Source organism: Mustela lutreola, chromosome 12 (assembly GCF_030435805.1).
Source record: "Mustela lutreola isolate mMusLut2 chromosome 12, mMusLut2.pri, whole genome shotgun sequence".
NCBI lineage: Eukaryota > Metazoa > Chordata > Mammalia > Carnivora > Mustelidae > Mustela > Mustela lutreola.
The window spans coordinates 31904718-32047034 of record NC_081301.1 but is presented as its reverse complement, the minus strand read 5'-3'; the positions used below and the strand labels follow the sequence as shown (position 1 = coordinate 32047034).

The 142317-nt window shown below is 50.4% G+C and overlaps 1 protein-coding gene across 1 annotated transcript; it reads left to right on the top strand.

Moving 5' to 3' along the window:
• Positions 1-35576: 35576 nt before the first annotated feature.
• COL15A1 (collagen type XV alpha 1 chain) lies at positions 35577-136267 on the top strand. The gene is made up of 41 exons (XM_059142411.1): positions 35577-35972; positions 36060-36145; positions 71956-72503; positions 73685-73759; positions 75254-75334; positions 80056-80203; positions 84278-84423; positions 86183-86338; positions 87501-87650; positions 89044-89193; positions 89678-89821; positions 92785-92844; positions 94003-94095; positions 95151-95276; positions 95864-95926; positions 101799-101834; positions 102223-102363; positions 102561-102629; positions 103399-103434; positions 103539-103622; positions 104901-104966; positions 106886-106921; positions 108754-108816; positions 111269-111337; positions 111448-111483; positions 114125-114178; positions 114280-114339; positions 115626-115694; positions 115808-115849; positions 118439-118484; positions 120543-120623; positions 121234-121283; positions 121386-121487; positions 122388-122532; positions 125625-125689; positions 127320-127448; positions 127598-127657; positions 128390-128443; positions 132110-132295; positions 133898-134013; positions 135178-136267. Exons 1-41 carry the CDS (start codon positions 35962-35964, stop codon positions 135389-135391), a joined length of 4146 nt encoding a protein of 1381 aa, XP_058998394.1. The 5' UTR covers positions 35577-35961; the 3' UTR covers positions 135392-136267.
• The last annotated feature ends 6050 nt before the right edge of the window (positions 136268-142317 follow it).

Below are 142317 nucleotides of genomic sequence, written 5' to 3'. Positions count from 1 at the left end.
CACTTCCAGGTTAACACTCCAACTACACAATTTTCTTGTTAGCCGCTTTCCTTCTTTTGAAGCTGACAGGCAACCCATTAACATTTTTAGGACAAAAAAAAAAAAAGCTTTCCTTAAAACTCTATCCAACATTAATAAAACTGTGTAATAAAACCAGAAATGATAATTCGTAACAGTTATTCCATGGATGCTCTTTGTCTGATATTTACTTCAGAACACATGGCCGAGGTTTCCGAGAGGTCTTGGAACTTTGACTAGCAGTTTCATGTAGGCTGCATCAGTAAATAACAGCATAAATGTAGACACTTCCAGCTGCAAGGAGCTTTGCTGGTCATCTAGCCCAGGCCCCTCAGACGGTGCCTGAGTAGCGGCAGCATGGCCCCTGGTCTCTGCCCATATACCTCCTGAACAGGGAGCCTTAGGAGACAACCCGATATGTCTATGAGCCAATCTGACACAATTTTTCCTAGTATGATGCCACACTTGGTTCTCTTAGTCTCAGAGAACATCAGATCCCTTTTCTTGTTTGCTGTCCACAAGCTTTTTCTCCCACAAGTTAAATGTCTTTAGTTGCTCAAAACATGCCTCCTAGGATTTGGATTTCTCTGCACTCAACCAGCCTGTTTTCACTCTCTTATAAGTCCTGGTCTAATTCCATTCAAATCCAACACAGTCCATTTGCATCCATGTTGCTGGAACACCTTCTCAGTGCCAGGCTCTAGACTTAAGTGCTTTGGGGAAGAGAAAGTCAGGACTCGCTTTGTGAATGAGAGAAGGCTTGTCCCCAAAAGCCCTACAAGGCAGCTTGTGGTATGGGGCCAGAGAGAGGGATGGCATCCTATTCCCCAACACACCCCACTCCTGTCCCCGGTTCCCAGGCTCTCAACTTGCATTGCAACACATTAGCTAAAATATACAGCTGTGCAGGCTGAGGGCATGGTTAGAGGAGACTGGTCTTCAATGTTTGATGAAGGCATGTCAGTTGACTAGGTCTCTGTAGTCCAAATTCCTGGGAGGGATATCTGATTGGCCCAGCTTAAGTTGGAGCTCCATCAGCTGTCTGCAGAAAGGACTGGGTCACCTGGCACAAGAGGTCACGTTTTCTGGGCTAGGGACAAGGAAAATTCTATGAAACATGAGTGTGGATGGGGAGAAAATAATAAGTGTCTTAGAGATATATATAGATATAATTCCATAACCTATAACATCCATAGGTATATATAAGCAGTATATAATATCCATAAGCATTAATCCTGAAAGATGGGTGTTTTCTCCAATTCATATCTGGGGAAATGGATCCAGAGAGATGAAGTGACTTACCCAAAGTTACTGCTTATTAATGGCAAAGTCGTGGTTTGAATTCAGGGCTGCCACATTGCCTCTTGGAGTTCCCTCAATAATTCTTTCTGGAACTTGTTTAGTCACTCACTTATCTCTTCATTTATTCATTCAACTAGAATTTTTCCTGCATGGACTATGGGTCTGGCATTATGTGAGGACTGGGATTCAGCAATTAGCCACAGACAGGCCTGGAGGGACAGCCATCAAGAGCATGAGAGATGGTTCCTACCCTTCTGGTTTTGTTGGAGAGATGAGACCTATGGACACCATAAATTCAGGCATTGTTGCTGGAGTGAACCAAGATGGTAAGGGCTTCAGGATGTCAGAGCAGAGAGATCTCCAAGATGTGGAGTAGCTGAGGAAGCCTCCTGGAGGCAGAACTCTGATTAGTGCCCAAGGATAGAGAGAGAGGGAGGGAAAACACCGCATTGCGGAGGGAGTTGTGCTGACTCTACTTCCTGAGTACTGTTCATTGACATCCACTTCTCTCCATCCCCTGTGGGCCCTCCCCTGATCTGGCTCACTGGCATCCCTTCCCTGGACACAGCCCAAGCCCCCCAGCAGATCTGTCCCCTCCTTGTCTTGTTCTCTGCCAATCCATTGTCAATTTAATTGGACAAAACAAAACAGAACACTTCAAACACATAAAAAATTTAGCAAATAGTAAATTTTGATCCAATAGATAATATTTCACCATATTTACTTTAGTTCTGTCTTTTATAGAAGTGGAACATCGTAACCTCAGCTACATTCCCACCCTATCCCTTAATACTCCGTCACAGAGTAAACATTATTCTAAAATGGATGTGATTTATTCCCACATGTGTTTTTCTACCAATGACCCACAAACCATATGGTATCAGCTTCATGTTCTTTTGCAAGTTGCCTTTTTCCCCTACCCTGCTCATTGCATTTTCAGATTTGTCCTGGCTGCATGGAGACCTAGTTCATTCATTTAACCCTCATGTAGATTCTCTTGTAGGAATTAATCATAGTTTACAGAGTTGCTCCTCTACAAGACCCTGGGTTAGGTCTTTCTATTTTCACTATGAAAAATGGCACTGCGGTGACTATCCTCACACATGTCTCCCAAGAACCAGAGTTGCTGGATCAAGAGCAAACATGTTGACTTTACCAGGTGTTGTAGACAGTTCTTTACAGGATGAGGCAGGTTACATGTGCATTTCTCCGTGTGTCTGAGGATGGGTCTTCCAATGGCTCCACATCCTCAGAGATGCTTGCTATTATCAATCTTTTCTTTTCTTTTTTTTTTTTTTTAAGATTTTGTTTATTTATTTGACAGAGATTATAAGTAGGCAGAGAGGCAGGCAGAGAGGGGTGGGAAGGAGGCTTCCTACCAAGCAGAAAGCCCGATGCGGGGCTCAATCCCAGGACCCTGGGAGCGCAACCTGAGCTGAAGGCAGAGGCTTTAACCCACTGAGCCACCTAGGCGCCCCAATCTTTTCTTTTCTCAATCAGGTCCCCCTTTGCCCATAGCAGACAGGTGGATCTTTTTAAAATACACTCCTGACCACGTCCCTTCCCTATCTAAAATCCCTCCAATGGGCCCCATTGCTCTTGGTATAATACCTAGTGTCTTATTCTGCTTGAGCCAGTGTGTGCCCCCCTTTCCAGGCTCACCTCTCTGTCCTCTTCTGTTCCACCTTGTATGCATATGCACACACAGGCACACACCCACACGCCTCCCCCTCCACATGCATATATTCTGTGGTCCAACCAAATCAAATCACACTCATATCCCCTATCCTGCCCACCCTCTGTTGTCTTTGAGTCTTAGTGAAGCTGTTGCCTCTGTCTAGAATACTCTTTCTCTCCTTCAGAGAGCTGATTGCTCCCAGCCCTCTGCTCCCAGCTTGATGTCTCCTCCTCTGGGATGCCTCTGCAGGCATCGAAGACTTGAGTTAGACACCTCTCATCCCCTTGCCTCAGCTCTCTCGCCTCTGACATCACAATTTTCTGGACATTGTCTTGTAATCACCTGTTTTTTGTCTCCCTATCCCACTAGACTGTGGACACCTTGATACCAGGGCCTATGGTCAGTGTGCCCGGACTATCTACTGGGTGAATCTATTAGATAATCCACGGGCAAGAGATAGGTGAGCGTGGAGCAGAGGCAGCGACGTGGGAGTAGTTGAAATCAAACTGGAGAGAATGTACGACCCCATCGCTCTCATAGCCCCAACTTCCATTAGGGAAATCGAGGCTCAGCTGGGTGGCTTGTCCTGTCCAGAGTCATGTGTTTGATAAAGGGCAGGGCTGGATTTGATTCCATCTTCAGACTCCGTGCCTGGGCTTTCTCTGCCGCACTTCAGCTGCAGTGAGAGGAAGGAGCCAGCCCAAGAGACGGAGGGTGGGAGAGGGGTGGCGGGTGGTGAGTTGTCAGAAAGGGGAGGCTGTGCAGGAGAGGGTAGTCCTGAGATCTAGGACATAGGTGGAGGGCTGAGCCCAGCAGACATGACCCTGGATACTGTGGGCCAGCAAGGAAGGAAGAACATACGGCCAAGTTTCTAGAACAGACACTTGTCAGGCTGCCATGGGAGCCAGCCCTCCTCTTGGGGGGAGCAGACCTACGGAAGGCAGTTCAGCATCTCCCTCAGCACCCAGCCCACCCGAGTGGCCTCTTCCTGTTGCACCAGAAGAATGATTTCTCAAGACTGTCCTCTGGTAGGAGGGAGACCAGAGCCAAGTACAGCTGGGTGGAAATATGGGCCCAAGGCAAAGAGGCGGGAGCTGGCCCAGGGACGAGAGCTCCAGTGGAGAGGGCGCAGGTCAGGCTCAGAGGCTCCAGGACCACGGGCATCTAGAGGAGTCCTGTGGGCGGGCTCACGTGTGGCAGGGCGAGGGGACATCAGTAAAATAGGGACAATGGTAGCTATCCTTCCCAGCTTGGTGAGGATTAAGTAAGATGAAATACGGAAAGGGCCGAGAATACTGCTTGGCAGGGAAGATCAATCAGCCACAGCTACCTACGGTTATTTTGTCATGGGGCCATCGGGAGCCACGAACAGGACAACATGGTGGACGTACTCTGCATACCTGTGTCAGTGTTGGTGCGCAGCCTTCTTTTGTTAGGAGCTCAGTAAACAAGCATGGATGCTGATGGAAAATCCAGCAGACGGAGAGGAAGGGTGTGGAATTCAATGACCAGTCACCCTCCTCCAGGCCTGGAGTTTCTTCACCAGTCATCAGAGACACACAACTCCATTTGGGAAGGATGCCGAGAGATGACACAGTCCTGTCCTCCAGCTACACACAAGGGGAAACCGAGGCTTGCAGGGTAGAAGGGACTTGTCCGGGGCCAGACACAAGGCATCAGGGGCGAGCTTCCCAGCTTCAGATCCAACACTTTTCCTTCTGTCCCCTCAGTTCAGGCCAAGCTCAGGACGGGGCTCTGTCAGGAGGTTTGGGGGTGGCGTGTCTCCCTGCAGGTGTCCCCTCCCCCACCAACATCAGTGGGGCTCCCACCAGCTCTGAGAACCTCGACCTATGAGCTCTCCCTGTTTTGAATGCTGTCTTCCTGTTTTTCCAAGGCCCACAGTTGAAAAAGAATTGAAAGCCACTTCCAGCTCTGGTTTCCCCTCCAGAGCTTTCCTTCCCTGGGCCGCCCTGAGAGGTCGGGAGCCGGTCAGCAGCATGTATGTACCTGCTACCTTCACCAAGTTCTCTTCAGCCTTGGGCAAGTGTGAGCATTTCCCTTCCCCTCAGAGCTCCCTCCTTCCTCCCTCCTGCCTTTTCCTAAAACCACCCACACCTTGCCATTGGACTACCAACCACCCACACCTTGCCATTGGACTTGCCCATCTGGCATGAGCAGAAGCTTATTCTGAAGGACCTTGGGTGTGCATCCTTGTTGCTCAGGTGGGATTTCTCTGCTGAAAAACAGTTGCCGGAGTACACAGGTACAAAATGCCAGGCCTGCTAAGAGCTCATTTGTGAGGTAAATGTTGACCAGCGAGCCCAGCAATTATAGGCATGCCAACAGCGGGAAATGAAGATTTAGCATTTTTCTTGTAGCTATCTGCCCGTGTGGGGAAGCTATTGGATCAGTCCATGGGATGGTTTGCTGCTGTGACAAATCTCTCCTAGGGGCAGACCGGCTGCCCTTTCATGAAGTAGCCTCACACACATTTCTTTGTCTGAACCCTGCAACTGGTCTGGATGGGATTATTTTCTCTGCTTCCCTGATGAGCAAATTGAGGTTTACAGTGGTCAGAGTCACTTCTAAAGATTAAGAGATGCACGGCTTCCCCCAGGGGCTTCTGATTCCACACCCAGCTCTCCCTTACCAGCTATTCTTCTGAAGGAAATCCAGAGTTTTTAACTTAGGACACAATTCTACCTTGAATTTATAGTTCAGAGGCAAATAAGTGAATTAGAAGACGGCCACAAAAAGGACAAATTATGGTGAAGTTAGGTGACCATTGAATCAAGGAGAAGTGGGCCATCCCAGTCTGGTGTCCTGCTCCGCTTTTAAACTAGTCAGACCACACTTCTCCCCAGAGCTCCCTTCCCACACCTTGGGGTAGAGTGTGTTTTCCTCGTCTAAGACGACCTTTCCATGCCCTGTGCTTCTCCACTGCAATTCTCACACCACATTGTCATTTGCTTGTTCCTAAAGCTCTCTTGTCCTTTAAATGCCAATAGAGTATTACCCCCACCTTAAAAGACCACCAGAGACGTGAGTCAAAGCCAATCAGCAAGGGTCGTTTATTGCAGGTTCAATCAGCAAGGGTCGTTTATTGCAGGTTCGAACCTGGACCTCTGCGCCGCTCGTTGCCGATAACGCCGAGAGGTCCGGAGCTGGGTCGGTGCAGGATTTTTATAGACAGATACAAACAAGTTTTGGGTGGGGCTGAGCTGATTGATTGACAGTTTGAACAGGCATACTTGGCGTCACTGGATTGGGTCAGGGGACCCGCCTGCGAAAGCAGACAAAGCAATCTTACAGAAGCAGAACTGGCTGGTTAGCCCACGCATGCGAAAAAAGCACTATCAGGATATTGAAGGACTGGTTACTATCAAGTAAAGACAATTGGGAGTCTGGTGGAATGTTACATTCCTGCTATCAAGCATCCTTGTTAATGAGATTTAGGTTTAGAAGAAATTTAACTTTATTTACTTTTCCTTCTATTTCCACCTCCTTCGGTTTTTTATGGAAGGGAGAGTGACATTAGGCTTGAGGAACTGAGTTCTGTGTCTTTGGAAATTGGGCTATTGATAAGGTAACTTCTTTGTTGTAATCTCAAGGACATTTGCAAACCAAGGGAGACTCCTGTCTTGCAGGATTGTGATCTCAGCAAGTTAACTATTTATCATTTTATGGCAGTCAGGGCTGCCTGAGGAATGCTACACATATGGAGGGGAGTGGATGAAGTGGGGGGGGGGGGTGCAAGGCGCCAGCCTTTGCTTTGTCCTCAGCCAGCCTCCTGCTTCTTCATCCTGTGCACAATGGGTTCCTCAGGTAAGGAAGGACCACTGGGGCACCATAGCCATGTTCAGTGAGATGCCACTGCTGCCAAGCTGGTGCGGGACAGCGTAGCTGCACAGCACAGGGCTCCGTGTGGGGCTGGGCTGGAAGCAATGGTGTCTGGAGGTCCAGAGAGAGGCCTGCAGCAGCTGGAGCAGTGACAGGGGCTGAGGAGTGGCCACTATGGAGGTTCTAGGGAAGTGGGTAGCTTCTGAGGAATTCTGGGAGCCATAGGCCTGGGGCTTGGGGTTGGGATTCAAGTTGGGACTCCAGTGATCCTGAGGAAACAGGCTGCGAGGCCCAGACTGGTATCAGGAGGGAGTCCAAAGCCCTTCCGGCCCAGTTGCTAGGCCCACCCGAGTTGAGACCTCTGCGCACCCGAGGGAAGGCAGTGCTGCCGATCTGGGGCCGCCATGGCTGCAGGGAGAAGAAAGGGCTGGGACTGGGGAGCCAGGCAAGGCATTTCAGGAATCCCCATCTCTCTTACCACCAAATGGCAGAAGCGAAGAGTTCTGACAGTTTAAGATATAAACAGTGAAAACCAATGTTTGGTTTAGAAATTGCCATAACCGGGCTTTTTAGGTCACGGCCTGCCCCATTTTCACACAGAGTTTTTTGTGATTCCTACAGTAGAGGAGACGTATCTTCCCCTCCCGTAGAATGACCAGTTTCCTTCCTGGGTCCATCCCTCTGATCCCCACGGACAGGCTGACGTCCAGAAGGCATATTGAGCAACGGAGCTCACATCTTGCCAAACAATTTGAATTCGATTTTCTGGGTGAAGAGTTATCACCCAGTTACTCTGAAGAAATGGACTGTTCTTACCGCATTTGGAAGGGAAGTCCTCAGTCCCTGCATCCTGTCCCCCACAGTGAGGACCACCAGCTCTTCTGCTTATCTGGGAAGCAGTGGGGCAGAAAGGCCAGGGCCAGGGCGTCGTATCATTGAAGAGATGAAAGAAGGGAACTCTTGGTATTTGCTGAGAACTTGCTGTGTACAAACATGGTCTTGGGCCTTTTACTTATATCATTATATGTCTATCCACTTGTATGCTACAGCCCAGGGACATAAAGCTTTACCGTCCCCAACCCCCTGGATGAGAAAGTGGAGGCCCAGGCTCCATACAGCGAGAGTAATGGGCCTCTCTGGGATCTTCACATTCTGCCTCTCTGGAGAGGCCCAGAAAGGGGTGACCCGGCCTTTTCAGAGCTAGGATGGCTGCTGGAGCTGGTCTGGCCACCAGGAGGTTTCCGATCTCTCAAAGCCTCTCTCATGCCAGTCTCTCCGGTTGACATTGGCTGGGACAATGGCGGGCTGGCCCAGGCACCCAGAGGCAAAGGCCCCATCCCGGCCCAGCGCCCTTCCTTGGTTAGGGGAGAGTGCGGCTGGGCTGCGGCTTCTCTGCCAGGGGACCATGAACCCGGCAGAGAGGACGCGCTGGCCGCGCAGGTTTGCCTGTGAAGGAAGCCAGCGCAGTGGGTTGTAGGGAATCTGATGAAAATAATCAGCTGCAAAGTCCTAAAAAACAAACAGTCCACGATCCAGAGGTTTGAACAACAGCCCCCTCAGCCAGATGGCCGCAGGAGGCGTGCCAGGGAGAGAAAATGATCTCCCGCCCTGAATTTCCTCTTTGTTCTGGATGTCATGGGCCTCCACCCCTCTCGTGCGCCAGCCACCCAGACAGAGTCTTGTGTTCGGGGAGCTTAAGGCAGCTTTCCCCAGATTAGGATTTGGGGACAGGGAATCCAGGAAAGAAGCGGCTTTCTTGTCCCAGCATGAGTCACCCGAGGCTGCAGGAAGCGCACAGCTGTCTACATCTGGACCTGGAATGCTGCTGCTTCCTCAGAGGACACTCCCAAGAAGCGTGGGACCCTTGTGGGTGCTGAGTAGGAGGTCATAAGCACGGCTTCCCTGTGTGGGGCTGACCCTCTGGACATCTTGGTCCCCTCTGTTAGACCTTCACATCTGAGCTGTTGGGAAGCTGAACGTTAGCCTGGTGCCATGGCCGGTGCCAGACTCAGCCTTCCTATGGCTCCAAGAAGAGCATCTGTGTCAGAGCAAGGCCAACATGGGTTTGAAGCCTTCCTCCACCACTGTGTGACGTCCAACAACTTATTTGACTTCTTCGAGCCTCAGTTTCTGCTTCATTGAGCCTTAGTGATACTAGGAAGTAAAGAAATGATATTTTCACTGCATGTAACCCACTATTTGGCACCCAGCAGGCATTAGGAAACATGGCCCCCTCCCAGCCCTCTGGCCCAGAGCCTTTTGGTACTAATTTCTTCTATTACCCTTGCCTAAATGCTTTCACTGATCCATGATACAATATTTTATTCCTGCCTTCTGGCAAAGCTTCTTGGAGCAATCCTCTCCCATTTTCTCTGAATGGATTCCCATCTCTCTCCTCCATCATTATGTAATCTGTTTGCCAATATATATTTTGACTTGCCGAGCTGCCTCAGATGCTTTCCGGAAGGAGCATGGGCAGTGCGTTAAGTGCAGTGACATTGTACCAGACTCACCAAACTTACAAACTGACTTAGAACTTTCCTCCCCCGTGAGATGGAAAGCCACTTTAAAAAAAAAAAAAATCTTCACAACAACAAACAAATCTGTTTACATGTATTAGGAAGATGAAGCACATTAGTCAGGTTAAGCTGGGTTTTGCTGCAGGAACACCCAGCTCCCAAATACGAATAGCTTAAAACAGCTGGTGGTCATTTCTCACACATGCTTCACATCCACTGTGGGTTGGTGGGGTCTCCGCTCCACACTGGCCTCTCTCGGATACTCAGGTTCACCATCTGGAATGTTGTTGGTCGCTGCAGCTGGGGGAGGAGATGATGAAGAGTTATTACCACACTCTAATGCTTCTGCCCCCTAATAACACATTTCATTGGCCCAAGCAGGTCCCCTGGTCCCCTGAGCTCAAGGAAGCAGCGACGTCCAATTCCATTGTGTTCACAGGTGGAAAAAAAATCAGAAATATTGCTGGACCATGCTAATGTCGACCATATAGAAACAATGTTTTCAAAAGAACAGAGGGGAGGCAAAAATATTAATAATAATAAAGAATAGAGAGGAGGCAAGCAGAAATTCTGAAATTCTCCACTCCCACCATTCATTGGAGATTTGCTAGTCATTTTAAGAGCAGAAAGTGCCCAAACATTTGCATATAGAAGCTCCTTTCATCCCCACCTTCATTTTATTTCAGGTGTTCTCACTTCTAGTGTGCGTAAGAATTACTACTTGACATTGGACGACATCGTATATGCAATCCTAAATGGTTTCAAAGTGTTTTGAAGATACCCAGTTCTTTCCCCACATGTGCTAAATTTAGAAACTAACCTACTTATGATGTGACTATATAGTAATTAATTCATAGTATTGCCTGACTTCATGATTTTGTAAAACCACTTTTTTGATGTGTGACTGACATACAAAAAGCTGTCTGTGTGTAATGTATACAATCTGATGAGTTTAGAGACAGGTATACATCCATGAAAATATTACCGCTTTCTATGCCATAAACATATCCTTCACCCCCAAAAGTTTCCTCCCACTCTCTTTAATTGCCTGAATTTAATTGTTCCAACATTTTAGCCCCTTTCCTCTCCCATGCTTCCCTTCAACCTGAGGACCCACTCTATCCCTGAATCCGAACACACTTAGCATTTGTTTGATTTTTGTGCCTTGACTATAAGAGTTGACAAATTCTAATTTTTATCCCAAACTCTAAAAAAGTCTTTCATACACATTATGTCATTTAGTGATTTTCACCCTAACCCTAAGGAGTTGGTTTACTGGGAGGAACATTTCCATTGTACTGATGAGCTCATAGAGGCTAAGAGAGGTTAATTGATTTGCCCAAAGACACACAGTACAGATGTGTTGAAGTCAGGTTTAGAGGTTCAGGTCCCACAGACCCCTCTCCCCACTGTTATCCCTACAGCCCCAGGGCATCGTACTCAATGGAAGCCCGACTTCCACAGGGATCACTCCGGGCCATGAAATTCCTGGAGCTCGATGTCCCGGAATTCCTGTCAATTAGGCATTTATTCATGGAACGACACTTCCCTGAAGAGCTCTCCACAGCCGCCAATGTGGTGGCCCTGCTGTGATTCAGGCTCAGGTGCGGACAGGCCCATTGGTCATGGAGGCGTGACTGTGAGGTACACACTCACACATGAACTGAACTCTAAGTGTGTCATATGTGTCCAGTGCGTAAGCCGTGTTCTGTGTGGGGTTGATGTTTCTGTAAGTCTTTTTCAATTTAGAGGGTCACCGAGTACCATAGAGGATGCCTGGTTAAATTTGAATTTCAGGTGAAAAGCAAATTATTTCTTAGCCTACGTATATCCCAGATACGTGAAAAAAATAATCTGTTGTTCCATTGGGCAAACAAACAACCTTGTATTTTTATTGGCCAAGTCTGACAGCTACATTGATATGTGTGCACACAAGGATAGACTTGCTTGTTCATGTCTCGGGATGCACATGAGTGCGTGTGCGTGTCTATACCTGTGGGTCTCTGTGTGTGTGCGGGGTCTGTGTGTCCATGTGTCCTGGCTGATAAGGGGTCAGCAAGTCGTTGGGAATAAATCACCTCACCATCCGTAGCTCACTTCCTGCTTCCGGCCAACCCTGTTGGAGCAAGATAGGTAAGGATGGGCCTTGAATGCCAGGCCAGGGAGTGTGGACCCTTTTGAGGGCAGTGGGGAGCCATGGAAGTCTGTAAGCTAAGGAGAAGGCAGATTTGGATGTAGGCTAGAAATGCCCTCTGGCTGTTTGCAGAGAACTGGAGAGTGCCTCGCAGGAGGGTGGATGGGGGCGCTGGTGGGCACCTGGATGAGAGAGGTGACGATCCGGGCTTGGGCTTTGTTAGTGAAGATGGAGGAAAAGAGGCAAACTATGGGACTTGTTTCATATTCCCACAGGGGTGAGGGAAGGAGGAGTTAGAGGTGATGCGCGGGTTTCTAGCTGGGGCACCAGAGGGACTGCAGGCTCCTTGAAGGTTTATCTTGGTTCCTGCCTTGTATGCACTGTCAGGCACCATGTCTGGCACGTTGTGAGGCTCTGTGGAAGTTTCTGACATGAATACGTGCCTGTGTGAATGAGAGAAACAGAGAATGCTGCAGGATTTGGGGGAGGAGAGGTCTGGGAGAGAAGCTGACCTCAGTTATTAGGGGAGACCTTGGGCACGAGGTGGCAGTGGGACTTCCCGGGGACGATAGCCAGGAGGCAGTTGGCCATAGGGCCAGCTCAGGAGAGAGGTTCAGACCGGAGAAACAAAATCCGGGTTTGTGAGTAGGCAGGAGACTGGATCACTGGAGCCAGATCACTAGAGGACACGGCGAGGAATAAGAAGGCAGTGGAAGTGGAAGGAAGCTTGGGGACATGACATTTGAGGAGCTGGAAGGAGTCTGAGAGGGCCAAAGTTCCCCCTCACAGGGCTGCTAGGGGTTAAGTGAGATCCCCACTGGCTTGAGGAGATCCACGAGAGCCAGGCCAGGGGTGCTAAGCTGAACCTTTAACAGACACTGGACAATCAGATCAGGCTGGGCTACCGAGGGAAGCCAGGACTTCCAGGCTCCCAGTTGTGCTAGAGAGAACTCCTGAGTAGCTGCGTCACAGGGAAGGCAGGGGCAGGATGGGAAGAGGGCCTGGGGCAGCTGGGGCAGGGAGTGGGGCACCCAGGGGCTGGGGCAACTGCTCTGTACCGGCTAGAACATGTAAATACTTTAATAAGTGGGACAGTTACAGAGGGACATCCTGGCTGCCTGTCAGCCCTGGAGACGGGCAGTATCGATTTCATTCATTCCTGGCTCTGGCCTCACATTAGAATAGCACCCAGCAGTGAGGAAACAATGGTGTCCATCAGGCTAGCACCATGCCTGGCCTCGAATAGGTGCTCAATACATGTAATTTTTTTCATCTTCTTTTCAGGGAGTAAAGATGCCTCCGTAGTTCCAGGGAGTTTTCTTCCCTGAGCACAGTTTTTCTATTTTAGGAAATCAAATTTACTTTCACTTGCGAAGACCTGTCTTTTCTGCTATTGAAGTCCTGGGAATTTCAAAGGCCCTGGCTGGCAAGCTTGCTGCGGATCATGGGACAGTAGGAGCCCCAGTGAACAATGGTCCAATCTAGAGGGATGGCTCCGGTCAGGGTGACCCCCCCATCATGGCCTCCTCTTCCTTCCAACACAGCCTCGTCATCTTTCGGGAACCAGGGGCTTCTCCCGGGCCTGACACACAGTCTGTGTTGTGTAAGTGTTCGTGGTGATTATTTTTGTTATTACTGTCCCTCAGCCTGCTGTTTCCTCAAATTGAATTATTTCTGTGACTCTAAAGCTTAGTTTATTTTTTTTCCCCCCCTCGAGCCTCCGACTAATACCTCCAGGCTTTGGGCCCCACAGGCTGGGTCCTCTTGCAAAGACTAATTCCAACACAATCTCTTTCCGGTGATTTTTAAACACTCACATTGAAAAGGAATGTAGGCTTCCTTCACAAGCTCACTTAGTTTAGATAAATATGTGGCCCGTGGCTATATGAATAGTCCTAAAATGTGTCTTTTTCTAGGTGTAGGATCTCAAAAGGAGTTTTCATGACTCAGTGCCTATTGCTTTAGTCATTGATTTGTCCATCTCGTAGCTGCCCCTAGAACATCAGTGAGGGCGGGCTCCGGGCCTGTTTTGTTTGCTGGTATAAACCCACAGGCAGAACAGTTCCTGCCACATCCTTGGTGTTCAGTGAGTGCTTGTTGGATGAGTGAGCGGAAGAGTGTCTTCTCTGTGTCGGATTCCTGGCCTTGGATCCCTGCTGTCCATGGGCTTGTGGTCTTGGGCAGGAACTCACCATCCCCACAGCATCTACTGGAAATTCAGAGTAGGTCAGCATGGCTACCCATGAGGGCCACAAGAGCCTTGCAGTGGTCTGGGAGCCTGGTAGGAATGGCACCCCTGTGGGGAAGACCAGGACAGGCGTCTGAGTTGAGTTGAGTTTCAGCATGAGGTGTGGGTGACAGGGAAGTAGAATGAGCCAAGGTCCAGAGTGGGAAATCTTGGTTTCATAGAGGAAGTTCCAGAAAGGCCACTGGGTTGTGTGGGTACCTGGGCAGAAGCTCCAGGAGGGCAGGGGCTGTGTCTGTCTGGTCTGTCTTCTGTGACCCAGTGTCTGGCACATAGGAGGCTCTAAGGAAATCGTAGCACAGGAGAGTGAATGAATGACACGAGATGGAAAGGAAAAATGGGATCTGGAAGTTGGTTTTGGAGGTTTGCTTAGCAACTTCAGTGATTGTTTCCTTCCAGCCTGGAACGTAGATGCTCGTGTCTGGGAAGAAGCTTAGGTCCCACCCCATTAACCCATTACCTCCATAACATCCCCCCACTCCACCCCAAATGATCATGTAGTTTGGGCTAGGATGCCCCTCAGTGATGGAGAGCTCCTTCCCTCCCACACAGCCGGTCCTTGATTTCGGTATAGATCCGATGGCTAGAATAGCCCCTCCTGATGTTGACCACAGAGGAGGGGCAGGGATGTAGCCCTGAACTTGGCTTGGCTCTTGGCCCTTCCACTGACTCCCATGGTCCTTGGGCAGGGCTGACATAGCCAGTGATCACACAAGTGTGGGCTCTGCTGTTGGACAAAACAGAAGTTACTTGGCATCTCTGTGCCTTACTTTCTTTATTTGTCATTGGATTTAGTAATAATAGTACCTCCCTCGTAGGATTCTTATGGGGATCAAATACATCCTCATATGTGCAAGGTTCTTAGTACCTACTGGCAAATGAGTAAGTGCTCGATGAAAGTGAGCTCTGATTTTAGTGTTTTTGCCTCCTTTCCAGCTCTTGGTTTCTCCTTTCTTGCAAAGGAAATAAGAGGTCCCAATATGGCTCTCCTGGGAGTGGTGGGAGCACCCAGAGAGACAAGAATGTGAAGGCATCACAGACGGGAGGGTTGTGCAGCATTCTCATCAGCTGTGGCCTTTGCCCTGGACGATCTCACTGGCATGCCTGACCCCCCCAACCCCCTTCAACAATCCCCCCCGGCCCAGCTCCCGCGTTTTCTCTCTATCTTCGGTGGCTAGTTCCTGTTCCTTGCCATCCTTTATCTTGACCTCTAAGATATATATTTAGAACAAGCCTGCAGGGAGAGGAAAAGGGACACGAAGAGAAGGAAACAGGCAAAGTTTTCTCTTTCAGCAGTTCCTTGGGGGGACTCGAGTCTCAGGCTTTCTGATCCTTTTGTGAAGGGGGCTCAGCCAGCCTTTGAAATAACCACTTCCTCTCTCCTGGCCTTTTCAGATCAGAGAGGTGGGAGGGGGTGTGGAGATTCAGTTCCTGGAGGAGCTGGACAGGAGGCTGCAAGCTTCCCTCTGATGTGTGACACTTCTCCAGGGGCCCCGGGCCTGGAGACATTCTCTGGGGTGTGGCGGCTCCTCTTGGGGTCCGCCCTGGACTCACCACTGCCCAGCTGCTTTTAAGAGGTTTGGCTGACTTTCCGTACAACTGAGATGCTGTCGGAGCTGGAAGAAGCGTTCATACTCTTTTAGGTCAGTAGTTCCCAGACTAGAGGCCTTGTGTGCTCAGGGCCTCAGACTATTTCCAGCTTTTCCATGAGCCCAAAAGATGCAGTAGACCACCCCTGTGTGTGTGTGTGTGTGTGTGTGTGTGTGTGCTCACAGGCTTCCGACAGTATTAGGTTTCTCTGTGTTTTCCTGGCATCAGCTCAGGGTGGTCCTCTCTATGCTGGTGCTGCTGGATGCCATAACAGCTTCTCACTGAGCTGATCTTCTGCCAGGAGCTGGGCAGAGCCCTTGATGCACATCATCTCACTGATCCCCAACTCAGTAAGGTGGGAATGCTTTATGATCTTTGTTTTACAGATGGAGAAACTGAGGGTCCCAGTTTCCTGCAGCCACACACACAAAATCAGCCAGGATTCCAATTCAGGCAGCCCTATTCCCTAGCTCAGAGACAACCCTCAGCCGCTCAGAGACAATCTTCTGGAGCTCCATGATGTGCTTGTCAGAATTGCAAAGGGGCAAACACATTCAGCCTTACTCAGGGAAGGCTATTGACCGAGAAAACTTTCATGTACTAGATGTAGGAGGCATAATCAGAGGGGAGGCGGGATGGTTGAGAACCAGATGGTTGTGTTGTAGAACTGAGGCTGAAGAAATGAGGGTCTTGCCCAGGGTTTTCTTGTGAACTGGCAGCTGGGACAAGAGCTTGTTTCACTTCTGGGGATCCCAAAGCACCTTGAGCCAGTCAGCAAGCAGGGCAGCAGAGGGGTTCCTCGAGCTGATGGCTCCCGCCTGTGGGCACATATGCCCGTGGCTCTGCCTGGCAGGATCTCTGAGCTCCCTCTGCCCCGCAGGCCACTCCCCAGCAAGGGTCAGACCACACACCCTGAGAATTCTCCCCCAGTCCCCACCTACCTCCCACCAGCTGCACAGGGCTTTGGCTTTGCCAGACCACAGGGCTGTTGAGTGCTGGGCGGGTGGGGTGGCCGTATCTGTCTTCAGCAAACTCTTCCTTTATTACCTCTGCAGCTTCTGATTCCATGCTTGTCCATGCACTGTATAGTCTGCAAAGTCCTTCCACATGTACCATTTCACCTGACACCTAAGGCTGTTCTGGGAGCTGGGCAGGGGGGGATAATACCCCCTTTTGCAGAAGAGGAGAAGGAAGTTCTAAGAAGCAAGCTGCCTTGTTCAGGGTCACATGCTCAGCTAGGAGATGGTGGAGGCAGAAGGTGGGGTGGAGTAGGCCCGTTCCACCACATGGGACAGCATCTCCCCTTTCAGGAGTGAAGACTCTTGGGGAGTGGTGAGTGAGGTGCTAGGCTGGATCCTGCAAAGAACTTTATTTATTTTTTTAAAAAGATTTTATTGTTTTATTTGAAAGAGAGAGAGAGAGTGCACAAGCAGAGGGGAACAGCAGAGGGAGAGGGAGAAGCAGGCTCCCCACTGAACAGAGAGCCCAATGTGGGACTTGATCCCAGGACCCTGGGATCATGACCTGAGCCGAAGGCAGAGGCTTCAACCCACTGAGCCACCCAGGCGCCCCTGCAAATAACTGTATATATGACAAACTGCATCACCTTAACCACATCTTTCTTCCTACAAGGGATAAATAGAGGCAGCTAATTAAAACAGTTAAAACTGTGTCACCTGTGATTTCAGGCCTGCTCTCTGAGAACTTGTGATGTGACAAAAGACACAGATGTTCCAGCGGGAAGTGGCTTACCTCTCAGATCCATGACTTCGTTACTGTGACCCTAGAAAGACAGTTCAGCATCTGGGCCTCCATTCTACATGCAATGAGGGTGATGACAGTACCCACTTTGCTTCTTAGAAACACGAGGCCATCACACGAATTTCTTTGAGAGATCTTAAGAAGTGTTATGTGATGATTATATGCGACAATGAATTTCCAGAAACAGCGAAGGCAAGAGAGATTCAATTTATAAGCTAGTGATGATTAACTGCTTCCTGAGTAGTTTACACAGATTGTTCCATTAACGTGAACAGGAGCCTCCAGGGACCTGGTATGATATTATCATCCTCACTGCACAGATGGGGGTACTGGGCCCCAGAGATTTTAAGTAATGGGTTGCAAATGGCAGAAGCAGCATTTGAAATCTGGTAATTTAGTGCCTAGCGGATAAGCACTTCAACTCCCAGGGGCATCCCATCCACCTGAAGGGCTGGATAAAACATGGAATGCTGAGAGCCAAGCTGCAAGAGGAGCTGAGATGCCCTTCAGCAGATGAATGGATAACGATGTGGCTCATATATACACTGGAGTATTACTCAGCCATCAGAAAGGATGAATACTTAACCATTTGCATCGGGATGGATGGAACTGGAGGGGGGAGTATGTTAAGTGAAATAAGTCAATCCAAGAAAGGCAATTATCATATGGTTTCACTCCTATGTGGAATATAAGAAATAGCACGGAGGATGGTAGGGGAAGGGAGGGAAAACTGAATGGGAAGAAACCAGAGAGGGAGACAAACCATGATGGGCTCTTGACTCCGGGAAACAAACTGAAGGTTGCTGGAGGGGAGGTGGGTCGGGGGATGGGGGACTGGGATGATGGATATAGTAAGGAGGGCACGTGTTGTGATGAGCACTGGGTGTTACATGCAACTAATGAAATCATTGAACCCTATATCAAACACTAAAGATGTACTATCTATTACTATAATGATATACACTAATAGTACACTAATGATGTACTATTCAATTGTTGGCCAATTGAATTAAAATAAATTTAAAAAAAAGAATAGGGGCACATAAAACAAAACAAAATAAACAAACAAACACACTTCACCCCAGAATTTCTGACTCAATAGACTTGGGATGGGGTCTGAGAATTTGATTTCTAAGAAGGCGATTCTTCAATTTGTTTCTCAGGTGAGACAGATGCTGCTGGTAGATGGTGGCAGGTCAGGGGGTACACCGTGAGAAATCTGTGCTACACAGAACTCTCCTGGTACCTCCTGCTCCACTGATGGCCAGATCTGGGCCTTCTGAGGCCTGTTTGCACAGCTTAGCTGGACATGATGTGCACCAAATTCTCAATCTATGTCACACAGACACACATTATGCTAATGGACAAAGTGGCTGAGGAGGTCTTTACTCCTTCAGAAGCCAAGTGAGAGCAGTTGCCCCATCCCCGCTAGTCCTGCAGGTGCCCGAGTCCTGTAGCTGTGGTTGCTCTGGCCCTTCCCTGGACCAGCCAGGGGAGGGAGGGCCATTTGTCTAGGGAAGGCACCAAGGACAGATTCACAGGCTGCCCACCCCCCACTCCCAGCAGTCTTTCTCTTTAAGCTGCTCATGCTCCCAGATTTCCAAAATAATCTATGAATGGGGAGATCAGTCACAGCCTGCAAAAAAGAGAAAGCACAGACTAAGAAGACTTTAACTGAATTAAACTTAATTAAATTTTATGTTTTTGAAAAGACGTAAGCAAACGACTTCTGGAAGAATAGAAGCATTTCAGAAAATGGGGGTTGAGCCAAAAGCAAGGGTAGCAGGAAGGAGAGAGTAAAAACCAAGGGCATATGTGTGTCTTATTGTTCCGGAACGCTATCTGTTGGAAAGACTGTGCTTTCTCCCCTGAACTACTTTGATATCTTTGTCAAAGATCAGTTGTCCAAATGCAGAAAAGCTGAAATAATCTTGAAAAAGAGTAACATCACAATTTCAAAACTTACTAAATCTACAGCCATCAAGATGGTGTAGTACTGTCCTAAAGGTAGACATCCATGTACTGGAACAGAATTTGAGAGTCCAGAAAGAAACCCTCACTTTCATGATCAATTGATTTTCTGCATTGGTGCCAAGACCATTGAAATGGGGTTGGTGGGAATAGGGTCTTCAACAAATGGTAGTGGGACAAGTGGATATCCATACACAAAAGAATGAAGTTGGTCCTCTCCCTCATGCTATATGTAAAAACTAACTCAAGGGGCAGCTGGGTGGCTCAGTCAGTCAAGTATCTGACTCTTGGTTTCAGCTCAGGTCATGATCTCAGGATGGTGAGATTGAGCTCCAGGCTCAGCAGGAGTCTGCTCGGATATTCTCGCCCTCTGCACATCCCCTGCTTGCTTGTGCTCTCTCTCAAATAAATCTCAAAAAACAAAAAGCAAAACAAAACAAAACAAACCTAACTCAATGAATCAAAGACTCAAATGTAAAAGCTGAAACTAGAAGACTGAGAAGAAAACAGAGGTGTAAGTCTTGGTGACCTTGGATGAGGTCAGAGGCTCTCTCTCCACTGATGTGGGTCTTCATTTAATCAGCAGTGTTCTATAGTTTACAGGCCTTTCACATCTTCTGCTAGATTTGTACCTATTCATTTTGTACAGTTTATGCTATTGTAAGTAATATTGTTTTTTAATTTCACAATCCAATTTTTTGTCACTAGTACGTAGAAATACAATTGCTTTTGTGCAGTGATCTGGTATCCTGCAACCTTGCTGGGAACACTCTTTAGTTCCAGTAGCTTTGCAGAAGATTCCATCAGATTCTCTACAGACAATCATGGCATCAGTGCATAAATTTGGGCAATTTTACTTCTTCTTTTCCAATATGGATGCCTTTCATTTCTTTTTCTTGCTTTAAGGCACTAACTAGAACCTCTGGTACCTCAGCAGCAGTGAGACATGCTCACCTCGTTCTTGATCCAAGGTGGGGAGGGGCCAGTTTTGAGCATTAAAGAAGATGTTACCAGTGGGTCCTTCTGTGGGTACCCTTGAACAGATAAAGGAGACCTTCTATTATCCTTCTATCCCTAATTTGCTGAGACTTTCAATCAGGAATGGATCTTGGATGTTGTCAGTGTCTATGGATAGAGAAAATCCAGCGATTATGGATGGGAGAGTCCAAACTCAAGAGTGGGCTCTGTCTTCTCTCAGGAAGGAGAGAGGAAGAAAGAGCTCCGCCCAATGGGAGGAGCCCTTTGTGGGCCACTAGGCTTGCTCCTCTTCTGCTGCTGGTCTACACCTCACTGCGTGGTTGATGTTCCTAGAGTTTGGACCTGTGAACTCCAAAGCCAGGGCTCTTTCCTCTACACCAAACTGTTCAAAGACTTGACTCTGGAACTCTGCCTGAACAAGATCCCGAAAATGGATGAAACCTCAGATTCCTCAGTAATATAATACTAGCGGCCACTTACTGAGCACTTTTGGAAAATCAAGAACCAGGGCTGGTACTAGGGTGAGTTAAGTGAACCCCTCATGGGGGCAGAATTTACAGAGGTACCCCCAGCACGGCAGGTGCCTCACCTGTCTCACCCTCATCCTGGCCCTGCAAAGAGCAGTGTTCTATCATCTGCTTGCATGCACTCCTTAAATCCTCAAATAACCCTACAGCGGGACTTGCTAGTATTCTGAGTTTACAGATGAGGAACTAGGATGAGGAAGGTGGAGTGACTTACCCAAGAAGTAAGCGAGAGCTGGCATTTGAAGCCCAGTCTGTTTATGTTCTGTCTTGTGCTTAATCAGTGGTTCCTGGCTCTAGTGGGCCAGAATCTCCTGGAAGGTTGGTTAACACACTGATGACTGGGCCCCACCCCAGGATTACTGATTTAGTAGGTCTGCTGTGTGCATAGGGGAGTTTGCATTTCTTATGAGCTCCCTGGAGGGAGGGGGCGCGCGGATGCTGCTGGTCCAGGGACCTTACTCAGAGAACCATTGCACTATTTGTCAAGCCTCTTCCTTTGCAACCCTTGCTCATCAGACCCTGGGGGCGTGAAGATTCAGAGAGTGAAAAAGAGAAATCTGAGCAAACACCATTGGGTTTGTGAAAGGAAAGAAAGCATCAGTTTCCCAGGACTGGATCACGAGTTTCCACGTCATCCAGGGGTGTGTTGGAGCGCCAACCCCATTCCAGAAGGCCTCGCACAGAATCAATGAGCAGTTATGAGTCGAATTGGAGGATGAACTGACTGGTCGCCATGGGACCTCTGTAGGGACTTATTCATCCTAAAAGAATGCCTGACATTTATTCTGAAAGGCGTCTTTCTATAGACCCTCAATCCTTGTAGTACAAAATGGTATTTTTTTTCTAAATATATTTCAAATGTTTTCTAATTTATTCTTAGACATCTATATCAAGGGGACACGGTGCATTCAGTTTTTCAAGTCTTTGAGCATGGGCCATTGCAAAATAATAAGGGGAAGGGGGAATCAACACAGAGCTATTCACCATGTGATTTAAAAAAAAAAAAAAGGCAAACTTAAATCTGTCTTGGCAAAATCTCTAAGCTCTGAACATGTGACAACATTCCAGGGTTGACCCTAGTGTCCGAGGAGTTAAATTTTTCTTTACGCTCCCAAATCTTTGGACCTTAAGACCCTATCCAGTGGCATCTGACCTTAAAGTGCAATAAGAAAAAAGCTTGTTTTATTCATTCACTTCATTTTTATGAGGAGTATCACAAGCCCCCGTGGCAGGAATTCATAGTCTTGGCCACACGCTAGAGTCACTTGGGGAAGCTTCTAGGAATCCCTTTGCCTCTGGCCGTGCCTCAGACCATGCACATCAGAATGTCTGGGAGTGGGATCAGGCAGGAGTGTTTTTGAAAGCCCCCAGGTGAAGCCAGTGGCAGCCAGCACTGGGAAAGCCCAGCTCTAGGGCAAGTGAATTCTTGGTGAATCCCCATAGCCTTCCTCTGATTTTATACATTCTGTACATATTGACAAGGTGTCTTCTCTAAGTGTGGTACCCATATGCACCTTCACCATGCATATGCGCATGAACTCCATCCCTGTGCGTTGGTCCGCTTGCTCTCTGCAGTTTCCCTCCTGGTCTCGTTCACGTGGAATGATGTTGCAGTAGACCAGGGATGAACACAGATTCTTCGCTATTCCAGGGATGAACACAGATTCTTCGCTATCTCTCCCATTGAGAGATGGGGTCCAATTCCCTGCCTTTGAACCTGGGCTGACCTTAATGATGTGTTGACAAACTTCAGTTTGTGACAGAAGTGATGTTCTGGAACTTCTGAGCCAAGTTGCAAAAAGCCTTGCAGCTTTTGGCTAGGTATCTTTGAGCGCTTGCTCCAGGAGATGCCACCTACCACGTAAGAGCCCCAACCTTGCCCAAGAGACTGCCATACCAGAGAGGCTCAGTGTAGGAGCTGTGGCTGACACCTGCAGCCGAGCCCATTCTGCCAGCCACCCCAGGCATCAGGCACATGAGGGGATGCTTGGAGCCTCTGGATTCATTTTCCAGCCAAGTACCAGTGGGTGCCTTCAGAGGCCATGAAGAGCAAAAGCGTTTCCCAGCTGAACCCTGCCTAAATTCTTGACCCATAAAATCATGAAATACTATAAATTGGTGCTTGTTTCAAGCTGCTAGATTTTAGGATCGTCTGTTGTGCGACAATGGATAACTGGAGCAGGTGTCTTTATGTTTCCTTTTTTAAAAAAATATTGTTAAGAACTGTGTTCCTTTGATTTGCATTTCCAGTTTGTATTTTCCTAGGGATTTGGATTCGGATTTGCAGTTTGTTTTCACCTTTGCACACGGGCCTTGTCTTGTCCCCAGGTAGGACTTTGACTTCGGGTTCACACTTCCGTGGCACTCCCAGGTTGCTGAATGTCCAACGCCCAACCCACATGGCTATGACATGGGCTTCTACCCAGGAGATTTATACACAGATGAACTTGAATTCCTTTCAATTCTTCCATTATTCTAAGTGTCCTGGATGGTGGAGGGAGAAAATGAGTTTTGTTTTCTGAGTCCAACACTCACATCTATGGCATACTGAGTCCTACAGAAGAAATAAAAATGTAGAGAGATATGAAGCATCATTTCCAGGCTCCTTGACAAGAAGCCCCTTGTAAGTGGATCCTAGCAACCTAAAAACACAGAAATAAGAGACTCCGTAAACCCTGAATGCTTTCTGCAGTAATATAATTTGGGTGGTTTGAGCCTTGAACAAAACTGCCTTTTGCATGTATTATATATTTATTTTCTAAAACATGAAAGCATCCTAAAAGTAATAATTTGGGCACTGAGATGGGTAGTTTCCACATCTTAATTACTCCTGACTTCTACTAATGTTTCTTCCTACTTAAAGCATGGACAGCTTTTACTATCCCCACAGCCCATCACACTTTTTTTTTTTAAGGATTGAATTTTCGAAAAAGTAGAGATATAATAATGTTAGAACTATTCGAAAACAAGGGAAAATCTATATGCCTACCACTTTGACACAGTGACAACTATATTTTTATGTTCCTTTCCTGTTTTTGCAAGTCATATGTGTGCAAATATTGTTCAAGACTTTCCATACCCAGTGCTTTATCGTATTTTCTGTGATCCTTCATAAAGTCTATACCCATCATTTTTAATGGTTATAGAACATTTCTTCAAGGCTTATACCATAATTTACTTTACCATCCTCTCTTTCCTTTTTTGAATATTTGGGCTGCTTCCAGTTTTTCACTAAACAACTCTTTGATGAATATTTTTCTGCATATGGCTTTTTCCATATTTCAGGGTATTTTCTTAGGCTAGCTTCCCAGAAGGGGATTATTGAGTCGAAGTGTATGAACATTTTTATGGCTTCAAAGTATCTTTTGAAGAAGGTAGGTGTTCCATTTCATGAGGTTCACAAACATCAAAAAAAGGAAATTTGGCTTCAAGAAAATCCCTTGTAACACATGTATGTAAAACTTTGGGCAAAGGGCGGTTCTGATCATTTTTTAAGTCATTGAAAGCTTGCCCTTTTAAAGGAAAACAATTTAAAAGTTGTTTCTTATTTTATTTGTTTGTGATGAGAGTCTCTTCTGAGATGTTTTACACTGCTGAGCCTTTCTACAAAGAGCCCACACAGCACTGTCCAATGTTTTTCTCGAAGGCTCATGCGATCAGCATACCCATCAGCTATTTTCTCTGGGCGGATTACCTGAATTCTTCCAGGAATTTCTGCGGTGGAGAAGCTACTTGCTTCTTCACGAAATGGACCCAGATGAGGGGCTCTTGTTTTCTCGGTTCAGGGCCCGGCCTCCCTGTTATGGGCTACCTCTAGCATGCTGCCATCTCCTTGGGCTGAAGACACCAATGCCACCTCAGATTCCTCCTCCTAACCCGAAGACCACAGGCAGCTCTTGGAATTGGAGGTCCCATGGGCCCACCCCAAGCAAACAGCGAGGTACCTACATCAGCCATAGTCCCTCTTGGCACACGTTACTTGTGAAGTGCCATGTTGACGTGGTGAACAAGGCCTGTCGGGATTTCCTTGGACGCATGTGGTGATGAGAAGCTCCCATTGCCCGTGGATGTTCTGTGAGGCTCCTGCAGCGTCTCCTGGGAAGGTGAGAATCTCTCAGCTGTCTTGCCAGAGAGGTAGAGGGGCTGGTGTCCAGGCTTCGGAGGAAAGCCTGGCCGCCTTGCTGAGGGGATGGAGTGAAGAGAGAAGTGAGGCCAGGAGACCCAGGCTCTAATGTCAACTCTGCTCTTTCTTGACCCCCTGACCTTGAGAGAGTGAGTTGCTTACCGTGCTGAATTTCAGTCTTCTCCTCTCTGAGGTGAGGGTAAGAAGAGGTGCTTTGACACCTCCAAGGTTCCCGTGAGGCTTGTGTGAAAGAAGCGGCGAGGGAGCCATGAAGGCCCATACCTCGGTGGGTCGTCATAGTCTTGTTTAGATTGTGAGAACACAGACCAGCTCAGGCAGGTGCCAGCCAGCATTTTGTGTTATCTACTTTTTGGTGGCGAAACCTGAAATCTCACAGGTCCTTTGGAATGGGAGGCCTGGAAGGGTCGTGACCCCCCCAGGGACCGGAGCGGTGCAGGAAGCCAGGGGAGCGACGGGGCGTCCAGACCTGGTCAGCACAGGGGCCTGCGAGGTGAGTGTGTGGTCTTTATGCAATGACTGTACGTGCGAGAACACTGAGTCACTAAATCCAGGAAGCAGGGAAAACATAAACCAAGATAAGAAGGGACTGTCCACAAGAGGCAGGGGGAGGCCACTGTTTCTGAAGATGGCGTCTTTTCAACCACTTTAAAGTAATACGTCAATATGATGATAGGTAAGAGTGTGTTAAGAATTTTAGAGGGCGCGGCGGGAGGGAAGGGTCTGATTATTTAGTTTGTGAGGGTTGTCCGTGGTCAGCGGGTGGTTAAAGGGTAGTTGGTGGCCCTGCCTACCAGTGTCACAGGCCCCACTCCGGGAGCCTGGCCCTGCCCTTGGCCTTATGATTGGCGTCTATCCTTGCCCTTCTTCCCGCATGTTAGAACCTGGCCTGCTTGCAGGGCAGGGAAGTGAGGAACTGATTCGGAGAACCAGGCTGTTCATCTGATGGGGGCAACAGGCTCTGGTTCAGGAAAGTGAGAAACAGTCCGTTAAGCCCCCTTTGGCTTGATTCACAGCACTCACCCCACTCCACTGCCCCCCGGGCTGGTTCTGTGGGCCACTGGGAGGTAAAACCTTTGAATGGCTAGGTTCCCTCCATTCTCCCAGCCCGGGGAGAGATGCAAAACACATGGGCCGTGAGCCTCAGAGCGGGGCCTTCTGAAAACCTCAGAGCAGGGCCCTATGAAAACCACAGGCCTTGGTAATGGACAGTTGTTTGCATCTGGCTTTGGGAGACAGAGCAAGACTAGTTTGGCTCATCAGAAGTCCCTGGGGCTTTCACTTTAGTCCTGAGAGTTTGTAAGTCAAGTAGTGGGGGTGAGAGCAGATGACTCATGCTTACAGAGGGGTTCCTTCCATGTTTCATATTTCCACTCACTGGTGCTGATGAAGAATTTGGAAATGGGGGCGCCCAGGTGATTCGGTTGGCTCAGGTCATGCTCCCAGGCCTGGGATCGAGCCCTATGTCGGGCTCCCTGCTTCTCCCTCTGGCTGCAGCTCCCCACTCTGTCAGAGCTAGATATGGCAAATCCATCATTGTATGGGGCTATATTTCAACTGGAAAGTGTCCTAATGCACATAGTGCCAAGTTAAAGTTCAGGAAGCACATGTTAGGAGAAACAGAGATATTGAAACTTCAGGCCAATGGCAATGAAACTTTAGTGTGCAGAAGGTGGGTCAGAGAAACTTCTTAAAATTCCAGTTCCCAGGGTCTGCCTACAAACATTCTGATTTGGAAGGTTTCAGGTAGAGACTCAGAAGTTGCATTTCTAGCATTCTCCCACAAAATAATTCTGATGCGTGTAGGCCACAGGTTAAAAAACTCTGGTCTGGACCAAGGCTGACTAATGCAGAGTAGCAGAGCGAAATGCTCTAGGGTGGCCCTTAGAAAAGTGGGCATCTTACAAGAGTGAAACATTCATTTATTATTATCTTTCTGATTTGTAATGGTCTTGAGTCTGGGTATATGGGGGAACTTGGTAGGAGCCCCACAAGGCAGAGAGCTCACTGGACAGGGGTTAAGGGCACTTGGCCCTGGCTTAGCCCTAGGTTACTGGGGCCCTGGGCAAGCCCCTTTCTCTGTCTGGGCAGGAGGAAAGACTAGCTTGACAGTCTCTGAGAACTCTTCTAGATCTGATATTCTATTTTTTTTTAAAGATTTTATTTATTTATTTGACAGAAAGAGTACAAGAACAGGGAGCAGCAAGGAGAAGGCAAGAAGCAGGCTCCCGCTGAGCAGAGAGACTGATGTGGGGCTCGATCCCAGGACCTGGGATCATCACCTGAGCTGAAGGCAGAGGCTGAACCAACTGAGCCACCTAGGTGCCCCTTCTAGGTCCGATATTCTATGACAGTAAGTATGGGCTTTTATTTATATTGAAAAGACAAAGGCACTAAATAATAAAAAAACAGAAAATTGCTTAGTGACTGCCATGTGCCCACTCTATGTTACTATAGCAATTTTTTTCTTTTTTAAATATTTTATTTATTTATTAGAGAGAGAGAGAGAAAGAGAAATAGAGCACAAGTGGTGGGGAGGGGCAGAGGGAGAGGAAGAAACAGACTCCCTGTTAAATGGGGAGCTCGACATGGGACTTGATCCCAGGACCCTGAGCCAAAGGCAGATGCTTAACCAACTGAGCCACCCAGGCACCCCACTGTAACTATTTTTGAGGCATAGAGACGTTAAGTGACTTTCCTAAGGCCACACACTCAGTAAGAGACAATCCACGAATTTAAAGCTATACAGTCTGATTTTAGATAATCTCTGCTACTCACATGTCAGATGTTGGATGGAGTCCTTCTGTCCCTTGAAAGTGACCTTTGCCTCTGCCATTCTGTGGCAGAGCTTCTTTTGGAAGCTCAGAGTCACCCTCAGTATCTAAACAAGTTCTCAGAAAGCTGAAGTTCTTAGGCTTACCTCTGATGCCGAACTCCTGTTCCTGCTAAGTTCCAGTGATGGCTTATCAAGACATCCCATGTGGGCAGCCTTTGTTCTGTTCTGTTGACCAAGATATGGTATTCATCTCTCAGTCGATGTCCTTAAAATCCCGTTTTCACGAGGCGTTTATGTACTTGGCAAACTTGATGGAAGGCTTCTGTTCTTGTGGCTTCAGGAAGGGGACAGTCAGGAGGAGTTTCCATTGCTGGAATGCAAACAGCTACAAGCTGTACCTTAGCTTCAGAGTTTCTCCAAGGATCTGCGGCCAAGCCGGCTACAAATGTTTCACCGGCTGCGTCATCTACAGACTTTCTGGCCTCTGTGTGGGTACTGGTTAAAAGCTCTTATTCTCAGTTCTTAACCTGGGTTTCGGAACTCAAGTTCAAGGCAAAGACTTCTGTGCTAATTCGTTACAGAGTACAATCCCTGGAAGGAGGGGAGTGGGAAAGAATCAAGGAACAACAAAGATACTAAAGAGGTACCAAGTGGAAACGATTTCTTTCTCTTGAGGGACATTCTTTTAAGAAGCTGATCTGTAGGGTGGTTCATCTGGAAGAGGGAGGGAAAAATATCTATTCACTGGTTTCTATCTCCCATTGTTCAAAAGTCAGCCACACAGTATTTTCTTTGCATTTCCAAGTTGCTTGGGCACTAAGTGAATCCTGCGGCATCTCAGGCTTCTGCACGGAAGGAGAGGTCCCAAAGCAGAAGGGCGATACCCAGTCTGGGTAAAAGGCTGCCAGGCTGCATGCACGGTTGGCTGGAATCCTTGCAGAGGTGATGGCCGCAGTGAAGGCTGTGACTGGAGCACACGGCCACCTGGAGACAGGGGACACGGGAGGATTTGAAGTGGTGTGCTAGGGCTGCCGAATCTGGTCCACGCCTGTGCTTCTTAGGTTTGCACGTGCCCTCCCAGCAGATCCGGCTCTCATGCTAGGATTTGGGGCACCGATGTTGTGAGAACAAGATGTTCTCTTCAAGTGCAAGCCCAGCTAGTCAGAGAGTTTCTTTCAAGATCTCAGCCTTGATTGTTTCATTTGTCATCAGTATGGAATATGGAGGGGCCAGGAAATCCCCATGAAATCACTTGAGTTCCTCCCTACCCTCATAAGATAGCTGCTGTCACACTTATGGAGCCTGGTGGCAAGGACCAAGTGGAAGTCCTTAAAACTTCTGCCCTTTCTCCATCTCCAAGAGTAAATAAGAAGCAATTCCACCTCCCAAGAAGCATGGCAGAGATTAGACCCTCGATTAACATTTAAGTAGTGCAGACGTGGTGAGTCCCATTATACTTCCACTAATTCACCTCCCTGGCTCTTGCAAAAGGCAAATAGGTTGTGATGGGTAATAGTGGATTGCCATAAACTGGCCCAGGTGGCAGCTTCACTTGAGCTGTCATGCCAGATGCAGTGTCTTTACTGGAATATATCAACACAACCTTTGGCACTTGGGGCGCACCATGGTCTGGCAGGGGTAGGCATGATCCCCATCAGTAGGGAAAGCTGAAAGCAGTTTTCTTTCATATGGCAAGGAGAGTACTAGGTGTCTACTTCCCCCACCACCACCCAGGGCAGTGTTAACTCTCCTGGTCTCTATTATAATATAGCCCACAGGGACTCTGTCCTCCGGACATGCAACAGGTCGTGATGCTAGTCCCCTCTGTCGATGGCATTGTGCTGATTGGACCTGGTGGGAGGGAAATGACAACCACTTAGAGACTCTGTTTCGACACACGAGGGTGAGAGAGCGAGAGGTAAGCTCTGCCCCTGCCTTACCCTAGGCTCTCAGGCGGAAGTTTTGGGTGTCAGTCTGGCATTTGGGAATACATTCGCAGGAAGCAGGGGTGAAGGAAAGGGGAGTGAGGCACGGAAGGACAAGGGGCCCATAAGACGCATTAGATGAGAGACATCTGTCTTGGAAGACCACCTTCTGAGACACCTTACACACGGCTCTCTTGGGACAGGGCATCTGGGAGAAGTAGGGAGAGACACATATCTGTTGGCTTCCACTAGCAGAAAGTTCGCTTCCCAGGGAGTTATTTGCACATCATTTCCAGGTGGCCCATGCTGAGTAGCTCACACGTGTGGCAGCATCCATAGGGAACCCTGGGGCAAGGAGCCAGAGGTGTTCCATGGGAGCAAGGGGTATGGGGCACAGGGGACTCTTGGTGTCTCTATGCATTCCCACCGAGTGGGAAAGGGAGCTGGCTGCCAGTCATTGGCTGAGAGCTGCTCGGTCCGCGGCAGCTCCCAGCACCTCAGGTCCAGGCGGCCAGAGCAGGCTCCAGCAGCCAGAGAGATCGCTCAGGGAAAGGGAAGCAGGCCCAATAGTTGGGAGCCTTTGCCTATAATACACACAAATGTCAAAGGCAGAGGGTTCAAGGACCAGACACTGACGGTGGCTCTGAAGAACACCCGACACCCTGTCCCTCCTGGTCCACTTCCCTTCAGGATTGTCAGATTTTCAAATTCACCATTGTTGGGTTTTTTTGGTTGTTGTTGTTTATGGAGCCCTCTGTTCCCCCTTTGCACAACAGAACACATCAGAGGGGTCATCAGAGCCAGGCTCCTCGCTGGAAAGCAACTGGAGCCTTAAATAAGAGTCATTGCTTTCTCTTGATCACCCAAAAGGCTGCCCTCCTTGGTTATTCTAGCAAATTTTTTTCTAGTCAGCTAGGTAAGTTTATTCCCCTTTCTCTGCCCATGGAATCAGATGAGGATGCAAGCTTTGGGTGCCAGCAGGAACTCTGTCACCACCACTCCACAAGGGACGTATTATCCCTGCGTCCTGAAGAAGCAGGCTCGGGAAGACGTGTGCTATGAGCTTGGTAACTTCTTCCCAAACCCAAACTTGGGATGCTTCTCTCTGATTTTTGTACCCCTTCCAGCTTCTAGAGACAGTCTGGAGAATGTTTTTGGAAACTGTGTTTTCTGGGACACTTGGGTAGATCATGGGAAAATGGAACAACACATTAATTTTGCTGAGTCCTAGAAGAGCCAGGGACATAAGATCCCCACGTATCTACATGTCTTAATCTCTCAGGTTGTACTGAAGCCGTGGTAAACAATTTAAGACCCGCTTGGGTTTGACATGAAGCTTCCCCCTTGGCTATTTCTACCACTTCATCCTGAATGGAAGGAAATGGCTGAAACCCTCAAAACACAGTCTGGCAGGAGGCGAATGGCCTGGCTTGGCGTCCTACCCCCATCCCTCCCACACCTGCAGCTAGGACCATTTGGGTGCCCTGCACCTTCCCCTGAGCTCACAGTTCCCACTTCTAGGCCTAACTCCAAAACGAGAGCCCTACCACAGCCCTCTAGGACCTGGCTTCTTGGGTGAAGTAGGTACAAAATTAACAATATTCACATGCATTCAGTTCCAGGCATTTGTGCAGAAGAAATGCGCTTTGGAGATGTTCATCTTTAGGTTCCAGTGAACTGGATATTATCCAATATGTACGCAGAAGTTGCAAAATGTGAAATGTGCACACAAGACGCCCCTGCCAGAGTAGTAAAGGAATCTGCCACCTTACGCCTGCAGATCTTTCTCTACTTCCAACGTGGTTAAGTCCTGATAAGCCCAAGGTCCGTTGAAAATATCCTGAGTTGAAAATGCATTTAACGCATCTAACCTACAGAACACTGTAGCTTAGCTTAGTCTCCCTTAAATGTGCTCAGAAGACTTACATTAGCCTATAGTTGGGCGGAATCTTCTAACACAGAGCACGTTTTATAATAAGGCATTGAATATTGCATGTAACTTACCAAATACTTACTGAAAGTGAAAAAGAGGGTGGTTGCATGGGTCTGAATGATTATAAGTGTATGGGTTGTTCACCCCCGCATCGGGTGGCTGATGAGGAGCCACAGTTTGCTGCCATTGCCCAGCATCACGAGAGAGTATCAACCCCCATACATCTAGCCCGGAAAAGATCAAAATGCACAATTTGAAGTGTGGTTTCTATTGTACTGACTGCATATTGCTTTCATACCACTGTAGAGTCAAAAAACCCTAAGTCAAATTATTGTACGTCTGAGGCCATCTGTATGTACCTTGAGTTATGAATGAGACCACCGTTAAAGTCCACCAGGCAAAATGCAGCCGTGCCTTCATCCTTCCAGTAGCAACATAACAGGGGGACAAGGCTTGTTTCAAAACAGCATCTTAGTTTTCTTTTTTTTTCCCCCAAGGTAGATATTAAACATGCAGAAATATGTTCTTCCATGTCTTTCTTGAAATCTGACTGTATATTTATACATCTTTTTATTTTACCCATTTTTTATAGAGACATAAGCACTCAGTTCATTCTACTTTTTTCTTTTTCTTTTTCTTTTTTTTTTAGAAGAGGAGGGGTCCAGATGGGCAGTGGGAGAAGGAGAGGAAGAATCTTAAGCAGACTCCATGCCCAGCATGTAGCCTGATGTGGGACTCCATCTCACAATGCTGAGGTCATGACCTGAGTTGAAATCAAGAGTTGAGTGCTTAACCAACTGAGCCACCCAGGCACTCCCCACTTCTCTCTTTTTTATGAGAAAGGCAACGTGGATGTAATGGCAAATGATTCATAGCCTTGGTGTTGAGGAACAATAGGGAATAGTGGGGACTATGGCAAAGTGGAGAAGACAGCCTTACCTGAAGGCAACAGCCCCTTTTTAATATAGTCAACTGTTGGCACAGGGAATGCAGGCCCCATGTTGCCAGGTTTTCCAAAAATTTAAAAAGAAGCCAGAAATCTAGACTTTAATATAAAATCACATAATTACCCAATATTGTTAATTCAATTTTGATCCTGTCACCAGATAAGTCAAACAAAACATACCTGTAGGCCAAATTGAGCCAATGGCCACCAGTTCACAACACCTGGTTTTAAGTCAAATAGAACCACTGACCTAGCAGTAAATTGTGACTGATAGGGCTATTTCTAAGCAATGTAGAAATGTATTCTAAGTTTGAGTTCTAAGGAGGTCAATTCTATGTCCAGTTGATGTGATACTTTGTAAGCAATAGAGAAATAGAGAACTAAGAAAGCAAATTCCCTATGGTTGGTAATTCATACTAAAGTAAGGTATTCCCACACACAATGGCTGCAAGCGGGAGAGAATTCATATTCACAGAGAGTACGAACAGATGAAGAAAGAAGCCTGAAGCAGATGATTATGTTAGAATGTACTCTGCCTTGTGTGTTAGTTCTGCATGGGGCCATCCTAGCTCTACAGCTGCTTTGGAGGCTGGTGCCTTAGCCTCTTGAAGGCTGGGCTGGGGTTGGGGGGTGTCGTCTCTCTTCCAGCTACACCCCTTCCCAGAATCTCACCACCATCAATCACAGAAGCTACCACCCAAATGAGCATTATCTTGTGCCAGACACTCCGATAAATGCTGTGTATGTCAGAAACCTCTCCATCCTCCCAACAACTGATAGGAAGAATGCTTCATCATCTTTGTTTTACCAATTTGCCCACATTTCATATAGCTCCTTAGTAACAGAGCCAGGATTCACCGGGAGGCATGATCCCAGAACCCCAGTTCATAATTCCTGCCTTCTCTGGGACCTCTTATTTGTTAAGGGGTGTGTCTCTCTTGTGGCTGGGAATTCACCACCTTTAAGGATCTTCTGCAACACTTGAGGACCTTACCCCTGCTCTCCTTTTACGAATCTTCCTCCTCAGTTCTGGGACTTATCAATCTGTCACTTACTGGAGAGTTAACTTGTAAATTACTTGGCCTTTCTGAGCCTCGGTTTTCCCATCAATAAAATAGGGACAGGAGGGAGGTGGCTGGATCAGATTTCTCAGGGCTCTATGTAATGTTCCAGGATTCCAAATGTGTAGGGAATGCCAATGATTTCAAGGCCACCTTCAAACATATCAGTTGGCATGTCATAGAAGGTCTTGGCTCTGTAGCATTGCCTTGCCTACCATTCTGCTCTCCAATCCAGGATGTGTTTAGCCATTTGCTGCCTGCCCCCTCCTCGGACCCAGAGGCTGGTTGAACTTCACTTTCATCTTGAAACCTCTCCTGCCTTCTCCAGGCCATGTTGCTCTCTTCCCGTTCTGAAGGCCATTCACACGAATCCTAGCTGTGTACAGGTCCCAGATATGCAGCCCTTTATGGGGGAAAGAGCATCTTCCCGCATTTTTTTTTATCAACAGACCCACAGCCACTTGCCCACATCAGGACCATCGTGTCCACTATACAGATAAAGAAATTTAAAAACCAGAAAATGGCAGGATTTGCCCAACTTTATTCTGTAGCCCAGGCCAGAACTGGACTGGAAACCCAGCTCCTGATGGCCTCACTTCAGAGCCCTCACTGGCTGTGCAGGCATTAACCCTTTCATGCTGGGGTGCTGCATGTCTCCAGTGTGTCTAACCCTATTGTCATAGGTCCATAGTGTGATTTGAGTGGTGAAGAGCATGGGTGCCTGTCCCTGTCCTTCATACACTGGGCATGTTTTAAGCCTCGGCTTCCTCAGGTATGAAATGAGGATCATTGCAATCCTGCCTTTCCAGGGCTGGATTAAGCGAGATAACCCAGATATAGGCATCCCCTGCTTTACAAACGTTCACACTTTGCCACTTTGCTTTTATGAAAGACCTACAGGGGTACTTGTTTTCTGTAACTAAAAGAAATCCGAAGCATATTTTCACTTTTGGGGAGAAAAAGGGCAAAATGAAAATAGTGCTCTGTGTTTCGCAGGCAAGCATTACAGATGCAGCAGGGACCCCAAGCAGTGGGATGCCTCCCCTACCCCAACAAGCATCTCAGCATCAAGCTGCTGCTGCTTTGGACTGTATCTGTGAGCATCTGTGCTTTATCTCAATTTATTTTGGGCATCATTAGCATGATGGATGTGTCCTAAGGTGTCACAAAAGCCTAAGAGGGGTTATTTCTGGGGTCTGGGAACTCTCAAACATTTTTCTAGATAAATTAGTGGTAATTGCTTCTTCACCTTACACCATTTTGGCTCAGCAAAGATTTCATAGGCTCACTCTATGTTCTGATGGTGGGGGGGAACCTGTAAAGAATTTATTTAGTAAGGGTCTGGGAAATAATCAGCACTCCATAAATGTTAGCTACCATGTCTATCCCCCATCCCATCTCTGGGAGCTAACGCAAATTACTGGAAGTGAAAACCGGGAACTGACCACAGTGCCTTAGCCTGCTGTGGCTATTTGGTGCTTCAAGAAGAGAGGCCCCTGGGGCTTGCATGGCTTCAGAACTATGCAGGTCTCCACGGACCTCCATGATGCCTCCTTGTACCCCCAAATCTTGCTCTACTGTGCTCGCTGGTAATCATAATAAAAAGTCACCATTTGAGGGTTTAGCCAGTGCCAGGCCCTGTGCTAAGCTCTGTTCACCTGGGGCAGTCGCACACACCAGGGATAGATTTTGGAGGCTGAGCCTGGTTCCCCTGTCTCACATCATCACAGTGCCTGGAGTGGTCTCACCTGAGACCGCGCTCCTTCATTCACCCAATGTTTATTGGTATTTCCTACCACCAGGTACTGCTTTAACCAGATAACAAATAGAAATTCTCGCTGTCCTGAAACTTACATTCCCTGGCAGGGGGTGGAGGAGACAGGCAAGCTGTAGAGAGGAAAACCTTGGAAATTGTCAACATTTAAATTTTTTATTAGGATCATCTTTGCTGCATGAGTTTGTATGTAGCACCGAACCCCTAGAAACGGGGCCACTTCTGTGGGGTTCATGGGTCAGGCGTTCAGGGCCGGCACAGCTGTCAGAACTCGGTCCCGCTGTGTGATCTTGGTTGGACGTTCGCTCCATCTCTCTCAGCCTCAGTTTCTTCGTCCGTCATTGAAGAAAATCACAATGACTCCAGCCTCCCTGGGCGGTGGAGAGAATTCCATTGGCCCATGAAAGGAGAGCGCGTCGCCTGCGGGGCAGCCCCCACTGGGACAGACGTTAGAGCGGAAGGGAGGCAGAGCCCCGCGTACCCAGAGGAGCGCGGCTGTGGGGCTTTTCTTGAAGGTTACATAAGGCCGTCCCCGTGGTGGCCACGGCCGGGAGCGCGCGTCCGTCGAAGTGGGGAGAGGGGCGTGGGGACCGCGGCGGCGGCGGCGGGGACCCCCGGGGCGTGAGTGCGGCGCTGCTGGCCGAGGTGGGCGCGGCACGGCGCGCGGGGGAGCGCAGGGCGCGGCGGAGTCGGGTTTCAGAGCGCGGGTGACTCAGGGGAGCGACGAGGCTGCCCGCCGCCGCCGCTGCCCAGCGCCGCCTTTGTTCGCCGCAGGAAGGGCGAGCGGCGGCCAGCGCGCAGCCGGGCGCACGGTGCCTTCGGGGGCTCGGCAGGCCTGCGAGATGGCGCCAAGGTAAGACTCGCTTCCCCGCGCCCCGGTCGCTCGGCCCCTCGGCCCTCCCGCCCGCCTCACCTTCTCGCCCCCCGCCACCTTTTGCAGGAGGAACGCGCGCTGCTGGCGCCTGCTCTTGCTGCTTTCGATCTCCGCGCTTCTCCCCGCTGTCTCCCGGACCCGCTCCGCGACAGGTAAGCGACCCGGCCCGAGGGTGGCACCGTCTGCCTCCGCGCCCTCCGGGGAAGTTGGTTTTGGCGGCGGGCGTGCCTGCGGTGCGCTCTTCATTCCTGGACATAAAAGGGAGTCCTCGCCGCGCGGTGCGCACTGGCGGCCCCGCAGCTTCCCCGGGCGGTGCAGAGGATGCGAGGGGCCAGCGGGAGTCCCTCACCCGCAGGGCGGGTGGCGAGCCGTCCCGCCACTGTGGAGCTAATCGCGGCCCCCCGGATCGTAAGCACAGAGGGACATTGGAAGCACAGTGACAGCGCCAGCGGCTCCGCGGGGACAGTTAGCTCCAGCTCACCCAGCGCCCGCGTGCAGGTCGTGCGTGCTGGCTGGTTCATTGTAAGGGCAGGTCTGGTGCCCTCTCTGGACACAGGTGCGGGAGCGTGACCACCAGCAGGGACACCTGGCACCTTTGCCGCGCAACAAATAACGGGACCAAATTACCTCGATGTTTAACTTAGTCTTGAATTACCTAAGGGAGTCCCCCATCCGTCTCAGGCAGTGGTGCCATGGGTGATGAGAAGAGCTGGGGGTGGAGGTTCGGTTCCCCGAACCTCAGTTTCCCCACCAGAACCCAGAGGCGGGTGGATGACTGGTAGGGTCTGAGTTAAAAGATTTTTTTTTTTGGGGGGGGGGGGGTGCCTGGGTGGCTCAGTGGGTTAAGCCTCTGACTTTAGCTAAGGTCATGATCCCAGGGTCCTGGGATCGAGCCCCACATCGGGCTCTCTGCTCAGCAGGGAGCCTGCTCCCCCCACCCCCTCCTCTCTGCCTACTTGTGATGTGATGTGTGTGCCTGCGTGTGTGTGTCAGACAAATAAAATCTTTTTTAAAAAATGTAATACAACAAACTGAGGATTAAAATAAATAAATAAATAAATAAAATTGATTTTGGTTAAAGTGTGTTTTCAGGCTGTCTGGGCTTGAATTGTGGCTGAGTTAGGTGAACCAGCTCAGGACAATGAATTTCACGTCTCTGTGCCTCCGTTTACAGTAAAGGGCAATAATTAGACCACCTGTCCTCCTAGGGATGCTGCAAAGATTAAAAGAGGTATTAGAAATAATATGCTTTCCATACTGTGACCCATACTAGGCACAAAGTAAGTGATAGAACTTTTTTGATCCTTGAAACAGTTGTGTGAGCAAGCAATGAAGTCTGAGAGAGGCTTAGAAGTGGCCTGTTCCAAAGGCGGGATTTGTCCCAAAAAGCCCTGGGCTCCGGTCCTTGCTCCCTCAGCTCTTCTCCTTGCTGTGTTGTTGCGGAACTATGTTGGCCCAGCGGTAGCCTCCCACCCCTTTTGAATTTAGAAAATCAGTACTTAGCCTCAAGAGAAGAAATGTGTGAGAAGGGGAATCAACCTCCTTCCCTTTGCAGGAAACTATGGAGGGTGGCCTGGGTTAACTCTTTGTGTGCCAGAGGAAGCCTCAGACAGCCTAGACCATTGTCTACTTGGGAGCAAGACCTAAATTCAAAGACCACTTTTTCCTGCCCGAGCCTCCAGCCTGGCATTTCTTGCAGATCAAAGGGCAGCTGGAGCACAGCTTTGGCTTCTCAGCACCATGGCCCATGTCGAAACATTGCAATTTTCACGTGCTAGAGGATACTGCTGGCTCAGCGGCAGAGGGCAGCTTTATGTTGCGTGGTCTTTGTGAATTTTGCTATAACCCCACTTCCAAAAAGGAAGGAGATTCTAGGAAAAGAGACTTTGGTGTTTTTATTTCTTCTCCTGTGTTTGGAGGCTGGACTCCTTGATGCCAAGTCTGTTGTTAGAAACAACACAGAGGAAGTCCTGTTCCCATCCATAACGTAAAAAGGAAGTGCCAGGAAACCCTCAGGAGCCAAAAAAGGTCAACGAAAGGGCCATTTGCAACTGATGGGTACTAGGCGTCCCTCGGAGCCTCTGCAGAGACTCTTCCCAGACACATGAAATATCCTCCTGCAAACCAGATTTTGCATGCACTTTAATCAGGCCAACACTTAAACCGCTTTATACTTTCAGGCAGAGTTGTGAGCAGGTCTGAGTTACCTTCATCCAGTCCTCAGAATCACTGCAGAAGGCAGGGACCAGGACTGTTATTATCTTTGTGCTTTAATAAGGAAACCAAGGCCCAAAGTCTCAAGGCTTCCTAGCTCCTGAGGGTTTCCTGGCCTGCCCTGTTTAAAGGGACGCTTGTCAATGGGACCCTGTCCCCCACACCAATCCTTGTGCCCCAAACACATCATAGCCGAGCCAATAAAGTTACAGTGCCATCGGGATACCTCTCTTTTAGCAGATAGGGAAGTGGTTTGGGGGACAGGGGCAGTGGTTCCATAGGTAATTTGTTCCTGCTAATAAAATCCTGATAGATGCAACTTACTTAGATTTCTTTAAACTGTTTTACCATGAGATTTAACACCCATGCAGGAAAGTGCTCACAGAAAGTATAGCCCAATGATTTATCATAGATCACACATCCATATAACCCAGGTCAGGAAATAGGATAGGGGGCGCCTGTGTGGCTCAGTGGGTTAAAGCCTCTCCCTTCAGCTCAGGTCATGATCCCAGGGTCCTGGGATTGAGCCCTGAGCCCCACATTGGGCTCTCTGCTCAGCAGGGAGCCTGCTTCCCCACCACCCTTGCCCACCTCTCTGCCTACTTATGATTTCTGTCAAATAAATAAATAAATTCTTAAAAAAAAAAAAAAAAGGGAAAGAAATAAGATAGCCCTAGAAGTTCTCTTGCACCCCTTGGATGTGATTATTCCCTCCCTGCCCTCGAGGTCACCATCACCTTGACTTTTATGGTGATTGCTTCCTTACTTTTTAAAAATAACTGTAGTACCTAAGCATGTATCCCCAAAGTCTGCAGTTCCATTTGACTTGAGTTTGAACTTTACACATGGTATCTTTCACTGAATATTAAGTTTTTTTTTTTTAATATTAAGTTTTGAGATTCATTTACGCTGTTGTATGTGGCTGTAGTGAATTCATCTTTGTCGCTGTATCATTTCCCACTGGATTAATATGCTGTACATTATCTGTCCATTTTTCTCCAACAGGCTTTGGGGCATTTCCATGTTGGCAGATAGAGTGATGTGTTTCTGAACATTCTCGTACATGTGTCTCGGTGCACAGGGGCACATATACCTGTTGGTTCTGTGTCTAGGGGCCAAGTGCTGGGTTACGGGGTGTGCCGCTGAGGCCGAACAGACAATGCTAGCCCCGAGGTACATGGTCGCCAGCCTGTTGTAAGAGCCCCCACTTTTTCAAATCTCTAACAGCACTTGGTCTTGTCGCTGGGCTGAATTTTGGCCCTTCTAATAAGTACATTGTAGAATCTTACTGTAGTGCTCGCTTCGGCAGCACATATACTAGAATCTTACTGTAGTCTTCTCTTCTTCCTCAAGATTTTATGTATTTATTTGACAGAGAGAGAGAGAGACAGTGAGAGAGGGAACACAAGCAGAGGGAGTGGGAGAGGGAGAAACAGGCTTCCTACTGAGCAGGGAGGCCAATGCAGGGCTCAGTCCTAGGACCCTGGGATCATGACCTGAGCCAAAGGCAGGTGCTTAATGACTGAGCCGCCCAGGGACCCCTAGAATCTTACTGTAGTCTTAATTTATGTTTTCCTGATTATCAAGTTGATTGCCTTTCCATGTATTTTTTTTTGATCTCTGGTTATCTTCTCTGACTTTTTTTTACTAAGGTGAAATTCACATAACATGAAACTAGCCACTTTCGTGTGTACAGTTTGGTGGCAGTCTGTACATTCATATTGTGGTACAGCTTTTTCCTGTCTAGTTGCAAAATGTTTTCATCACTCCAAAGAGTGAAAAGTCTAATTTCTATTAAGTGGTCCCTGGCCATTTTCCCTAGGCTCACCCCACCAGTGCTAAGCAACCACTGATTTGCTTTGTGTCTCTATGGATATGCCTGTTCTATTTCATATAAATGGCATCAAATAACTTGGGTCTTTTGTGTCTGGCTTCTTTCACATAACATGATATCATTGAGAGATATCCATGTGTAGCGTGTGTCGGGACTTCATTGCTTTTTATGGCTGCGTAATATTCCACTGAATGGATATACCACTTTCATTTATCCATTCTTCTTTCAATGGGGACATTTGTGTTGTCTCCTCCTTTTAGCTATCATGGATAGTGCTGTTAGAAACATTTGTGTACAAGAATTTGAGTACTTGTTTTAATTATTTTGGGTATATACCTAGTAGAACTGCTGGGTGATGTGGTCATTCCATGCTTGGGTTTTGTAAAGATTCCCAGATCCTTCCGCAGTGGCTGCACCATTCCATAGTTCTCCCAGCAGCATACGAGGTTCTGATTTTTCCACATCTTTGCCAACACTTATTTTTTTTTCCATTTTTAAATTACGGTTATCTTAGTGGGTGTGAAGTGGCCCCTTCTTGTTGTTTTGATTTGCGTTTCTGTAATGACTAGTGATGTCGAGCATCTTCTCACAGGCTTGTTGGCCATCTGCAGATCTTGGAGGCAAATCTGAATGCTAATCAGAGCCAGTTTGGGATTTTCCTCTAACCACCTCACTCTCACTCATGGCCATCTGATGTGCTTTCTTGAAGGAGAGAGGAGTGGGGAAGGGTCCCACCTGAGATGTCCTGTCCTTGGCCTCCTGCCTCCCCAGGGTCATGGCCTGTAGTGAGCTACTGTTGCTTACACACCATTGGAAGTTGGGATGAAGATAAATGATGGTAGTGTTTTAATTACTGGCTAAACTTTTCGGGTTTATAGAAAGTGGGGAATGCCCCTGGGGGCCTCCTGTGCCGCCTGTGTATTTTTATGACAGACCTCAGATTGAGAACTGGCCGCAGAGCTACTCATAGCTTCCCATGTCATCTTAGGGTTTTATAGTCTCTTTGACTTAGCACAAGATGTGACTTCCTCTCTCTATCTAGAGACTGCCTTGCACTCTGTTTCTCTTGAAGGCCTAATGCTACTTACCAGTTTACATGGTACCCTGGTAGAGGCATCTTGCCAGATAAGCTTTCTCATCGTGGAATTCCCCACGACCTTCATCTGTCTCTCCTGGCGCCCCCCACTGTTCCCCCCTGCCCCCGCCAGTGTCAGTATGTTTGTCTCCCTTTTCCGTGGGAGCCCTTTGATGGTGTGGGTCATGCCTCGTTTGTCCAGAGTTGGCCACTTGGACTTCAGCTGTTTTGTCATTATTATGAACAGTGTTGCTGGGACCATCTTCTCATGAATGGCCTTTGTTTTCCTTTTGGATTTTTTTTTTTTTTTTGACTAGATTATCCTAAACAGAAGTGCCCATCAATGAACAGAAGTGGTTGGATAGTTCTTCTGTATTTAGATGGATCGGTCTTAGATACAAATTCAGTCATTCTCCTTTTAACTTTAATTGCTCTCACTGGGTTCTTACAGTACCTCAGAGGGGCTCATGTTCCTTGCTGCAGAGGGCCCTTTGTGGCCTTCCAGTCTCTCCAGTCGCACAGAGCTCCTACTGAGTTGGGCTCACATCAAACCACTTCTAGCTGGTGGAATAAGATATGCAATGATTCATCTTTGTGTCTCTGCCCAGGCTGGTTGCTCTTTGAGACTACCTTTCACCTCGTGCTCCTGACAGCCCAGCATTCATCCTTACCCATTCTCTTTGGGAAGCCCTCCTCCACCAAGCAGGTTGGGTGTCGTTCCTCTGGGCTGGCACTATTAACACTATTAACCCATTCCTCAGTCACAGGGCTTCTCAGATGGATGGTGACCACTGATGAAATCACTGATGAAGTCTGCCTTCCCTACTACACAGGAATCTCCAAGAGGCAGGGACTGGGCCTTTCCAGCTCTGAATCCTAAAACCTAGCCCAGGGTCTGGAATGAGGGTATATTATTGGGACTTTTAGTGTTTTTTCCTTTGGTAACTTTAATAACTAGTTATAAATTTATGCTAATGTCATTTTGCTCTTTATCTTTTTTTCATTATATGTAATTGCATAACAATTTGCTGTCTAGCTTATCCCCATTCATCGTATTCCTGATGGCCTCCATTTTGTCAGAAGTTGTACATTTATCTTTTCTTTGCTTGCTAAATATTGAGTTTATTTTCAAGGTTTCTTTGAATGTCTACAGCTTGATCTGCTTAAAATGGACTGTAAATTAGGTTAATCGCATAGATTTTGGAGTGTGTAATCTGAAGTCAGTTTTTTTCCAAAGTGGTACCCAGGATTCCCCAAAATACTAATTAAAATGTGAGTGATTTACCCATCATCGTGTTGCTTCTGGTTGCCATGTGATTTTTTTTTCTTAAATGATAGAAATTTTTTCTCAAATCTCTACTGTTGATCCCTTCTTGTGCGTATGTGTGTGCATGTTTTTAAAATCTCACTTGGTCTTGATAATTACTGCATTATAATATGTTTTAAAATCTGGTAAGGGAAGTCACCCCTGTCTCATTTATTAAGCCATACACTTTTTTAGTTCAAACTGGTGTATCACAGAATTTTCTCATGATATGATTTAGTAGTGGGAATGTCGAAGTGGTGATGGGTGGGTGAGGGTTATGAAAAGGGAGGAAGTCTTACAATAAGATTCAGCCGAAGACACTAATGTGCAATAAGGAGAATGGATGAGCAAATAAGGTTTCAAAGCCAGAGCAGCAGATCATGGGGCTTGAGATACTACTGTTGGCACAGAGCCCAGGGGAGCAGAGATGCATCAGAGGTGTTGGGAGGAGCGGGTTTGCTGACTGACCACCTTCTTCTGCCCCACCCCAATTCAAGAGAGAGAAAGTCTAGGGTTAGAGCAGAACCTGGAAGAAGATCCAGACCAATTATTGGGAAAGCTTTAATGAGGGAGATATGAGAATGGGGTTATTTAATGAGTGCATCCCACCTGTTATCCCCATCAGAACTCAACTCAGCCCAACCTAATCTAATACAACCCAACCCAACCCAACCCAACCCAGCCTGACCCAACCCAGCCTGACCCAACCCAACCCAACCCTACCCAACCCAAACGAAACCAATTTTATCCAATCCAATTCACTTTGCACTTGTTGCATGACATGGATGACTTGAAGGATTAGACAGAGAAGAAAACTCTTCTAGGGATCTTGGTATCTCCCTCAAATGAGCAGAACACCTGACTTCAGATATTAGGAGAGCCTCTTCCTGGGCTTGAGGGAGCTTGGCTAGAGTCTGATTTGCAGGGGGCAACTTTGCCCTAAACGTCTCCAGGAGTCACCCTTCCATCACTGAAGACTTGCATGAGGCCCAGCTTTAAATCCCCTCTACCGCCAGGAGGGCTTTTTCAATGAGTCTTTCTACAAAGTGAACATCTGTTGATGTCTTTGAAAAACTGCCATGTTCTGTGTTCATGCTACTATATAGATATATTTGTATCTATATCTATATCTATATAATATTTATATGTATAACATTTATATGTAATTATATTTATAGATATATAGATTTCTGTCTTCTCCCCATATTTCCTAACTGCCTGATCTCACAGAGGCCCTCTGGGATGTGTGATTGGTGTCAAAGAAGATGCACTGGTCCGAGTGATCATATCCTAGAGCGCCTCAGAGCTCAGTAGTAGTAGAGACCAGTGGGCAGCAGCTGACTTAACTGCTAGGGAGCCTATCCTGTGTGTCCTAATGCAGGTGCAGGCGAGCCTCTGCCTTACCAGAGTAGGGAATGTCCATTTCCACCAGCAGATGGGGTGGCAGGGAGAGGGAAACGGGTTTTGAAAGCTTTATTTTTTCAATTACACTAAAATAATGATAGTCAAAGTAATAGTCAGTGTAAAGATCTGGAGGATGGAGGAGTTTACAAAGGCCACATATTGTCTCATGACTCAGAGATAAATGCTGCCAACATTTAGTGGACAATTTTTCACAGTTATTTGCCTTAATGTGCGTATATGTTATAAAGAGAATAGCTCATTCTGTACATTGTGTTTCGTTGCTTGGCATTTTTTCCCCTTAATAATCATCTAAACCCTTCCTCTGGAGCATTAAATATTGTCTCTAACATCCTTTGTAATTGAAATAGTATTTCATTGTATGTACGTCCCATAATTACACTAGACCCCTTTTATGCCTTTAGACGGTTTCTGGTTGTTCGCTACTGTAAAAACTATTGTGATGACCCCATTCTTGTAGTTCTGTATTTGACCCTTTCCACAGTTATTCCCTAGCACAAATTCCTGAAGCAAATTGTTGGCTCTAGTGCATGCCCATTTTTAAAGCTTCTGTTGCATTCTTTGGAAAGGCAGTAGTGATTTCTCCTTCTCTCCAAAGCAGCACACAAGAGGAGCTCAGCTGGTCTTTATCCGCTGCTGCTACTTCTCTAATCCAAAGGGAGATGGGGCGTCTGGGTGGCTCAGTCCATTAAGCCTCTGCCTTCAGCTTAGGTCTCAATCTCAGGGTCCTAGGATCGAGCCCTGTGTGTTAGGCTCCCTGCTCAGCAGGGAGTCTGCCTCTCCTTCTCTGCCCTCTTCCTCTGTCTTCCCCTACCCCCACCCTGTGCGCGCTCTCTCTCTCTCTCTCTCTCTCGCTCTCTCTGTCTCAAATAAGTAAATAAAATCTTAAACAAAAGCAAAACAAAGGAGAAACGTGACAGCAGGGGGAGGGACAGTGCTGCATGACTGCATGTCTGCCGCATATTTCCCTTAGTTGAATGGAGTCGGCACTCCTTCCTCCCTTCCTGCTTTGTTCATTCATTTTGCACATGTCCTGTAAGGGCTGGGCGAGAAGAGGGTCTTTCTGGAAATTGGAATTCCAGGAATCAGGTCGTAAGGACCTTGGTGGTTCTCAACCTTGGCTGTACCTTAGAATCACGTGGAGATTCAGAACGAACACGATGCCCAGCCTTCCCCCATTCCAGGATGTTAGACCCATCCAGGGTAAGTTCGAGCCACTGGCAGGTTTTAAAAGCTCCTGGTGTGATTCTGGGATTCCAGGATTGAGAACAACTGGGGCAGCCCAAAGGCCTCCTTTCTGATGTGGCAATCCCGAGTCCCAGAGAAGAAAGTACTGGCCCGTGGTTGCAACACAGAGGAGGCTGGGCACTGGATCCCAGAGAAAGCCTCAGGGGGCATAGTTCAGGCAGATGAGCTCTGGGAGCCTGGGTCTTGGGTTCAGATCTCAGCTCTGCCGCTTCGCACTGAGTGACCTCTCTCTGCCTTACCTTCCTTAGCTATACATTGGGCTAAGAATTCCTACTCAGAAGAGTAAGGGGGTAAGCATCGGGCCTGTAATTGTTGATCCTTTCAGTACCTCCTTCCTTCCCTGTTCCCACATCACTGCGGGTTCCCCGAAGGCAGGAAACCTATTTTATTTATCCATGTTTCCTCAGCATCTGACATGGCACCAAACGGACACAATGAGCACTTGAGTCCATTAATGAATGAATCATTCAAAGCCTGAGACTGTGGAGATCTGAGTGAAAACCCAGCATTATGAACCCTTGACCTTAGCAAAATCTGTGTGTGTCCGCTGCCCTGTTGGGAGACCACCCGCAGCCATCTGCTGTGACAGAGGGTGCGGGGACCAGAGTAGGAGCTGTGGCAGGGACCCGGATAGAACAGATAGGTCAGGATAGAGTACGTGTCACCAGAAGAAAATGAAGGTAGGCTTTTCGGGTGCTGGGAAGTTATAACGATTATAGACTAGAAGTCCAAAGAGCCTAAACACTGGCGGACAAACTGAACTTCAATTCATGCCATTTCTACAGCATCACACCCAGAACTACATCTTAGCAATAGGCTTCTTCCATCTTTATTTTCAGCACATAGGTCTGTCTCCGCTACCCTTCGGTGTATCCTCCAGCTGTGGTCCACAGGAATCTTCTAGCTTCTCGCGGCTCAGATGTGGTCCCAGGACCAGCCGCAGCAGCAGCAGCAGCATCTCCGGTCCCAGCCACAGACCCAGTAAATCAGAATGTGCATTGTAACAGGCTCCCTGACGATGTGTGTGCACGTTAGAGCTTGAACAATGCTGTAACACCAACTCTAATCCTGTCACCCCGGCTTCAAACCCTTTGTCATGGGGCGCCTGGGTGGCTCAGTGGGTTAAGCCTCTGCCTTCAGCTCAGGTCATGATCCCAGGATCCTGAATCGAGTTCCACATCGGGCTCTCTGCTCGGCAGGGAGCCTGCTTCTTCCTCTCTCTCTTTCAGCCTGCCTCTCTGCCTACTTGTGATCTCTGTCTGTCAAATAAGTAAATAAAATCTTAAAAAAAAAAAATTAAAAAAAAAAACCAAACCCTCTGTCATCTTCCCATGACCACCTCCCATGGCCCTCCAAAGATGTCCATGTCTTAATCTCCAGAGCCAGTGAATATGTTTGGTTGCATGGTGTAGGAGAAGTAAGGTTGTAGATGGAATTCGGGTTGTTGATCAGCTGACCTTAAAAGAAGTTCCTGGAAAAAAGAGGGTCCTGGAAGATGCTCGTGGGCCCAGCATAATCACAAGAGTCCTTAAGTGTAGAATCAGGGGCAGTAGAGGAGGTCAGTAAGATGCAACATGGGAAGAACTTGACCGGCCTTCTGTGCTGATGCTGATGACGCCGGAAGGGACCACGAGCCAAGGAACACAGGTGGCCTCTAGAAGCTGAAAAGGCAGAAATGGATTTTCCCCTCAAGCTTCTGGAAGAGAGCCCAGTCTGTTGATATCTTATTTTTTTTTTTTAAGATTTTTTATTCATGTGTCAGAGAGAGAGTGTGTGCACACAAGCAGAGGGAGTGGGAGACAGAGGGAGAGGGAGAGGGAGAAGCAGGCTCCCCGCTGAGCAGAGAGCCTGGTGTGGGACTCGATCCCAGGATCCTGGGATCATGACCTGAGCTGAAGGCAGATGCTTAACCAACTGAGCCACCCAGTTGTCCTGAGACCTTACTTTTTATCCAGGTAAGACCTGGGTTGGGCTTCTGACCTAAAGAACTGTAAGATTATAAAATTTTATTTTTCTTTTCTGATATAAGTCACTAAATTTGTGGTGACTGGTTACAGTAGCTCTAGACAACAATGACAACTACCTAGCATGGCATTTGAGACCCCTGACATCCCACCAAAGTGCTGTTCTGGCCTTGTGTCCCAGAATATCCCTCCTCACAGCCTGAGCTCTAACTGCATATTGAAAACTGGGGGAAAGCCACCTCGAGCATCTAAACTGGGGACATTTTACATACCCCAGCCCCTGGTAGGTACTCAGGCAATGCTTCTGAAATGAACAACCCGGTAGAAACCTGGTACATTCAGGTGACCAGCAGCCATGGAAGAGCTCCCCTATCTTCAGGAGGCACAGATGGCAATGATGGGGGGAGGTGTGGTAGACACCTGCCCAGAGGCTCAGCTTTGATGTTCCCCTGTTCTTCCTTTGTCCACGTCTTAATCTCCAGAGCCAGTGAATATGTTTGGTTGCATGGTGTAAGAGAAGTAAGGTTGTATGGATCTCTGCTTCTTTGGGGGCCTCAGTTTCCCATCTGAGAAGTGAAGGGATTGGGCAAGGTGAACCCTAAAAGCACTGTTAGCAGGAACATTCTAGCATGCCCTAGTTCAGTCTGCCCAGACACTGTGGCACTCGGGGGGCAGTGACTGAACTCAGTAGCTCTTAGCCCTGTCCATCCAGTTGCCAGGCAGATGCCTCACTGCACCCCTGTCCACAAGGCAGGATACAAAACTGTCCTCGACAACCGTGCATTTGGCACAAAACAGAGACCACAGCTGCCCTCTCCCTCATCTAGTTAAAATGCCAAATTACTCAGTCTCCCACGGAAAGAAGAAAAAAAGGGGGGGGTGGGTAGAAACTCTTTCTCATTGCGCAGTTTTTCCATGTGACACATTTTCTAATTTTACTTCAGGTTTAACTGTCTAGAGTAGATGGCTCCGTTTCAGGGTCTCCCCCCGCTTCTTTTAGAATGTAAACTAACAGTTGAAGAAATGGAATGTTTTTGCTTGTTTCATATTTGCAAGTGCGGGCTGATACCAAATTATAGCTGAATGTCTTCATTTTCTCCGCCGGGGAAATTCTCTGAAATGCCCAGCACTAGCCTAGCCGTCCAGTTCCTCGATGCTGGGCCTGGCTGTGGGAGCTTGACCAAGTCACTGTCACTATGGGACTCAGATGCTGGAGCAAGGCAAGACAAGGCAGCCCTTTGGAGAGCTCCCCATGGAGACTGCGTGGCTGGACTGGAAGGAGCGGTTGGTGGGCCCCGTTTCTAAGAGTCGTTCTGTTTGGGACTCCTTCGGAACGGTGTACGCCTGACTTTAATTCCGCTGCTGGCTCTGGCTCTGCATTGTGGCCCCAGTGCTCGGAGGGGCTGAGAAATTGTTAGTACGTGGAAAGAGCACTGCTCTTACCCTTGCAATGTCTGTTGCATCCAATGTCCCGCTTCTGTTCCTCTGCCCACCCACCACCCCAGCGTCAATGCTGTGTCTTGTCCTTCTAATGGACTGTAGTAGCAGTTCCCTTGATGGCGGGACCTCCGTGTCTCTGTTCCCAAACATGCCCTGCAGCTCGTGGAAACACAGGTCCCATCACATCACGCCTTCTCTTAGAACACTTCTATGCTTTCCATTACACCTTAAATTCCACTCTCTGTGGGCCAGAGCTCAAGGCTGCTTGTTGCCTCCCATCCCTCCTTCAGGCCCTGGCTCTAGCCACTCCAAACTGCTTGCTGGGCTCTGACACTGTTCCCTTCACCTGGCCTTCGCTCGTGCATGCCTCCCTGCAGGCTGGGATACTCTCCCTGCCCTACTGAAATCTTCGTTTGCCTTTCTTCCTCTATAGACTTACTATTCAAACTGGTCCCTGTACCAGCCCATGGGCATCAGCTGGGAGCTTGCTAGAAATGCAGAGTCCCAGGTCGGCATCACCCACGCCCCTTGGGGATGCAGATGTTCGTGCTTGACCTTTGTAGCATGGGTGGTTAAGGATCTGAGCTGTGGGGGCTCACAGAACTGGTTCAGTTCCAGGCTCTGCACGTACTGGCTGGTGATTTTGGGTGGCTTACTAATCCTTTTCTATCTCAGTTTCCTCATTTGTAGAATGGGAGATAATAATCGTGCCCATCTCAGAGTTCTTGTGATAAGGCCATGGGCTCACGTCCCCATAGCTCTTAGCACAATGATTGTACCTGCTTCAGTCTATCAGGCTCAGAATTCCTCTGCAGGTCCATCTCGCCAAGGATGAGGAGGACTGCAACAAGGTCATTCAGCTTTGGAATCATTGACCTTCTAGTTGGGGGGAACATAAAAAGCCATACTCTGTTGTGGAAAAAGTGAAATACAGCTAAAGGAGGACTTTGAGAGGCAGGTAGGTGGGGGGGATAGAATTAATCCCAAAGTTTCTGACCTCAGTAGACTTTGCCATCCTGCCCGTCATACCTGGTAGGTCTGTCTTTCTTTAGAGAAAGAAAGAGAGGGAGAGGGGCAGAGAGAGAGAGAGAGAGAGAGAATCCCAAGCAGGTTCCAAGCCCAGCACAGAGCCCAACTCAGGGCTCCATCCCACAAACTTGAGATCATGACCTGAGCCCAGAACAAGAGTTGAACACTTAACCGATGGAGCCACACCCCAAAACGAGTTGAACACTTAACCGATGGAGCCACACAGGTGCCTCAGGCTTTTCGTTCATTCACTTGTTCACTCATGGTTACCAAATAAATATTCATTAACTGCCTGCTTGGTACAAGGCAGTGTGGTATGTCTGGGCAGCAAATAATGAACAAGAGAGACATGGTTCCCTCCCTTGAAGGAGTCTACAATCTATGGGGGACATAGACACTAAATAAATAAATAGTTTTTAAAAAAAGAACCTTAAATAATTGTATGTGGTGAGCAAATGTTAGGAAGAGGTACAGGGAGTTCTGAAAGCACAGCCCTGTCCATTTTGATCTGCACTGGGTGGGGGGGGGGGTCAGAAAAGTCTCCAAGAGGAATGACATTGAAGGTGAGATGTGAGGAGTGAATCGATTTGGCCAGGAAAGGGGATGGGTCTAGGGGGTTGGAAGAGAAATGGAATTTTCCAGATCAAGGGAGTAGAATAAAGAGAGGGTGGAAACAACAGCGTGTAGGTGTGGGAGGGGAGGCTGCGGGGAGTCTCAGGTCAAAAACAGAACCTCCATCCAGGAGCTGCTTTCCCAAGCCTGGCCCTGGATAAGCATCCTGGCTTCTTTCTGTCCCATGGGTCCCTTGCAGTGCTCATAGCCCAGAATCCATGGGCTGGGGGCCTCCAGGTCCTTCCTCCCGCCCTGCTTGTGCCTCTACTTGTGAAGAGTGAATTGCTTCAGGGAGAAAGAACAGGGTCTCCGCCTCTGTGTTGCTCAGGAGAAGTGCATTGGAGAGGTAGCAGCAATTTGGTAGTACCAAAAATGGTAGGAGAGCAGGGCTCAGTGAGAGCCACCCAGGCCACAGGCCACCCTGTGACCCCTGCATCACCAAGAGGCCATGAATGTCCCAGGGGGAAAAGATTCTAAGACTCACCCTCTGCAGTGAGACTGTAATTGGTCTTGGCTTTGAAAAGCTTCTTCTTGTCTATGAAACGAAGGGGTTAGACCAGCTCTCAGGCCCATCCAGATCTGAAACTCTTATTTTGACTTTTGTCTCTCTCTGGATCTCAGTATTCAGAAGGTGTGTCCATAAACACAAGGCAGAAATCTCTTGCCAGGGAACAGAAGCAGGATCCGGGGGCTCATAACTCTGGCGGGAAGTTTTTAGATGGGTTTACACAGGAGAACAACTTCTTTAGAAATGGTGGGGTAGGGATGATGCTTTACCTCCTCCCGTCCGGGCCGTCCCTTTGGAGACCTCACCTTGGCTGTGCTCCCGGCTCCTGGCTGGGTGACCGTGGCACACAGAGTCACGTGGTTTATTTCCCGCATCCATGTTCCTCAGAAGCTGGTAACTTGGCTGGGGGTGGGGAGTCCAGTGATGACTGGGGAACAATTAAGAACAGTTTATACTAAAAGGAACAGCATACATATATTACAGAGCAGGATGCAAAAGTTGAGTGCTTTTAGAGTTAAAGCAGGAGGCTTTCGTTAAGTCTCTGAGCTCTCGGGGTTCTTCATCTAGACCCAGATCCTCAGGCACAGGGTCCCCTCTCCCTGATGGTAGGATGCATAAGTGGAGATGATGTTATATATAGATTTGAGGTCCCCAACGTGTAGGAGAGGTTCAGAATCATGGCAATGGATGCCAGAACCCACTCTTGTATAAACATTTTCTCCAGCTGCAGATACCTAATGCGCTTGTGTGTGGAAGGGATTCAGTCTTTGTTGTTGTTGACAAGATGGAGATCATTGCTTTCTATAGCTCTTGTACTAGAACCGTCCATGCCCTAAGGGGAGGAACTTGTCTGTCACTGCTGGATCCCCAGCACCTCTAACAGGCAGACAGCAGGTGCTCTGCAAAGGCTGGTTGAGTGAGTAGATGTGTGTGTGTGTTCATGGCTACAAGAAGCTTTCCCCTCTCAATCTGCATTTACCTTTCCAGGAATGAGCGTGTGGGGCTGCATTAGCATGGCGAGGTTGAGTGGAATGTGAGAAATGCTGCCCATGTGTGTGCAGGCAGAGCACTGGCCAGTCCCACTCAAGTTCAGGGTTTCTAAGAACTGACCTTTGGAGGCAGCCTCCTCCCCATGTGGTCCGTGCCACGGTGGCTCCTGTGGGAGAAGGCACAGAACCACTGTTTGTGCACCTTGGAGAGCTGGGTTCCTAGGGCACCCTTTGCAAAGGGCCTGGAGGTCCCCCAAACACTTTGCCTCCATCAAAACCCCCTGGGAACCTTGGGGACCCCGAACATGTGGGGCTTTCAGGATCATCTGTTCTAGTTCTAAATTATAGACAAAAAGATGGGAGCCACATAGCTGAGCTACAAGAAGCCTGGATCTGGGTCTTCTGATGTCCAGGTGGGGGCATTGCCCCACCCAGAACTCCCCCAGCGCCGCGTGACTGTAAATGCATGGTTGGTCTGTCCCACCCCTGGCGACGTGGGAAGAGAGCCAAGGGCAGGCATTCACAGACGCTGAGGTCCCTTTTGTGTTATGGCAGCCTGTGGTTAGAACTGAGCTTTGGAAACATCAAATGGACTTCAAATCCCAGTTCTTTCTTTTCGGAGCGATGTGTCTCAGGCAGATCACTCAGAAGGAGGGATGGTTTCCTCTCCTGGATGTGGGACTGGGGTGGGCAGAGGTCCCACCTCTGCGGCTCTGTGAGGCATTCAGCAAGTGATGCTAGGGGAGTGCTTGGAGAGAGCCAGAAGCAACAGGCCTTCGGTGGATGGATGGGAGGTTTCCCTACACCAGAAACCTCACGCTGCTGCACCAGCGGCATCGTTGGCCTCATCCTTGCATATTCTGACCAGGGTGGCTGCCAGGCATCAGTGTTCAAAAGCCCGCAGTGGTGGTACTGCCAGGGATGCTCCGTCCTAGACCACACAGACCACGAAGACCGGCGCCTCTCCAAGACTAGCAGTGCCAGGCGCGTGGTGGTTGGTGCTTGATACTATTTGTGAGTGAGTGCATGGGTGGGCGGATGAATGAGTGAACGAATAGAGGGAGGGTGTGGTTGGCACCTGACGTTGCCCTACGCCACCCCCCAGAGAGCTGGCTCTGGCCATGTGTGTGCCCACATAAGGAAACTCATGCTCAGAAATGTCAGAGGGCTGGCCCAAGGTCACCGGTTGGTAAGTGGTGGAGCAAAGACTTGCACACGGGTCTGTCTGGCGCTGAATCCCTCATCCTTTCTCCTGCACCCGCGGGGTGATGCTGGCCCTCCTGGGATTCCCTCGACGTCACCCTCAGTTTCAGGGTTCCAGGTAGGGGCATTTCCAGGGTAGTCATCGTGGAAGTTCTGCCCGCCCCCCCCGCCCCCCCACCCCCCGCTCTGGTCACCACCCTGCTCTCCCTCCGGCGAACATGTGGGGACTGTTGAGCTGTACTTTCATCTAGATTAAACAAGAGTCAGCCTGTTGCAAAATATGACTTTAGGGTCACCATCTGTTCCAGCTGTTTACTGAGACTCAAATCCCACTGCAGAGCCCAACAGGCTCCAGAGTCCATCAGGGAGCCAGTCTCTGTGCCATTGAGCAGGCCAGTCTGTAGGAAGAAGCAGTGTGTTTGGTGACCGCTGTCAGCAGGTGACTTAGGGGTTTTTTTCCCCACCTGCCCATCAGCACCCAAGTCATTGCATGTGTGGACCACAGGCCCCCACCACAGGTACGAGGGCATTCATGCCCACATTGGGCCCCTACTGTGTGCCGAGCCCCGGCTGAGGCGCTTTCCCACACCGCGCCTTCTCTAGGGTTTCGGGGGAACTGGAGACTAGATGGCCATGGGAACATGCCATCTTGGGTGACTCACTTCATCAGTCTGGGCCCTGGTTTTCCCGTCCTGGGGACATGGGACTGGTGTTTCCCCAAGGTCCTCCCCAGCTCTGAAGGCCTCCATTGGGCTTGCTCTGCGTGGGTGAGATTTCACGGGCCTGCCGAAGCCGTGAGCTCACTCTGCCCGGCGGCTTCTCCGCCCTGGCTCAGTTCACACCAGTTCCTCTGCTGGGACGCCCCGGGCTGCTCCCACGGCAGCTTGGTTTGCCCGAGGCAGAGCTACATGCCAAGTGCCCTCCCTGAGAGGCTGCAGGAAAGTATGTCTCCGGCTGTTGCCAGCCTGCCGCCTTCGCTCCGCATTCCAGTTCCCCAGTTCCACCCTCTCCTTGGCAGGGGAAGGAAGGGGACCTGGCTGCCAGGGGCAGCCACTCGGGGTGAGGTGGGGATGCCTCCTAAAATGGTCAGCAGTGGCCTTCCTCAGAAGCCTGCTGAGGCTCCCCGTGGTCTGTTGGATACACTTCGGTCTCCTTGGCTCTCAAGACTTTCTGCGATCTGGTTCCTGTCTCCTATGTGCAAAAGTGGTGCGACTAGAAAGAGCTGGGGAGGGCCTCAGGTGACCCTCTGCGAGTCCCAGCGACCTGCTCACCATCCCTGGGGCTTTCATCTGCAAAATGAGATAGCGGCAGTCCCCACCTGGCCAAATTGTCCTGGGATTAATGAGCTACTGCATACTCACTTCAACACTTATACGTCTGTATTTCCCCGGATTTGTAATTCTCTCCTTGCTGCTCTAATGCAGGAGGTTATCTAAGGGGCCTGGGTGCCATTCCCCCAGAACCATGCACATAGCCCTCATTTTCCTTACGGTGGGGTCACCTGTGCTCTGCTCACTCTACCACGTTCACCTGTGCAAAGGCTTCCAGTTCAGGCCACCAGGAGCGGGGCCCTGCATTGATGTCTTGTCCCCTCTACTAAGATGAGAGCTACTTGGGGACCAGACACTGCATCCTCTCCATCTCCCAGAGTCTACCCCAGAGCCAGGTTTGGACCAGGTCAGCCATGGGACGTTGGTTGTAGGCAAGGCCGGAACCCTTGACGGGGACCAGGTTAGAGTAAAGGAAAGATCCCTCCGGGATCTGTTCTCCCCTTGTGGCTGCATTGGAGCTGGGGTAATGTAAGTGATGGCTGAATCGAGGCAGGTGATAGCAACTCTTTGAGAGATTTGACTGACCAGGTAGTGTCACCCATGCCAAAAAATTCAAGAAACACCCGAGGATATCACTTAGAGAGAGACTTAGACAGCTCCAGAATTGTGAAGGCTTCCAAGCTCCTCCCACCACTTGATGCCTCTCCCCCCGTTGTTTCTTGGGTGAGGGTGGGGGATGCAGCCAGGAGCAGGAATCTTTCCCTTCTCTCCCTAGGACCTGGAGGGCTGGCCTGTCCCATCCTCTCCCACTTGTCCAGGGGCCCCAGCTCATGTCTGATACCCAGACAGGCTATGAACAACTTCCCCAGGGACTTCAGCCAAACTTCAGGACTCTAACCCTATGTCAGGGAGAAGGGCAGTTGCTCACATCTTCCTTGTTTCAGGGAGGGGGGACATGGGGGCGGCTGGAATCTAGTCTGAAGTCTGAGAGGCCAGTGTGTTTAAGGGAGGCACTCCCAACTCAGTCAGTGGGGGAGAGCCAAGGGCTGGAATTTTGCAGAAGATTGGTCATTCAAAGCCATCTTGCTGAAGGGTCAGCCAAAAAGGATGGAAGACTGCAGCCCTCACAAAAGTTAACATCAAGCCTTTGTAATATTGTAATAATAATATTCTATTACATCTCGATAGCGGGGATCCGATGAGAGCTGGGCTATTAGGTGCAAATTGAGCTAATGGTGCCGGTGGGATTACAGTGACAACAGTTGACATTCATTAGAATTCTTGTGACTGATGACAATAAATAGGAACTATTAGGGCAGGTCTGCAGTCACTCTTGTCCAGAATCTACCGAGCTCGTTCATTCACTCACATGTGCGTTATTTGTCCGTCCATCCATCTGTCCATCCACCCATGCTCAGTTTTCACTTACCCCAGGCGAGGTCCCACGCTAGAGGGGTGGGTGAAGTTGGAAGATACAGAAATGAAGCCAGAACATGATGTCTGGACCCTGAAAGGCTCATAAACCAGTGGGATACACAGGCAAGTAAACAGATAATAACAGAGTAGTGAGAAATTGGAGCTTCCTGGGAAACTCACCCAGGGAGGATTTCTTGGCAAGATGGAGTGACTCATTTGCAGTCATCTAGAGCAAGTGGGCCCTGAGGCCCAGCTTCCCAGTGTGGCTGAAGTGGACTTCCCTGGATGTCTTCAGGACCCCTAAGCCAAGTGTAGGGCAAGGGCAAGCTGGAGGAGGCAAGGGAAGTAGCTATGGCCATCCCCTCTGGAAGGCTTGGGCTCCTTCTGCTCAAGACAGGCTTTCCTTGGGGAATAGCTCCTTCGGAGGCCATCAGCTTACTCCTGGCTGCAGAACCCTCAGCCGACAAGCTCAGGCCCTTGGGCTGGGGCTCCCAAGCTTCCCTATATCTGCTTATCTCCAGCCTGGGCCCCCTTGGCCACCTCACTACAGGCCCTGAGGCCCTCCTGTTGTCAATCATTGGGATCTAGTCACTCAGGGGACTCAACATTCCATTGTCCTGTCTAGGAAGTCACTAATTTGTAGCTCATCACTGCCGGCTGGATTCCTGCCCAATCCTATGCCTGGGTCCCAGCCCTGCAACAGACTTCTCCATTGCTGGGTATCTGCTCACATCTCCTTCTGCCTGGTTCTCCACCCCTGGCCTCTGTTCTGGCCTTGCGCCACAACCTCAGCCTCCACCAGCACTGTGTATGACAGGTATCACCAACCTGAGGGGGACGGTCCCTGGGAAGACTAGTCCAAACACACCTGCTGGCCTTTGCTGCAGAGTTTCTGATTCATTAGGTCTGGAGGAGAGCCTGAGGATTTGTAGCTCTGGGTTCCCAGGTGATGCTGCTGCTGCTGGCCCAGGAACCACACTTTGAGAACCTTTAGGGCCATGGGGGAGCAGATGGTCTGTGGAGCTTGAACCCAGGCTCTCTGGGTTCAGATCTTGTCTCTGTCACTTACCATCTGTGCGAACCCATGCCTCTACACTTCAGTCTCCTCATCTATAGTCCAGGCTACCGTGAGCACCGAATGACCCAGTCCAGGTGCTACCTGGCCCACAGTAAGCATTCAGTGAATGTGTTCGTTTCCCTGGCCCATATACTACAGTTGGGTTGCTTCAAACAACAGAAATTTATTCTTGTAAAGTTCTGGAGGCAAGAAGTCCAAAATCAAAGTGTTGGTAGGGCCACTCCCCGTCTGGAGGCCCAAGGGGAGGGTCCTTCCTGGCCTCCTCCAGCTTCTGCTGGCTGCTAGCATTCCTTGACTTGCGGCAGCCTCCCTCCAGGCTCTGCCTCCACGGTCACAGTGTCTCCCTTTCGTCTGTCCGACCTTCCCCCGTGTGTCTCTTTTAAGGACACTTGTCATTGGATTTAAGGCACACCTGGATAATCTAGAATGATCTCTTCATCTCAAGATCCTTAAATACATCTGCCAATAAATTTAAATATATCTGCAAAAGACCTTTCTTCCAAATAAGGTCCCATTCACAGGTTTTGGGAACTAGGACGTGGACGAGCGTGTGCAGATATGTCTTTGGAGAGCCATCATACCACCCACTGCAGTGAACGTGGTCATTATTATTATTATTATTATTATTATTTAGTTGTTGTTTCTTCCAACACCTGCAGTTAGGCCTGACCCCAGCTTCTTGCCCTGGGGTGTGTGGCGTGGGTATTGAGTGGTGTGCTAAGCCAGTTTCCAGGTTCCAGCTCCTCTGTGCTGGCCCGTGGTACTCAAGTCACTCCCAGCCCCGGGCAGGGATTCTGCTTCTGAACTGACGCTGGCCGCGTCCATCGGATGGATTCAGAGCTGAGCACTCTCAGCAACCAGTACCTGTTTGGAGCCATCTGTCCTTAATAAATTGTTCCCTGCACCAGAGTAGGCCGTGCTTGACAAAACATTTTCCCATTCAGAGCCACCGTGGCCCTCTCTGCAGCCTAAGGAAGGAAGCAGTATCGTCCTACCTGCAGGTGAGAAGACTGAGACCCAGAGGAAGGAAAGCTTATGTCATTGATGATAATAGCAATCGCCCCAGCCAACGTGCTCGGCTAAATGTCTGCATTTGCTAGGCCCTCAGCTCAGCATTCTATATCTATTATCTACCTCAGGTCGTTCTCAAAATTCTTTCCTGCAGTAGGTGACATTATTCCTATATTATGGATTCAGAGCCCAAGACTCGGACAGGGGAAGTGTTTTGTCCAAAGTGGCACAGCTCTTAAATGCAAAGCTGAGATTTGAAGCCAGAGCTATCTTTCTCCCCAACACCGCTCTGCTTGGAGCTCCTTCTCGCAGCTCTGAAAATATGCCTGGTCAGCCAAGATAAGAGATGGGCTACCCAGTGGCCAGCAGGACCGGAGTCTCCACCCTCCCGGATCTGCTCAGAAAATGAAGCCCAGGAGAGACCGTCGCTGGCTGGCAGCAAAGCCCTCTTCCTCGTAGCTGGTAGGGAGAGGTGTGCTGATCCTAAGAGCAATGAGGAGGGGCTGTCAGGGCAATTCGGATAAGAGGCAGATGGGCCCAAGATCCCTGAGGGCTAAACAGGGGGTGCTCCCTGGAGAGGGGCAGCCTTGGATTAAAGTGACATTCCTGGAAAGGAGGGGGTAGAAGAGACTCAGCTCTTCACATCTGACAGATGAAGGATTAAAGTCGCCAGTTCTGGGACCTGATAGCTGTGTGCCCTTGGGCAAGTGATTTAACTGCTCTGTGCCTCTGTTCCCACATCTGTGTATTGGGAACCATAAGAGTGGGGGGTTTGGGAAGAACTCAGGGGCTATGTTGGGGTACTGGGGTGACTCGGTGAAGTGTCTGAGTCTTGATTTTGGCTCAGATCATGATTTCAGGGTCTTGGGATCGAGCCCTATGTTGGCCTCCAGGCCCAGTGTGGGGTCTACTTGAGATTCCCTCTCTCCCTCTCTCCTTGCTCCCCCTGCGCACACTCACTCTCCCTCTCTCTCTCAAATAAAGAAATAAAAATCTTTAAAACGACAACAACAACAAAAAACAAAAGGAACTCAGGGGCTGTGAGTATCACCTCATGCGACTTCAGTAGCTCAGGCCACGCTTGGGCCATCTGAATCAGAATCTGTGGGAGTGAGGCACGGGCCATAGTGTTTTTGGAAATCTCCCCTGTGACTCTGCTCTATAGCGAGAGCTGAGAGCCACCGCCGCGTAGATAGAGCCCCTGCACCCAGGACACAGTGAGGGCTCAATACACGTGAGCCATCGTTACACACAAATGCACTCATAAGTTCCGGAAACTGGCCTTTGCGGGGCACCTACCTGTGCCAGGCTCTGTGCCGAGCATCACCTGGATGGGTCGGCTGTTCATATTCATCGATCAACCGTTTCTAGCACCGCTTCTAGGAAAATGAGTCAGTTGGGTTCGATGCTTTGTGAAGACATGCCCCAAACCTGACATTCTGAGAAGGTTTTGCTGACAAGGGGAAAAAGGCAGAAAATATACCCACATGAGAGAAACCGAAACCCTCTGTGTAGGATGTAGGCAAAGATCTCCAAACCCTTCAAGAGGTAGCTGGAGAAGAAAGAGTGGGCTGCCGACTCTCCGTGGGCCCCTTGGCCAGCAGCTTCCCTTGCCGTGCTCCCTTGTGAACATCAGTGACGTCAAAGATTTTTGATGGTGGGCTTTTTTGTTGGTGTGTGGGTTTTTAGCTACCGAACCCCGTCTTCCAATGAAGCTGTGACTAGAACCGAATCCATGAAGCAGGAGTGGAGTCAGAGTTGCTTTGGGGTGAGCGTGCATATGATGGTAGGTGAGTGTGTGTGAATGTATGAGTGTGTGAGCGGACAAGTGTGCATGTGGCTTCATGAGTGTGTACAGGGGACGAGTGTGGACAAAGGTGCCAGAGTGTGTGTGTGTAGGACTAGAGGCGTCTGTGTGTGTGAGGGTGCTTGTGTGTGCACGTGAGCATCCGTGTGGTTGTGTGTGTGTGTGTTAGGGCCCTTGTAGGGCCTTCCCTAGGAAGGCAGGCCTTCCCCCCCTTCATCCCCTCCCCTGCACCCCCACCCCACCATTGGCAGCCTCCTCTGTGCACCCCCTCCCTGGAGCTCCACCCCGGCCCTTGGGAATGCCATTTGAAGCCCTCTGGTCCAGATGTCTACACTGACCCCGCCTGGCCTCCGGCTCTTGGTTTCTTGTCTCCATCTGGCGCCGAGCCTGGCAGTGTTCAGGATCTGCGTGTTGCCAGGTGCTTGCTCCTAGCAGGCTGCTGCGTGCTCCCCTCTGTGCCCCTCAGGTGCCCCCAACAGGCCTGGTCCCCTCCATGCTTGTTTTCTGTGAGTTTCCCTCACGGTGCCCTGAGCCGAGCCCTCCAGATCTGCCTGCTGGGACCGATGACTCACTGCAGCTGATGTCATCCTTGGGACCCAAGGCCCTCCTCACACTCAATGAGTCTTTGTTCCCCAAATGGAAAAGGAAGGGCCATGCATCAAGAAGAGTTGACTAGAAAACTCTGCCCAGAGGCTCCCGCCGGCCCACACCTGCCGGCTCTCACGCGCCACCTGGTGCACGTGGCCACTGCGCTGGCTGGGTACCCAGGTTTCTAGAACAAATCCAGGGAATAGCCTCGCTGCAACAAGACATCAGGACCCACCGCTGCTTTCTGAGGCCTGCGTAGGGCTCTTGCTCAGGAGCTGACTTCTGCCTGGGCCAACGGGTTAGAGTGTGTGTGTGTGCGTGTGCGTGTGCGTGTGCGTGTGCGTGTGCGTGTGCGTGTGTGTGTGTGTGTGTGTGTGAGAGAGAGAGAGAGAGAGAGAGAGAGTGAGAGTCTACAGGAGGCGGTAGTGAGCAGACCCGGGTCACAAAAGGAGGGAGTCCAGGCTAAACTCTTCACTTTCCTTACTTGTTGGGCCTACTTATCTAATGATATTAATTCTTCAATGGCTAAGAGTTGGAGGCTGGCTGGTGAGGATGTGGGAGGGCTGGGCCCAGAGTTGGCCCAGTCCGGTTAGCTAGGACCCACAGTTGGTCCTGAGTTTTCAGACGTGCCAGCCCTCCGCTAGGCACAGCCCCTCATCGTGTCATCCATTCTCACCATGACCCTGTGAGCCAGCTCTGTTGCTGTCCCTCCATACAGCTCAGAGGAGGGAAGTGGCTTTCCCAAGGCCATACATGGGCTAGTGGCTGACTCAGGACTCAAGCCCAGGTCTGCCTGATAGACAAGCCTGGGGTTGGGGGCGGGGGGTAACTCTTACCTGGGCCCGCCCCATGGGGGAGGGCATCACACTTACTCAGGCTAGACCCTGCAAGACACTGGGGTCCCCAGGGCGAGGCAGGAGGGGCAGACCTCTGTCTTTTAGAAAGCTCCCTGGGTGACCGTGATGTGTGGCTAGAACTGGAAACGTCATAACAGGCTGTACCACCCATTCTGATTCGAATCCTGACTTTGATCGTTTATTGATTGTCCTCATGGCCTTAGAGTGGTGATGAACTTCTCCAAGCCTTAGTTTTCTAACCTGCCAAATGGGGATGATAACTTTATCTGCCTCACAGAGAGTCTGTAGAAGATGAAATGATTCATGGGGAGCTCATTGAGCCGTGCCTGTCATGCAGCAAGCCCATGGTGAATCTTAGCTGCTGACATTCTTCTTGCTTGTCTTCATTCATAGGTCATTCTTGCCAGGCTCTGCTGGCACTGGGGACTGAGAGGGATCCCCACAGTCTATGCCCAGAAGCTTATGTGTCGTCGTATCAGAGGGGGAAGGGGATGCACCAGCAGAAGGCAGAGAGATGAGGGTGTTTGGGTGGAGGGATGGGTGGGGACCATGGGGACATAGAGTAGAGGTGTGCAGCTGAACCCGGAGGAGTCCCACAGGCAGCCTGGGAGGGCGTGGCTTGTCATGGGCAGAGGCCCAGCGTCAAGTCTTCAGTGCTGATTCCTGCACTGGGGCTTCCAGTAGGCTGGGGCTCAATTTCATTCTCTTTGAAAGGAGAGAATGATCATGCCTTGCCTCCCCTCCTGGGGTTGCTCAGGTGAGGGGATGCTCTGGTAGCCAGAGAGGGTGCTGGGTGGGGGACAACCTCACCTTCCTGCTGGGTGGGCGCGGCAGACAGGCCACAGTGCCCACACCTGGTCCGTCTCCATCCACGGCCAGGCACCTTCAAAGCCATCCTTCTCTTGGTTTACGCCAAAGGCCTGAGAGAGCAAGAGAGAGAAAGAGGGAGGAGGGCTCACACAGTAACTTCATTGAGCATGAAAATTCCTATGCTATATATGAAAACCGGAAAAGGGAAGGAGGCGTTCTAAGTTTACATGTAGAAAAATGCTCTTCTGTAATTCAGAAAAATGAGGTCTTTGATTGTTGCCAAGCCCAGGTCTCCTTTCTAAGTTGGTCCAGGATTTTTTTCCTCCTGGCAAGAAAATGGTTCTTTTTCTAAGAAATGCATCGGATGACAGGTTTTTCTAAGAACCTTTTGCATCTTTTTGCTGGGTGCAGATGGATCCCGTGCAGTATGAATTCTGTTGTGTTCCTTTTCCTTGGGAAGGGACTCAGGTGGAGCTGGGAGCCTCTGCGGGCTCCAGACTGGGTGGAGCAATGCTTCCTTATAGGCCGAATTGTGACATTTTCCTGGGCACAGCGCTCCATGCCTCTGGCCAGGCTGTGCTGCCCAAAGATGAGGAAGTCTGTTGGGGAGGGCTGGGTTTGTCCTGCTCCCTGTTGGAGTCATTCCTTCCAGGCCTGAATGCTGTGGGCTGGAGGAACGGACGGTGAAGAGTGGTTAGAGAAACTGGAAAAATAGATGGCAGATGAGAAGGGCGCAGGATTGGAGACTTGCAGACCTGGCAGGGGCCTCTGGAAACCATCATCCTGAGGCTCAGAGAAGACAAGGGATTGCTCAAGATCATACATTGAGCTAGTGAGAGTCTGCCTCCCAGGCTGGCCCTTTCCCCCACCCGCTGCTTCTGAGAGGCCATGATGTAAAAAGTCAAGGCTGACTTGTGTGTGGTCCCAGAGTGCGGAGAAGGGCTCAGCCCGGCGGGGCACAAGCTAAGGGAGATCGCCTCAGTCTATCAGGAGAAAGAGGCCTGAAGACTGAAAACTGTCCAGCAGTGGTCAGGGTTCTCAGGAGAGGGACCTAACTCCCCAACAGTGGACATAGGCACACACAAGCCTTGCACATGGCCTTTTGGTCATTATGTGGTAGAGGAAATTCCTTCTCCAGATGGTGAGCTGTGCTCTTCCCGCTTAGAGTCTGTGTCTTGCTGCCCTCCCTGCTTCCTGTCTCTGGGGGGAAGTGAGAGGAAGGGAAGCCATGGGCCAGGAGGTCTGATCTAATAACCCAGAGTCCTCAGGGGCCATGTCCCTATAGGGGTATCCAAAGGGAAGGGAAAGAGCAGTCATGAGAAGATGAAGAATGTCTCCTTCCTAGGCAGGGTGGCCTGAGAAGGAGCAAGAGGGGGATACTTGGTTCTCTGAGGCTCCGCAATTTATGCTGCTGGAGCAAAAGAGGTATTGGGGAACTCCTCTCTCCCCAGAGCCCGAGTGCAGAGGGGCCCTGCTGGGGCTCCCAGGGTAGATACCCCCACTCTACCTGTACTCCCTCAGCCTGTTGGCTCTAGCTCCAGGAACATAGGGTCTTCTGGACCCCCTTGAGCCCTGTCTCCAGTGGAATACACCAACCAGCCTGAAGGAATCCTGGGTTTCATTTAAGCTGATGAAAGTGTCCTATGGGTCTTCACAGCCACAGGTGGGAATGAGAGATGTGGGTGCCACCTTTTGCTTTCCCAGGCAGCCAGAACAAGAAAAGTGAAAAGAATAGGAGGTAGGCATCTAAGTTTTGAGCCTGACTTGGCTGCAGAAACCAGCATGACCTCAAGTCTGCCCTCTGGGGACCCTCCCAGGCCTTTGACCCTCCAGACCGTTGGTTGTGTTTTTGCGACCTCTGTCCTCCCAGTTTCTCCAGGCACAGGATATGTCCCTCCCAATTGTATGTAGCCTGGGGAAGCCTTCCTTGGGTTTCATGGAGGCGCAGTTCTGCCTGCGGCCACCAGGGGCCGCTGGCTTGCACCGTCCTGGGGTGTCCTCAGCCTCCCTCCTTGTCTGGCTTCTCTGCAGCCCTAGTTGACCTAGAGCCAGAGGAACGCTCCTTAGCTCCTTCCGGCCTTAAATGCTAACAAGCGCGAGCACTGGGCGCAGGTCCCAGATGATCATCTGTGAGATGGAGCTTAGCGAAGCCAAATACAGTTCCCTAGGGAGGCAAAGCTCCAAAGCCCAGACTAGCCCTAGGCACTGCCTCCTCACCCCACAGATGGAAGGGCTGAACCAGCCCATTACATAGAAGGAGAAACCAAGGTTTGACTGGGGAACAGAGATGCCAGATGTCCTGGAGTCTGTGGCTGCGGAGAGGAGAGGGAAAGGTTCCTATGCTTCACTTCCTCTGGCCAGGTTGCTGTCGCCTCTGTGGAATGAAAACCTGAACCCTGCCCTGTTTGTTTCTTCATCACTAGGAATCTGCCCTGGTTTCCATGGAAACTGGCTTTGGACCCCTGGGAGGAAAAGTTGCACCCTGCTGTGACTGTTCAGATTTTCCTCTGCCTGGTCCATCTCTAGAACCATCTGATGCCTCCTCCCTGTGCCCTCGGGAGGGGCCGCCCAGAGCTGTGCTCAGGAGCCTGAGCCAAAGACTTGTCCCCTTTCATCAGGCCACAGCACTAAGTGCCTGCTCTGTGCTCAGACCTGATCTGAGTGTTTAGAGGGGGGATTGAAGCCGTGGCTCTGTGTATGGAGTGGGAGGAGAGCTCGGGTGTCTTGGAGTGCCTCTGAGCAAGGGCAGGAAGTGGGAGGGTGGGGCTCTTCTTAGATGGTTTGGCTCCGAGAAGATGGAATAGAAGGAACAGCTTGAGCAGAGACAGAGATGGGGCTGAGGGGGCAGATGAAGAGATGAAGCAGAGGGTGTCTTCCCTAGAATTTTGACTTGATCCTACAGGCACTAGGGAGCCATGGAATGCTTTAGAGCGTGTAAGTAGCATGAACGGATAACTGCTATCCAAGACACCTAGATCATGAGTTTCTTGAGTGCCTGCATTCTAGATTCAACATCATATCCCTAGTGGCACACAGGCAGAATGTGGGGACTTTATAGATGTTATCAATTCTTGGAATGAAAAAGTGGGTTGAGAAATCTCCATTGGAGATGAAACTATTGTTATGCATTAAGGAAGCGAGAGATGAAGACTGAAGTCAGAGTCAGCCCCAGGAGGTATTTGGAAGGCAATGAAGATATCTAGACTATGTTTATATGGCTATGGCTCCACGAGTCCATCTTGTCTAACTCCTTGATGTACATGTGGAGAAACTGAGGTCAGGGATGGAGAAAGCTTGCCCAAGGGCACAGATGGAGTCAGTGGCAGAGCTGGGCTCAACTGAGGAGTCCTGCATTCCCTCCCTCACCACACCCCCCTGATCCCTGGCCTCTTTCATGGCCCCGTGGCTATGTCCATGCCTGGAAGGCTCCCTGGGCCTGTGGACCTAGCATTGTGGGAGTGGGAGGGAGCTTGGATCTCCAGGTGATGGACGAGCATGCTGTGAGGTCCTTGTTAGATGTGGAGCCTGAGCCTGATCTCACATACCTTCCCTGGGGCCTCAGATTCGGAGCCTGGCACTTCCTGTGTGCTAAGCATTTTAGATACAAATTTCACTCAAGTTAGACAGCTTCCTCTGAGAATAGATGTTATTATCTGTGGAGAAGTATGGCCCCTTCTGATGAAGGCCCCCAAGGTTCTTGAGGCCAGAGAGTTCCAGAGTTCCAGGATCAGCCCCCGTCAGACTGCCCCCTCCGATCTAGCCCGCCCCCCACCTCAGGATGGTGGGATGTCTTCCCACCAGCTGTGATCCCCACCCTCCCACTTTCCCCCCAGTGCAGAGCCATCCCAGGACAAGCCTATGGACCAAGTTGCCGGGCCTATTTGTTTTGGCTCCCTGGCTTCTCTCCCCTCCCTGGTGGCCGCCTGAGCAGGTGGCCCTCCTGCAGAAGCCAAGGGGAAATGAGCCAGCAGGCCCAGGCGCAGCCCTGAGCACGGGTCACTCCAGGCCAGGGGTCACTCTCCACCACGCTGTGCCGCCGCGGGATACCGCATTTGGAGGGAGGTTGGGGTTGCTGAGAGCAGAGCTGGGCTGACCTGGGCTTCCTGCAGATTGCAGCTTGGCTCGCTCTGTGGCCAGCCCAGTGGAAACAAGGCTTGTGGCCAGGCTCCTGCACACTTGTCTTCCCTCGCACAGCTGGGGCCTCGGCGGCAGGAGGGCAGGGGGCGGCTAGGGAGGGTCCTCTTTGCAGACTTTGCTTTTTGCTAAGTTTATACCTTTCAGTCAAGTAGAACACAAGTCACTACCATTTGCTGAGCCTGGGCACTTCCCACCCTTCATTTCATTGGCTCCCCACACATGAGATGAACCGAATGTCCCCACGTCCCCGCTAAGTCATCCACCCAAAGGCTGCCCACTTGGTAAATGGCGAAGTCTGGATCCCAACCCAGCTCTGCCCAATGCCAAGAATTCTCCTCCGCAGGTGGCTTCCTCTGCCCACTCTCCAGATGGCCAACCCATCACCAGTGCCCGGAGGGGCTGGGACAGCGGGGCAGAGTCACACCTCCCCTCTGTCCCTCTTTGCCTGCTGCTCAGCTGCTATTTCCTGGCTGTGGCTTTATAGTCACAGAGCTTTATCCCTGGCCATTCATTTTCCTATCTATAAAACCAGGAGGTTGGAGAGATTTGTGATTTTCTTTTTTTTAAAGCAGGATTCTTTGGGGACTACAGGATTCCCAGAATTGCCACGTGGAAGCCTGGGCTGCACTGGCCATGGCAGCACTGGGCTGGTTTAAGCAGGATTCCTGGCCTCTCTGCCTCTAGCCCCAGGTCCTCTGAACCCCCACTTGTCCCTGAAACCGTGGGGACACCACTTGGAAACAAGCCACGGTCTGAATGAGAGCTTGGCCCATTTACTCCCGTGGAAGGGCACGTTTTTTTCCCAAGCTGGGGCGGCCCACCGGAAAGGGGCTTCCCTCTTCTTCTCAGGAGGGGGGAGACTGGAACAGGAGGAGAGCTTCACACTGGATCCGGGAAGAAGAAAGCAGGGCTGTCAGCAGGGTGCTGGTGGTTCTGTTTTGCTTTATCTTTAAACCTGGAGGGGAGAAAAGAAATCCCAGTGGGGTGTCCGTTTCTTTTCTTTTCACTCTTTCTCTCCCCTTTCTTTCCATACAGAGACAGGCCATATCGGAGTGAGGACGAGCAAAGAGAGAGGGTTTTATAATTTCTAAAAGGAGATGGAAGGAGTTAATGTCTTTAAAATATGTAAATGTATCTTTCACACCATGTATATGGTATAAAAGTTCTAAAAGTACAAAAGAGTATCTAGAGAAAAGAAAGTCTCTTGTCTCAACCCCTTCCCCCACGCCCCCACCGCCACCAGCTCCCTTCCCTGGAGACCATCTCTAGTCCCGGTTTCTGGTTTCTTACGTCTCCTTCTAGAGATATTCTAATATATATTTTAAGATATATCATATATATTTATATCATTTATATATGAAATACATATTAATATATGTATTTCCAGCTCATAGTGATTCTGTTCTACACTTCTTTTTTGGAATGTTTTTACTTAATACATCTTGTTGATTGTTACGTATCAGTACCTAAGGAATTAACGCTTTTAAAAATTATTATTTATTTAAAGCCATTTATTCATTTAACCATTCCCAAAGATGGACAGTTAGAAGCATTTTCAACAATGCTGCAGTGAATATTCTCATACATGCTTTAGATTTCACATATGTGACTTTATCTGTTAGAGAATCCGTGGAAGTGTAATTCCTGGATCAAAGAGCCCATGTACACTTGAAATTTTGATTTATATTGTCAAAGAGCCTCCCACAGACTAGTGCGTGTGGCCCCACCAGCAACCCATGACACAGCGTACTATTTGATGTTCTGATGTGTGCCAGTCTGAGAGGGAAATGGGTGTCTTTTCATTGCCTTAACTTGTATGTCTCTCCTGAGGGAAGTGGAGTATCTTTTCATATATTTAAGAGCCATTTTAATTTTTTTTTTATAGTGGAAAGAATTTCCCTGTTTTTCTTCCATTTTTCCATGGGGCTGTTGCTTTCCTGTTTTTGTACATAAGGTGACTAGTTTGTCTGTACTAAATGTAGCAAATATTTTTGTCCAGTTTGGGATTCTATTTGACACTAGTTTGGGAATTTTTGTTGCTAGGCAGAACTTGAAGAATTTCGGTGCAGTTAAATTTAACCAGATTTATCAATCTTTTCATGTATGCCTTCTGGGGTTTCTCATACTTAAAATTAATTCCTGTTTTAATGCAAGTTGCAAACTGGAGAGAAAAAGCATTGGATGGAGAATCAGCTCTGAGTTCCTAGCCTAGTTCCCTCTTTTAATCTCACTTTCACCCCTTTGTAAAATGAGGGGGTTGACTTGAGTCCTGCGTTCATTTATTTGTTCGTTCGTTCATTCATTCGTCAGGACTAGGCTGAATACTGGGAACCCAGAGATGAGTGGTGTAGTCCCTGTCCTAGTTTAATGGAGAGAGAGACAAGTGGCCCAGCAGTGACATGCAATGAGCCGAGGGCAATGACCGATGATCCCCCGGTGTGGGCTGAGAGGGCGTCTAATGCAGCCTCCAGAGGAGAGGAGGGTGGGGGTGCAGGAGGTGAAGCAAATGATTTCAGGGGAATCGAGGCCAGGGTTGGGTCTTAAAGGAGATCTTCTGGCAAAGTAACTGGTTGGAATGAGATGGGGTGGGCGACAGAGGGAAGCACACTTGCTGTTTGGTGGGGAGGACCTGCCACAGCGTGGGGCTCTCCCAGGCCTGCGTCAGGGCTTGCTGGGGAGCAGGGAGCACAGCTGGGTCTGGACCACCAAGTCTTCTCAAGCCAGGAGGTGGCAGGCATCCCCCAACCCCCATGCTGACTGCAGACCCAGATCCCTGGGCTACAGCAGAGTACCGACATGATCAGATTTGCTCTTTTGTTGAAGATGGGTAATTGTTTTTGCTAAAATGTTGTGAAATATTTTCCATGACATGGTTTATAAACAATACTACAATGAATATTTTTACATATTGCTTAGTCTCAGAAATAAACATTATTGCTAGAGTTGAAAAGCCCCACAGACTGCTCCCTTGGGTCATCTCCCTACCTCCCCCTGAGTGCTGGTGAGAGTGTGCTGCTGGTGGGCACAGCAGCATCTGAAATGTTCTTACCACCAAAATAGAGGTGATAGTTACTGTGATGTTGATGGAGGTGTTAGCTAAAGCTGGGGGTAATCATATTGCAATACAGCAGTATATCAGATCAACAGGTTGTATATCTTAAACTTATACAATGCTATATATCACTTATGTCCCAATGCAAAAAAAAAAAAAAAAAATCAGCACAGGTGCTTCGGAGGCCACTGTAGCAGCATTCAGTGAATTTGCAGATGTCTAGTCCCACAGCATCTAATCATCCCCCCACCCCCACCCCCCACCAGGTAAGCACCAGGAGATGTGGGTAAGAAGTCCACAGTCGTGTTTTGAATAGCGGTGAATACCTCCCTTCCCATCAACAGGAAAGTGAGCCAGTCTGTACGGCTTATGGATGCTGTAGGGGACTGTTGGGACAGTGTAAGATCCAGAGCCAAATGCATCAACAAAGATCAACCTTCAAAATACAGTGTTGGGTGGGGGCTATAAAAGGGTCAGAGGAGTCCACATGGCATACCAAAGAGTGCTGCTTGGGTTAGAGACACTAGACACTGGGTTAGAGACATGCGCAGTGGTGGCACAGTCTGTCCCCAGCACGTCTGTGCTCAGGTAGCAAACAGACAAAGGACATGCATGGGAATAGGCATGCCATGGGCTTCAGAGAGGCTGCCTTCGGGGGCATGGCCGAGGAAGAGGACTGGAGAGTGTCTGAGGGCTTCTCCCGGGTCAGTACTGTCTCCAGCAGAGGGGTGGACCCAGATCTGTTCTTCATCAGATTCTTTTGAAATTATTTAAATAATATAGTCTATTTAATTCAGTATTTCCCCAAATGATCATTTCCTTTTATAATCCATATACACGTGATTGATGAAATATCTTACATTCTTTTGTCCAAATGAAGTCTTCGAAATCCGGTTCACATGTTACTCTTGCAACCCAGGTCAGTTGGGACGACCCACTGGAGTCACCATCTCTCTCTCCCCCATCCTCCAGGGAAGTTTGAGTTCCTGGGTCACCCAGAATTCAGTTGCATCCTCGTGCTGCTCAAGGGTCATTGGCATGGCAAGCCGACAAGGTGCAGCTCCCCTCCAAGCCTCTGGGAGGGAACCCTTGTCTGAAGAGACTGAGGCAGGGAACCAACCTGAGGTCAGACCAGTCATGGCTTGAAAACTTGTGCCATCTACTGTGTCACCTCAGGGAGTGACTCCATCTTCCCAAGCCCTGGTTCTTCATCTGTAGGATGGGAAAATGGCAGATGACCCCGGGCCTGCAGTGAAGACGAAGGAAAATCACGAATGAAAAACCTGGTTAACTTTATTCTGTATAGGGAGCTCAGGGAACACTGAGGCAGGGTGTCCAGGCCCCCCATCTTGGCCTCCCTCTCCTTGTCAGCACAGTGCAGTTGATGACCCCTGTCCGGCAACCTCTTGGGCTTATTGAGTAGATGTCATTGAAGGAAAGAGTAGTGGGTGATTATTGTGTCACTGCCGTATTTACCAGGACCACACGGATGGCCTCCTTTAATCAATTTCGTGGGGCCCATATCACAGAAGGACGCACAGCCGTGGGGCAGTGAAATGAGTCACCAGCTAATTAGTTGTCTACACAGACGGGCAAGTTGGTAGACTGAAAGGCAGGCTCAGTTTGTCAGATGGGGCTTTACTCACAGTCCTTGAATGGCGTGGGTCTTCTCTGGACACAAACCCTGCGGTCACTCAGGCTCTCAGGGTCCTCTAGCCTTTGGTCGTAGCCCAGGCAGTCACCAGATGTCTGCTCTGCTCCTTGGTCTCTGAAGAAGTACCCTGCTTGATTCCAACCCTCACTCACTCTAGGCCTCCTCCTTGGGCTGTGTCCTCAGGATCTGGCTTCACTTCTGAGGGCAAGGTGTCCTGTGTGTTCATTGTCCTTTCTGGGGGGGGGGGGGGGGTCCTGTCTGCCAGGGTCCTGGCCACCCGTCCCTGAGACCTGCCTTCCTCTCTCACTGCTGGGACCCTGGCATCTCCTTCGGAATGGGTGCCCATCACTGCAAGTCAGTTCAAAGCCTGCTCCCAGGGCATCAGTGTTGGACAGATTAAGGCTTCCGAGCCTGAGGGCCTTTCCAGACCACCACAGTGGAGCCCTAGGATTTCAGCCAGATAAGAACCAGGGCAAATTTCTTAACTTTTCCCTGAAGTAGAATGAGGCTAAGGGTACAGAGTTGTTGTGAGGATTAGATGAGCTAAAGTATGTGAAGAGTTTAGAGCTGGGATCTGCACAGAAGAACTCAGGGAATGTCCATCATGATGATGATGTGAATTTCAACTGCCTTAGATCTAGAAACACTTCACCTTGTCCCAGTTTTTCCCCATACCCTGGGGCACTTCAATAGTAGACCTCATTTAAAACAAACAAAACAAACCTACCCAGTTTTACAGAAAGAAATGAGGAACAATCTGTAAATTGATGGGAGAACGTTACATAGTCTGCGAATATTCCAGGACATTGACGGGAGAATGTTCCATAGTCTGAGAATATTCCAGGACATATTTAAAAATGTTTCCCAAACTGCAGGTCAAGACTTCTTAGTGGGTGATGAAATCAATTTAGTGGATTGTTGCCAGCATGCTTTTAAAGATTCTATTCATTTATTTGAGGGGAGTGGACAGAGGGAGAGGGAAGAAATCTCAAGCAGACTCCCCACGGAGCATGGACTCCAACTTGGGACTCGATCTCATGTTGAGATCATGACCTGAGCCCAAACCAAGAGTCTGACACTTGACTGACTGAGCCAACCAGGGACCCCTCCAGCATGTTTTTAATAAAATAAAAGAGGCGAAGAATTCCCAAAAGGAAAATATCAGAGTGCCTGATGAGTATTGAAAGTAATAACGTTTTAGGAAACATTGTTTCGGTGTTACAGGTGCATGTTTATCGTAACTTGCGTGTTGGGTTGCAATATAAATGCATTTCTTATGGTGGGTCATTTTTGAAAAAGCTTGAAAACCAGCAATTACGGAACTATAGTGAGGTTTCTGAGGGATCCCCTTTCACTTGGGACTTTCTCTTTCTTCCCCATTTCCAAGTTTAGTAGAATATATGTGTGAGCCATGCCCTCTGTTTCGCCCCCCTGCAGAGTTGGCTTCCCAGGGCCACCTGGACCTCACGGAGCTCATCGGTGTCCCGCTGCCCTCATCTGTGTCCTTCGTCACTGGCTACGGTGGCTTCCCAGCCTATAGCTTCGGGCCTGGTGCCAACGTCGGCCGCCCGGCCAGGACCCTCATCCCACCCACCTTCATCAGGGACTTTGCCATCAGTGTCACGGTGAAGCCCAGCAGCGACAATGGCGGCGTGCTCTTTGCCATCACTGATGCCTTCCAGAAGATCATCTACCTGGGCCTGCGGCTCTCAGGCATAGAGGATGGCCGCCAGCGGGTCATCCTCTACTACACGGAGCCAGGCTCCCACGTGTCCCACGAGGCTGCTGCCTTCCCGGTGCCCGTGATGACCCACAGGTGGAACCGCTTTTCCGTGATCGTCCAGGGCGAGGAAGTGGCCCTCCTCATGGACTGCGAGGAACAAGGCCACATCCTCTTCCAGCGGTCTTCCCGGCCGTTGGCTTTTGAGCCCAGTGCGGGAATCTTTGTGGGCAACGCAGGAGCCACAGGGCTGGAGAGATTCACCGTGAGTCCAAGCCCTGCACAGACCGGGGAGGCCCCAGACGCCAACAGGGAACCCAAGCAAACGTTCTTACTGTTTTGTTCTTAAAGCCTCAGAGAGGCATGTGTGTGTGTGGTGGCAGGAGCGCTAGTCCTGGGACCCCAAACCTAGGTTCCGGTTCTGTTTTCATTTTAGCCTGGTGATGTTAGAGCGTGGATCCTCCAATTCTCTCTGGGTCTTCTTATCTGGGCACGATCATAAGCAAACTTACGCCATGGAGTGGTAGACTCAAGTGAGATGGTCTGAGTAAAAGCTTTTTGTGCATTTTAAGACACGATAAAAAGAGGAAGGTTTATTTATTCAGCATTTTTTTTTTTTTTTGTTACCTTTGGAGAGGAGTGTCATGTACATTTAAGTAATTTCTGTGAAGGTGGAGAAAGCTAGAATGCCAGCAGGAGAGGTAGCTTTTCTCTCTCCATTTGGACAATGTGTTCTGAAAAAAATAAGCAGAAAATTAACTTTCCTGTCAAAACAGGCTTTTAAGAATAAGCCATTCTAAAAAAATCTCTAAGTAGTTACGCATCTAGTCAGCACACCTGCTTACGGATTCCTTGGCTGAGTGATACAGGGTGGTACCAGGGGTCAGAGTTTGGGTTTACTTGTAGGACAGTGGGACAGCGGGACAGTAGGACAGCAGGAGACCATCAGGGAGTCTGAAGAAGTGAAAATCCAGTTACAGTTTTTCCACACTCACTTTGGGATTATCATGGACAACGGACTGTCAGGGGTGGAGAGAGGAGGTGGGGGTGGAGGCCGGGAGGCTGACTGGCCGCTCTTCTTCCCATGAGGCCTGCCCGCCAAGGAGCTTCGACACTTTCTGGAAGAGGGGAGATGGGCATCCCAGGGCTGGGGACCTGGGACCAGGTAGGAGGCTGCTGGGAGTCTGTACCTTGAACACAGTAGCCTTCAGGGGCTTCTCCAGCTAGCAGAGCTCATCTTACATTGGCTCAGCCAGGACCCCTGCCCCCAAAGGAGAGTGGGCCAAGAGGTGGCTTGTTCCGTTGTCATGGCCCCAGGCAGTGCATTCTCACACCTGTCTCTCACTTGGTGGCCTGGGCTCCGTTGCAAGAACAGTCATGCTTGCCACTCGTGGTCATGCCGTGGACAAACAGATGGTGGCTTCTGACCCTGTGCTCTTCCCCTAGGGCTCCATACAGCAGCTCACCATCCACCCTGACCCTAGGATCCCTGAGGAGCTGTGTGAGTCTGAAGAATCCTCGGTGAGCCCCCATCCTCCCTACCCAGGGAGGGCTGGACGCCCAGGCAATTCCTCTTTCCCAACATCACCGAGTCTCTAAAATCCCTCAACTTGTCAAGTGCTGCCTCAAGTCCCATTTGGGGCTTTTTGGCTTTATTTTTTTAAAAAGCTTCAGCCATCTCTTTTGTGGGGGGTGGGGGGTTGGGGGTGGGTTGCCTTTCTTCTAAGGTATTAGGTTCTCCGGTGGCTGTGGCAGTCTGTGGCCTGGTTTCCAGACTTCCTGCCAAGAAAGGGTGTCAGGAGTCTAAAATCGAAGTTAAAACTCTAAGACATGAGTGTAAATTCCTATAAAAATGAGCCTAAATTTAGCCTTTATGCTTGGCAAATGAATCCGTTCCTAAGCTGGGGATGGAGTGGTAGGCAGGGAAAGAGACGGGTCCTTCCGTGCCCCCCTTCCCTTCTGCCTCCCTCCCTTCCCCCAGGATCTACTGAGTCCCTGCTAGGTGACAGTCCTGGGGGATGCTGGAAAGACCGAGATACGCTGGCAGCTGTCTCCGTCCTAAAGCTGCTCACGCACACTTCCGTGCCCAGATGCAGTGACAGAACCGTGGGGTGACCTACGTGGTCCTCAAACCCAAGCTCTCTAGGTTGGGTGGGGGGCACGAAGGTGAAAGAAGAGGGACCAGAGTAGGCAAGGGAGGAGCTGATACCTGACCAATGACAAGCAAGTATTCTCTGGATGAGAAAGAAAAGGCATTTCAGGCAGAAGCCTCAGATTGATGCAAAAAGTCAGAAGCGAGCACAGCATGCCATATTTCTAGAACCTCTGTTTCTCTTTGGGGGGTGCCAACCCCAAAGCAAAGCAGAAGTTGATTTCATTCATTTAGAAAAAAAGGCTGCCCATTTAGTGGGGAAACCCTTCAGAGGTGGAATTTGGCTCTGTAAGAATGTTGGCTCTCCCCGAGGCCATGATCCTGGCCTGACATTCCTGTGAAGCTGGGAGAAGGGAGCCCTTACGTATATGCATTCCCTTCTCTCTGTGTTGCTGTTGGTACTGGAAGAGTAGAAGCTGCCCGAGAGTCCAAGAATAGGGTATTCGTTACAAAATGATGGCCTCAGGCTCATCGGCTGACATCAGGCAGCTCATTATGAAGACAAGGTAGCAATGGGAAGACATTCTCCAAATGTCATGGTTCTCCAGTGTAACATTTGTGTGACAGCCATGCAAATGGGAGTCCCTTTGGCAGAGGTTGAAGGGACCTGGACACAATGAAAGGAGGTATATTAGACTGTATATTGACTAGGTTTTTGTCCGTGTGAGCCATAAAATATGGAAGGAACAGCGAAAAGAATAGCGACTATATATGTGCTTGCTCTCAATTCCTCTCTCTGTCCCTCTCTTTCTCTCTTTCTCACACGCACACACACAATCACACAAGCATGCATGCACACAGTTTCTCCAAAGGAGTGACCGTCTGTGACTTGCCCTCTGCTGGTATCGTTTGTCTCCACACAGGCGTCAGGAGAGGCCAGCGGGCTTCAGGAGACAGAGGGCGTCGCTGAGATCTTGGAAGCAGTCACCTACACTCAAGCCCCGGTGAGTACTCAAGCCGCGCCGTACCTTCTCCACCAGCTCTTAGGGACCCAGAGTCAATGGAGCGTGCCCAGGCCTGACATCTCTGTTTTCAGATCTGTGGCTTCAATTGCGGGCTTACCTGGGGAGGCCAGGAAAGTCCTGGCCCAGGGTATTTGGCCACAGCCCCAGTGCCCTGGAATGTCCGTATCTCCTGGCCACCATGTGCCATGGCCACAAGAGTACTGTCCAAAGGTAAACGTTGTTCTCTTGGGCCTCCCGGCTCTGTGAGCTGAGGTAGCATACTCAGCTTCTCTGGGCGTCTACGCCTCTTCCATAAAATGCTATTCAGAGTCCCATCTCGAGGACGTGTTAGGAGGGTCAGAGGAAGCAGTGCAGGGTCAGGGCCTGGCGTCAGGCACGAGGGAAGTGGCCCTAAATGGTGGCTGGCATCACATTTGTTCCGGGCTCTGGGCTCTGAGAAAGAAGGCAGGGCCCCCTCTCCTGGGACATGCAGAGCCTTCTCAGGAGCTCCCTTCTGCTCCCATGGGAAAGGCACTGTCCTTGCAGTGACTGGGGCCTCCTCCCTCCTGGGAATGTACTCTGTGGCCCAGACGAGGAAGTGGTTTTGCAAGTACTGAGTCAGACAGTGGGGGCAGCAGGAGCCCATTTTAATGAAAACAGCCAGCAGGGTCTGAGTCATTGAACACAGAAGCCCAGAAATCTCCTTGACCAGGCTGGCACATTCTATAGACTCATCTCTGATAAGAGAAAGCAAGGGAATAAGGCAGAGGCTATAGATTATAGACTTTGGGTGACAGAGGTTTGGGTGGGACAGAATGGAACTGTAGTCCCTTAGTGCAGGGGGTGGTGCATAAAGTTCTCCTCTTTCTGTCCAGAGGTATATGGGAGACTGCCCTTTGTACAGATGGGTAGACTGAGGCCCAGACAGGGGATGAGACTACCCCTTGGGTGTCTGGGCAGAGCTGAGGCTAGAGCATGGGCCCCCTGATGCCCCATCCAGTTCTCAGGCCACAGCCCCGTGCTTCTGGCCCGGGCGGTGTTGTCAAGTTTCATCCCTAGGACTACAGCCGGCCCTAGGGCTGCAAGGGCAGAGGAGGCAAGGGTCCGAGGCGGCCTGCGCAGTGATGGTGATGGTGGCTGCTCTGGGCAAGGTTGTAACCCTGTGTGCCCCAGCTCTGCCCTCCACCCCACCACTGGTGTGTCCAGGGCACCTGCAGCAGGGCACAGAGCGGTGGTCCCTTGGTCCTTCTAACCAAGGGTTAGAAGGTTGATGCTGTCCCCCAGTGCACCAGGTCACTGCAAGGCTTGAGTTCAGCTCGGGCAAGGATGCTAGTAACACATGGTGGCCTTCCGAGAGGGGTAGGAAAGGGGAGTGAGGTTTGAGAGCATAAGATGATCATGGTGGCAGGAACGGGTCAGGGAGGACTTTCTGGTGGAGGAGGCATTGACGCTGGGCACTCTGGACAGGGGTGGGAGAAGGGAGGGGATGGAAGAGGACCAGCATTTCTCTGCCTGCTGTGGGCCTTGTGTATATGCGATTTGATTTAATTCTAACAACCACCTTGCACGGGAGCGGAGGGGCAGGGGGAGGTTGGTGGAGGGGGAGGTGGAGAGGGAGGAGAGTCAGGTAGCATTGATGTCAGGACTTCAGGCTGCCAGGGCAGGGCAGGTGCACAAGCATGCTGCAACTGAGGGGAGGTAAGAAACATCCCTCCAGGATCCGAAGAAGAGAGAAGTCCGCAGAGGGACTCCGTGGCCCCTGCCCGCCTCTCCCCAGGCAACACTTTCCTTCCTAGACTTCCTCGGCCCCACGCACGGTCCTCAGTGGTGCTGAGATACCGGGGGCGCGGATGAGAGTCCCTGTGGGTGTGGTTCAGCCCCTCCCCTTTCTGGTCCTTGACCAGGAGTCTATCACTTCCCCCACCTCCGCTGAGATGTAGCAGACCTCCCCTGCAGCTGCTGCCCCCAGCACCCAGCACATGGCAGCACACACAGCCCTCGGTGTGCGGGGGTGGGTGTCACCCTTGACTGATAAGTGCCCTATCCTCTTGGGGCCCTCTCCTGCCCCCTGCTTCTAGGTTGGCTGGTGACTGGGGGGGGGGGGGGGTGCTGGGCGTGCCAAACCGCTGTGGTTGCCCTTAGTCCTTAACAGAATTCTCTCTGGATGGTGGGTCCCGGAGCCAACTGGTGTGTTCCTGGGATTAGAGTCCCGTTCCCCCTGGCAAGGGTCCTGCAGAGTGTCCGTTCGCTCCCTTTGCTGTTTGCTGGGGAGTGCTTTTCCATTCATTCCTTAGAGAAGGCCCTGAGGCACAGAGGAGGGAAAACCTTTGTCCCCAGGGCTGCCCAGCCCAGAGGTGGAGAGCTAGGTCTCTAGCTCGGGACTAGGGCTCTGTCAGTGGCGTCACCATCTCCTGGAAGGGCTCCATGGCTCCACTCTGTGGCCACCCCTCCAGGACAGGGAGTTTCCCTCTTCTCTCAGACCTTCCCCTCCCATCTCTGTCTGGCTTCTCTCTTGGAATGAATCTCACTTCCCTGTCCTCACCCCTTCCAGCCTGCCACCCTGCAAGACACAAGCCATGAGCAGCAAACTGAATCATGGGCTGTCTGAGCAGTGAGGGACTTAAAAAGCCAGCCTTCCTCACCTCTTTCCCCATTTAGGGCAGGAGTCCCTGCTACCCCATGCTTCCCCCTAAGTCAGTTTCTCTTGACACCACTTTCCATTTCTGGAAAGTTCTATCGTGCTGAGTTAGAATTAATGCCCTTATGGTTCTGAGTCCTGGCTGTGCATCAGAATTGCGTGTGTGTCTGGGCGGGTGGTGGTGGGGCAGTGGTAGGGGGACACTTGCTTCCCGGCTGCATACCTGGACATTCAGATTCAGGGGGTCTGGAGTGAGGTTCAAGGGACTATACTTATGAAAGCTCTGCCAGTGATTCTGATCCACAGCCAGGACCTCTGCTCTAGCCACACCTAAATGCCCAGTTTTCCCAGGCTCTGTAATTTTTGTAACCCCTTCATCCAGGCCTTGGTCCCGGCCATCCTTCTGCTTGGAGGGCCCTGCCCACACCCCCTACCCTATCTGGCCAATTCCTAACTTCCTCTTCAGGATCCAGTCCCCAGCCCCTTGTCGGAGCCTCCCTCCTGTCCTCAACTCTCCCCTCTGCCCTCACAGGCCACATTCAGCCACACCATGTCTGAGTCTGGGTCTCCCCACAGTCCAACAATGAGAGGGTACACATTCTGTCTTTTTTCTCCATTTCTGTATCCTTGGGGGTCAGCGGAGGACCTGGCGCACAGTAGGGCCTCTGGAAATACACATGGAATGAAGAACTATGTTTGCGAATGTGAGAGAGGCTCAGCCAACCTCTGTGCTTTTAACACAAAGTCTTGAGACTCGACAGTCCCATTTGGTAATCGGCCACACCGGTTCCACGTCCACACGAACCCCTGAAAACCAGTGGACACCTGTTGCACACAGGACCCCTGGTCTGAACCAGGGGCCAGATTCACGCTCTGCCTTGAACAGGGTTTTGTAACAAATGCCTTACAAGTTTGACGAAAGAAGGTTTTGGCAGACAGGCTGGATATACCGACACCCAAAGAAAAGCATTAGTGAGGGGTTATTCTTTCTCAAAAATTTGAAACTCCAGTGACGTGAACAATAGCTACCATATGTGGGTTCATACTATGGGCCTGGCTCTGTCCTGAGCACCTCCACATACTTTCTACCCTGTGAGCAGGCACCATTGTCTCATTTTACAAAGAGGAAGGTTACACGATTTGCCCAACAAAGCGTAGCCAGTAAGCAGAGTGCAGAGATTGGACCTAAATTTGATCGTAAGAACTGAACCATTGAATCCCAGGTTATGGTGCCCGTAAGAATCCCCTTTGTTCTAATGGACCAGAGACTTACTCTTTGTATACTAAATTCTGACATAAAGGAACTAATCTTGTTATTAGTCTGGATAGTCAAGTCATGCTGCCGTAACAAATCAGCTCTAAAAATCTCAGTGGCTGGGTGGTTTCCTGTTCAGACCACAGGGCCAACGCTGGTCCCTTCCATTCACCACCCGCAGCTCCTTGAGCTCAGGAAGAGATGAGACTGTGAACATCCCCAAGCCCTGGGCTTAGGAGCTGCTTCCTGATCCTGGGTCGAGGATCTTTGTGCCCCACCCCCTATCAGGATTTCTGCCGAGATCTTGAAGCCGTGCTGTGTTTCCAACTGTTGGGGGGTGGGGTAAATCTACTTGGTAAAATTCATTAAGACATTGACTGCTTTTGGAAAAGCTGCCCAGATCCTGAAGTTTCCTTGGAAGGAACTCACCCCCCTCTTCTATTTCGCAGGTGCGCAGTACACATCTGGCATTGGATTTATATGGTTTTTACTGAGGACACCTGGGTTCCTCTGTTTACTCGTTCATTCCCTCATCTAAGAGATCTCTATTGATCATGTCCTCTGCACTGGCCTTGTGCTTGAACGTCAGCCAAGATGAACCGAGTCTTACTGTAAACAGAACAGAATTTCATGACCCCTAGCATGCACCTTGCTCAGGTCCCGGGAGGTTCAGCGATAGCCTACGTATGTAACAGACAGGTCCAGGCATTTTTTCTGGGTTTGTTCAGCGTGTTATGGACGTTTCATTTCCTCCAGTGAAAATCCCTACTATTTATCCTGCTTTCCTCCCAAGTGAATCCTTTTGGGTCTCGTTTTTCCTCTCTTCAGTCTAAAGAAGCAGAAGTTGAACCCATAAACACACCTCCAACTCCATCGCCTCCTTCTGACGATGCTGAACTTTCTGGTGAGCCTGTACCTGAGGGGACTCCAGAAACCGCCAACTTGAGCATCACCGAGCACAGCAGCCTGGAGCAAGGCAAGTCCCCACTGCGCCTTCACTCACGGCGGTCTTCCATGAGGTGACGCCTGTGTGCCCAGCCTGCACAATGTATGCCCCATAGAGCCTCTCATGGAAACTTTCCCTCCGTCCTTCAAGGAGGGAATTAGAACCATTCTCATTTTATAGACAAGATGAGGAAATCAACTCAGAAAAGTTAGGTGACCTAGCTGGGGCTCTTTGGCTTATAAAGGACAGACCTGCATTTGAACTTGGATACTTGAACATTTTTTTCTTTTAAGAGTTTACTTATTTATTTGAGAGAGAGACTGTGTATGTGTCTGTGTGCTAATGTAGGGGAGGGACAGAGGCGGAGGGAGAAGCAGACTCCCTGCTGAGCAGAGAGCCCCATGCAGGGCTCAATCCCAGGACCCTGAGATCATGACCTGAGCTGAAGGCAGACGCTTAACTGACTGAGCCACCCAAGCGCCCCTGACACTTGAGCTTTTAAACCCCAGACTCTGGAAGGGCTTGAGTTCCAACAGAAAAGCTTGCAGTAATTTGCTGTTAATTAAATACCTGCTTTGTACCAAGTGCTCACATACTTCATCTCCAATCCTGGTGGTCCATGTCCTGGTTGGGATTATTGGCCAGTATTTTATGGGTGGAAAAATGGATGCTTGAAAATGTAAGTGATAAACCCACAGTCATACAGCTACTGAGTGGTGGGACAGACCTTATGCCCAGGCCCGACTCCAGAATCCCCACCCTTCCCAGCTTTGGCCACAAACTCCTGACTCTCAGAGGATAGGATCAGGTCCTCTGAACTCCTGTGGGGTACACAGTGGAAAAAAACTGGTGGCTGGAGAGGGACAGGCAGGCACTCACAGGTCAGCGGCAGGCCCTGGGGGTGCTCTGGCCTCCTGTGTCCCCATCCAGGGCTCTCACCCCTAACTCTTGTCCCCCAGTGTGTGCAGAGGACACTGGTCAAAACCCAACATCTGCTGGGACCCCTAGGCAACAGCGTGACATGTGTCCAAGGCTGAGAGGGGTCTGCACTTCCTGCCCTTTATCAGGGCATATTGGTTTCGGACTGAGATTACCGCCCGCACCAGAGCACCAACGTGCAGGGCAGAAAACACAGACAGAAACCCACTCTGCCCGTGGGAAAGATTGGCTAGGCAAGCTGCCTTTCATGCATGTGTACGGCCTTGATATTGACAATGCAGGAGATGTACGGACCCGGGGACGGACTCGTGCAATACGCCACAAGGAAAGCAGATTTCAGAACTCTGTGTGCTGCAACCCTAACTTTGAGTATATTATTTATATCTATTTATATATAGCCGTGTGTGTGTGTGTGTGTGTGTGTGTGTGAGAGAGAGAGAGAGAGAGAGAGAGAGAGTAATAGACAACAAAATGTTCCAAGTCGTTATCTGGGTGGTAGGATTTTGGCAGGCTTTTTTGTCCTTACCTCTGGTTTAACAAGCCTTCTGTAATCCTGTGTATCATTCTTCTTCTCACTTCTGCCATCAGTAAATGCACATTATTTTAATAACTAAATTGGGAAGTCTCTGGGAAAGAGAAGGTATCCAGGACTGAAGAGGAAAAAATTTGTATCATCGTGTAATACCGTCACAGAGTCAGGGTGTTGCCAGGGAAGACTGGGAACAGCAGACAGCTTGGACAGAAGCCCTGCTCAGCCACCTATTTGCTCTCGGGCCTAGGGCACATTGCTTAATATTTCCAAAATTCAGATATTTTCTTTCCTTTTTTTTTTTTTTTTTTTTAGATTTTATTTATTTATTTGGAGAGTGAGCGTGAGAGAGCTCAGGGGCAGGGGAGAGGGAGAGGCAGGCTCCCCGCTGAGCAGAGAGCCCAGTGTGGGCTGGATCCCAGGACCCTGGGATCATGACAGCTGAAGGCAGACGCTTAGTGGACTAAGCCACCCAGGCACCCCAAGCTTCAGAGTCTTTACCTGCCCCCTGGGAGTGTTCACGATCCCTGCCTCCCAGGTAGTTTAGAGGGTTGAGCGCAGCCAGGGATGTGCAGGTGGTTTATGGATTGTGGATGCTGTTTTCCTGGGTGGAATTAGGAGCTCTGAGGAGGGGCACGGAGCCGGCAGAGGCTACAGGGCCAGGCTGGAGGCTCTCCTGGACTCAGGGGTGAGTGCCGAGGAGGTGGGAGCCAATGCAGACAGAGACAGGGATCCAGGCACTGGCTCTTCCATTCCCTGGGATCAGCCAGACTCTGTTACTGTCAGACGAGCTTGCTGAATGAAGTGTTCCTGTTCTTCCTGTCGGATTAACAGCCCAGATGGTGAGGAGGAAGGGGCCTGAACCCTGAGCCCTGTCTCCGTCTGGGGAAAGCTACCTAGTAGTTTCAGTCCAAGCTTTCCAGACACCATCTTGGCCCAGGGCACCCTTCCCCCCACGCTCCAATTAACATCCTCCAAGGAGTGGAGACTCCAGAGGTTTGGGGTCTGGCCGGCTGTTTGCACAGCACCCCCTGGTGGCCAGATCTGGGAGAACAAGGGAGAGCGGTGATGCCTGCTGGGATTGGCGGCGTGGGGGATCCTTCAGCACCTTCCTCTGCCCACACTGTTCTCACCGTGGGACCTGTGTGCGCACAGCATGCATGGACCTGGCCTGACACGAGGAAAGGCTGACCTGGCTTCAGGGCCCCTTCTGGTCACTTACTTTCTGTGGGGCCCTGTTCCTCCTTAGCAAAATGGGGTTAATCGTAATAAGGTGTTCATGTGTGCATCAGGGCAGCACACACATGCCCTGGGGTTATAGGGAGGAGCCTGGAAACGTGGGATCCCTGTCCTGGCTCTGCTCCTCCAGATGTCAGGTGGTGGGAAGGTCCTTGGGGGTAGGACAGGTGGGCAAGCGGGAGGATTAAATGGGGTACTGCATGGGATATGCTTAGCAGGGGACCCAGCCCATGATAGGTGTACATTCATATTAGTATAATTTCTTTTTCTTTGCTTTAGGATCCCACTTGTTTTAAAATTTTTTTAATTTTTCAATAAAAATTTTAAAAGATTTTATGTATGCGACAGAGACTCAAAGAGAGAGGGAACACAATCAGGGGGAGTGGGAGAGGGAGAAGCAGGCCCCCTGCTGAGCAGGGAGTCCAATGCAAGGCTCGATCCCAGCACCCTGGGATCATAACCTGAGCCGAAGGCAGACACTTAACCAACTGAGCCACCCAGGAGCCCCTCCACTTGTTTTTTAAATTGCAAAGAAATACGTGCTACTGGTAACAGTTCAAGCAATGCAGAGTTGTATGAACTCTCCAAAATAGTAGTTGTGTTACCTGTCCTCTGGAGGAAACCAGTGTTTAGCCTTTTGGGTTAGCCAACGTTGTGTGGATTATCTGCACAACCATATGTTTCCATATATTACATGTATTATTTAATAATCATATTAATTATATAATGATAATTATATATAGATGATGATGATAAAACCTGGATACTCACAGGACGCCTGGATGGCTTAGTTAGTTAAGCGTCTGCCTTCAGCTCAGGTCATGATCCCAGGGTCCTGGGATCCAGACCTCCCGTCGGGCTCCCTTCGCAGCGGGGAGCCCACTTTCCCCTCTCCCAACCCCCTGCTCATGCTCTCCCTTGCTGTCTCTCTCTCTCATAAATAATAAAAAATAAAATCTTAAAAAAAAAACACGTACACTCACATAGTTTTTTCCCTTTACACACAGAACCACGCTGACAGTGAACATTTACGAATAGCTAACGAAATTGCTAACTCTATTGAGGGACAGTCCTTAGTGCTTTTTTTGGTGTGTGTTCACTTATTGAATCCTTGTAGCACATAACCTTCTAAACACCCTTGTAAAATAGGAATTATCCTTCCCAATGTATGGATGAGGAACCTGAGGCCCCCGGGTTCCCACCTGCAGGTGGTGCTGGAGCTGATGGAAGCACCGTGTGACACTGCCCTTCAACATCGGTTTTTCTGCAAGTTGGTTTTTTTCCCCTCTTAATTCTGTATTATAGACATCTTTTCAAGTTAATAGGTAAAGCGATGCTTCATTCTTTTCCAAGGTTACAAAATACAGTCATCAATTATAGAATGCCTGTTTCCGTAGGGTCTGGTGAGGTCCTGAATGACACACTGGAGGGAGTTCATACTATGGACGGCGCCCCCGTTACGGACGGCATCCCCATTACGGATGGTGTCCCTGTTACAGACGTTGGTTCGGGGGGTGGAGCCTTCATTCATGTCACTGAAGAGGTGAGTGAGTGGTAAATTTCATTTGCCAAGTCGGTAGTCAATTTGTTTGCTCGTTGCAGACTTGATGGGAACTTGTACAGGGCATGGTAAAGAATCAAGGGGGTTTTTGCTGAACATCCTTGTACGGAGGAGAGTAGACCACACACCAGGTCAGGGGGAGGAGATGCAGCACAAGATGGTCCTCACACCTTCCCCGGGGGATGGGTGCCGGGTCTTCCCCACGGTAACCACCTCCCTCCTGCTCATCTATGAAGACACACAGCCTTTTCCTTTGGAGCCCCTTTTAGACAGAACCAGATTGATTGCACATGTGCGTGTCCACTCCATTGTTGGGTAATTGGCTTTTATACCCACAAAGCCATTTTTTTTTTTAATGTTAGACACAGTAAAGTACAAAATGAAAGCAAATGTCTTCTTTTCACAACAACCTCTGCTAAAATCCCACAGATTCAGCTCATTCTTTCTGTTCTCATGGGATGGAACTCAGACACTTCTCATGCTCTCCTGGATGTCACCTGATAATAACCTATTTTCACATCTTTTTCCAAAGTCTAGTCTAGCATAATATCAAAATTCAGCCCCTTTGTCTCTCAGTTTCCAAGGAGCACATATCCAGCTCACAAATGGTTTGCAGTGGGGAGAAGGGAGGAGAAGGTCCCCGCACACAGATGATTGTCTCCAAAGAAATTCTTTACCTTTTCCTTATAGCCTGAAGGCAGGTAGCCGCTAACCTTGATAGAACTGATTTCCTTTCTTGTGTCTTAGTACATCCCACACAAGTGGTCTGGTCCCTCCTTCTGGCACGGGAAGTGTACTTAATTGTACAATGAATTAATTGTTCTTAATTATACTTTAGCATAAGGCCTTTGGGACTTCAGCTCAATTTGAAGCAGAGTCTCATTTTAAAAACTGTGACACCACCCTCTCTTTTTTTGTGGGGCGGTGGGGATTAATGCAACGATTCATGTTGTAGGGAAAAAGGTTCTGTGGTCAAATACATTTGGGAAATACTGCACTTTATATCCTCCTTATGATCCTTATAAATCCTGCAGCGAGGAAATCTACCTTGGATCAGCTTCGTGGTTTTAGTATCCAAAAGAGCTACTTTTTGTGAAACAAAACAAAATAAAATGACCCCCACACCCTCCAAATTTAAAAGGAAAAAAAAAAAAACCTTTGGAAACTGAGATATAACATAGTTTGATGCCACTCGCAGCTAAACTGCTGTATCCCTTTCATGCATCAGCTTTGTAGCATTTCCCAAGGAAACTGAGTCACAGGGAAAGACGAATCATGGGGGCTCAGTCTGGAGAAGCCTGGGGAGGTCAGAGTTGTTGCCTGCATCTCTCTGAATCTCCATCAGGGGCTAAGGCTTTCAACTTGTTTTTATGGCTCCTGGATGGGCACCTGGGGGAGGTCACAGGGACACAGATGTGTTTAGACGGAAGTGTCTGGAGTTGGAACAGGCTGACCCAGGAGACAGGGATCACCCGGTCACTGGGCATGTGCAAACTGATGCTTGGAATCAAACAGGAGAAACGTTTGCCTTGCAGTCTCTCCTGTCCCTGGGATTCTGGGATTCTGGGACTGTCGTGGTGTGGGGGTGACGTCACAGATAAGAAAGCGCTGTGAGAAAAGGAAGCTACAGAAATACAAGCTGATGGAGAGGGGTGTGAGCCATCTGATCCGTCCAGCCACAGGCACACTGGTCAGAACCACGGGCTCAGTGACATGGTCCCTCACGATGCTTTTGTTTCAGAGTGTGCGTGCTGAGGAAGGTTTGGCAGCCACAGCAGCAGTCGGGGAGGCCGAGCTGCCCCCCAGCCCCACTGGGGAAGCAGAGGCCAGCAGTGTGCCCACCGGGGGGCCAGCCCTGTCCTTGTCCACTGAAGACACAGGGGAAGGGGTCACTCTGGTAAGTAGCTCAGAGCTTATGCCATTTCTGGGGGAGGGTGGCATCTCGGGTAGGGGCGGTCACTGGTCTTCCTTCTCAGTCTGCAGAATGCAGAGTGGAGGTCTTGTGGGATCCAGTCTGAGTGGACACCGATTTGGAGGCTGAGGGCTCTGCTGAGTCAGTCAGCAGCTGTTTGTGGACAGATGTGTTATGCTGGGCACAGGCAAATAGGATAGACCAGTTCCTGGGGACAGAGCTCTAAGAGGTACAATAAGAGAAGCACTGAAAGGGGCCTAGAACCCAGACTTGGGGGTCCTAGAAGCCTTCTTGGGGAAAGGATGCCAAAGGCAAGATCACGGGGATGCCTTGAAGGAGCCCAGCAGCTGGCAGGCCAGCAGGCACAGAGGCCTGGAGGCATCAACAGAAACATGCAAGGGGCATGTGTGAGCAAGAGGGGCAGGGAATGTGGCCAGAGAGGCCCATGAGACCCGGGGAGCCACGAGTTGGAGCTGGAGTGTGTTCAGAAGTGGCAAGTCACTGAAGGGCTAGTGGCCTCATCAGAGTAGGGCTTAGAAAGTGGAGAAAGGGTAGGAGAAGCAAGCCTGGAGGCTGGGGCCTGGGATCGGAGGCTGTCACGGTCCGGGCAACAGGTGGTATTGGGTTGCTCTTGGTTTGGTCAGTGATGTCATATCCCACCACGAGTCTCGGTGAGTAAAGGCTTGTAAGGCACCCGTGATGGCTGGTGACTGTGGGGAAGGCAGGGTTAGGCACGCAGGAGGTGTCGAAGGAGAGGGAGACGAGCAAGCTGTCAGTGAGGGCAGCCAAGTCCTCTAACAAGAAAGAAGGCTGGGCGTTGCGAGTCCCTGGGTTTTGTCCCAGCACCACGCCTGGGGCATTGGTGAGAGCCCTCCTTCTGGGAGGAGCAGAAGAGAGAAGGCGTGGCACCAAGGGTAACGGCGAGAGACGGAGTGAACCACGTAGGTGGCCTGCTGACCCAGGGCTCATGCCTCGAGTGGTGTGCAAGGCGTGGGTTTCTGTGTGGGTGCCATGTTCAGGGCATTAGCATGAGGTGAGGTCTGGGAGCTGCAGGTGCCTTGAGGGCCAGGAAGTGCCAGCAGGCAGGCACTCACGGGGCCCGGGTGGTTTGCTGCCTCCGGCTCCCTCATGATGTCTTCCTGCTCAGGGTGTAGACGCTGACGCTGAAGAAGGCTCGGCAGCCACTGCAGCTGGGGAGGCCGGCAGCACCACCGGGGAAGTGGAGGCCAGCAGTGTACCTGCAGGCGGAGTGACCTCGTCCATGCCCATCCAGGACGCCGGGGAAGGGATTACATGGGTAAGGGGTGCGAAGTGCCCCAGCGCTGAGTTCGCAGCTGGGCGGGTCCTGACCTTCTCTGAGGACCCATCTTCATTCTGCTCAGCTCACCTAAAGGAGCCTGAATGGGGCACTTCTCTGAAGGGGAGCTGGCCAAGGCCAGGGTATGCGTGTGCTAGAGTCCAGCTGGCTTGGGGACTTCATGTGCTGACAGCCCCAGCAGGCCGGTGGGGAGCCCGGTTGGGGGGATGTGGAGAGCCAGCGAGTGGGGCAGTCTCCACCAGTGGTGGCGCAGGAGCCAGGGTGGGGGAGCCTAGTTGTGGGCGGGACAGGTAATGGTGGGCACAGCCATGGCCGATTTCTGGACACAAGCACAGGCTGGCAGAGGGAAGAGGAGATCAGGGTCAAGGGCAGGGCCAAGTCTCCTCAACCTTCTTCTTAGGCAGCATGGAGATAGTGTTCCCAGCTCGTGAAGGTGGGATGCAAATATCTCAGGACATGTGGCAGGTCTGTCCCTAAAATGTCATTACAGTGGCAGTCCTGCAAGTTCTTCAGACTCAGACTCAAACCTGGACTCCCTATGTCCACTGTTGTGTCCCCACCTCAAATGATGGGGACCATTGCCTCCTAGATGGCCGATCCAGAATTCTCTTCTGTCTTCTTTACTCCCCACATCCTGTCAAGCATCAGGTCTTGTTGGTTTTCTATCTAAATCTCCTGGGCACCTGCCTCCTTCTCCCCTTCCCTGGTGCCAGCCTGTGGACTAAGACAGCATGTCCCCAGTCCAGACGACAGCTGAGGCCCCGGGCTCATGTCCTCCGTTCTCTCCCCCAGCTCCTCCTGTGGGGGCAGCCCTCTGGTTGGAGCTTCCCATCACCGTTGCTGCAGACCCTGGTCCCCAGCCCCTAACCACAAAGCTTTTCAGTATCTGGCCTGGCCATCCTTGGTGACCACACCTTGGTTCACTGTCTCCCCGGCTGTCAGGGCTCCCACCTGATTGACCTTCCTTCAGTTTCTTGAACATGCCCAGACCTTCTCCTCTCTGCCTTGAACCTCTTCTTCCCTCTGCCCAGCCCTTAATCCTGGCTTAGCCTTCAAAGTGCAGCTCAAATACCACTTTGTCAAGGAAATACCATCCCAGGAGCACCCGGGTGGCTTTCGGACTTTTAACCAACCAAAGCACTGGGCAGCGGGGTGCTGTGGGGGTGTCTGGGGGGCGAGCGCCCTGACCTGAGAGGTGCACTCCAGCCTGGGGTTCCAGGGCTCTGTGGGCCAAGGTGGGTCTTGCTCGAGCAAAGCTACGGCCACGTGAGTTATCTATCTGGTGGCCTGGCGGCTTCCTGTCCTGCAGCCATACACCTGCTGAAGCAGGGTGGGTAGAAGAAGGGACCTATTCATGCCATCTTTGTTTCAGGGTGCAACCAGGGAGGCAATGTTCACAACACCAGCAGCTGCGGCGGAAGTGACCCCCAGCACTTCTGAGGAAGAGGAGACTCGCGGGGTCCCCACCGGTGGCCTGGCCCCTCCCACACCCACAGTGGCCCCTGAGCAAGCAGTCGCTTCTGTAAGTGTCTCCTGGCATTTTCCGTCTGGCTCGCAGCAGGGAGAGGGGTCAGCGTCCTGGGACAGGAGCAGTCACTGGCCTTCCCAGCTTTGGGAGAGCCCAGATCAGGGTTGGCGCCCCTGGAGGGAGGCAGGGTGCTTGGAAGGAGCGTGAGAGAGCAGGTCAGGGAATCAGGTTCCCAACCCTGCGACTTCCTAGATTTGTCCAAGAATTTTCTCAGAGTGCTGCCAAGTCAGAAGGGGTCGCTAGGGGTGGGGGTGGGGTGGGCAGAGGAGGTGTGGGAAAAGGAGATGCACGTGTGGGAGGGGAATTTTGAGTCTAGGCTTCTGTGAATGTCACATGTACTGACGGTTGAAGGTAAGCAAGTGTTGTGAGGTTGGGCAGGCACTGTCGGAATGACAGTCACCCAGACTCACGGGCAGCCTGCCGCGCGCTGCGTCACAGGCCAGGTGAGGTGATGCCTCTTGTTGGTTTTGCTTTTCAGGGTTCTGGTGAAGAGGAGGACCTAGCAGCAGCCGCAACAGGGGAGCCCCTGCCTGGGACTGTGGCAGAAGAGCTGGATGGCAGCCCCCCTGAGGGGCCCCCACTGTCCATACCCACGGTGGCTTCAGAGAGAGGAGTCACTCTGGTGAGTGGCGTAGAGGCACAAAGATTTGGTGTGGCCTGTCTTAGGAGAAAAAGAAAGGCCGGCATCCTAAGAGGGACCTGCCTCTGGCTTGCTTAGAGGAGGGTTTCATTTTGGTTCATGAAGTTCCACATTTGGGCATTTGAGGGGCCTGCGACCTGGGAACACACAAGGAAGCCACAGAACGCAGAGGAAAAAGCAAGAGGTAAAAAGGTAGGGTACCTGGGTTCATGTCCCCAGTTGTCCCCAAGTTCAGATGAGAACTTTGTAACAGGCAGAGCGGGCTGAAGACACCAAGACCCTGAGGTCAGGTGAGTCCTATCCCAGATTTGGGGAAGCTTCTCGGACTCAGCAGGGACCCAGAGGTGTGTGGGGGTGACCTCCATGTCCCTTCTCCTACAAGCTTCTGTAATTCTGGGCCTTACCTGCATGACCTCAAGCAAACCTGTTCTTTTCCTAGGCCTCATTCCCTCCTCTTCATGGGAGGGCGGCTGTGAGGCCGAGTCAGAGGATGCAGGTCTGGGAATGTTTGGAAAGCTCTCTACGCATGCCCAGCATTGCCCTCACTTAAGGGCTGTAACTTCGTGCTTTGGAACTAGAGCCCCAGAGCTGATTCCCAGCATGGGCAGCTGTGAATCTGAAGGAAGCTGCTCTTCAGGTGTGAATATTTTTAAGGGACAGTCTGGTGACCAGAGTCACACCTGGTCACCTGCGCTTTCAAAGCCTTGACCCATGTTACCGGCATGTGACCTATGGGACCCATCACAGCCCTCCAGGACTAACCCCCCTGCGGTGGTCTAGTTAAACCAGCCCCGTGGCTGGCAATGCCCCTGGGCTCACTTACTCATGAGAACCTCTTGGCGAACACATGAAACTACGCAGTGTTGACCCAGAGGCTCCTGTCCTGGGAATCAATGCTAAAGGAGATAGTCTGCTGTGTAAAAAGGCTTGGTTGTAGACACATTTGCTAATCTCCATATTACCCATAATAGAAAAAAGTCAGACACAGTTTAACGAGACAGCCATAGGGAGGTCGATCGAATAAAGTATATTCAAATAACGAAACATTATGCAGCTATTAAAATTACACTTATTAGGAGTATTTAATGGTGGGAGAAATACAACATAACAATGAACAATGAAATCTGATTATAAGCTCAAGTACATTCTGTGGTCTTCACTATTTAAAAATAAACTCACGCACGAACTCGGGAAGGACACACCCTCCTTGAGTGTTAGCAGTTGTGTCCTCAAAGTGGCAGGACTGGGGAGGCCTGGCAGGTTCCCAATACATTCTGGTGTTTTCACCAGGGGTGTTTATGACTTTTACAGTGGGAATTTGCGAAAGGTCTAAGGAGAGTCCAGGCAGGGGGGACAATGGGGAAAGGGAGAGCCACACCGATTGTAGTTCGCTCTGGCACGTGACTGATGAAGAGAGGTCACCATGCCAGGAATCGGCAGGGAAGGGAAGTAGAAACCTCGGTTCATGAGCAAATGAATTGGGAGTCTGGGAGAACCAAAAAAAAAAGGTGTTGGGCTCAGGTCTGGCCACCTCTCCTCATTGATCGGTGTCCTTAACCTCTGCAGGCCTCAGTTTCCTCATCTGTAAAGGGAGGGTCCTTCCAATTATGGTGTTCTCCAGCTCGGCTCCCGTCTCTGCCCCTGAGTGTCTTCCTGGGAAAGCCCAGGAGCATGGGGGCTTCAGACACTTGAGTTTGCTTCTTGGGAGTTGTGGGATTTCCAGAGAGGTCTTTGCCACTTCTGTGCTCCAGTTTCTCCATCTGTAAAATGGGGGTGGCGAAGACTACCCCTCGAGGATGTTGTCAGTCTGAAATCAGGTGGTGTTGGTGGGAGTGCCTTGTCTGGTGTCTGTCCCCACAGACAGATAACAGACTATTCCAGAAGCAGCAGTGAGGTTGAACTGTCACCGAGGGGCTGTGCCCATGGTAACCGGAGCCAGGGCCCCTGGGAGCCCAGCCTGCTGAGATCCCACCCACGGAGCCTGCTTTAGCCAGAGGCAGCAGCCGGGCTGTCTCTGGGGATCTTTTTGGTCTGCCTGCTGGTCCCGGCCCTCTTGCCTCCCTTCCACCCTCCCCCGGATGGAGGGTGTTCCGGCCCTGTTGGGGTCGGAGGGTGTTCCGGCCCTGTTGGCCGCCGGTGGGGATGGAGGGGTGGGAGAACTTGGGGTCTGGGGAGGGTGGTGTCCTCCTTTTAGGCTGGCCTCCTCAGTGGACTTCGGATGCTAGCAGAGTTCCCAGGAGCAGGTCCCACCACACAGGCTCTGTGCAAATGTACTGTTCGTGTTTCCATTCCTTCTGGTGGCTCAGGCCATTGTGTCCCCTTTTTTGTCAGAGCAGCCATTTCTCTGCACCCTTTGTGACAGCTGAACGCCCCCTGGGATACTGCATTTTCTTATGTTCTGTTTCCTTTTCCTTTCCAAGTGGGTATTCCTATCACTCTGAAAGCTTTTCCTGAGTACCCACCAAGGGCCATGTGCCAGACACTGGGGCCTGGAGGAGATTCGGGTGCCACACCTGCCCTCCAGAAGCCCCCGGTGCTAGGGAGACAGGCCTACAACCCTGTGAACAGGGTGCAGGGCTGGTGGGGGGAGCAGGGTGGCCAGGACTTCAGAGGGAGGCACAGGGGCCTGGCTACCTTGTTCTGGCAGCACCTAGACCGGGGTGTGGGGCGGGGGGACCCTAGGTGATGGGATGGGGAGGGTCCCTACTGCCTCCTTCCTTCCATCATTCCCATGCACACTATGCGTGTGATGCAGAGAGGAAGGGCTCCTGGCCCAGGGTGGTTGAGTGTCCCTTGGGCTGGCTTATGAAGAACAAAGCCTTCTCCCTCCCTGTGTAAGCCTTCTCTTAAAGATGAGCAGTTTCTACAGGGAGCTGAGGGGACAGTGTGTGTGTGGAGGGGGTGGGGGGCGGCCAGCACTCCACTGACCATCTTGTTCTCTTTAGGCTGAAGCTGGGGAGGGGCTTCCTGGCCATCCCGAACCTGCCAGGCCGACCGGACCCACGGTGAGACCCCCACCCAGGCTCAGCACACACACAGCGTGCAGGGGCTGGGAAGCCAAGAAATAGGCCCAGCCTAAGGTTCAGGGTGTCTTCCAGTGACACGTGGGGCCTTGACCTCTGTCAGAACCCTCAGTGAGCCCAGGAGCGGAGTCTCTTTACATCCCGTTTATATCCGGTGCTCTGAATGGCCCATACGTCTCTCAACCACATCCTGAACGACTTGTCGCAATGCCCCAGACCTGTTCCTCCCTCGGGATGCCTCATTTCTGGGAAGTGGTGCTCCACCTTCCTGGATACCAAGACAGAAATCAGGAAGCCTCCTCCAGGGGCCCTCTGCCTCCCACCCCCCATCCAGTCAGTCTGCAAGCCCCGAGTCTAGCCCGTCCCTCAGGTGGTGTCAGCAAGCCCCGCAGTCCCCACCTTCCTTCTCCCACACCACTGCTCCCTTCTCAACCCAGCCGGGACCTCCAGCCCAGCTTCTCCTCGGGGCCTTGGAGCGTGTGCTCCGTGCACGTTCTGTGATTGAGTTCAGCCTCCCCTGGTTCTTGGGCTCGGGAATTAAGTTCCAGAAAGGGATTTTTAGAAATTCCCTTTTGTTCTTTGGAGGAATTTGATGGCATTCAACAACTAAGCACCGAGTACCTTCCTGGTACCAGATCTTGTGCCAAGATACTGGACATCCAGCCGTATCTCAGGATGGGCCAACCCTGTAGGGGTCCTAGTCTGGAGGGGCTGACAGACATTCACACAGCTGAGCTTCAAGGCGGGTGGTCCTACCACCAAATCGAGACCTCAGCAGAGGTTGGTGAGGAACACAGAGTAGGGAGAGATGAATTCCACCTCCACCTGGAAATGGGGTGGGAGGGCTTCCTGGAAGTGGTGACAGTAGAACTAGGCCTTGAAGGATGAGTAGGGGTTTGGAAGGCAGGAAGTGAGGCTGAGAAGATGTGAACGAGCACAGTATGTTCAAGGACGGGCTGCCCGTTGGCTGTGCAGCAGGATGTGGTGGGGGAGGAGGGGAGGGGTAGAAGGGAGCGGGAGAAAAGGCCAGAAGGAAGGTTGGCAGCTGCAGTTACAGGGCTACAGAGTAAGGAAAGACTTCTGGCTGTCCTTGGGGAGTGGTAGGTGAAACCAAGTGGTGGGAATTTCCTCTCTCTCCAGGTAGGAGCTGAGACCGAGGGCTCTGGCCTGGGCTGGGGCTCGGACGTCGGCTCCGGCTCTGGCGATCTGGTGCGCAGTGAGGAGCTGCTGAGGGTGAGTGTGAAGACGGAACCACCTGGTGTCTGGGGTTGCCTTCCCAGTCATCGGGAGGATTATATTTCTCCCCCACATGTGTCTATGTTTGGCATTTTCCACTTTGATCAGTTTTGTTTCAAGTGAATATGAGCCTTAGTTTCTCTTCAGGACCCCTACTTCACCCCTGCCCCCTTTCCCGGGCATCCAGGGCTGTCCCACAGCATATGCCTGTGACCTTAGCCTCTTACTTGGCTTTACCCCTATTCCCTGTCCCCACTATAGAGAACCACTGGCCTCTTCTCTAGGTAGTATTTCACACTTGGGCTTCCAGACTCTTCTGGAAATCCTTCCTACCCTGAGGCAGCCCCTCCTACCTCTTCAGCCACTCCTTCCTCTTTGGTCTTACCCGCTCAGCCTCCCGCCCAAGGCAGGGTCCCCACTGGTTCCTGGTTCCTGGTTCCTGGTTCCTGGGCAGCACCTCCCTGCTCCAGCTGCAGCTGGTGGTTTTGTCTTGAGGCCCCCAACCTCATTCAGAACCTCCTGTGCTGATTCCCCACCACTCAGTTGCCTCCCCCACCCCCTGCCCACACCTCAGGGTAGAGCAGGAAGGTTCTGGACTCACTGGGTAAATGGAGTGGGAGCCACATGGCTCTTCCAGGCTGGTGGGATCAGCCAACCCAGCAAGAGGCTAAAGAGTTTTAATAAGGGTTAGCAACAGGAAGTTTTTGACTGCCCTGTCAGGTAATCAGAAAACTAAATTAGAACACCTCTGAAAAGTCTAACTGATTGGACTTTTATTGTACACATATAACTGGGGAGAACACATGATATGAGGGGCTCAGAAAGACCCTGGTTCAAATCCCAGCTCTTCTAATAATTAGCTGTGAGTGTGTGAGCCCAGACCAAGTCACATTATCTCACTGAGCCTCAGTTTCCCCCATCAGCTAAGTGCAAACACCGCTGTCTACTTGTAGTGTTAGTGCAAGGAACGGAAAGAATGGATGGAACATAAATGCTTGGTATATGTTTATCCCCTCCCCTGCTGTTTCTTAACAGACTTTCTGGTTTTTTAGGGTCCCCCAGGCCCCCCAGGCCCACCTGGCTCACCTGGGATTCCAGGAAAACCAGGAACGGATGTTTTCATGGGACCCCCTGGATCACCTGGAGAGGATGGAGCTGCTGGGGAACCTGGACCCCCGGTGAGCTGCTGGGTTTTCTCCTCCTCTCAGTGGCCATGAGGCTTTCTCTAGCCAGGGAGGCACATAGAGCCCCCAGACCCCAGCATGAAGGCTCATAACAGAGAGTGAGCAGCTTGCTAATGTTTGTAAGCAAAAAAGGCCTCAGCTGAGTCATTGCTAAGACTCTTAAGAGGCAGAAGCCAAGAAATACACCATCCTACCCCCTCCTTTGCTGCTTTATCTTAGTCATTATAGGAGAGGCAAACTCAGGTGGAATCTTGGAATCCTAGGACATCAGAGTGCTAGGCCTGGAGCACAAGGCCACTAGAGGCCATCTGGTCTGACCCTGCCCCCAGCTCCCCTCCAGAGAGGAAAATGCCATCCAGAGAGTGAAGGACACTCGTCCTCGGGGCAAGGTCAGCAGTGACCATGCTGGGGCCAGAGGCCTGTATTCTGCCCTAAACTGACACAAGGCTCCTGGACCCACTGACCTTACCAGCTCAGTCCTCCGAGCTAAGGCCTCCTTCTCTAGGAAAGGTTCATTCTTGATTCTTATAAGAGATGCTGATTGTCTTATAAGAGATCCTGATTGTCATTGTTGTTCCCAGGGCCCCGAGGGACAGCCTGGAGCTGATGGAGCCTCCGGCCTTCCTGGGATGAAGGGAGAGAAGGTAAGGACAGGGTGGGAGGGGCCCAACGTATGGGGGCCACCAGGCCACACTGCCTCTCACTTACCCCTAGGCCTGTCCTTGCCTCTTAGGTGAAGGACCCTTTCTAATCCCCTCTGAATCCTCTCTCTGCTGGATGTCTCCGTCCCAGGGCTCTTGATACCCAAACCTGAGCTCAGCATCTTCCAGCTTCAGTGAATGATGCTGCCTTCTACCCAGTCCCGAGGACTCAAACGCAGAATCTTCTCTAAGTCCTCCTTTATCTCCCTTTCCTGCCCTGCCCCACCCATTTCGGGGACTGGCCCATCTGTCATCCACCTGCCTTGCCTCTCTCCACCCTGATCTGAGGTTCATCTCCCCTCGTCCGCACAGCAGCTTCAGGCTTCTCGCCAGTGTCCCATTCTTCCCACGCGCAATCCAGCTTCCCCCCACCTGCCCTACCTGTCCATCCTCCTGCAGCGGCAGGCTCCCTCTGGTCTCTGCTGAGAAGGTGTCAAGCCTTGCTGCTGCCTGAAGGGCCAAACGCTGACAGTGCCCAGACCAGCCTTCCCAGCTCCGTCCCCTGCCGCTCCCGCACATGGATTCTGGGTCACCCTGCAGCCCTGCTGTGGTGCTCTGGGCCTGCCCTTCCTGGATGGCCCCCTGCCCTTTGCACATGCTTTCTCTCCATCTCAGGTGACTTTCCCTTTCCTCGTTCTCCAAGGGCCGGTTCAGATACATCCTCTGAGAAGCCCTTTCAAACTCCCGATGAGCAGAAAGCAGCTGTCCCTCTTGCGCTTCCCATTAGCACAGCATTGATTCTGCCCAGGACCCCTCTGAGCCCGTGTTAGCTTATCTGCAACAAACAGCTCTAGCGCTGTCTATGTGTCCTTGGAATCTGGCTCAGGCCTCTGTGAGCGTCTGACCAGCGAACGGGCCATTCCCTTCAGTCTCTTCATTCTCTGTAAGCTTGTATTGTCCTCAGTCTGCAAACCCCACATGATGCCGCATCCTGCCCTTCCATCGGTCTCCAGCCTCTTTGAGGGGATAAGCCATATCCTGCAAAGGAGAACAATCAAAATGAGGCATACATGCAAATAATGAATGATGGAATACTAAAAAAAAAAGTAAACCTCCTTGCAGTGATGCAGTTGTGAGTTTCCCTGGGGATCAGAGGAGGGAGGATCCCTCCCAACTGGGATGGGGAGCAAGGCCTTCTGTGGACCCCACTGTATGAAGCTGTGGAAAATGCTAACTCCCCAGACACCGCCATCTTGGCTGAAATGAGTTTCCAGTTTCCATCAGCTCTCAAGGGTGTTTATTTTAATTGAAACAGTAACTCGATTTCCATGGAAAGCTCATTTCTCAGAAAAAGAAGAAAGAAACTAGTTGTCAAGCTTTATAGGACTCGTTTTTACATGTACCAACTATTTCATAAGAAATTAGATTTTGCAGGAAACATCACAGACCTACACTGTTCCTCCCTGTCCTTCTTTCCAGCTCTCCCCTACCCACCCGCGCACACCCCTCCCATGCTCGTCTGGTATTTAAAAATACCCATAGCCACATCCGCACACACGGACATGGGGCGGGTACCGTCTGCAACGGCCCAAGGCAGCCGGCTCGCCCAGGATCACTGTTAGAGATAAATTACAGTTTTCTCCCCCAAATTTGCATGAGTCCAAATTTGTCGTACCACGTGTAGAAGACACTTTCTGGTCAAGTGAAAGCAGACTCGAGAAGGACTTGGAAATTTAGATCTAGAAAGCTCGGAAGAAATTTTGCAGATGACATTTACCTAAAAAAAATCTCTTAAAGGACAAAAGTAACCCGAGGTCCATAGTAGGGATGTCCAATAACAGAAGGGTGCCTGAGAACATGAGCAGTCTCCGGGTTGTCACACAATGCAGGATCCAGTGACACATCACTTGATCCTTGACTCCCCTGCACAGTATCTGTTCCTCAGCTTGCATACCTCCCGTGACAAGGGCCTCATTTCCTGCCAGGCGGTACATGGCCACATAGAAGGGGATCATTCCTCACGCTGCCCAGAAAACAGCCTCTCTTCTCTCTCGCCATGTGTGGAGACCAGTCTGGGCAGTTGTCCAAAGGGCAGGTTTCCCCCAAAGAATAAAGAATTTTCCCCCAAGGAATTATTTGGCTGGCAAAAGAATATTATCCTATATATTCATTATTTTCAAATTGGGATTGTCATCAAAATGTGGATGGTCATTTAGAATTTATGCAATAGATTACTTTATGTTGAGTTCGATGACAGGCGTTCTCAGCTTTTTTTCCCCGAATTAAGAGGAGCTGCTACCCTGAGATCTTTAGCTCATGAAGGAACAGGACAAGAGTAGCCTGCTTTCCCAGCTACAGAATGCTTCTGGAAAGGACGCTTCTGCAACGTGCTAGAGATGGATCTCTGGAACATTCCTTCCTGCTTTGTGGGCGGCACACTGTACCACCTGGATCTTCAGCACACGGGTAGCGTTCGCAATCCCCACTCTTGTCCTCCTTTTACAATCTGAGTCATTCACTGTGTTCTTCAATGTCAAAAGGTGCTGGGACAGCCAGGCAGGAAGGAATTTGTGTTTTGAAGTTTTCTTCAGTGCCCAGAACTGCGAAAGGGCATTGAGCTCCCAGTAGTGGGCTTCGAGTGATCCCACTGACCTGCCAAAATGTCGTCGCTGGGCCTCGTATATATAGGAGATTCTGTCTTGCCCATGAGATGAGGGGAAATGCAAGTCAATCATTATCAGCTGCCCTTTCTCTACTGAACCCCACCGGGATTTGAGCAGTTCTCTAAATTTTACACACGGCAGAGCAGGGTGCTCTTGAGAACCTACACGGTGAACCACGCTTAATAAAGGTACAGTTATGGGTTTGGGGCTGGTAAACAGCTTAGGTCACTTGAACATTTCAGTACTGGCCTGATTTCCCGTTTCATATCTTCTTTGACCGTCAGACGTGTTTGGTACAAAATCAGGATCATAGACCCCCATCAAAGCAAATGGACCATGGTCAGTTCTAATTGTAACAAGTTGAAGTTATCAGTGTAACGAACACCAAGAGCTCAGCTGACAGACATGTATGAGGCAGTAAGTTGTAACATCTCAGATACCACAACAGGAAAAAAAAAAATCAATGTATTTATTAGGTTCTTTGATGTTCTTATACTGTTGAAGTCAAATAAAGTCCTTAGCAAATTTAGTTCCCGTAATGAGCGGAAGTTTCTAGTGAATTCTGCAGCGTGATTTTGTAGCACTCCTGCACCTCGGTCTTTGGCAGTATTTCCGTTGTGGAACTGGCCTCTCCATACCTCACTGCCACAGCCAACCCCGCAGCTGGGCTGGTTGGTATTCCAGGATCCTCTAGAACCCACTGAACAGTGAAGGACGGCTCTACCCTGTCATTTGGGGAGCAGAGAGTCTTTGCTGACTCTTGTCATTGGGGTTGCCAGTTTCCACTGTATGTGTTCACATAAATTCCAAGATGAGCTCTTCTGTGCCCCAAGCTGATCCGCTCAGGTTCCAAAACGGTGGCCACCGAATCTGTGAGCCAGTGGAATGGGTCCAAGTAGTATCTTTTTGCATGTACAAGCTGGATAAAATCTTCTGTTTCTGAGACCAGTTAATCAAGATCCAAAACTTCCAGAACTTCCAGAACTTCCTTTGAAACTGCTACAAGATGGACTCTCAATTTGAAGAGCTGGAAAGGTAACGTGAAAAAGACCGTTTTTCACTCTCCAAACATCATTTTCTTTAACAAGCTCAGCTGGGAACACAATAAGGTTTTCGGAGGATGGAGTCCAGGAGTCGAGAGAGGAGCCTCGTTTAATTTCTCTTTCACAATATCCCTGATTGACTGCGATGTGACTTGTGACAAGGTCGGCACTTCCTTCAAGGACAGATGGCGACAGGCCGCAGAGGACGGCTTGGCTGGTCACACCCGAGGAAAGCCGGCCCAGAAACTGCAGCCTCCAGATTAGGAGGAGGAACTGGAATACAATTCTTTTCTGTTTCTGCCCATGGTGAAAAGTCCCATGTAGTTTCTCAGTGGTTGGGTTGGTAGGCAGAGAAGCCTCTGAGCCCGGCCACCACCGCTTCCTTCTCCCGGCAGCCCTTCCCGTCCCGCCACCCACTAATGTCCCCGCTGGAAGGCAGGGGAACTCTACAGCCAGATTCTGTAAGTCTCTCCTCCGTTGCCTCTCTTGTGATTCAGCCGCTGTAGAGCACTTCTTTCGATGGTTATGTATTTTTATTTTTAAGATCTCGAAGTGATCTGTGCTTATGCCATGATAGCTTGCCCACGTCTCGTGGCTAGAAAGCCCTCCCTTTTCTCCCTGAGAATACGGATTGTATACACTTAGCGTCCCAATTGGCTTGTGTTCTTCCTGCTCCTTCCCTGGGCGTGCATTCCGTCGGCACTGCTGCCTCCCTTACACAGTGTTGTGTTGTCTTCCCTCCGGATGTGTGGTGTTTCTTGCTTGTCTGTTTGCTTTCGGAAATTGGAACCGCTCTTCGGTCTGTTTTCTGCCTCTGTTGGAGAACTGGGCAGCATCTATTTCAGAGACTTGCAGGTTTCGGGGAGAGGATGGGGGCAGTGGGGTGTACCATCAGGCAGGGCCCCTCTGCAGCTGGTCTTATGAGTTTTGGGGTACTCCTGGACCTCCCTGGGTTCCCTTAGCCACTCGAGGCTCGGCCCTATGTCCTGACTCTAGTAAACAACGTTCATTGTTCATGTAGGTGTGAGACCAGGAGGTGAGGGGGAACGGGCACCGCTTGCCAGCATTCCTGCTCCAGAATTTGAACTTATCTGCCCATCAGAGCCACATCCAGCTCCTGGCTTCCGCTGCCTCCACTCTGCAGGATCCTTTCTCCCCTGTGTTTTCTCTCCACCATTGAAGTCTCTGGCTGCAGCTTCCTGTGTTTTTGCCCTAGCGTTCCTTGCTATTTTCAGTTTCGGTGTCATTTGCCATCTGACTTTTGAGCATATTATTTTGGAACTCTCTGTTCTGTCCTTTCTATGGATTTGATATGAAGGGCCATCCAGCCCAGGGAGAGAGGGATTGGGGAGAATGGCAGAGCCGCAGAAGGCGGGTACATCACAATCAAGTGTCAGGACCTTTTCCTGGCTCCTTCCTTTGTGAATCCTGAGAGGCTCTCCCACTGGGGGGCCCTGTCCACAGTCCCCTGATGTAGGGCCATGTCTCTTGTGGTTGACCGCTCCTGGCCACCAGCCCCCCATTGGTCCTCCCCTCTACTCAGAGCTCATCGCTGGTTCTCATCTATGGAATCTACATCTAAGCCCCCTCTCTCAACCTGTACTGTGGTTCCCATTGGGAATGGACATGCAACCCACGTTAGAGTGATACCCTCCCCCCCAATCCCATTCCGGGGCCACCCCAGCCAGCTTTTGGTCTTTAGATATATCCAGAAGAAAGTCCATCATCATTCCACAAATCTCCAAAAGTCTAGGAAATACATATCAAGTTCTTGAAGGCCCTTTCTTGGCTTCAGGTAGGAGACATATCCCTCTACTTGCATTGTGGGAAGGTGGGAAAAGGGACCAGCCAGTGTACAGATAATTCTCCAAGGGAATTATTCCTCCCCAGTCTCTCCCTGGTTCATCTTTAACTTCTCCTTTTCACTCTTGAGGTAGGCAATGAGCTAACAGTTGAAAAACGAGATTTCTCCAGCTTTCAGTGTAACTTGCCTCGCAAACTGACGCTCGGCTCGGAGATATCAGCCCCTTTTAATATCCTGTTACTTAAGAGTCATTAATTCTGCATTTTTTCTTCTGATTATACCAAATGAGATATATTAATTGGTCCTTTCTCTTGTTTTTTGTTTTGCGTGTGTGTATGTCTTTTGTTTTGTTTTTTCCCCCCCAGGGCGCAAGGGGGCCTAACGGCTCAGTCGGTGAAAAGGTAAAAGAAAAAGAAAAGGAAAATACTTTCTTCTCATTCGTGGCCTTTCTCTGGGTTTGCTCCATTGGGCTGGAGTGCTGAGGGTGTGCGCGTCTGGGAGCAGAGAGAACGGATCTCAGGAAGTGCTTGGGGAAAGCAGAATGGATACCATGTCTGCTCCCCTCCCCCGCCCTCCACCCCAAGGGCCGGATGCACAGAGCGCATCAGCGTGTCTCCACGTAAAATGTCAGTTAGCAAGACGGAGGTTTCCGTACCTCGAAGCAGTGGCTGTCAGAGAACCCATCAGCCTCATTAAGTACAAAGAATGATTTTCGGACTCAGGCGTGTCTTTTGCTCCTTTCACCGGTGAACCCAGGGCTGCACAATAAACCTGTCGTCTTTCTTACAGGGTGACCCTGGCAACAGAGGCTTACCGGGACCTCCAGGGAAAAATGGACAAGTTGGCTCTCCCGGGGTCATGGGACCCCCAGGGCCTCCTGGACTGCCAGGGCCCCCAGGCCCTGGGTGTACAGCGGGACTTGGACTTGAGGTACTTTGCCCCCCTTTTTGTGGCTAAAGTACAACATGCACTAGGGACTGTGGAGCAAACCAGCTAACAGATGTTGGTCCAATAACAGAGACGGTGGTGACCCTCCACTGAGCCCAGCCCCGGGGCCCAGCTCCCCACCTGGCACCAGTAGGTGCTCGGGAACTGGGTAAGAAATACTCATTCTCTTTCTTTCCCAGGATCCTGAAGGGTCTGGAAGCATCAGGCTGTTACATGAACCTGGACTCTCCGGACCAGTGGCTCCCAGTGTAGGTTGAGTTCGGAAGCCTTCGTCTGCCATCCGGGCTCTGCTGTTTTCAGTAATTCACCCTCTCTGTGCCTTTGTCTGCCAGCCATGCAATGGGACACTAAGTGCTCTTTATAGCTCATTTCTTTGAGGAGCGGCACAGACGTTTTATATAAAACATCATAGGGGAAATCTTGAAAGTCTTCTCTTTGTCCCTTACAATCAAGCATCTCAGCTTCCTTGCCTCCTACCTGCTGCTCCCTTCAGTACTAACACTTTCCTCATCTCAGAACCCTGTGCTCCTGACAGGGGCTCCTTCTGGCTGCCCCTAGCCCCAGGAAGGTATTATCCATCCTCTGCAATGATTCCTGCTCTCAAGAGAACCACCCCTCCCCATCTTTGTTCCATCTGACAAAGATAATGAGTTAAAGACCTCATTATCCTTGTCGGATGGGACCCAGAGCTGAGCATACCAGTCCAGGAGAGAAGCCTCACAGGGGCAGGCGGCATAGCCCCCTCCGCGATTAAATAAGACCCTTCCCTCTCCTGCAGATGCAGAAGGCTCTGGGATTCTGGGTTAAGAGGACACTTGCTCCGTGCTGGCGGAGACCTTCTATGGGTGTTCATTCTTTCTGACTCTGGAAGGGGAATTTGCCCATCATCTTTTACCCCCATTATCTGGGGGCAAAATTCATGTGGGTGCTTAGGGAGAGACGGCAAGGCAGGAGGAGAGATGGAGAGGAAGCAAAGTGAAGAGAAGAAAACCAAAGAGTGTCTGTTTGTTTCGCCAGGGTCCCAAAGGAGAAAAAGGAGACCAGGGACCCAAGGTGAGGTCACAGATCTGAGATGGGGGTGGGGGTTCCCAGCCAGGTTCTAGGAGCGTTATCTCTGTACAATGACTTTTTTTTCCCACTATCACTGCTGTATCCAGGGTGAGAGAGGCATGGATGGAGCCAGCATTGTGGGACCCCCTGGACCCAGGGGGCCACCAGGTCGCATCGAAGTCTTGTCCAGTGTAAGTATCATCCAGGTTGGAGAATGACTATTTTGTGCCTTTGCTGAAGGGGAGATAAGGTTGTCCATAGCTTTTGGGGCCTTCAGTGCTGGTGGTTACACAGAGGGCACATAGCTGGCTTCTGGAATTAGAGTTCCCAGCCACCAGCATACCCCGTGTGTCTGTTCTTAACCCAGTACCACCGTTCTCTCATGTGGGGCTTCCAGAACACTCCTCTGGTTGGCAGCATTTGCAGCCAAGAGAATGGCTGTAATAGAGCTGTAACAGAGAGGCAGAGGAACCTAAGTGAGGGAGCAAGTAGGAAGATGTTTTGGGTTATGAGAAATTCAGGAAGACTTTCTGGAGGAAGTGTCTTTGAGCAGAGACTTAAGAGCTGAGAGGATCTTCAGGTACGTGTGAAGGACAGGACCTCCAGAATTCCGGTGGCAGGCCCACAGTTCAGAGTATAAATGTGTATCCAAGGCCCAGGGAGCTGATGGCTGTGGACGGGGTGGAAATTTGAAGAGAAGGCTGGGATGTGGTTGGGACCAGAGCAAGGTCCCCTTCATGTTAGGGCCTCACACTGGTAAGAAACTGTGGCCCTTTGGAGACACAATGACGTCATACCAGTAGATGACAGAAAGACAAAAATCCCAAATAACTGGAAAAAAGGATGACTAGAGTTTAAAAAGGGGGAGAGAGGGGTATTAAAAATATCCAGCATGGGTAAGGGCGTGGTGAAATAATCTCATATGCCCTAGCAACAGTGTGAATTGTATGGCCCTTTAAGACAGCTTTTAGCAATACCTTAAAACTAGAAATGCCCCATATGGCCAGTTCCACATGGAAAGATGGCCATGCTGTGTAGTTAGAGAAAGCAAGTTGAAAAATCATACAGGTAGCCTGATGCCATTTATGTAAAACAGGCCCATGGACACACACACACACACACACACACCCCGCCAACACTGCAAGCTTACTGTGCGCATATATATATATATATATATATATATATATATATATATATATAGCTTAAAAATATAGACACATGTTTAAAATTTTAAGAGAACAGGCATGTACATATTGTGCAAGTTTAAGGTTAACTGAAAGAAGAAAGTGCTAGGGCAGCTCAGTGCTGTTGTATAAGAAGTGGGGGAGGGGACAGGTGTGTTGGCAGTCAGTTTTGGATGTTATGGTGTCTACCTGTGTTCTGTCACCCTGGGGTGACCTCCGTTAAAGCCTGCCACCAGTGGGATGTGTGCTACCCTCTGTCTCATTGTCTGCTTTCTTTCTTTTCAGTCCTTAACCAACATCACCCACGGATTCATGAATCTCTCAGACGTCCCTGAGCTGGCTGGGCCTCCGGTGCGTATCCACAGCTGCCGCCAGAGTGCGGGTCCTACCCAGAGGCCCCTGCGGAAATGAAGTTGGGTTCGTTTGGAACCCTTTTAGCTCCTGAAGCGTGGAGCTAGAGTGTATCAGGATAGAAGGGAAAAGGAACTTTACATTTCTGAGAAGTTGCCTTCACATCAATTTGATTGTCCTGGAAGTTTTGTCCAATGAAGTGGAAGCTTCCAGTCTCATGTACCAGAAGTATGTGTCATGGAAATCAGAGAATCGGAAGTATGTGTCATGGAAATCAGAGAATCAGAAGTAACAAACCCAGTGACGTCCATGTGATGGCTTTGGCCTGCTTTTCTTAATACGATCTCATTTCACAGAATGGGAAGAGCCTAGAGAGACCTAACCTTGTGCTCATGGGAAAAGTGGTACACAAGGAGAGAATGTGACTTGCTTCAGTTCTTCTAGCCCCTGTTAGAGACCAGGAACACTCAGGGAAGCTAGTCCACAGAGTTGGTCTAAGGCACAGCAGGACCTAAGAGGAAGGAAACTCCTTCCTGCAGGCTGTGCCATACATTCCCATCACCCCTCCCAGCATGTGCTGGTGACAGCTGGGGAGAGAAGTCAGCTGAGCCCCTGAGCCTATTCTCTGATAAGACCTCACCAGCCTCTGGGGCAGCTCGTGAGAGGCTAGGGCATGGACCTGCTTTGCCCTCTGTGGAAGCCCACATGGAGACTGAGGCTCATACCTCCACAGTTGGCTTTGGGGGTCATCCCCCAGCAGTCCCCACTGAGGTTGGCCTGGCCCCACCATCCATGTCCAGGGGCCCTCGGTGCCCTCCCCAAGGCTTCTGCAAATACCTGGGAGGTTCCTCTAGAGCCAGTCTCCTGCAGGGTCACCTCTGTTGGTGGGGTCTTCTCCTGTCTCTTCTGCACTACATCCCTTCCCTTGATTTCTAGAAAATCACTCAAAACACCCCAGTGATCAACCCCTAAAGCAAACCCACTGTCAAGCCAAAGTTGTCTCACAGAGGCTCTTGGTATTTCCCAAACTATTAGAGGTTTAGGGTATTAGGTGGGTTATTACTAAAGCAATATACAGGCTCAAATGAAATATTTGGCCTCTCCATTCTGAGAGTCCCTGGGCCTTGTCTGCCCCCGCCCCTTCTCCCTCTGCCCACCTCTAGAATCTACCTTCCCTGCCAATCCCTGTGTCCCCCCCGCCCCCACCTTAGCAAATCCAGGTCCTCAGGGGTCCTTTTCAGTCCCAACAAAGGGCCAAGAGTGTCCTCCTCAGAGGACCTTCCCTCCCTGACAGGACTCAAGTCCCAGCCAGCACCCTCATGCTTCCCCACCCCCCTGTACGCACAGGGCATTGAGAAATGTGTTGCTTTCCAGTTGTCTCTCTCTTTATGTATTGTATCACACTCACAGACTTTAGTGGATATGTGGGTGCCCGGGTCAAGAGACAGAGCCCTGACCAATGTGTAGTGAACCAGACCCTGTTTATTCTTCTCTGAGGGAGAAGAACGCCACCCAAACGCCCCCATTTCCACCCATAAATATCTCAGTACGCTCTCCGGGCCCACTCCTCAGAAATGAGGGGCTTATTCTCAAGAACACAAGTTGAGGTTGATGCTGAGTGATCTCCCAGAGCAGGAGTCAGCGACTTCAAATATAAGGTCCTCCCTGGCGGTAGAGAGGGAGTATGGCTCCCTCTGGCTCTGTCACTAACTAGCCATGTGACTCTGCATGGTTCCTTCTCCTCCCGGGCCTCGGCATCCTCGTCTAGGAGAGGATCATGGGGTCCTCCACACGGAACATGCTTGGGCCTTTGGGAGGTGCTGGGAGGGGTGGGCCCTGAGGCCCCGCATTCCTGCTGGCCTCCCTCCTGCTGGAAATGCTACTCCTCACCCATCTGCTTGGTTTTTCTTATGTCACAGGGTCCGGAGGGCATACCCGGGCTGCCAGGATTTCCAGTAAGTACCACAGTGGCCCTCCTCCCTCTGTGCTCTGGGGCTGTGTTCATTCTGTTCCTTCCCCGTGGAATGCCACTCTCGTTCTGCATGACCAAGCTCTGGTGCCACCTTGTTCATGTAACCTGTCCTCGTTGGCTCCCACATGGAGGGATCCTTTCCTCCTCTGAGACCCATAGGCTTTATTTTCAGCTCTGCCATGATTCTTTTCTGCCCTGAATAACAGTTATTTGTGTCCTTGTCATTTTTTCCCTCAATTTTACCATGAACAGCGTGTGGAGGTTGGGTCTTATCTCTCTCTTCCACAGTACCAGCGGAAACCAGACCCCGTGGTTGGCTTTCTATGAATGCAAGTGGATGAGTCAAACATTTCAGTTGGTAGATAGATAGATACGGTCGATACAGTTCCAGCAGATCAGTTTCCTAAAGTGAGATGGGGGATGGGGGAAGTGGAATCATAGACCGGAAGTCCAATAGTTCATAGGAAACCCCACTGGAGTTTCCATTGTGGAAGGTGAATATGCGTTTCTGTGTAGAAACTGATCAGTTCTGTCTAGAACTTGGAACCTGTGCTGAAGCTCAAGGCTCCAGAGTGAAATCTACATGATTTCTCCAAGACACTACAGCTCTGGAACGTCCCATTGCCAGCAGGCCTATACACAGTCTCGGGGAAAATGAAGGGAATTTATCAAAACTGTGACATAAATTGATTCTTGGTGGTGGGATGATACACAATTTTTTTTTTCTGTTTCTTTTTTACTTTTCTGAACTTTTTACGTTTTGTAAAAGGAGCATCTCCGAAAATGACACTGAAAATACGTATGAAGTAACCCTTAGACACAGGAGAGAGCGGCAGCCGAGGAGGACACCTCTTTGTTAGGAAAAGAGGCCACACCTCTGAGCCCCGGCGTGGTGGCTTCAAACTGGTGGCATGTTCCAGAATACGTTTTCCTCTAGATGAGTAGTTCTGCGTTCCTGAGGGAGCCTACAGGGCCACTCTAGGGAGTAAAGAGGAGGCCACAAAGGCAGCTTCCAATAAAGCAGCTCTGTTTGACATATTTTATATATTGGGTTTTCATTTAAGTCTTGTTTGAAAAAGGATGGCAGAGAGCTTCATCGCTAAAAAATAGTAATCACAAATTTTTGAAAGCCACTGCTCTCATGCATAACTCACCCATTACCCCAGCGGAGAGGACAGGGACTAGTGGAAAGTTTCATGGCAGTAAAGCGTGTGAGCCTTTTTGGGGCAGACATCTGGCTGTGAGTCATCGTCACAGGTATTGAGCGTCTGTTGGAGTTGAGAAGAGGTCAGCTCTGGCTGGGTGTGCAGAACTTGGCTCCTCAAGGGGGTGAACGGGCCTTCCTGCAAGGGGACAGGCGTGGGCGGAGGCCCAGAGGAGAAGGGGAAAGGCTCACCCTGGTGGGGTGACAGGGAGAAGGGGGTGAGGTCTAAGGCTGTCTGGGCTGGGTTTGGGTGTCAGGCTGGGCTGCCTGGATCTTGCCCCATAAGTGGTAGGGAGCCAGAGAAGAAGTAGGAGTCACGGAAGGTGAATGGCGGGTGGAGGCCGGCTATGGGATGGCCTGGAAGGACCCACAGGGCCACCCGAGGCAGCAGGACGAGGCTGTTCCAGTGGCGGCTGTCAGAGGAAGCCTTTGCTCAGTGTTGTCTTCTTTCTGCCAGACCCTGCCAGATCACGGCTTCCTGGCTCATGGGGATTTCTTCCCACCAGCAGAATGACCCTTCATATTCTACTTTTTGAAAAAAAATAATTCCACTTGGCTAAAGCATTTTAATCTTAATAAACCATAAAATAGCCTCTGATGATTCCTTCCAGGGCCCTCGAGGACCAAAAGGGGACACCGGTGTGCCTGGATTTCCAGGACTGAAAGGAGAACAGGTAAGAGGGAGCCGGGTGTTGAGTGACATCACGCTCCAGAATTGGCCAAGTATTTCCCAATGGCTGAAAGTCACTGTTAACTTCCATAAAATTTCTGAGATATCCTTCACGTACCACAGAAGCTATCCCTTAAAGGATTGTCACCACTATCCAATTCTTGGACATATTCTTTCTTTTCTTTCTTTATTTCTTTTTAAGATATTATTTATTTATTTGATAGAGATAGAGAGCATAAGTAGACAGAGCAGCACATAGAGGGAGAGGGAGAAGCAGGCTCTCTGCTGAGCAGGGAGCCTGATTCAGGGCTCAAACCCAGGACCCTGGGATCATGACCTGAGCCAAAGGCAGACACTTAACAGACTGAGCCATCCAGGTGCACCCAATTCTTGGACATTTTCATGCCAGGAAGAAACTCTGTGTTTATTAGCCATCAGTCCCCAGCTCTTAACTTTTCTAATCTCCATGGTCCTCCAAGGTATAGGTGGGCCATGGGAGGAGAAATGGATTATCATCTCGGTTTGGGAAAAGATCTCAACACGCCCTTGAGTGTTGTCACAGGTGCTGTGCTTTGTCTAACTCCCTGTTGGGCACCCCCGCATTAGAGTGTGTACTCCCCAAGGGCAGGCCACATGCCAGTTTCTTCTCTATAGTTTCTGTGCTTTGCGTGGGTCCTGATACACAGATGGCAGTCAAGACATTTATTGAATAAAAAATATATAATTAATGAGTACAATGAATGCTGACATTTAGAAATTATAAGCTGGGCATTCTGCATTTGGATGGCAGTCTTGGTCCAAAAGCTTTGGAATAAAAAGCATGTCCTTGGAGCTCCCAGGACAAAGAGTGGACCTTTATACCCTTCCACCTTTGCCTCTTAGAATTAACTCCCCAGTTGGTTTTTATAGATAAGGTGGAGAATGACATCCTTACACAGATTGCAAATGACTCGGGACTGGGTCATTAATTCATCTATCCATTTGTGTGCTCATCCGCCGCATTTCTGTTCCCTGGGGTGTGCCAGCCAGTTTCCCATAGTAGGCACTAGGGACACAGAAGTAAGATAGGAGGAACGGACGTGCAACTAGCCGACAGAAAGTATGTCCACTGCTGCATCGAAGGTCTGTGCAAAGCCAGTAGGAGCAGCCCTGGAGCCTGCCTTGAGAGTCACAGAGGGTGGTTATTTCTCCAAAAGGAGGGAGCATTAAGCTTCTCTCTTTCTTTCCCCCGCCAACACCCGACCCTGGTCCCCCAACAGAGGCTCTGATGTCTGTTGAACCACAGTCTTGGGGAGAGGGGGAGCAGTGTGCTGGACGAAGGGGGTCTAAGTTTGGCGCCACATGGGGCAATGTCTGGGATGCTTTTCACTGCCTTGGGCCTTTGGCAAGCAGCTGCTCTGGCTTGGGAGGAAGCCTGGTCAAGCAAGAGTGGCTCTTGCCTTACACAGTTTCTAGAGGGATCTACACACCATGGCCGCCCCTAATCTCCTGCCATCTTGAAAACTGGGAGGGCGCCCAGCCAGCTGCCAGGCCTCACAGCAAACAGGCTTTCTCTCGCTCCGCCTCTAACGCTCTTGTGCTTGTCCTTCTCGCTGCTGCCGTGCTCAGGACTGCCTTCCCTCACCGGCGGAGGGGTAAGAGCTGAACATGAGGTGGGCGCTTAGGGGGACGGAGGGAAGAGGCTGCTCTGCTTGCTTCGGCATCACTGTCCTGGCTGCTTGTGGCCCCGTGGGAGGGAGACTTTAGTGGGGTCCAGCCCAGCCCCCCCCCCCTCAGGGGCCAGCGCTGAAGCTTGGAGCCAAAGCCTCAGGGTGGTATCGAGGGTTCCTCCACCAGCCTTCTCTGTGCACCAGTATCTTCTATCCACCAGCCTCCTGGGATAAGGAGATGGCTCTGCTGAGGACAGGATTTGGGGGTGGGATTTGCCACCAGTCTCCCTATCCCCCGAGCTCCCGGCAGCTGAGATAACTTTGCCCGATCAGGTTTGCCCAGGAGCCTGGCACTGGGGACAAAGTTCCACATGGAGACACAAGTCCTCTGTGTTGAGAGAGGCTCCTAGTGTTCTCACCTGTCTCTTTTCCAGTTACAGATGTTTTAACAAGAATAAAGATTGTTAGGAAAGAAAGCCACAAAATAATTGGGAGTCAGAAGTGCTCAGAGGGGTGCTGTGTAGCAAGAGGTTGGGGGGACCTCGTCAGGCTGGTCCCAGGAGGGTAGGGGATGACAATGCAGATCTGTCAACACTAGGAAGTCCTGGGCGGGGGGAGCTTGCAGGACCCCTGCCTGGTCCTGTGGTGTTTGGAGGCAATAACCCTGAGGAGGCTGCTAGTGGTTCTTTCTCCAGACACAGGTTATGTTGAAGTGGTGGGGCTGGAGGGGTGGGGCAGGGTGACAGGAATGTGGGGCTCAGGCAGTGAGGAGGAGCCCCATGTCATCAAAGGTTCTCTGAATTGCAGGGCGAGAAGGGAGAGCCAGGTGCCATCCTGACAGGGGACATTCCGCTGGAACGGCTGCAGGGGAAAAAGGTAATTGTGTCACCCGACCCTGAAGGCAACCATCTGTGTCAGCATCCCAGGTTTGTTCCCGCCATGGACTGTGGCCCTCTGAATGACAAGTTCATGTCTTCCTGCTTTAGGGTGAACCTGGAGAGCACGGAGCCCCGGGACCAATGGTAAGCCGGTGCGGCCCTCGGCCGGGTCTGGTCTGGGGGCTGAAGGGTTTATCATACATGGGTCCCATTAGACTGAGTTGTCCCCATTGTGAAAATAGAAAGGAGGTGGCCCGATGCGTGTGGATTAGGGTAAGCTAATTGTAAAGCAGTAGAAGTCTCCCCGGTTTAACACGGCAGAGGCGTGTTCCTCACTCCCGCTAAGCCCATGGTGGTGGTTCCTCGGCGGGCCTCTCCCCTTCCCTCCAAGCTGTGACTAGGGGACCCAGGAAGCTTCCATCCTGTGACTCCACCATCTGGTGCTTCGAGACCACACTGGCATCTTCCAACGGGCAGGCTGGGACTAGAGAGAGGAAAGAGGCCATGAAAAGTGATGAACATCACCTCTAGCACATTCTACTGGCCAGAAAGAGCTCAGATGCTTAGGGTGGGATGGGGGGAGGGCGCGCTCAGAAGTGTGGTCGAGCCGCGTGTCCAGGAAGGTGGGAAGGCCGGGATGGTGCTGTGCAGGTACCCCGTGCTCACCAGCATTGCCCCGGGAGCCCCTCCAAGGAATCCCAGAGAGCCTCTCTGCTTTTCGGATTCTAGTTGTGGATCTATGGCTCCTTTGTCATGAGGTCTGGAGCAAGTCCACTTCTCTCTGGGTTTCTGTTTTCCCATCGGTAAGGGAAAGGTAGTGGATTAGTACGAGGTGATATGATAGGACCCTTCCTGCCTTACTTGCTCTGGGAATCATAACCCAGTTGGGCTGCTGAATGGTTTTGGAAACTGCCAGTTCTCTCCAGAAGGAACTACAAGCCTCTCTTGTCATAGTCTCCACCCCCTCCACTAAAGAACAAGAAAATTGAGGTGTAGGGCCCCCCACTGTGGCTCAGACACACCGACACTTCACGCCATCTCATTTCATCCTCAGCACTCGGAAGGGTGACTATCAGAATCCTCATTTTAGAGACCAGGACACTGAAGTCAAAGAGAGTCAGGAGCCTGCCATCTGTCACACAGTTTGTAAATGGTACATTGGGGATCTCGACCAAGCCTGTCAAACTCCATGTTCAGGGTTTTCCCACTGCCTCCAGGAAGCGTTTCTTCAGAAGCCTTTTGGCCTGGAGATTTGCCCCCAGAGTTTCTTCAGTTGAAGCTGGACCTCAGGCTTGGGGATAAAGGACTCAAAGACACATGTCTTCGGTGAATGAATGGGCCATAACCTCCAAGGTGCATCCTTCAAAGGCCCTTCTGAGCCCTTTGGTCCTTTAAGTCAGGCAGAATGGATTGCCCTGCAGAGGAGAAACTGTGGGTTAAGGCAGACTGGGGGAGTATTGTGTTCACCACTGGTTAACCACTTACTATCATCTGGTCCCATGGGAAATAGTGGTGTTAGCAATGGTGGCCAGCAGGCTGCTGGGGATGGCTGCTTTGATGGTTCCTACTGAAGTCTGGTGTGAGCACAGCTTGCCAAGTACAGATTGGAAGGAAGCACCTCCTAATTTGCATAAAGGTGCCTTATAGGGCAGCCGTGCCCCTCATGACCTGTACAGCTTACACTTCCTGTACAATTTCCCTCGAGCCATGTTGCTTGTGGCTCATGGATCAGCATATCAGCACCCCCTGGGAGCTTGTTGGAGATGTGAAGCCTTGGGCCTCACCCCAGACCTCCTGGGTCTGCATTTTGACAAGACCTGAGGTGATGCCGGGCACACTGACATTTGAGAAGCTCTGCACTAGAACATACCACCAAGTGGCCTGCGCCCTGTGATTCCTTCTGTTCTTGCTTTTCTTTCATGAGGAGTAATGTGGGCTGGGTCCGTTATGTTCAGAGCGTGTTTCCACTCAGCTTTATTTGCCAGTTTCCAGGGCGTGAACATATATGTTAATGGCAGCAGGAAGAAGGGGCTTAGCTTAAACTAGGCATTCCCTTGGGAGACAGGGCAGACCCACCTACAGAAGTAGGAAGGGGCAGACTGGAGGTAGAGCCTGTTCTGGGAAGAGGTCGTATGCATCGTGGATCTCCCAGATGCCAGAAGGCATGAGGGTTCCTGCAGGAGATTGGAACAGGGCTGTGTCTCTAGAAGGATGAAGACATAGAAAGCCAGCGCTGGAATGAATAAGGGTCCACAGGTCAAGGACTCTTCTGGAGAATCGGGGCGCTAGCCCAAGACTCTGGTCCTGAGAGTAGGAGCAAGGCAGAAGCCCAATCCTGGGGCGGGTTCTCAGGCTGGGCGGACATGAGGAATGAGGCAGGATTACATTACTCCAGTTGGAGACACGTCCTGGGACCTAAGACCTAGAGCATAGATCCAGCTTCTAAGCTACCCCTGCACCCTGCTACCTGGGGCTCAAGGCCCTGAGCTCCTGATCTCTTGTTCTTTCCTAAGCTCTAACGGAAAGGGTGGGGTTGGGAGCCTGGGGCGGGGCAGAGCCTACAGGAGCTCCAGGGGAGGTAAGGGGTGGAACAGGTGGTCCCAGAATAGAGCAGAGAGGCTGGGAGAAAGGGGACAGGCAGGTGGCTACTTCATAAGGCTCTTATCCCCCTTCCTCCCTTCCGTGATTCATCCTCACCCCTGCTCATGAAGGCAGGCCAGTGGCCCCCATCGCCTTGGCTCTTGACTTTCTGTTCTTTCTAATCTGGTAATTGTTTTGCCTCTAGGGGCCCAAAGGACCGCCTGGACACAAAGGAGAGTTTGGCCTTCCCGGACGACCTGTAGGTGTCAGTGTTCCTCCGACTGCACATGAGGGGCAGACGCGTGGGCTGGGCTAGCTGCTGGGGAGTGGGTTAACTAAGGCATGACCTGTGGGTTTCAGGGTCGCCCGGGACTGAATGGCCTCAAGGGCGCCAAAGGAGACAGAGGGATCATGATGCCGGTGAGTGACGTGACCACTGTCCCAGCCTTTCCCCCCACCCCCTGTGGGATAGAGCCCTGAGTTCAGTACCCAAAGGAGGACCGAGAGTGTGCCAGGTCCAGCAAGACAGAATCTTTAGGAGTGTTTTTCTCCTTCCTCCATTGCCTTTCAAAGATCCTTCAACCCCTCCCCATCCTCCAGCTCACCCTCGGGAGGATCTGTGTCCCTGAGAACACCTTAGTGGAACAGAAGCTTCCTTGTTCAGATCCAAGACAGAGAAAGCAATCCAGATGTGGCCAGGAAATCTGGTCTCCAACCCCAGTTTTCTGACCCTGGGGTAATAATCTGTCTTCCCTCCATACCCAGTCCTGGGATTTCGCACATCTCTAGGGGCTCAGGACGTGTTCGTGAGCTGGTATCAAGTCAGCTTCTTAGGCAGAAGCTCCCAAGAGGGCAGACATGGGGGACAGCAGTAGGCTCCAGGGTCTACAATAAGGAAGTCAATGTTTATTGAGCACCTATTGTGTCCCACACTCTCTGCTAAGTCTCCTTTTGTTGGCGCCACACTGTCTCTCCTTTGAATGTGTGGAAATCAGGAATGTAGTTTTACTAAAGCTTGTGGGGACTGGCTCAAGCTCATCAAGCCTGTGCCGCTGCTAGGGAAAGCAGGCACTCCTGCCTTCACTTAGGATAATGAGTGTGGCTTCCGAGCAGGCCAAACTCCTCATGCCTGTGGTCAGAACCTCGCCCCTCCTGCTGAGCAGTCCTGCTTCCGATCCACGCTCAAGAAATCTTTGTATGGTGTTAAGGCCGGGCTGACCTGACTTTGAAAATAGCTCTGCTATTGAGGAAGAGTTTTACATACATTCTCCCCGGTACCGAGTCTGGTGAAGGACCCTCCCCACCCCTCCTGCCCCCCCACCCCATACCAGGGATGTGCTGGTGGAGAGGTGGTGGGTTCTGTTGTTGGTTGAGCCCCGCTCTGGGGGTTAGAATCTGAGTTCCAACTGTGTGGCCTTGAGCAGGTCACTTCCCCTCTCTGGGCCTCTATCTCCATTTGTAAACCAGGGAGACTGTCTGTTCTGCTGCCCACCCCCACCTCCCCCCACCATGGGCTGCTATAAAGATGCCCTGGGAGTCCTGGAGGCAGTCGTGCTCTTTAGAAGTGTCAGGCCTACCTGTGGGAGAGGTGAACTTTAAGAGGACTCTTCTTTTCGAGTCGTGTCCCCAAATCCTGGAGGAAATAACCCACATCACTTGTGCACACAATAACCAGAACTCAGAAAAGACCTTTCTTCTCCCTTCAGGGCCCGCCTGGCTTACCTGGTCCTCCAGGCCCCCCGGGGCCCCCTGGAGCTGTGGTTAACATCAAAGGAGTAAGTTGAGCGGGGTGGTGGAGGGAGACCTTCCGCGGGAATGACCCCGGACTGGCCTAAGCTGGAGTCAGGGGTCCTGATGGCCTCACTTCTGTTGTTCTCATTTTGCACAGGCTGTCTTCCCCATACCAGTCCGGCCACACTGCAAAACGCCAGTAAGTAGTGGGGAGTCACTGCCTTACAGGCCAGACTGGGGCATAGAAAGCAACCTAGAGGAGGTGACCAGTCTTTGTCTTGAGCCCTTGCAGTCCAAGGACATCCTCTTCGATATCTCCCATCACCCCGAAGTAACTAGCTGGAAGCTTCTAGAAAACAGACGGTGGCAATGAAACATACTGGGTCTTCTAAAGGTGCATGTGCTGTCAGAGTGTTCCTTGTATTGGGATCAGGAAAGCAGTGTCTCATTACTGTAACCACATCAGCTTCCTGCATGGAACCGCTCAGTAAGAAGGAAGAAAAACCCTTTAAAAGTATCGATGGGAAAATATAGCAATTCCAATCAGTGTTCTTTGCATTAGGAGCTGTGGGCTAAGACCTACAACTGAGTTGGGATGTCCCTTCCTAACTGGGGTGCTGCATAGCACACAACCCAGAGAGGCGAGCACTCCCATCCACTTTGTAGTGAGTGAGCAAACTGTGACTCAGACAAGCTCCCTGACTTGTCCAGGTTCGTGGTCCTAACAAGCTGGGGTCGTCCCTCTGGTCCCCTGGCCATCAGGCACCAGGTATAGACACTGTGACTCCCAGGATTCAGGCATGTGCCTGGTCACCCAGCTAGGCAGTGGCACTGTCGCTGAGGACTTCCCTGTTTTGGGAGGGTCCTGTTTCCATGGGGAGGGTCAGGGAGAGAGGGCCTGTCCCCACGCACAGGCATTTGATCACTTTCTCATTCATTCAACAAGTATTTATTGAGGACTTGCCCAGAGCCGAGTACTCTGCTGGGCCCTGGAGACACAGGGGTGAACTAGACAGGCGTGGCCTCCCTTCTCAGGAGCTTGCAGATGTCAGTTTACAAAGATTCCTTGCAGTGGGTTCATAATTGATGCTTATTGGGTGTGGTGGTGAGGCTTGGGTCAGAAGCTTTAAAATGACGCAGTCTGGCTGCGTGTTTGCCTGGACATCTGTCTGTGTCAAAACTTTGAGGCCCACAAGTCTGCAGCCCAGGGCCTGGGAACTCTGGCTTAGAAGGCCGATGACAGGACCCACTAAGATGACCAAGGGGCCTGCCGCCTCCCAGATCTCCATGAGGACCACAGGAAGCCAGGTCATGTTATGGTGATGGCCTGAAGGGACACCTCCAAGAGACGGCTGCATCCTGCCTCCTTATCATACAGAAGGAGAGCCTGTTTGCTCTAGGGACCCCGTGAGTTTGTGCCCAAAGCCCCTCTCCGCTAACACGGTTGCAGGGGTCAATGGAACAACCATGGGTCAGCACTCGGCAAACTTGGAGATCTTTGTAAATATGCTACTACTGTCACCACAGCCTGTACTAGAACCTTTTGCCGTAGCCATGGCCCCTGGGGTCATGAGGTCCCTGAAAAGAAACCAGTGATGAGCTCAGAGCATTTTTGATGAGTTTTTGATTTCACATTGTCTGGCTGGACACCATGGACCTTTCTGGACCAGCTCTCAAAATGGACACTTGGAAGAGAACTGCTCTCTGTCCACAGCCATCATGCTATAAGCCCCTTCTGCTTTCGGCCCCTTTCTTTTTTTTTTTTTTTTTAAGATTTTATTTATTTATTTGACAGAGAGAAATCACAAGTAGGCAGAGAGGCAGGCAGAGAGAGAGAGAGGAGGAAGCAGGCTCTCTGCTGAGCAGAGAGCCCGATGCGGGACTCGATCCCGGGACCCCGAGATCATGACCTGAGCCAAAGGCAGTGGCTTAACCCACTGAGCCACCCAGGTGCCCCTTTCAGCCCCTTTCTGACACCACAGTGTCCGCCCACGTTGGGAGTGGAGGACCCTATCGGTGTAGCCTCATGGTATCAGCTTCGTACTGCAGCCTTCTTCCCTAGCTCCAAAGTGTTGTTTGTAGGGGTTCCCATCCATGCCCCCTGTTCTTCTCTTGGTGACCTCTGAGCAGCTCGTGACCCTCCATCCAAAAGCAGGAGGATCCCGGTACCAGAGTGGTCACTTTGATTCTACGTATCAGCTGGCAAAGGGTGAAGCTGGGTATTAAAAGCAGGGCTGCAGGTAGCTCTATTTTGTAGATGAGAAAATGCAAGAGTCTGGGAATGAACTGCAAAGGAGTGATTATCTAGGATAACTTGGGGGCCGGCCCCTGACTCCAAATATGGAGTCTAGAAGAGCCCTTGAACCAAATGCTAATCCCCCTTATTAATTACCACTCCCATCATCAGCTCCTGTTCGTTATGTCCTTCCTTGATCCTATGCCGCAGCAGAGCTCATGGCTGGCCCAGCCTTGTGACCGTGAACATCGCTCACTCAGATGCTTGACCTCTGGCATGAATCAGTACGAAATCATAAGAAAGGAGGCTAAGGACACTCATAGTTGGCCACGATTTGTTATCTTGAAGCTTTGTGCCTTCCCTTTGCAGAGTTGTCCAGCCAGTGAGTGTCCCCCAGGCCTCTGGTGCCCACCGCCCCCACCCCCTCCACATTGAAGGCCTGGTTTGGCCTATGCAGTGAGGGCTGCTGGGGAGCTGAGCGTTTGGGAGAACCCAAGAAGGGCCTGACTCCATGACAGGGTGCCTTATGACCTTGACTCTCTTCCTCTCCAGGTTGACATCTCACATGCTGGGAATTCAGAACTCATCACCTTTCATGGTACAGTGTCCCTTCTTCACCTTATGGTTCTGTGGGACTTTTCCAGACTCTTGTAGCTCTGTAGAAGGTGGTCTCCACTCCCAGCACTGGACCTATGACTCATGACTGGGAAGATCTAGCTGCGTGTGGTTGGGAGCAGGGGTCGCGGGGACAGTGCTGTGGGGCTGGGCACCTCTTGTGGTTTTGTCACACATCTGCATGTTCTGTACATCTTGGTGGGACTTCTAGCTAGCGGGAAGTACTCTGTGCATTTGTTAGTTTGTTCGTAAAGCATCCACAGAGACCATAACTCATGACAGAACCCCATGCTGTGGGATGGGCTGCGGCAGGGGAATCCTACGCCGTTCCTGCCACCCAGGCCCTTAGACCCCATGAGATGGAACTATTTTAAGAACCATGATAATGCAGTGTGTGAGGAACAAATACAGGGAAGGGCCATGGGAGCTCAGAAGCCCTTTGCTTCTGCGTGCTCTCAGACCAGCAGCAGCAGCACTTCCGGAAAGCACGTTAGAAATGCAGCATCTCTAGGTCCACCGCGGACCTGCTCGTCCGAGGCTCCCTTTAAGCTCCTCCTGGAGGTCTGTACGCAGGAGAGCGTGAGAGGCGCTGGCTCTGGGTGTTTCATTAGTAGATACCCACAGAGGGCATAGGTCAGGAGACAGGAGCCTGCAGGGGAGCAATCACTCTGCTTCCCTGTCCCCACACCACTTCCCTGCTTGTCCCCCTTTTGATTGGAATCTCTGAACACTTGCTGTTTAAATGGGTAAAGGTCATTTCTCCCCCCAAGACTGACCTCTCTTGTCCATGGCCTGTCAGGCAGCAGTCCCACTGATGATATCTGGCCCCGTGGTTTTTCTGTTGCTTTTGCAAAACCAGACGGCTTTGACCCTCCATGCTCAGGTCCAGTTCAAGGCTCTGCCCCTGCCCCTGGTGCAAGGTGGACATTGGGGAGGCAGCGTGGGCCTGGATTTGCTGTCTCAGATCCCTGGGGGTTCCCTGTCCTCATAGAGCCACTCTGGGAGGCAAGGGGGAGGAAACAGACATTTCTGGACAGGACCTGGTAAGCCTGGGTCCTGCTACTTACTGTGGCTGTCACTTCTGCTCCCTGCGGTGAGCACCCTCATCCGTGGTGGGGAGCTCAGTAGCCCCTTCCTGGGGCTTCACCACTGCATATGATCTCACCATGGGTGGGTGGAGGCATTCCCACCCTCGCCCTGAGATTGCATCTCCCTGCTGACCCCCGGCCAGGGTGGCGGCATCATGCCTCTGGTACTCACACCCCTTCCCCCATGCTGAGAAGCCTGAGCCCCCAGCCCCATCTCTAGGCTCAAGGGTACTGCTCTGTTTATCTCTCACACCTCTTGGGAACTAGGAATGCAGAGATCTGGTGTCTCCCCCACCCGTCAAAGTGGGCACAGGGGATTGCTTCCCTTCCCCAATGCTGAAGTTCCAGAAGGCTCCCTCCCTGTCTCTCCTCCATAGAAAGAGTTGGAGAGACAGGTCGCTTCTCATAAGTCCTAAGAGATGGTGGTGGGGGACACAGCTGGGATCCTTCCAGCTTTGTACATGGAATACTTAGCTCCCTTGGTGTCCTCTGAGGGCACCCCTGAGAGATTCCTTTCCTCCCCTGCACCACTGTATTGCACAGGCAGAGAGGAGATGGCACTGGAAGCTTGACGGGGTGTTGAGCCTGTGAGGCTTTGTGCATGTAGCTGTCCAGGAGAGGGTTACCGGCAGCCTTCGCTGGGCCCCCACCATGCACTACAGCCCCTAAGTTTAGCACTCACTCTGTCCTGCCTTGCATTATCCTTCATATGTCCGTCTCCCCAGGCACACAGAGCTTTGCAAGGTGAGGAATTGTGTCTCATGTATCTACTTCTGCCCTCCCCATCATTTAGCAAAGGATTTCATACCTTCAATAGGCCTTTGTTTATTGAGTGGACTTTGCTAAAGGGGCTCAGTGTGAAAACTTGTCTCAGAAACATTTTATATAGAATGAAGGTGATTTTCCATTTTTTTTTTTAAAACAAAACAGAACATATATGTGTTTGATGACAGGTGTTAAAGGAGAAAAAGGATCCTGGGGTCTTCCCGGCTCAAAAGGAGAAAAAGGCGACCAGGGGGCCCAGGGACCACCAGGTATTCCAACTCTTGTTCTGGATCTTGCCTTGGATCTTTGTTCATGAGAAATCCAACCGACTGAGCCAGAAAGTAAGACACATTTTACTACCACACTGACCGCAAGCTCCATGGAGTTCTAGAGAGACCCAGTCATGGGCCACACATACATGCGATGGAACATTGGCAGGAGAGACCATTTCCAATCATTCATGCTTCCTGTGCAAAACAAGGCCCACAGAGGGCCAGGGACATGCCCAGGATCCCACAGTGTCCGGGTTGTGGGGCCCAGCCTAAGGGCCCAAGTCCAGCACCTACTCTGTGAGCTAAACCAATGCAAGGTCACCTCCACTAGGGAATAATGATGGTTGCCAACTTGGAGACTTATTTATTTATTTATTTTAAAGATTATTTATTTGAGAGGGGCATGCTAGCAGGGAAAGGAATAGAGAGAGAAGGAAAGCACAGAGCCCAGTGTGAAGCTCGATCTCACAGCCCTGAGATCATAACCTGAGCCGAAATCAAGAACCAGACGCCCAACTGACTGAGCCATCCAGGTGCCCCTTGGAGACTTTTGGTTTTGAATTGCTGAGGTTATACTTGTGAATTTTACACAGCATTTCCTTTTCAGGCCCTCCCGTAGATCCGGCTTACCTGAGACATTTTCTAAACAGCTTGAAGGTGAGTTTTTCTCTACCAGACATTTGGCGGGTGTTTCCGAGTGCTTGGGCTTAGGTCATAGACCACTTCTTCTTACTCTTACTGAATGTTCTCGGCTTGCAGGGGGAGAATGGAGACCAGGGGATCAAAGGAGAAAAAGGAGACTCTCACAGTGACTTCTCTGTGTCGGGGCCTCCAGGCCTGCCAGGAAGTCCCGGCTTGGTTGTGAGTAGTGACTTCTGCTCGCCATCTGCCTCAGTGAGCCCAGCCTTCCCTGAAGCCCCCCAGAAGGACCAGGCAGTTGGAGAGTCAAGGGTCTGTCACAGCATCACAAGCTGGAGACAGGACTTGGGGATTGGCTTCCCTCCCTTGTATTTCTTTACTGATGGGGAGGTTGGCCAAGATCCATGGAGGAAAGGGAGCAGGCTATGGCCATATGCATTCCAGCAACTTCCAGGTCATTCACCACATTGCCTTGTTCACGTCAGTGGTGGAAAATTCACTCAACCCAAGGAGTTACTCATTGTGAACATATCAGATAATGAAGGCGGAAGGGAAGGGGAGGGAGATACTTTAGGAGGGGGCTCTTTGATTCTTCTGAAATGTCATCAAAGAAGGAAACCCTACATAGGTTCGGTCTTCTTGGGATGCCAAGTTTCTCCAGCTCACAGGAGAGAAATACAGGTTATACCTCCAGTGAGATAATGACCGGATCATGACCCTCAGGAGCCCTAAGCAAACTCTGGTTCCAGAGCTCACCATGAGGGTGGACCCCGCAGAGCCAGGAGACCACGGGTCCACTTCCTCCTCTGCTGAGAATTCGCTTTGACACTGAACAAGCCCCATCCTCTCTCTGTGCCTGAGTTTCCCAATCTGTGAAATGCAAAGTTGGGGCCCTTCTGACTCCAGGGCTCTGTGGAGTTGGACACGGTGCATAGACATGGACATGGACATGGAACATGATGACATGATGACTGGGCTGCTGTCCTCTAGCTCTTCTTCTGCCAGAGCTGTGCCTGGCATGGAGGCTAATTACTGACTTTTAACCAACCTACAGAGACAGCTGGGGCCTCTAGAGAGTGATGCTGCATTTTCTTTTCTGTTACTGTGCTCTTGCCTTGACAGGGCCAGAAAGGGGAGACTGTCATCGGGCCCCAGGGACCCCCAGGGGCTCCTGGCCTGCCTGGGCCTCCTGGCTTTGGAAGACCTGGACCCCCTGGGCCACCAGGACCCCCAGGGCCACCAGGACCCCCAGCGATCCTTGGAGCAGGTTAGTACCGTGCGTCGTGGTCTTTCATGCTTCCCTGCTGTTGTGCTCAGGGTCAGCTGCCCTAGCTGAGTGGCATGTCCGGGCCACACTGAGTGACAGAGAGCTATTTCCTGGACAGGCTTTTCTTTCTTCTCTCTTTTTTTAAACTGGTGTATAATTTATATGGTGTATAATTTATACACCATAACATTTACCCATTCAAAGCGTACAGTTCAGTGGACTTTAATACATTCACAAGGTCGTGTTGCCATATCCTCTCATTCCAGAACGTTTTATCATCCCCAAAAGACACCCTGCACCAATGAGCAGTCATTCTTGCCCTCCTTCCCCCACCCCCCGCCCCAGACCCGGGCACGTGAAAGTGTACTTGCTATTGCTCTGGCTTGGCCTCTCTGGGCCTGTCCTGTCTGAGGGCTCACACCCCACATGGCCTTCTGTGTCTGGCTGTCTCCCCTCCATGTGATGCCCTCTGGGCTCAACCATGCTGTAGTGTGCCCTAGCTCCTCCTTCCTCACTCGGGCTGAGTGCCAGTCCGCCGCGTGCACCCGCTACCTCCTGCTGCTGCGCTCCTCGGCTGCTGGACACCGCGTTGTTTCTGCTTCTCGGCTATTGGGAATAATGCTGCTGGGAACATTCGCATACGCATTCTTGGGTGGACATATGTGTTCAAGTCTCCCGGGGGTGTGCTGCTCGGCCTGGCCTTGCCAGGTGCCAGAGACACGTGTTCACTCTGTTTCGCCTTTTGAGGACCTGCTGACCTGCTTTCCAAAGTGGCCACCCTGTTTCTGCAGCCCCTCCAGCAGCGCAGGCCGGCCCCGGTGTCTGCTCGCTGCCACCCACTTTTGTTAGTCTTCTACCCGTTTTATTCCAGACGGCGCCATGAACAGAGAGCTTGCGCTGGTTTTTGTTCGCCTTTCCCTACAGCCTAGAGACGTGGAACACCTTTTCATGTGTGGGTGGGAACTTCTTGGCTGCTTTGTCAATGCCCGGCCCTCAGGGGACTCGAGGACAAGTGTCGATTCAAACCCTCTATAAAACTCTCCCTACCCAGAGGTCTCTCACTCCCTCAAACAACAAACAGGTGAAGTAGAGGAAAATCTCCCTTTCCTGAACGTTCACTAAGCGCCAGCACTCCATTCGTCACTCTCCTACGTCATTTCATGGAATTCTCACAGAGCCCTTCAAGGAAAGTACTCGCATCTCCATTTCACAGATGAGGAAAGTGAGACCCACAAATGTTTCCAAGGTCACATGGTTAATTAGGGGCACTGATGGGAAGCAGACCTAGATCAGCATAGCTCCTAAGCCCATGTCCTGCCTCCCCAGCCCATGGTGGAAAAGCAGCAGTCAGAGCATGAGTGTGTCACCTTTGTTGTTTGTACCGGCACGAGCCATGTGTGACGAAAGGACCCCTGGGAAGGGAAGTGTCAGGGACATCAGGGAGAACCTTACACAGGAGGTGGCTTTGGGATTGGGCTTTTGGGGGGTTTTGGCGGCAAGTGATGGAAATGTAACTCAACCTGGCTTAAGCAGAAGGGAAATTTATTGGATGTGAAGAAGGAGGTGAATCTTTCTTTGTGGGAGGGCCCGGCCTACAGCTTCACCTCGGGCACAGCCTAGAACCGGGGACTCGACCCCTGCAGGGATTCTCTGGCCATCTCCGGTCTCGGCTTCTCTCTGTGTGCTAGCTTCACGTTTCTTCACCACAGACCACATCCCCTGCACGGTGGGAAATATGGTTACTGACAGCTCAGACTTTCCACCGCTCAGCTAGAAATCTTGGCCTTCTTTCTCGGTTTTAGTCTGAAAGGTCCTGGGGTGGAGAAGGCCTAGAGAAGAATTCTGACCAACCTGGCCTGGCCCCGATGCCCAGCTTTGGGCCAGTCACCTGTCGCCAGAAGGCAGGATCACGTGAGAACAGGATGGTGCCTTCTGAATCCAAATGGTGGGGGGTCGTAGGGAAGGAAGATCTCAAGAGAAAGAGGAAGTGAGGATCCTCATCCAACAAAGAAAGAAGTTCCTGGTCAGATGAAACCAGAGGAGCCAACATAACCTTGGGGGATGCACAGCAGTGGCGGGAGGAGGGACACTACAGGACGCAGGGAATCTGTTGTTCACAGCCACTCAGGTCTCCTCGCTCCACTGACGAAGGACTGTGTCGCACCTAGGGCACGCCATCCCCGGGTACAAAATGTCCTATCAATTAGCCCACTTAATCTTCGCAGCGACCCCGGAGGGAGAGGGAATGGATATTATTATAAAACTCATTTCATGGATGAAGACACTGAGGCTCAGGGGGCTAGGAGAGTTGTACAAGGTCACAAATCATCCTGAGGACTTGGCTGAGATCCAAACCCAGGTCCTGCAACCCTCTCTTCGCTGGACATTCAGCATCTATGTAATGATTTTCAAGTCCTATGTCAGAACTGCGGACTTCCTTGCCCAGGAGCAATCTCATAGGATAATTTTACTGGGCACTTGCCAAAACATCCTGAACTGCCAAGAGCTTTGCAGATTTGGGGGTGGGAGTGGGGGGCGGGGTTTGGAGAGGTAGAAGGAGAGCACGGGCTCGAGCATTTTCTAGGGAAGAGGGCTCTGACTCTTCAGACACTGCGAACCTCTGGCGGGATCCTGTGTCATTTGTGTAAAGCACATCCCTGGTTTCGATCTTTTCTCCGTTCTCACTACAGCCCAGGGAAGAGGAAAGGCTGGTTTACGTTTCACAGGTGAGGAAGCAGGGGTTCAGGGAGCTTGTTGTTTCCTCAAGACATTTTTGGAAACTCCACTCAGACTGTCCTATATGAACAACAGAAACAATAAGGATGCAGTCACTTGCAAAACTGAGAAAGTCCTAGTGTGGCTTCATGTGGAGTTACTGTCAAGAAGCCCAGCTCTCTCCCAAACCTGTCAGCATGGCGGAGTCCCAGGCTGGGCCCACAGCCCCCCAGCTGCGCTTGCTAGGCTCAGGGCTCCACAGTGCTCTGAATGGGGCTGTGAGGGCTCCCCTCGGTGACCGACCGCCCCCACCGACACCTGAGGTGTTTTGTGGAGAGGGTGCCTTTTTGTAACTTCTCTTTTCTGCTTTGTTTTAGCTGTGGCCCTTCCCGGCCCGCCCGGCCCTCCAGGACAGCCAGGGCTTCCTGGATCCAGAAACCTGGTCAGTATTATTACCACTGCTCATTTCTCCTTCTGCTCTGGCTGGGTTTCCTTAGAATTTCAGCTATGGGGTGTAGGGGCTGGCACACTTTTTAGATAAGAATTAGGTCTCCATGACCATATAATTCTTTACGGTGTCTTTAGGTGACTTACCAGGTAAAAAGAGGAGAGAATACAAAATCATTTATGACTCTGGTTCCACCCTTCTAATTCTTAATTGACTATAAACGGTCACAAGAACCAATTCGATTACATCCAACACCAGAAGCATCAGAGTATCAGCAGGCTCAAGGCAGGGCCCCTGCTGATCAGATTTCCCCTGGGTCCTTGCACCTTCTTGCTCCTTACCCCGGACATCTCTCGTACATTTGTTCCCCTGCACACCGTGGGCCCAAAGCGTAGCGAGTGCTCAGAGATGATTACCATGCCCAGGAAGAGGGACAAACACCTCGCAAGGATGTCCAGAGTCCTGGGAATGCTCTGAGATCTTGGCTGGATTTTAGCTGAAAAATGTAGCTGTCAAAGGAAAAAAACCACCCAGCAGCTGACAGAATGTTGACATTGGGTGACTTTGGGGCATGTCTAAGCCATTTTGATGCCCAAAGTCATGATTTTCAAGACTAGGTGAAAACTAACTTTTTATGCTCTTTCTCAGTCAAGATGAAAAAATATAGGCTCTCTTGGCCGATATTTCTCAGAGGTATGATGCCTCTCAGCAGGTTTTGGTAACTTTTGTGGCTGCTCCTGGAGTGGCCAAGATGGACAGCTGATCTTTTCCTAGACGATTTCTAGACGGAGAAATTACAGACCCCCATTGCCTCTCATGTATTTAATATTACAACTTTTTTGTTTAATTTTTTATTTTCATAAAAATAAAATCTAATTTATTTAATTTTTACAATTTTACAATTTATTGTAATTGAAATCTATTTAATTGTACAATCTTTTTTGCCCAACTGGGCAAAAATTTTCCAGACCTAAGTGGAATGGCCCACTGGCTTGCGTTTCTTATTCCAAATGAAAGCAAACTTGAAACTCTTTAAGGACTAGCAGGAGTTGGGGCACCTGGGTGGCTCAGTGGGTTAAAGCCTCTGCCTTCAGCTCAGGTCATGATCCCAGGGTCCTGGGATTGAGCCCTGCATTGGGCTCTCTGCTCTTCAGGGAGCCTGCTTCCCCCTCTCTCTCTCTGCCTGCCTCTCTACCTACTTGTGATCTCTCTCTGTCAAATAAATAAATAAAATCCTAAAAAAAAAAAAAAAAAAAAAAAAGGACTAGCAAGAGTTAAACTCATTTAACAACGTCACGGCCACCAAGCCATCATACAGATCCAAGCGGCAAAATGTACCCATGGTTTTGCCGATGCCAAGACCCAAGAAAGATAACCTTCTGTATAGTTTAACTGTCTTTGTGCCCCTAGAATATCATCTTCCTATTTTCCTTTATTCATTACAGTTCCAATTTGTGCTCTGAGCTAATTGGTGTTTTTGTTTCCTCATAAAGAAATGTCCTTTGGCTATTAATGAAGTTACATATGTCTCAAAGGCACAAAGAGCCTTTCACTGCCTGTGAGGGGAATCCTGCCACTACTCTAGCGATAACGGCACTGTTGGGAATGGAAAACTTTCTGACAGGTGACAGCATTTAGCACCATGGATGACATGCTGCAGAAAGCACATCTGGTCATTGAAGGGACCTTCATCTACCTGAGGGACAGCACAGAGTTCTTCATTCGGGTCCGAGATGGTTGGAAGAAATTACAGGTAAATTCTTAAGCTTCCTTTTAACAAGAAGCCTGCAGATACCCTCTAAAAATAATGATCTACCCCCTGGAAATGCCATTTTTCTGTTTTGAAACTAGGCTGACACTCTCCGGTTGATGTTTCATTTTCAACGTATTGTTTTCTTTCAGCTGGGAGAATTGATCCCCATTCCTGCCGACAGCCCGCCACCCCCCGCGCTCTCCAGCAATGTGAGTAGTTGCCCTGCCTTCCTTCTCACGCCTTCGCTCATCAGCATCCACGAAGTCCCCCTCGGTGTCCAGAACCAAGCTTTCCAACCTCTGCCCAGCCAGCTCTGCATGGTTTAGTCCCTGGCGGAAGCCCAGAAATTCCCAAATGCCAACAGAATGCTCTCATGGGAGAGCAGAGCAGGAACCGTACCCAGAGGGTGGAGGCCTGCTATTTCCATGTCATAGCTAAATCCTCTTGGGCAATGAGGGGTTTCCAACCCCTCTTGGTCTCAGTTTATTCCCCTGTGAAATCGTGGTTGGCATACGTGGTCTAGAAGAGCCCTTTACTTTTTGCACTCTGACTTCTTTGCCTGATAATACCATCAGGAACTTCCATTGTCCATTTTTTTGGCCCTGCAGCAACCCCCTGAGGCACGTCTTGCCATCCCCACCTTGCCTTGCGGGGAAACAGAGGCTCTGAGTTGAAGTGAATAAGTTGGTTCTAAGACACGGTCTTCTGCTTCCTCAGTTCTGTGTTCTCTGTAAAAGATTGGAGAATATTCCCTCCCTTCCTGAGGATCCTGTCTTCCTGGTTGGGGAGGGGGGACCCAAGGAGGGGGAGGCATTAAACTCCTAAGAGTGTCCTGGAGACAATAACAGACAATGCAAAGCATCACAGTCGCCCCTTGGTGTGTGCTGAGGATCAGACTGGATGCTTATTCAGGACCATTTGTTTCCTCTTTTATGTGACAGCCACATCTGCCTCCGCTGATGCCGCTCTCAAGTGTCAGTTACGACAGACCTGTTGTAAGTACGGTTCATGCTTTTTCCCTCCTGCAGGTGCTGGGTGTGTGTCCACCAATGTGTACTCCCCCGCCCTGTGCCTGGAGCCCTCCCCTTCCCCTCAAGATGCATAGAGACTAGCAGGGGGGGCAACCCAAAAACCAGGGAGTTACGATAGTTGGTAAGTCATTGAGGCGAGGCACACACTGGGTGCTGGGGGAACAAGGAACCTCAAAAATTCCTGCCTTCTTTATTAAAGGGAGCCCCTAAACTAAGACCTAAAGGAGAGTTGAGAGCAGGAGAGAGGCAGGGGGGTGGGAGAGAGTGGACATACTCGAGGCAGAGGGGATTTGGAACAGCGGGAGGCAGGGGGAGGTACTGGGCATTCGTGGAACAGCAGGTATTTTCATCTGGCTGAAGAGGCAGGTTTTAAGGCAGAGAAGGGAGAAGTTTAGTTTGCAGAGGGCAAGGGCCTGTAAGCGAAGCTAAGGGCTTTGACCTATTCCAGCGGGCAATGAAGAGCTACTGAAGGGTCGCAAACAAGAAAAGAGTCTCTAAGATTGGCATTTCAGAGATTACCTTGGTTACGATGTACACATGGTTCGGAAGGGACAGGCCCAGGAGCCCAAAGACAGTCAGGTGGCTATTGTATTCCTTGAACCAGGATCACAGTGGTGAACACGTAGAAAAATACGATTGGGGAGAAAATAAGAAGGCAGGAGTGACAGATTTGGTCCCTGGTACAGATATGGAGCAGCGGGGATGAGGGCGATCGGGAACGATGCCCGGGTTTCTGCTTGGATCGTCAAGGGTGCTGCTTTTCTTCCGGAGGGTCGTTGTGTTGCCAGAATGACAGCGCTGACCCCTTTTCCTTCATGAGCTTAAGTGAAGGTGTTTAGATCACTGCAGGAACCTCCTGAAACTCAACGGCAGGAAGTACAACTTCCTGGGACTCCTGTGGAACTCCTGTCCTTGCTGTTTGTCCGCGCTGGGACAGGGCGGCTTCTGCAAGGTTCTCTCTTCCTGCCGCCTTTCCACTCCCATCCCAACACGCAGACATAGGTCACATCCACAAGCTCGCATGCCACTTTGGGTTGTCGTGGCACTGACCTTGGTCCTAGCTCCAGGGGGTCTTGCAGCTGGAGAGCCCAGTACACCTGACTCTGTCCAGGGTCTGTGTGGAGAGATCATCTGCAGGGGTCATCTTGGGCTCATTGCCCACTCCCAGCCGAATCGAGTGTAGCCAGGACAATGAGATTGAATGGCCTAAGGCCATGCCTTTTAACGAGGGTTCTGGGATGTTTTCAAAGAACAAGGCCTGGATTCGCAGCAGAAACATGTTTCTTGGGGGTATTGCCACTCACCAGTCAGGACCCCCTCGGGGGCACAGTGAGTCTGAGCTACCCATAGGATATGTGAATGGAGGCCACCCAGAAGGAGTCGGATTGGGGGCCTGATCTGGAGGTACTACGGACCTGGGAGACTTCTGCCGAGCTGTGACCTGGGTGAGGAGGGTGGTAGGATTCCCAAAAGAGAGTGTGTGCACTGAGCAGGGCTGGAGAGCATAGAGCAAAAGCAGAAAGGAGCCGATCGAAGAATCATGAGAACAAATAGAAGCCATACCCCGAGAGGAGGAAAGAATGCCAAGCAAGGTAGAAGCCAGCAGTGTCAGAAGATGCCAAGAGGTCCATCCGAAGAACAAAATGGTGTCCTCCAAATTTAGAAGCCAGAGATGAGCATATCTGGGTCATAGAGGGGATGCCAATGAGATTCCGAGTGTTTGAGAGGACATAGGAGGTGAGATGAGGAAAGAGAGACGCGTGGGGAGGTCACCCTTCCAAAAGTTCGGCCATGAAGGGAGAAGTTAGGGCAGCAGCTGAAGGATGTTTTAAAGTAGTATTTTATCCATTCTAAAGTCATGTGTATTTTATAGAAAATCTGGGCAATAAATGAAAATAATGGAGAAGGGAACAGTAGATCCCCAATAACTTTACCAAAACTACAACCACTCCCCAGATCACCCTTTTAACATTTGACTATTGGACTTATATTGTCTTCATAAAAATGATAACATGTTCATTATTAAAAATGTCCTGGCTCTTAGAGAAATACAGACATGAGAGCACAAAAGCCCCCCGTCTTGCCATTTGGAAACAGCCATCATTCCAGATAGTTCCTTATGCATCTTTGTTTAAAAAAAAAAAAAAAAAAGGTGGAGATGGATGGGATTCGAGGGATGCTTGCACCTGTGCCCCTTCTTCAGGTATCCCCTGGTGTCGGGATGCCATCCTCTGGTGACTGCACTTGGGTGTAGCCACAAGAAGCATGCTGGTTGGAAGGTTGTGGAACCCTAGGGCCTTGTCCCTCGGGTGCTGGTCCTCAGGTCAGTGGGAAGGAGGAAGACAGAGCCTGTGTGTGAGTCTGGAAGTTCGGTGGCCTGAAAGTGGTCTTGGTGAGCGAGCAGCGGGCTGCAGCTGCCTCCTCATCCTCAGGCTGGTGCTGGGAGGGCTGCGGGGGAAGGCTTGTCTCAGGTAGGGGGCAAAGGGTGTGCTTGACCTGGACCTCTATCCAGCTTGACGATGCAGGCAGAACCAGGGATGGAAAAACAGGAAGAAACTGGGAGGTGTGGCATGCGTGGTCTCTTCTCTTCAAAATGGGGAAGGAAAGGGGTGGCGAAACAGAGAAGAATGTCCCAAGAAGCACAGGGGGGACTGTATGGGATGGTCTGAATGTTGTGGTTCATGGCGGCCAGACCCTTGCTGAGTGGGAGAATGCCAACATGGCGACCCTTGGTGTTGGGCCATGTAGAAGCTTGGTGCTGGGGACGTTCAGCCCGGAGAGGCAGCTCAGGAATGGGGAGAGAAGCACTGACTACCTCCTGCCTCATCTCACAGGGCTCATTTCGTGTCTTTTGGTTTAAGACCTTTTGAAATATTTTTCTTTTCTGGGGACTTGGGCCAGCCCTCTCCGAGGTGACATCAAAGAGGGAGAGGGTGACTCCTGGACACATGCCACAGAATGTATTCCAGGGGGCACAGCACAAAGGCTGGGAGAGAGGCATGGGTTTGGGGAGAAGAAGTGTGGGAGAAAACAGACTATGGAACGACTTTTATTTTGGCCGCTGCCCAAGGTGGCAGGAATGTGAGGCTTGAGTTACTGTGTGACCCCTAGTTTCTAAAAGGGTCTACCCAGCAGTCTTAGCCAGAAATGTCCTGACTTTCTCCTTTCAGTGCCTTTCCCTCTGGACCCTCATGATCAGCCCCAACCTACTCGTGGAGTAAAGGAATGGGCAAGGCCAGCCAGCGTGGTGGAGTTCTGGGATCCAGTACCAAAGCTGGCTTAAATCCCTCTTGGAAGCTGAACTAGGGCAGACCCAGGAGTCTCCAGCAGATGGCCTGCACCCTGGGTTCAGATCTCTGAAGTGCTTGCTTTTGTTTTGTTTTCTGCTATACGGAGGACATGGTCACCATCTAGAGTGGGTCAGAGAGCTGTAGCCCGCTGCTTGGGCTCCGAGCTCCCTGCCCCAAAGATGGTCAGGCCAGGGCTGGAAAGCCTCCCTCAGGCAGAGGCTGAGGGACAGCACCTGTAGCACTTTCCATCCTAGGGAGTCCAGGGTCTTACCAGCAACCTGAGATGGGTATGCGGGTTGGAGTTGGCTTCTAACTTTTAGCTCTCACTTACTTTTCACAGCTGCACTTGGTTGCCCTGAACACGCCGTTTTCTGGGGACTTCCGAGCTGATTTTCAGTGCTTCCAGCAGGCCAGGGCTGCGGGGCTGTTGTCCACCTACCGGGCCTTCCTGTCCTCCCATCTGCAAGACCTCTCCACGGTTGTGAGGAAAGCAGAGAGATACAGCCTTCCAATAGTGAACCTCAGGGTAAGCATAAGTATTCTTCCCAGTGGCTGCTGGAGGCACTGGTCTCACAGAGACCGAGATCGTCAGAGGCATGCTGGTTCCAGACCCTGCCTGTCCCTGACTGGCTGTGTGCCTGGGTGGGGCAGTTGAACCTCTCTGCGCCTCGGCTTCCTGACATATACCATGGTCCTTCCTGCTTAGATCGTATGACTCTTGGAGCAGACAAGTACAAAGTGCTTTCTACCTATCATCTTAATAGACACTTCCAATAAAAAGGAGTTATTCTTTCCTCAAATCATCATATGTGGAAACTGAGGCACAAAGGGAGAGAGGAATTTTCTGAAAATCACTAGAAACCAGAAGTCAGGTCCTTGATGTCCCGTTTGGGATTCCCAGTTCCAGAGAGGAGCTGGTGAGCACTGGTCCCAGAGCAGAGCCCAATTGTCCTGGCCCCTACTTTGGTCCTCTTGGCACATCCAAACTGCCCGAACCTGGCAGGTATTTCTCTGCCCGTTTTTGCTGGCAAGGCGCGGCCTTGTAGGACCCCTGTTCCACCACAGAAATGGCTGGTTCCTTTAATTCCATGAAGGGACAGCTCTGTTACCGCTCACACGCAGCCTGGACCCTGACCTCTCACTGTATTTCACTTACTCTGAGACCTCCAAGGCCCTGTGACCCATCTTGCTCCAATTTGGTACCTCCAGACGCCACACCTGGTCCTTTCCTTCTCTTTCCCTGAGGTTCTGTTCTGCCACATTCACCCACTCAGATGACCAGTATTCTTGGAATACAGATAACTGAAGGGCACTAGGCTCCTTCAGGAAAAGGAGTGAGAGGGTCATCTCCATACAGTGCAGTTTGGCACAAGCCCTGGCACAACTCTGAAGTTCAATATATATGTAGAAAATTTTTTAAAAATAAAAATTAGTGAGGCACCTGGGTGGCTCAGTGGATTGGGCCTCTGCCTTTGGCTCGGATCGTGGTCTCAGTGTCCTGGGATTGAGCCCCGCATCGGGCTCTCTGCTTGGCGGGGAGCCTGCTTCCCTTCCTCTCTCTCTGCCTGCCTCTCTGCCTACTTGTGATCTCTCTCTCTGTGTCAAATAAAATAAAATAAAATCTTTGAAAAAAAATTAGTAAAGACCTAAAACACAGTTTTGATGGGGGGGAGCCTTTATATGCCTATAATAAGAGAGATTACCTCAAGAAATAAACAATAAAAGCAAAAGCGTTCAAGGATGGATTGTAAAATCAAACCACAAACATTTCCTGAGTTCCCAGTCAGTCCAGGTTCTGGGCCTGGGGCTGGTGGCTTTGGCATGGGGTGGCCTCTCAGCTTCAAAGAATGAATAAATAGGGCACCTGGGTGGCACACTTGTTAAGCATCTGCCTTCGGCTCAGGTCATGATCCTAGAGTCCTGGGATCGGGCCCTGCATCGGACTCCCTGCTCTGTGGGAAGTGTGCTTCTCCCTCTCCCACCCTCCCTGCTGTGTTCCCTCTCTTGCTGTCTCTCTCTCTGTCAAATGAATAAATAAAATCTTTTTTTAAAAATGAATGAATAAATAGCTAGTCCAATAGCAGGCCCATAGCACAGTAACTCCAATGAAGTATTTCTATCTCTACAGGGCCAAGTACTTTTCAACAATTGGGACACAATTTTTTCTGGCCACGGAGGTCAGTTCAATACACATATTCCAATATACTCCTTTGATGGCCGAGATGTGATGACGGATCCTTCCTGGTAAGTTGGGGGTAAGCCCTCAAAGTATATGGAGTGATAGACAGTTTTAGGAGACTTTCTAACAATGAGATGCTTTTACCAGCCACCCCTCTGGGCTGTTACTAACACAGAGCCTCAGCCATGCAGCTGAAGGCCATAGAGAGAGCCCTGGTCTTGCAACCGGGAAACCTGAGACCAGTCCCTTAATAAGGGACTTTTCAAGTTTCCTCCACATTATGAGCCTCAGTGGCCTCACTGTGAAATGGATAAGATTATCATATCTATGCCACAGGATTGCTGTGAGCATAAAATGCTAAGTATGAGAATGTCTAGCATGCTGTAGACACTCAGCAAATGGTAAGGAATGCTGTTCTTCATGATCCTTTAACCCTGTGCTGTGAGCTGTGCTCTAATTCTTTGGAAATGGTGTGTGCTATTAAGATCAAGACAACTTGGTTGGGGTGCCAGGGTGGCTCAGTTGATTGAGTATCTGACTCCTGATTTTAGTTCAGGTCTTGATATCAGGGTCATGAGTTTAAGCCCCTCATTGGGCTCCACACAAGGCATGGAGCCTACTTAAAAAAAAAGAAAGAGAGAGATTAGAACAAGTTTGGCAAAGCTTTCCTCAGTGTCTACCCTATGCCAGGCCCAATGCCCACCCAGGAGGCATAGTAATAAACCTTTACAAGGCTCACAGTCTATAGGGGAGGACAGTCACCACATAGCTACAGTTCTAGATGGGACACTGTAATTGTAAAATGGAGTAACAGGTATGATGATGGGAGCACAGAGGAAAGCTTTTTCCTTATAGGGGGCTGACAGTCAAGAATGCTGCCTGTAAGAGAAGGCATTTAGGGGACTTTGAAAGACCAGAAGGAATCCATGGTCTGAAAATGAAAGAGAAGCCACTCCAGACTATGAGACCTTGTGAGCAAAGGTTCAGAGTCACAAAAGAAGAGAGTATGGTCTGAGGACAGGTCCAAGCTGGGTGGGGATAGAATACAGGGTGTTTAGCTAGTTGGAAGGAGTGACGTTCCCCGTGGTGGGGAGAGACTATGATGTGGGGTCAGACCATGAAGAGTTCAAGAGTTGGACTTCATTTGTGACTTAGGCCTATTTGTTCTTCAATAGGTACGCCACAAAGAAGCAACATCTCGAAAGTAACATGTCACAATTCCTTTGCAGGCCCCAGAAGGTCATCTGGCATGGCTCCAGCCCCCATGGAGTGCGTCTTGTGGATAACTACTGTGAAGCATGGCGAACGGCTGACATGGCCGTCACAGGACTGGCCTCCCCACTGAGCACGGGGAAGATTCTGGACCAGAAAACATACAGCTGTGCTAATAGGCTCATAGTTCTGTGTATCGAAAACAGTTTCATGACAGATGCCAGGAAGTAATGACCTTCCAATGATTCATAAGGGTTTCCTAGTTTTTCTTATGTGAAGAGTTGACACTGAAATCTAAAAGGTTTAAATGTTGTAAATATTAGTTTATTTTTTATTACACATTCATCACAACAGCAACCAAAGAAAACATACCTCAATACACTCAAAACTGAAGACATAAAGGACTCAGATCAAAAATAAAATCTGATCCATCTATTGGTGCTAGATTTTGCAGGAGGTCCCGTGCGGTGTGGACACGTTCCCACCACGGTTAAGAGCGAGTTGAAAACAAAGGCCCCCTGCATTCTTCAGAAAGGAATTTCTTCCTTTAACCATTGTTGCTGAGTGTAAGATGTCTTTCATGTTTTCTCACAAAGTCAGTGTTTAGACATGTTACCCTTTCTAAGTTATGTGCCGACCGAAGGCCTTATTCTTCACACATCTGTAATACGTATCCGTCCTTTGCTGTTCGTACAGAGACAGAACTGCTCAAAGGATCCCATTTGTATTTTCTGATATTACCAGACTTTAATGTTTATTTCCTAAACTACTATTGCCATCATGCTTTAGGAGTTTTATATTTTTACACAATCGTATTTTAGTACGGCATCTGTTTATATAACTCTGACTTGCTGGAAAAGTTTAAGCACCAAATGATCTGAAACTACAAAAGAAATTGCGCCTAATGGCTATCTTTCCCTTGGAGGCCCTCCTCCCCACCCCCAGCCCCTGATTGTATGACTTCCTTGAGGCAACACTCGAGAATTTCAACTACCATTGAACCGACAGGTTCATGAAGATGAATTTTCTGAGATGCATATATCTTCGTGCTGTATACTTCGATTTTTTTTTCCATGTAAGTGAACATAAAAACATCTTTTCCAGGCACTTTCTTCTGTTTGACTCTTTGCCCCCCGTTCCTTTATTCTCCACCGCTGATGTGGAAGTGGCCCTGGGCCGAGTTGGGTGACCCTGCCGCTGCCACACAGCCCTCGGGAGATGATCAGAGAGCAGGAGGATTTCCCGTCATGCTCCTCCAGGCCTGCCTGTTGTCTCCCCCTTGGTGGGGGCAGCATGGGGTGGGCAGAAGAACCCCAGCCCAGGAAACACGGTGAACTGTGACTGCAGCAACACGTGGCCTTGGGCACGTCTGCTGGGTTCTTTCAAGGAGGTTGGCATAAAAGAGCCCTAATATCAGCTGCCAGTTATTAAACATCAACCTTATTATATGGCCCATTTGCCTTTCTTAATAACCCTGCAAGGTGGATATTTTTAGCTCCACTTTACAAATGGAAAAAAAAAAAAATTTGAGGCTCAGGAAGTCCCTTGTTCCTTGTTCCAGGTGGCCTAGCTGGTGAATGGTGGGGCTGCTTTCAGACTTGGTCTGTGTCAGCTCTTTGCAAGGAATCCCTGCAGGAGGCTGCCTGTCTGCTCTCTCCAGCTCTGAGTCTGTGATGTTCTGGCTCTTGGCTTGACCCTGCAAGAGAAACAGAATCACCAAATCCACCCAAATAGTCCTTGAGGTAGGAAGGAAATTGAGGACAAAAAAAAGCACACAGCTCAGAACCTCCACTTAGGGGCTTCCTAAATGAAAGAGTGATGAAGAATGTCTAATGAGTCACAGAATAAAAGGCAGTTACAGGTCGGAAAGTCCCAGAAGCGGGTTGTTGAGGACTGTCCCACCTACTGAGTGACGGGGGGCTGGGAACTGCCTGGCATGGACGGGAACGGAGAGAGGAGCAGGGCAGGAGGCACCGGAGGTCACGACGTGAAGACGCCATCCATTTTAGTCAGAGCCCACCACGGCCGTGGGTCACAAAGTGGGCAGGGCAAGATGGGCGTTCAGGGAGAGCCAGAGGAGGAGAGACTCCTTCCGCTAACCCCAGGAAGGGAGGTGAGTTTCCTGCCCTGGCTTCTCAGTCCTGCTTGGGCGCTGGACTCAGTATAACCAGCTGGTCCTCCTGGAAGAGGCCCCGAAGCAACCCAAGCCCTTTCAGTCTCTGAGAATGAAGGTCAAAATCCTGGGCATCCAAGACCCTTCCCTGAACAGCAGCTTTCACGTCACTTGCCAAAGGCCACCAGCCTGGTGTTCTCATGGGTCACTTCAGTGAGTCACACAGGCTCCTCTGCCAGGCTGTTGTTCGTGTCCTACCCCATGTCAGGACAGCTGTCACCACCATTTGCGGATAGCCAGTGTAGACTGCTTCTTCCACAACATCCCCCGGTCCCCTAAACCTGTCTACCTCTTGCCATTCCTCCTCCTCTGAGCACCTGGGGTTCTCGCCGCACCGCTGAAACACAGAAGCTGAAAGGTCTCTAAGCCTTCACTCTAGTCCTGGATGACCTCAGGCCAAGAAGCAGACTGATGCTCTGAGGTACACTAAGGGAAGGAAGTATGCCATGGACAGCTCGTCTTTACAGTGCTGGAGGCCTTTGGGTACTGAATCTGAGTCTGTGTTATAGAGTCACAAGGTCTGAAGCCCACCGCGTCCAAGGTCCCCCATCTAGAAGCAGAACCAGAATGACAGAAGCAGCTGTCGACCTATGCGAGGGGCTGGGCCCCATGAAGAGGCAGACATTGGAGGGCCCAGAGGAGCCGAGAGACGAAGGTATGGGGGGTAGTGGAGACAAAGCATGAAGGAGAAGGTCCAGGGTGATACTTTCTGCCAACATGAGCATGACCACGTGCTGGTTTGGAAGGGAAACTGAGGAAACAGGAGGCCGGATCCCAAGAGCCACTCTCACGTGTCCTGCACCTCTGGACTTTGTATGGCGGGTACTACAGTGTCTGAACCTGTGGAGAGTGCCAGAAGGAGACCGCATGGACTTTAGGGAACTGTCAGCAATCCAGCACAGATGAACGCTAGTCAGTAAGGGAGACACAAGCCAAATTCATAAGCCAAAAACACAGAACAGCAAACACACATGAAGGAATGTATTGGTTCTGGAAACCAGGAGGAAGGAAGGGAAGTACAATAGACTCAAATAATGTGATCACTTACTCTTTTCTGTGTGTGCATCTGTGTGTGTGTGTGTGAGAGAGAGAGAGAGAGAGAGAAAGACAGAAAGAGAGAGAGGCTGTCTGTCTGGTGTCTTGCTTCTGCTTTTCTCTGTATTTGGTCTTCCTTCCCTCCAGGGAGGAACAAGAGTTCTTCATGTGGTAGGCGTAGTTCACAGACATCCCCAACCTTACATTGCCCCCCATCCCACCCCAGAGGCTGGCCTCAGAGGATAGAGACTTCTCCCTCCTGGGATTCTGTGAATTCCCAGAAAGGACTTGATCCGTCCCACGTGTGTTGTGTGTCTGAAATGGATCAGCAGCTCCACCCAGGATGAACCGTGCAGAAGGAACAGTTCCTTCACCCAAAATGTGAGGGTTACGATGACCAGAAAAAGGGGACTCGGGAAGTTGAGAAAACAACAAACCAGCAAATAAAAATTCCAGCACACACAGGGAAAGGGCCGAGTGTGGAGGATGTGGCGGGGGCTGAGGTGGGTGAGAGCACACTGGCTTGAATTCGAGGATGAGGCATTTGAATTTGATCCTGCAATTGGGAGCGCATGTTGGGAAGATTTTAAAAAGATGAGATATGGGATCAGGAAGGTCTTTGTTCGAGAAAAATCTAGTAGATCTTTTGTTTATTCTTCCAAACATTCGGAAATACTTTGAATGATGAGTTTGCACCCAGGACTAGGTTTGGATTTGGAAGTACAAAGACAGATGATGCTCCCCACTTTTTAAACCCACCAAACGCCTTCTCATACCACCAACTATTGCACACCTCCTGTATATCTCCTTCTCCCTCAAGTCCACAGAGACCTCCCCAGTGGGGGCATGGACATGGGTATAACCTCTGCCTAACCTAGCAGCTGGAGAAGTACTTTTCTGTTTATGCCTTGCGCTCCTGGGTCACTGAGACCCCACTGAGCCCTTCACAGCTCTTTAGTCCCCACTGGCTGACTTTCCCCTTTGTCTCCCACTTTATACTTGGCCTTGCAGGGCAGTCGAGTATAGGCAGGCCTTAGTTTGGGTTTGAATTTGAGCTCTGCCCTCAAAGAGCCTTGAAATCATCGGCAAGTTATGAAAAATCGTCCCCTACGCTTAACCTTTCCCTGAAGCTGCTTCTTCACCCAGAACACAGAGATAGCAATGGAAAACCACTCTCTGTTAAGTTGATGGAAGCTCTAGAAAGGGTTTTCTCACACTGAGTAAGCATCCATAAGTGCTCGCTGTCTTTGGCCTGATGTTTCTTGGGAAGGAAAAGCTGGGGGTCTGGCCTCGCTCGGTGATGTCTTCTGATCTGCCTGGTTTCTCGGCCTGACATCAGGCCCAGGGCTCAGGCTCCACCTGTAAACCCTAGTACAACTATACCTGCGGTGAAGATCCACTGCCCCAAGCCCCTAAGTGGGTGAGAGGCCCAAGCTTCTGGCTACCGTCACCCTCTGCTCCTCCTCATAATCCAACAACTCGTGCTATCATCTGGCTATGCAGGGGCTCCCAGATTCCGCTCCGCCCTGGGACTGGATTCCACCTGATTGACAGGAGCACGTGCTACAGCGACTATGAAATAGTCTGATGAGTCCCCGGCCTGCGCCTGCCCGGCACCCTGAGTTCCAGAAAGTACCCAGAGTGCCCTGTTATCTGATATGTCTGTAGAGGAGATTGTCTGCCTCCCCCTTCCCCCAGACTTGCTCTTTTCCCCCTGGGCCTTCTCTCAGTGAATGGCACTGCGGACCCAGCCAGCAGCCAAGGAGTCATTTATCTTGTCCTCCTCTCATTCATTCAACAAATATGGACGGAATGCTTCCTTAAAAGTAGCAGTAATGACAGCAGCAACAGCAACAATTTAAGAAAAAAAAAACGTAAAGGTAAATGCTAGGAAGGTCGACAAAGTCTAGATATGTCCACAATGGCTACTTCTAGTCCTCTGAATGCCACCATATTTAACCAGTATCTCAGGGCAGCTCTGCTCTGCTGTAGGTGTTGGTCTTTGAGACACAGTGAGGTCTTGACCCCTCTCTTACCTTCTGTGGGACGGCTGCTTGCACCTCCAGGCTGATCTCCTGGCCTCTGGCTTCCCCCTCCAGCTTCTCCTCCACACCAGGAGAGAGAGCTTTCTAAAGAGCCTGCCACACTCTGTCATTTGCGTTCCCCCTTGGATGAGCGTTCATTTGCAAGCAGTTTATGTGGGAGGTGGTCCCGGGACACACCCGACAGGGAAGTGGGGAAGTGAGACAGAGAAGGCAAGGCAGGCTCTAAAGGGGGCATCCCGTCACTACGGTGGATAACGAGATCATGTCTCCTCTCAGGAACTCTGGGAGCCTGTATTCAATGAATAGACCCCCACAGAATTTCCCATCTAAGGGACAAGGGAGCTGTGCTTATGATACACCAGCCATCACTGGAAGGCAGGGGTGCATTAAATTCCAGTACTTCTGAGCAGCTGTGCCCAGGCAGAGTGGGCTCAGGCTGCCAGAGCAAGCCCTTAGGGCAGACTCTGCAAGGACAGGTTGGAGGTCTCTGGGCCGGGCACCGCAAAACCTGCAAAATCAGGGCTCCACCTAATGGGAAGCTGCACGGGTTTTATTCCAAGAACAGCGCCCACCAGGCAGAAACCTCAAGAACTTTTTGGGAGACAGAAACCTGGCATGAGCGGGTATGTGACAAACATGACAAAGGTAACATCTGCCTGGGACTCTGTCTGGCCACTGATTTCCGCAGGACCATGCCAGCAGGGGCTGGAGGCAAATGTGCTCTGGGGGCAGCTAGGAAAGCTCCCACTGACCTGTGTGACTGCTCGCAGCACTTGGAAGACCCATCCCTCCTTTTCAATACAGACTTTCTTATTTACAAATACCGGAGAATGACAAGCATCTGTTAGTCATCCGAGGAGATTAAGTGGCCTCAACGTGGAACCAGAAGATCGATCAGAGCCAAAGAAGAAGAATTATACAGAAAGCAGGAGGTAATTTCTAAAACAATTCAAGTGTTTATTTCAGTGAAAAGACAGAGCGCAGAAGAAGCACGGAGTAGAATACTGGGACACCGAGAAACAATCCTTGGAAATAAAATAATTGTATGCGCCCCCACATCAAATAGAACTACGGCATATACACTATTGAAAACTGACTTAGTGAGTTGTCAGATAAATTCATAAGAATTAATACAATCCCCTCAGAACACAGACAAAAAGATAAACTTATCACATGAAACATAGAGAGGAAGATAGATATAATATTCCATATTTATGTAATAGCAGTGTTAGAATCAGAAAGAATGGATAGAATTTTTTTTTTTTTTTTTTTTTTTAGGATTTTTACTTATTTGACAGAGGGAGATACAGCAAGAGAGGAGAACAAGTAGGAGGACTGGGAGAGGGAGAAGCAGGCTTTCCACTGAGGAGGCAGCCTCTTGATCACAGGACCCTGAGATCAGGACCTGAGCCGAAGGCGCTTCATGACTGAGCCACCCAGGCGCCCATTTTTTTTTTTAAACTGTCTACACCCAACTGCAACCTCCTCTGGGGGACCCAAGCCCAACCACCTTTCTTAGTGTTCACTTCACCCCACCACAAATTCTTCCTTTCTTGCCAGACAGCAGTAGGAGTGTAAATACCTCCCTTCTGCCCCATTCCCAGCTGGAAACAATGCCAGCCATCCTACCTTTCACAAAAGTCTAAGGGACTTAGACTTAGGGCAGTTTAGAAAATGATAATCAGCTTGGGAACAGCAGGTCTCTCAGGGACCCTCTCTCCATGGCTGACTTCTTGGCGCCTCCCCGGTATTTGGCTTAGGGCGAGGGTTGTTGCTTATTACAAACATTGCTTTCCCCACAAAGCAGAGGATTCTGGCTCTAGCCTACCTTTTTTTTTTTTTTTTTCAGTCCCAGTCATCTCATGAAGATTAGAAAGGAGGCCTGGAGGACAGCTGATGGGCAC

Coding starts and splice junctions, on each gene's coding strand:
- COL15A1 (XM_059142411.1), top strand. Junction 104,967..106,885: donor CTGAGCTGGCTGGGCCTCCG/GTGCGTATCCAC, acceptor CTTATGTCACAG/GGTCCGGAGGGCATACCCGG. Junction 127,449..127,597: donor ATGGTTGGAAGAAATTACAG/GTAAATTCTTAA, acceptor GTTTTCTTTCAG/CTGGGAGAATTGATCCCCAT.